General features: G+C 39.6%; 3 protein-coding genes across 6 annotated transcripts; 2 read left to right on the forward strand and 1 right to left on the reverse strand.

The window, feature by feature from the left end:
• Positions 1–2,309: 2,309 nt before the first annotated feature.
• On the forward strand, positions 2,310–14,695 carry sud1 (Prolyl 3-hydroxylase sud1). Of its 2 annotated transcripts, none has more exons than XM_076196355.1 (11): positions 2,310–2,576; positions 6,693–6,935; positions 7,272–7,405; positions 7,506–7,662; positions 7,952–8,068; positions 8,456–8,547; positions 8,828–8,956; positions 10,066–10,269; positions 10,732–10,900; positions 12,852–13,036; positions 14,493–14,695. In XM_076196355.1, exons 2-11 carry the CDS (start codon positions 6,713–6,715, stop codon positions 14,646–14,648), a joined length of 1,566 nt encoding a protein of 521 aa, XP_076052470.1. In that variant the 5' UTR covers positions 2,310–2,576; positions 6,693–6,712; the 3' UTR covers positions 14,649–14,695. The 2 variants fall into 2 exon arrangements, with proteins under 2 accessions (XP_076052470.1, XP_076052478.1); XM_076196363.1 differs by having other exon boundaries at positions 2,310–2,573; positions 6,691–6,935.
• Positions 14,696–16,887: 2,192 nt separating this feature from the next.
• LOC143031981 (uncharacterized) lies at positions 16,888–28,114 on the reverse strand. The gene is made up of 3 exons (XM_076196407.1): positions 27,890–28,114; positions 22,852–22,982; positions 16,888–22,699 (listed from the first exon to the last, which is right to left on the reverse strand). Exons 1-3 carry the CDS (start codon positions 27,922–27,924, stop codon positions 22,293–22,295), a joined length of 573 nt encoding a protein of 190 aa, XP_076052522.1. The 5' UTR covers positions 27,925–28,114; the 3' UTR covers positions 16,888–22,292.
• Positions 28,115–28,206: 92 nt separating this feature from the next.
• Art4 (arginine methyltransferase 4) lies at positions 28,207–116,441 on the forward strand. 3 transcript variants are annotated; one of them, XM_076196384.1, is made up of 14 exons: positions 28,236–28,372; positions 35,631–35,748; positions 51,961–52,083; positions 53,399–53,502; positions 53,614–53,652; positions 56,112–56,288; positions 60,357–60,625; positions 60,814–60,986; positions 61,671–61,810; positions 61,981–62,063; positions 64,507–64,694; positions 70,654–70,734; positions 102,296–102,462; positions 104,895–116,441. In XM_076196384.1, exons 4-14 carry the CDS (start codon positions 53,431–53,433, stop codon positions 105,069–105,071), a joined length of 1,566 nt encoding a protein of 521 aa, XP_076052499.1. In that variant the 5' UTR covers positions 28,236–28,372; positions 35,631–35,748; positions 51,961–52,083; positions 53,399–53,430; the 3' UTR covers positions 105,072–116,441. The 3 variants fall into 3 exon arrangements, with proteins under 3 accessions (XP_076052489.1, XP_076052509.1, XP_076052499.1); XM_076196374.1 differs by lacking the exon at positions 35,631–35,748 and having other exon boundaries at positions 28,207–28,372; XM_076196394.1 differs by lacking the exons at positions 35,631–35,748; positions 102,296–102,462; positions 104,895–116,441 and adding an exon at positions 71,207–71,508 and having other exon boundaries at positions 28,207–28,372.
• Positions 116,442–127,216: the final 10,775 nt, after the last annotated feature.

Genomic DNA, 127,216 nt, shown 5'->3' on the forward strand with positions numbered 1-127,216 from the left:
GATGAGAGAGAACATAAAAGTATGTTAGAAGACACAAGGATAACATTAAATAAGATAATGGAGGAAGAATAGTTATAATGGGCGACTTTAATTGTAAAGAAGTCTGCTGGGAAGAGATGACAGTAAAGGGCGGAGAAGACTCATGGGGAAATGTACTACTTGATATGATTATTGACCACACAATGACACAATGGATTCAAGAGAACACTAGGTATAGAAATGAAGAAGAACCATTGAGACTAGACCTATTAATCACATCAGGACCTGAAATAGTGGAAAAAATGAATATAAGACACCAATAAGTAAAAGTGGCCACATATTGGTTGAAATGGAACTAAATGAGGAAAAATACATAAAAAGAAATGAACAATATAGAAAAGGAAGATTGACGTATGAAAAAACAAATTTTTATGAAATAAGAGAATTCTTTCAAAAAGAAGACTGGGAAAGAATATACAAAGAGAAAACAACAGTGGAAGAGAAATGGAATATATTTACAAGAATTTGTAAAGAAGGAGTGGAAAAGTATGTCCCAAGACAAAAGCAAGAAAAAGAATTTGTAAAGTGCTGGTACAACAAAAGTTGTAGGGAGTTGAAAGATAAAAAAGACAAAAAGCTTGGTCAAAATGGAAAAAAGACAAAAGACCTGAAAAATGGAAACTATATACTGGTTATGGAAATGAAAATGTACAAGTGTGCAGTCAAGATAAAAAGAAAATACGAAAAAGATGTCATAGAAAAATGTAAAGACCAATCAAAACTATTTTACAGATTTGTAAATAACAAAGTGAAAAACAAACAAGATTTAGAGAAACTACGACAAGGAGTTGAATACACAGAGGAAATAGAAATGGCAGAAATTATGAACAAACATTTTAAATCGGTGTTTACAAGGGAGAACATACAACCTGGAGAGATCGAATGGGAAGAGAAAGTCCCCCACTTGTCACGTGCTAACCCAGGTTCGAGTCCTTGGCCGTACCACGTTTCAATTTCTGCATGCTGGCCTCCCCGAGTAACCCTTGATGTTCATGGCTTAGAAATAAAGTTGATAAAAATGTATATCTGTTCACTGGGACCCATTCATTGTTGTATATATATATATATATATATATATATATATATATATATATATATATATATATATATATATATATGTATATATATATGTATATATATATCGAAGGGGATCGTTGTGTAATAAAATCAAAGTCACTTTGTCTATCAACTAAGTTGTTTCAGAGTAGAATGTATATGAATTTCCATGTGACAATGGAGGCGTGGGAGAGCACGTAACGCCTAACAAGGCAGCTCCACTACTGACGGCCGTAGTGGAAAGCACTATCGTTACAAATTCGATTTTAACTGTTTTTTAAGTACGTTTACATTGATTACTTGCATATCCACCAAGTTTACAGGTAATTTTCATAATCATATCTAATGAAGTTAGTGACATTCTAATTCATAGCAGAGAGCATATGCTAGGGCTGGCGAAATTGTTCAAAATTTGAACGATATCATACCAAATGTCTCCTCAGCATCAGTTCCACGACTTAATGATAACCTATACTTCTTGCACCTTTGTTAAGTTTCCAGGTATACTTATTGACCAGTTTCTACTTGAATTGCTAAATAGAATCTGGTGCTAGTCGGATCTAAGTCCCTCTTAGTTCGCCATTCAGCATCTCACTATATGACGCAAGTTATTTGACATGTGGAAATTTTAAAATTAAAAGGTGGCGGCACACAAGGTATTTCTCGTTAGTATGCTACTTACTTTTGCTACTTCGTTTGAACAGAATCTACTTTGGTTACGATCTTTTGTTTTTAAAATTTCCAAATGTCAAATTATTTTTGTGTCGTACAGTGAGTGGCTAATAGACGAAATGAGAGAAGCTAAACCTTTACGAATGTTAGATACATTATTGAGATGTTCTTACGGAAGTCTAAAATATTGTAACCGAAGTCTTTCTACTCGAACGAAGTACCAAAAGCAAGTGGTATGCTTTACCCTAGTGTGCTGCCACCAAGCATTATGCACTTATCCCAATACTGCATATGCGAATGGGTTATGCTAATATTTTTATCAAGATAGGGGATTTCTTTCAATTAAACAATAAAAAAGAATGTTATCAGCCAAAATAAAAATCAAATGTATGAATTTCTATAGTCAATTAACTCATTTATTATTAGCTGAATACTATTAGGTAATGTGAGACAAGCAAAACCTAAACGCCATATTATTTTTCTTTTGTGCGGCGGATTTTCTCCGCAATTTTTTAATCAAATTAGTGTTAAGATACAATCTGTTTGTGATCGAGTATATAACTACTGAAGTGTGGTTTTGTTTTGCTTCTTCATGTAACTGAAACGATCACCGCTTTACTGTGTATCGCATGTATACCTTGACGACGATTTGAGAAAACACGACAAAATATACTTGATCGGATATATCAATGGCATGATACAAGATATCTTGTGATTAATTTTATACATCAGTTGAACGAAACAACTGACGCAGCTTCAGAGAAAAAAATAGTTTGCCAGATACATGCACGAAGATATTTGAAAAAAAGGTAAGGATATGTTCCTCCATGCGTTTGACTGAACCAGATAACTGCATGAAAAGTTGAAATATAATGTTGATGCCATATGAACAGACTTCAATTATGAATGAAAACGAATAACTTGTTCAAGTTTAGTGCATATTAAGTCTGTAAATTAGCCAGCTAGCATTGTTCAACTTTGGACGGGATGAACCAATTAATTAAGTGTAGGGTACGTATTTTGATGGAATTATTAGGTAGATAAGATAACCATAAATGGTGTATGATTGTATCGCATGAATGAAAGCGGCACTTCCTACATAGCAAAGGAATGATGTTTGGGGAACAACTTCGTAGGAAAATAAAATTAATGGGTTTAAGCTGTTTCATATCCTGTGAACATCACCTAACCAGCTTGCTCAGTTAACTGGATAGGTACTGTTATTGACAAGTTTATAGGGAGAAGTCTACTTTATTGCATTATGTGCAGGCTGTAAATGTATTACCTTGTCAATAGACTGACAACATGGAAAAAAAGGAAATATTTGCCGTTAAGTAATTTATTGGAATCTTTTAAGTTTTTGGGGATATATTCAGAGTACTCGCAGATGATTTCCCAGAAGAGGTTCATTTAAAGGGCTTATGGCTCCGGTATGGAAGCCAGGACACTTTGTGGCTGGCAGTAGCATGCTGTATTGATTTTTACTCAATAATTTAATTTTTGGGAACTTTCCTGTTATTGCCCCACCACTAATTTTGTTTTATTTTTCTGTTGTCTTTGATTTTGTTTATCTCAGGACAGGTTAGGTTAGGTTATTGCCCCACCTAACCTAACTTAACCTAGCCTAACCTATCCTAACCTATCTTAACCTATCCTAACCTAACCTATTCTAACCTAAGTCTGGCTAAGATAAACAAAATCAAAGACAACAGAAAAAAAAAATTAGTGGTGGGGCAATAACATGAAAGTTCTAATCTTTGTTCCTGACCCTGCCAATGCTTGTCTAGTCTGGCTTCAAACTGAGCTACTGTCATGCGACATGTGTCAGATCTACATATTAAAAAGAAAAAAATTCAAGAAGACTTAAACTCAAACTGATCAATACCCCGTATCAGATTTGTTATACTCGTCAAATATTTTAGATGTAACAGTACATGATGATCATTGATTAATACACCTGAAAGAAGATGAGGTTGTAGAGTACTCAAAAATTAATCATTGTGTAAGGACAATCATTCAGTAGAAACAACTGTGCTCAGTTATGAGTGATTTAGTAAGGACAGTAGACTTTGACAAATGTGGAATAATGGTTATGCTTGATCTTGCAGGCATGTAAAATTTCCATATTGTGTGAAATTCTGCGTACTTAAGAGCGCTTTCTCATGGTTTGGGATTATTTCCATGTGTATGGGAGGGGGACACCTCCCCCCCCATACACATACACTTAACCCCTGCTCAGTCGCTTTGCTCCCGTACAACTTTCCTTTTCTCTCTCTCTCTCTCTCTCTCTCTCTCTCTCTCTCTCTCTCTCTCTCTCTCTCTCTCTCTCTCTCCAGACCACACTCACATGCCTGATCTTGGTGTGGCATTTGACATGGCAGATCTTATTAAAGGATCTAAAATTTATAGGTATATGTAGTAATACAGTATATTAAGATGGAAAGAACATAATTTCATGAACATTCTCTATCAACATGTAAAAAATAAATTATATACCAAGGGCTTTTTTTCCCTTAAAAGGGAGGTAACCCAAGTCAAAAAGCATGTACCCATTCTACTCCCATCCGCCACCCTCTCCACCCTCTTGTCCCAGTATCCCACCCACTGCCCTGGGTCAGAAGCAATGCAGCAAGACACAGGACATCCATAGCAAAACCACTTCACTTAATTGGCAACCCATCCCCTCATGCAGAAAAAGAGAAGATGGGTAGAAATCCCATTGGGCTGTGTCAAAATATCATACACACATAACAACTCCCTATCCCCCCTCCCATTTGCTGCCCCATCCCTTCTGTGCATCACAGTTTCATCTATACACAGCCACTCCACTCACCCCCATCTCCTGCCTTCTCCCTTCTTTGCTCAACAAACATTCATCTTACTCCTTTCACCCCACCCTTCCATCTCATCCCCATTTGTCCCCTCAAATTCATTCCATCCACCTTTTGTCTTACACACCTCTTTCAGTAATCTTTCTTCACTCGTTCTCCAAACCATCCCAATATTTTTTCATTAACCCTATCTGCCATCTCCTTTTCCATCCCCACTCACCTCCTCACCTTGTTTCTCACTCTATCCAACATTGTAACCCCAACCATACTTCTCAGCTATTTCATCTCAAACACATTTAGCCTTCCTCTCTGCCTCTCTTGAATTCCCACACTGTTCTTCACCAATTACTCCGGGCTCTGTTCTTCTCTTAAGCCTTGCAATTAAAACCCTCCCATATGACATCCCAACTACACTCACCAAACTGATCCCTCTGAAAATACTACTCGCATTTTCCCTTAGGCACTCTACCCTTTTAGACAAATTAAACAACCTCACTAACCAGTACCTACTTCGGACATTCCACTTGACACCCATCTGACCCAGGTGCCTTACCTGCTCTCATCATTTTGAAAGCTATTTGCACCTCATTTTATCTTATTTCTTTTCCATTTCCCTCTCCCATTACAATAATTTTCTTAGCACCTCTCACTCCTATCACCAATCCCTCCCTATTCTCCTTCTCATCCAATAGAATTGCTAAAGACTTATCCCAAATTGAAAATGCATCCTTCTCCGGCAATACAAACCCAGGAACATCTGCTTACAAGAAACACAACTAGGCACATTCACATCCCCCTCCCACACACACACACCTAAATGCTATGCTAGATACCTTGCCCCCTCCTACCCAAACCAAACAAGCAGGCACAATAACCCTTGTTAGCAAAGGTATTTCATTACTCTCACATACCACACCTTTCTTAAAGCCACTATATCCAAACTTTTTCAACACCATCCAGTAACCATGTGCCTCTATATATACAGCCTTCAGAAGACATTACCTCAGAAACACTATCAGATCTTACCCAACTGTCCTTCCCTTGTCTTTCGTTAGAGTACAGTAATACATGACACCCCTTCTAGGGAAACACCACCACTACCCCACAAGGTTAACTGTTTCCATACTAGCAATGCACTGCCTACCACTATACAACACAAATCAGCCTACAGCTTTACACCTTCAAACAGTGACCAACACATCCATAGACCTATCAGTATGCATACCAGATTTTGTGGAATATGAATGGTTGGTAATGGGAGACCTCCACCATAGTTGACTACTTCCCATTTCTTTTACATTACTTACATGCTCCTCCCACCCCAAGCAACCTAAGAAAATGCATCATACATAAGTAAAACACCAGAAAGCTACCTAGTAAATCACCTGAAAACCCTGTATCCTGCAAATTTCAACACTTGTCATCATCTGGAGGAGGTTGACACCTGGTAACCAGACTGGATCAAAGATATCTTTTAATAGTTTCTCTTCTTCAGTTTAATTTTTTTCCACCACTTCATATAAGACAGAGCTGGTAACACGTAATTGCTACTGTCATCTTTATTGGCTGGTGATAGAGGAACAGCCTTACATTTACATAATGTAAACAGTAGTTCATCATTTCTTCCCAGATAAATCTTGTGTTATTTTACACAGCCACTCCACAAAATCTCTTCACTGAGTAACCTGTAAGCAAACCCAGTGGCTGTGTCCAGATTCCTCAGGGATGCAGGTCTTGAGGAAGAGAAACCTGGGGCATTGGCTTGACTCTGGGAGAGCCCAAGGAATACTGTAGGCCAGTGGTTCCCAAACTTTTTTTGTTGTGGAACCCTTTGACATTATTTAAAAAAAAAAATGGAACCCAAAATAAAACATACTATATTGAAAAATGAATTTATTTTAAACAGACATACTTTATACTCAAAATAGTAAGTTGTACTGTAATAGTAAGCATGTCTGGTGAACTTTAGCTTACGACCTACGGAACCCCTAGCCTAGCTTCACGGAACCCACTTTGGGAACCCCTGCTGTAGGCTTTTTTAAGGCTGTGAGTTGCAAGGCAGTCAAATCCATTATTGATTTGTTTTCTTTCCAGATTGATAATTCTGTGCAGTAATGTCAGCATCGGACAGGAAACAAGAAAGTTGGGATGGTAGTATGGAGAAGAGGAAAAGAAAATCTGATAATTTTGACAAGAAGAAAGGGAAGATAAAGAAAAGTAGCAATGGTCACAGTGAACAGCAACAAGATGTAAGGCTTAACAGTAAATACACTGATTCTACATTTAAGGAACAATTTATTGAAAGTTGGAGGATTAAAGATAAACACATTCATCCAGGTTTGTGTATATGATTTTTGATTAATTAATTTATTATTTTTTCTTCATAAAATTATATGATGGGGTGGCTAATGTGGAAAATTGAGCTAACTAAAAATACTCTTTCAAGAGTGGAAAATGTACACGATCAGGACCCAGTTCATCACTGGCAGTTTCTATGACTTTCGATCATAGAGATGATAAATGTTACTATTGGGGTTTTCTCATTGGAACTTTATTATCAGGAGTTGCACAAAAATATACTTATACTCCTTAAGTTTTAAGAAAATATCAGTTAATTATGTGTTGTATATAGTATTTCTTCCAGAACTTATTATTAAACTTTCGAATTTATAGGTACTGAAATAATAAACTCTCCTTTCACCTGTGGCTTTTTTGAGGATTTTCTTCAAGACGGAAATGTGCTTGAAGGTGCACTCCGGGAACTTCAAGAATTAAATTATGTGGAGAAGAACAATGATCTTTATAAGGTTTGGTATTAGTATGTGTTGTTACATAAACATGATAGAATACTGATCTTGAATAATTATAATTTTCAAATTTTATCCGGCTAATATTATTGTTCACTAGTTCAGACAGACTGTAGATCTGAAGAAAGTGAATTCATCATGCCTGTCAAGCTTGAGAACTTTTATTTATGGAGATTTCCGTCAGTGGTTGACAGAAATGACAGGAATTCCCTTGAATGACAAAATAGATTTGGGATCTTCACAGTATGGGTATACAGGTGAGATATTTGAGTTACATAGACTGATTTACTTGTTTTACTTTATTCTTTTTTATCTCTCCAGCCATCTTGAGTGTTGCATATATATACATACTGTACATGCATACAATTAGAGTATATATTTTTCACCGGTTACTTATATGCTTAGCTAAAGAATCACTGATCAAGAATTAATATATTGCCATAGATATTTCTTATGGACTGCCTTTCACAATGCACAAAACAATTATTGGTTAGAATGTATGATAATTAACCTCTCAAGACTATTGAAATCATTGCAAAACTACAGATTATCTTCTTTGTCATGATGATGAACTGGAGGGAAGAAGGATTGCTTATATTCTTTATCTTACCAAGGACTGGACACATGAGGATGGTGGATGTCTTGAACTGTTCAACACTGATGGTGAGAATTTTGAAATGTTTACATTATTTACTTAACATTTAGGGAGTGGAATGGTTGGGCATGGGTATATGCCTTTTGACTTGGCTACTAGCTCTTGATATGTAGATAGATAGAAGATATTTACTGAAATACTCACATTAGCATTTATCGTTATGGCTACTAGCTCTTGATATGTAGATAGATAGATAGAAGATATTTACTGAAATACTCACATTAGCATTTATCGTTATGGTGTTATGAAATTGTAATATTTTGCATATGGTGTAGTAATATTCAGAGTTCTGTTGTAAAGCTAATATCAAAAAGATGTATGATTATAGAATACTTCTTTTTATGGATTAATGATAAACTATGTTTATGATGTAAAAAGTTTAATTGGGTCTTCAGATAATGCACAGCCCAAGAAAGTTGTGAAGTCTCTTCACCCCAAATGGAACTCTTTTGCTTTCTTTGAGGTCTCCCCTACGTCCTTTCATCAGGTATGGACTCTTATTGTACCATTAAGCTTCACTTCTGTGTTACAGATTCATTGGTATTTGTAAAGAAAATATCCAATTTTATTGCATTCCATGGGTGGCAAGATAAGAGGGTGGAGGGGGGTGGAGTGTGATGGGGATGGAATGGGTGGGAGTGGTTTTTATGCCTTTGTTTTTATTGGCTACCTCCCATGTAAGGGGAGAAAAAACCTTTGGTATATGTATGTATGTATTATTATTTGTATTTATTTATTTTTTATTTTTTATTTCTCTTAACTTGCAGGTAGCAGAAGTTTTATCCAAGGATAAGTTACGTTTGAGTCTGAATGGTTGGTTCCATGGACCAGATATTGTGAGACCTCCAAAGTATCAAGAACCAAGAAGTTTACTTAAGCCTCCAGGTCATATTGAGGTGAGCTATTGGGCAATCAGAGGACTTACTAATATTTGTATAGATCAATCAATCAATCCATTGCCCCCAGGTCTCCCTTGCAGGGGACCTGTGGTCTTGAGGAACCTAGTAACAGCCCCCGGGTGGGACCAGGCGCTGGACCTTCATGGCCACACCTCTTGTGAGAGGCAGGGATATAATGTGCCTATGTGCAGGATTCTTGGACAGTTTTTGTGATCATAACCCTTCCTTTGGAGGGGCATCTTCTCTGGCTGTTCGGGATCTTGGCAGTGTAGTCTCATGCAGGCCAGACATAGCAGCACCTTCAGTTGTGGAAACTCCCAAGTTGACTACCCAGGGCAATGGGTGAGATGCAAGGATGACCCTGTCATCCAGGAGTATGTGTGGATGAAATGGGTGAGAGTGGATTAATGCCTTTCACTTATGCTACCTCCTTGTAAAGGGGAAAAAGCCATTGATATACGTATGTATTTACATACATACATATACCAAGGCTTTTTCCCACTTTCAAGGGAGGTAGCCAAAAAGAAAAAGGGATAAAATTATTCCCACCCATTCCATCCCTGAATACACTCCCCTCCCCTCCACCCTCCCTCTTATCTTAGCACCTCCTAGATGTATTGGCTGCATGTTATTGTGGCAAAGTAGCATGCAGTTGATACTTTAGGGTCTATATGGGGTGCCCCTACGGACCAGAGCCACACATCATTTTGTCTGTGATAGAGGAAAACTCTGTTCATAGAGAAATGATGACACTTTTATACTATGACTGTCCCTCCGTTATGCTGTCCCCCAACCCCTTGTTACTGTCCTGTACAATTTCTCTGAATATTCATTTCCTTTTTCGCCTACATACCCGGAAGTGGGGGCAAAAGAATACTGCCACCAAATATTTCCATTTGGATTGTAAGAGGCGAGAAAAAAGGGATTGGGACCAGGTATCCTTCTCCCTGTAGCCCCACAGGGAACATTCCTAAAAAAAAGTAAATGTATTTACTCTTATTGTTATATTATTCTTATTCTTGTTGTTGCTATTATTATAATAACTTCTGGCTCTTGGATAGTAATGGGTTACTACTCACTGTAGAAATATAATTTGGCATTTGTAGCAAGAAGAACTCTACTCTTGGATCAACCCAATATATTTGGACATGGCAAGTCAAAAAGAAATTAGACGGAGGTTTAAGGAGGACTCGGAGATTGAATTAGAGAGCTTTTTGGCCAAGGACAAGTACGAGGAAGTTAAAGCGGCATTGTGTGATCCATCCCTGAAGTGGAAATGGAAGGGACCTGCTAACAAACGGCATTATCAGGTAAGAGTAAAACTTTTTTTCATTTACAGACATTTGTGTTCAACAGCAATTTGTTGGACTTCAATCTAGTTTAAAGCAAGATGCTTCAGTATAGGAATGCTTTTGGGCCAAATGGGATGATTTGTATTCCATCTCCCCAAATGATTAGATTTATTTGTTATTAGAGGAGACTGAAAATGGCCAGTAGGCACAATAAAGTTCAGACTTATTGCATTTATTCTTTGCTTCACTCAGTGTGCTAACATAGATAATTTTGCAAGGCATGTCTTCTTGAAAAGGGTACAATGATAAGAATTATAAGGCTTTGATGTATGTTACAATCTATTCTCCTTCAGTAGATACATAACATTTCGTGAATTAATTGAATTTGGTATAATTCAAAGACAAAGGACATTTTTCATTATTATTGCAATAACTGTTATCATCATCGTTATAGAAATTTAGTTAAATCTTTCATAACAGAGTGTGAAACAGACCAAGGTTGCAGATATCGTACAAAGGTGTTTAGCATTCCTGCATTCAGAAGCCATGTTCCTGATTCTGTCACAGCTAACAGGACTTCACCTGCACAAACTTGCACCGCAAGATTCAGATTCTGAAGAAGAAGAGGAAGATGCACAGGCTGAGAAAAGTATTTATATTAATGTTATCAAAATATATTTTATATATCCACAAACAGGGTTGGATTCAAGTACGTGTACTTGTCCTAGGACTTAAATACATATTTTCAGGAACTTGAAGTTTAAGAATTGAGCAGTACTTGTACTTAGACACAAATTACTTGAAGAATATGAAATATATTCAAGTACAAACAAGTCCATTGTATTTAATCAAAAGTTATATATTGTATATAGATTCTCGCAAACTTTGAGATGATACTATTGGGTACATTGAGTGTTATGATGCTTAATCAGTGACATGATTCTTTTTTATTACACCCAGTACTTGTACATATATACTTAAGTACAATGACATGTACTTTAACTTGAACTGAAGTACATAGCAAAATAACCATGCTTGTACTTGAAAAATATTCAGGTACTTGTGATATGATATGGTTTAACATCACAAACGCCTCCAATCAGAAGGCTAGACAGTGCCCCTTACAGAGGACTTTGTACCGTGGAATTTAAAGAACCATGCCCTTGATTCTACTAACCCAGTGGCAGGAGTTGAACCAAGGGCATGGTTCATTAAATTCCATGGTATAAAGTCTGAGAAGTATGGTGGGGGTTACTAGGCTGGATAGAGTGAGAAATGAGGAGGTGAGGAGGAGAACAGGGGTGAAAAAGGATTTGGGAGATAGGGTTGATGAAAGAATATTAGGATGGTTTGGACACATGGAAAGAATGAGTGAAGAAAGACTAGTAAAAGAGGTATGGAAGGCAGATGTGGAGGGAGTGAACATGAGGGGACGTCCTAGGATGAGGTGGATGGATGGGGTGAAGGGGGCTTTGGGGAAGAGGGGAATGTCTGTTGAGGAAGGAAGGGAGAGGACGGAAGACAGAGGTGAGTGGAGAATGGTTGTATATGGATGATGTTGTGATTGCATGAGGAGGAATGGGCAGGAGGTTGGGGGTGGAGTAGTATGTGTGAGTAAATTTTGACGCAGCCCGAAGGGATTTCTCCCCGTCCTCTCCTTATATGCAAGTGGGGACGGAGAGGGGGGGTCGCCGATTAAATGAAGCGGCCTTGCTGTGGATGTGCTGTGTCTTGCGACACTGCTTCTGACCCAGGGCAGTGGGCAGGGTGCAGGGATGACCCGTCATCCAGGAGGTGCTCAGATGAGAGGGAGGGTGGGAGGGGGGTGGAGTGTATTTAGGGATGAAATGGGTGGGAGTGTTTTTATGCCTTTCCCTTTTTGGCTACCTCCCTTGTAAGGGGGAAAAAGCCTTGGTATATGTATGTATGTATAAAGTCCTCTGTGTGGGGCACCATCCTAGCCTTCCAATAGGGGAGAGTTTGTGACGTTAAACCACAGCATATCACAAGTAACCTGAATGTTTTTCAAGTACAAATACAATTATTTGTACATGAACTTAGGTAAAATCACCTATACCTGGACCGAACCCTGTAAGCAAGATGTTGTATCATTCGGAGTCATAATTAAGATTAGTTAACAAATTGGAGGGACTGTGAATGGGTTTTTGGGTGGATATGGGATGGGTGTAAGGTGGGTGTATGCTTTGAACCAGCCACCCTCTTATAGAGGGTAAAGGGCTTTTGTATGTATTTATCAGAGCTGGGCACGTTAACACTAGACAGGTAGTGCCTTACTAATGCAGTAATACAAGTGCCCAGCTCTGGTTATTTTATGTTTTAGAATAGGGAATATTGATGTTGTCGTTTAGGTATTATTTTATTGAGTTTTTTTTTTTTTTTTTTTTTTTTTTTTTTTTTAAGCTACATAATTCTGAAGGAAATTAAATTTTTTAACACATTGACAGTAACACATTTATGGTAATACACTTATCTAAATAATTCTGAAGAAAATTAGAATCTGTAACACATTGACAATAACACATTTATGGTAATGCACTACCTGTCTGGTGGTATTTATTAACATAAGCTGTATTTCCCAGGTAAACCTTCCTTAGCTTGTGAAGTACGTAGATGGAGTCCTGGCTGTTATACTTTGATCCATGATCATGACCCAGCTGGCACCGAGTATGCCCTGGATACGCTTATTTTCTTTGGACAGCTGGATAACTGGAAAGAGGAATTTGGTGGGTTCACATCATATGTAGCAAAGGATGAGGATGAGGAGGTTAGTAATGGATTTGAATTGAGAACTGTTTTCAAAGAGTGCTAAAATGTCTTGGGAATGTGGAATGAAAGAATGAGGAAAGATTAGCAAATAAATGTGGAAAACGAAAGTTGAACAGAGCAAACATGAGAGGACCAAGAATGAGGTGGATGGAGAAGGTAAAGTGGGGATTTGATGCCAGAGAGGAATCTATCGGCCAAGGGAAAGTGCAAAAGATAGGAATGGAAGTAAAATAGTTATATGTACATACACAGTATACATAAAGAGGGAAGGTAGAGGGTGGAGTGTATTTAGGAATGGAATGGGTGGGAATGGTTTTTATGCCTTCTTTTTGGCTACCTCCTTTGTACATACATATACCAAAGGCTTATTCGCCCTTACATGGGGGGTAGCCAACAAGAAAAAGGCATAGAAACCACTCCCACTTATTTAATTTCCCATATATTCCACTCCCCTCCACCCTCCTCCCTCCCTCCTATCTTGGCACCTCCTTGTAAGGGGGAAAAAGCCTTTGGTATATGTATGTATGTACTGTATCATACATACATGCATATATAAGGGAGGTAGCCAATAAACAAAGGCATAAAATCCACTCCCACCGATTCCATCCCCACATACTCCACTCCTTTCCACCCCCCTCCCTCCCTCTTACCTTGGCTCCTCCTGGATGACAGGTCATTTAAGAATAGTTGTACATACATATTTAAACCAAAGGCTTTTTCCCCCCCTATAAGGGAGGTAGCCAAAAAACAAAGGCATAAAAACTGTAAATGGGGAAAAAAAGGATCTTCTTTTCTGTGCTGTGCCTTGCGACACTGCCTCTGACCCAGGGCAGTGGGCAAGATGCAGGGAAGGAAGAGGGTGGAGGGGAGTGGAGTATGATAGGGATGGAATAGATACCAAACTTACACTACACTGAGTAGAGTTAGTGTGTCATCAAAGTCTAAGATCATAAGTGTGCCACTAAGCACACTTATACATATACATATTGATTTGATCTGGGCAGTGGGCAAAAGACAGGGATGACCCTTTATCCATGAGAACGTAAGATATGAGGTAAACAAAGGTGGTGGATGGAAGGGGAATTAGTTGTTGTTGTTATTGTTTCCTAGACTGTCTGTCCGAGCAGTCCCATCTCCCCCAGGATGTAACACTTCACCCCATACCATACAACACATAATGGAAGACTGCATTATACACAATCATGCACGCAAACAACACAACATACACTCTATAAAGAATTTGTGGGAAAACCCAGTTTCGGCTGTGGCATTCCTTGGGGAGACAGCACTGCTCGGACAGACAGTCTAGGTGCTTGGCTTGACTTGGCTACCTTCCATATAAAGGGGAGGAAAGTTTAGGTGTGTGTGTGTGTGATATGTATGCATGTAGAAATACAAGTTAAATCTATTTTTAGATGTGTCCTTGATTCAGAGATTATCTCTTTCCTTTGCAGTTATTAACAGTGGTTCCCCAGAGCAATTCCATGGCTTTGGTGTATCGGGATAAGGAGACATTGAAATTCAGAAAATATATCAATAAAGCTGCTCAAACTCCAGGCAATGCAGATAGCACTTCCTTCTTTGATATATCGTGTACCTATTATGAATGAGCAAATGTGTGGGAGTGTTGTATGTTTTCAAATACAGAGAGTATGTTTTATGACTTGTTTAAATTATCCTGTCACTGATCTACCCAAAATGGAATGTATGGCTGGCACTGCATGTGTGTTCCTCAAAGAACTGTTGTCCTTCCTGACACAGCTGGCTTAGGTGCAGGTTGGTCATTGTGGGAGTCGACAAGGTCCCTTCTTAGGCTAGTGACCTAGCAAGGATGGAATGTAGATGGGGCCGGGTGCTGCATGTGTGTTTCCTCAAAGAACTGCTTGTTTGACTCATACAGCCAAGCGGTGTAAGCAGTTCCCTTGGAGCCTCGTGGGGCAAAAGATGCGAGACAGGGGCAGGACTACTCCTTTCTGGGTAAGTCTATTCCAGGTGGGAGACTTACAGTGGTCTGGTAGAGATTTATTGTACTCATCCACTTCTTCCCACTTCGATATCCTGTAGCTGGCTGAGAATGTATTTCCCAGTCTGCTGGTATTCTTGAAACTCTTGTGAGACTTCAGATGTTTCGGCATCTCTTGATGGTTGTGTAGAGGGTGTCTGGGATCAGACAGCTGTTTGTTGTGCTTGGATTTGGTGTTAGCTTCATGATGGATATCGAGTAGTGTTATACCAGCCAGCCTGAACAGTGCTAGGAGTAGGGGCACCTTTAGGTTGCCTGTGATGGTACAGCAAACTTTACTTAGTTTTGGGTATACCTTGTCAGTATGTGCTGACCTGGCCCAGACCACTGAACAATACTCTGTTGTAGAGTAACATAATGCTAGAGCGGACTGTTTAACCACTTCAGTACGAGTCAAATTCTCGCGGGCAGGATCAGCTGCCATATAAACAATGCATCACACTACTTGCACTATAAAATACAGTCACTGCTGTATTACTCATTCTCTTTTACTCTGAGTAATAATAAACACAGAAAATGGGATCAGACCAATTCACAAAATCCGAGGTTAACATACAAAAAAAAAAATATATATATATATAAAATCAAGATGCCAACACTGGCATCCTCATGTGCCCACCAGCGTCTCATGATGCCTACATTGGTGTCATCGTACCGAAGTGGTTAAGCATATCAGGATCTGCACCCCAGTTCAAGTTGGCAAGTTGACTAAAGAGAGTATTCCTTTGGGAGAGCATTTTTTGGCACTTGGTGACCTGCTCCTCACTTTGGTACAATTATGCCTTTTGGAAGTTGAACCAAGCCTGCAGTTTGGTCCTATGAGGTCGCACTACTGGGACCACGATAATGACTATGAGTCGATGTTGGGATTTTGGTATTGGATCAGCTATTGTCTTTTGAAAGTTGGTACTGTGGTGAGATGAAGCAGAAGCTTGGTCACAGTTATACCATCTTCTCTAATGTACACTTTGGAACAATGCTAGTTCCTTGGGATTGATAAGGTCATTGGATAATGCCCACTCCTCAACTGACTCCATCTGTTATTCGAGTCATAACCCCAAATTGTGCTGTGGCTATCAAAGCTGCCTATGATGAGATGTACTTTATCTACAAGAGGGAGGTTTTGTGGTCATTTAAAAGGAACTGGAGGTAGTTTGTACACTGATGGTAAGAATATCAGTTTGTATTTCAACTCCTTCGTATGTATAATCTCCATGGTTCTCGATGTTATTTTTGTCTAGCATAAATTGTACTTCCATGTGCTGGACTACCATGGTATGTTAATAGGTGCATTCCAAGGTTTCTTGGGGGCTGCTGATGTTTTGTGCGTCTCTTGAGTGCATAGTATATCTGCACCCAGTTTACCGAGAATTTCTGTTTTTGCAGGTGACATGCCTTCAGCATTGAAGCTGATGACCTTAGGCTTCACCATGTATCAGGGCCGAGTATTTATCCTTTTATCACCACTGAAAGTTGCAAGGATGTTACAGTTCGTGGTAATTGGTCTCCATAACAGATGCTTTAGGGCCGAGGTTCTATCCTTTTACCACTGCCGAAGGTTGCAGTGATGTCGCATTTCATACCAATCGGTCTACGTAGTGGATATCAAGGGCACCATGTGCAGGTTTGCCGCTTGGAGCTGAGGATGTTGGATGTTGAGATGATTGCCCTGGATGCCTGTCTTGCAGAACTGCAGGACCAACATTTGCAAATACCCACTGCTGGTCCCAGATATTTTATTCATATAAATTTCATTTCTGGCATATTTGAGCCTGACAGATCAGTAAAAATATCACGTGAGGAGTAAGAAAGGATTAATAAGAGAATTTTATTTTTTGGCAATATATTACTACAGCATTTCTGATAGAGTATCTCAAATATTACAAACAGGAAATTACCTTATTCTGCCCAGAAATCCTTGAAATCACAAACAGGAAATTACCTTATTCTGCCCAGAAATCTTTAAGTACCAAGTTTCAACTTTCAAAAGACCTAAAGTAGTCTTCTTTTCAGTTTTGCTCCAAATATCACCAATGTCACAATAGTAAACAAGTTGTTTCTCATGCTTATACTTTTCAAATAACCATTTACAAACATAAAAAATTAAAAAGTTATTGAAGACTAGCATCTGCTCTCAGTTTCACATAAACTTAATCTATTGCCTAGTTTCAATGACTTAACCTTTCAACCCACAATGGCTGATAACATTCCTCGGGTCCTCTCGTTGGTCTCTCTGGCATGAAAGACCAATGCCTGTGTTGCATTTACATAATTGTAATGTAGAGGAAAGGAGCTATACTCATGAGACTGTTTCTATAGCAGCAGGATAGGAGCAGTTGCCAGTTGTCAATTAATTTATGTGAAAGGATGGAGGAAATACAGTTGTTAATAGGGAGATATTGGACCCAATCCAGTGACTATGCACCAGACCCTTAGGGCCTTCTAGATGGAGAGGATGCTGACAGGTTTAGAAGAAGAGCAACTTTGAATTTATCATATGATGGTTGTCATGTGGAGCATCTGACCAAAGAAGTAGTTTTAGTGGACTGGCTAGTAAGATTGTTTAATGTGAGCCTAAGAGAGGGAAGTGTTCCAGTGGACTGGGGGCATGCATGTGTAGTTCCACTATAGAAAGAAAAAGGGGAGAAGTATAAATGTAGAAGTGTTAGAGCAATCTGTTAAGTGTAATTAGTGGGGGATAAAGGAGGGTATTAATTTAGGGCAGGAACTGAGAGAGTAATTGGGGAAGAGAAGTTTGGTTTAGGAAAGGAACAGAATGCACAAATTTGGATAAGGCATATAATAGGGTTGACAGAGAGGCATTATGGGACAAGTTTTAGATGTATGGAATAGGGGAAATTCTGTTGAGGGCTGTCAAATAATTTTGTGAGTAGTAGAGCTTATGTGAGGATAGGGAATGGAGGAAATGAGTGGTTTGAGGTGAGGGTGAGGTTGTGTCAAGGTTAGGTTGTCATTATGGTTGTTCAATGTGTACATGGGTGAGGTGATGAAGGAGTTATATTCTAAGGTGTTAGTTAGGATTATGGAACTAGCCAGAGTGGAGGGAATGCAGGAGGTGAGCCATTTGTTAAGGCTGACACTGCCTGTAGTCGAGATGGAAGACAGGTTGAAGCAGTTAGTGGCAGAGTTAAGGAAGGTACAAGGAGAACACTAAAAATAAATGTGGGTAAAAATAAGGTGACAAGATGTACAAGGGGTGAGAATGACATTGGAAAGGAGTTGAGGTTGAAGGGCTGCAGAAAGCAGAGAGCTTTAAGTATCTGAGGTTACAAGTAGCAGGGAATGGAGTGGAAGGAGAGACTAATTACAGAGCAAGGGAAGAAAATTATGGTCTGTCATAAGAAATAGGTATCTGGGGTGAATGCAATGAGAAGACGACATGGAGGTAATAATGCCCATAGCACTGTGTGAAGCAGAGACTTCAACTTTGAAGGCAGATATGAAGTGTTTAAGAAGTATTGTGGGAGTTACAAGGATGGACAGAATATGAAATGTGGAAGTAAGGTGGAGAGTAGGAATGGAAAGAGAAGTGACACACAGAGTGGATCAGAGATTGCTGGGATGGTTTGTTCATCTGGGAAAATAATAGTAATAATCCATCCATATACCAAAAGTTTTTTCCCCCTTACCAGGATGGTAGCCAAAGTCAAAAGGCACATGTGCAAGACGACCCATTTCATCCCCATCCATTCCACTCCCATCCACCACCCTTTCCTCCCTCTCATCTTAGCTCCTCATGGATGATGGGTCATCCCTGTATCCTGCCCACTGCCTTGGGGCAGAAGCACTGCAGCAAGACACAGCAAAACTGCTTCACTTAATTGGTGACCCTCCCTCTCCATCTCATCATGCAGTAAAATAGATGGGGAGAAACCCCTTCAAGCTACATCAAAATAGAACTCACACATAACCACTCTCTAATCCCCCTATATGCAATCATTCTCCACTCACCCTAATCTCTTGCCTTCTCCCTTCCTTGCTCAATAGATATTCCCCTCTTGCTCAACATACCTTTCACCCCATCCATCCATCTCATCCTCAGTCATCCCCTCATATTCACTCCATCCACCTCTGCTTTCCACACCTTTTACTAATCTTTCTTCACTCATTCTTTCCATGTATCCAAACCATCCCAATACTCATCAACCCTAACTCCCATCTCCTTTTCCACACTCTCTCCTCCTCACCTCAGTTCTCCAACCTAGTAACCCCAATCATACTTCTCAGACATTTCAAACACATTTAAAATTTTCCTCTCTGGATCTCTTAAATTCCAGGTCATTGCCTCATACAGTACTGTCAGCACAATCACCCCTTCATATAATCTCCTCTTTGCATCTATTCACACATGCCTATTTCTCATCACACTTTTTAATCCCCCAAAGCACTTACTTGCTTCTCTCAATCTACAATTTACTTCTACCTCAACTCCTCCCTTTCCTGCTACATGTGACCCCAAGTACCTAAAGTTATCCATTTGCTTTAGCCTTTCTCCTTTAAAACTTACTTCCAAATTGCTGCCTTTCTTTCCCATTGTACATCTCATCACCTTATTTTTACCCACATTTACCTTCAGCTTTCTCTTAGTAATAATAATAATACAAACCTACATATACCAAGAGGTTTTTCCCTTTTACAAGGGAGGTAGGCAAAGTCAAAAGGCATAATTCCACCCCCACTCACCACCCCTCCCTCCCTCCCCCTCATCTTGGCTCCTCCTGGAGGACTATTGATGACGAAAAATGATTAAAGAAAAATATATATGTAATAATAATAATGATGATAATAACAATAATAATAACAACACTAATAATAATAATGATGGTATGGAAAGCAGAAATGAATAAACAGAACTTGAGGTGACAAAGAATGAGGTGCATGGACTGGATGACTGATGCACTGAATGAAAGATTATCTGTCAAGAATGGTAGAGAGGGAAAAGATAAGTTGTGAATGAAAAGTGGTTGTAAATAGTTGAAGAAATTATGCACTGCATAGGGATTTATTTTCTTGTCTGCTCAGTATATTTCTTGAGTGGCTGAGGAGTAAGTGGGTCACCATGCAATAAAGCAGCAGAGGTAATCTAGCTTTGGCTGTCAGGTCCTACTGTGGAGGTGCTATATCTTGCTGTATTACCTCTGACCCAAGCAACATGGCATGGAACAGAGATGAACCTTCATTCATGAGGAATTAAGATGGAACACAGAATAGGTGTTTGGATGAGTGTTGGATTGGTGTAGGGTGGGTGTATGTTTTGACTTAGTCACTCCCCTTATTTGGGGGGAATATGTTGGTATATGTATGTGGGTATGAATATATACATTCTTTGGTTTCCACAAAGGCACCATCAAGTTCTAAATTAGCTTATTTTCTCCTATGGAAAATATATATATATATATATATATATATATATATTGTAACAGATTGAGAATGGTGGAAAGGAAAAGCCACAGGTCTGGATCTGATTCTTGAGTTTTATTCCTGACCAGTTTTGCTCTTAGCATCTTCAGAAGCTGAGAGCAAAACCTGTCAATAATAAAGCTCAGAAATCAGATCCAGACCCATGGCTTTCCTTTCCACATTTCTCAATATATATATATATATATGTATATTACTGCTTATTAAAATGATCAACATGTTAGAATTTAAAGTGCATAGTTGTTATAAGTGCATGGTGCATCAAGCCTCTACATATTCTCTTCAAACTCAATTCAACCACCTCAAACTTCTTTTTCATTGACAGTTTTCATATAACATTACTATGAAATTTGAAGTTTGTGACACTAGTTATAATAATGCCTTTCATCAGTAATAGAGAATAACCATAATAAAATTCACTGATGAATCTGGCAGGAATATAAACTACAAATTGAATACTTTAATAACCATTTCTGACAGCACATTTATGATACTGTTTCTGTGGAAGACCTGTCCTGTTCAACCCATTAACAGTAATATGTCTCAACAATGGACACTGCTCCAACTAGGACAAACCTCAACAAAGAACAATTCAAAAGTATCATTGGAGAGGTACCAAGATCACGTACATCCAAAATATTTTCTCAGTTTGCAAGCAAAAAATATGACTATTATACATTTCTGAACTACTGTATTTCTTATTCCTAAACTTGGAAGTGGTATACAACTAAAATTTCTACAGGCTGAAAGTTGTACTCAAATATAAAAAGATGTTTTGTTTCATTTTCTGAAGTCAAATTTAATCTATAAACTTTGAACACCACTTTGCCAAGCTTTTTTTTTTTCTAAATTCTTATGCTTGTTAGTAGCACACCAATTCCTATAACTTAAAAAGTTCAATTTGGATGGGCCAGGGCAAGATTTCAAATTTTGTAATTAAAATTGACAAATGTTTTCACTTAACCACTGTAAAATGTGTTATTATTTTTTTTTCATAGTAGTAGTGTCAGATTAGCTGTTGCTAATGCATCAGTCAATCAATCTGTGTCCCTAGATCATTACTGCAAGACACTCACAGCCCCAAAGAAACTGGCCACAGCTACCACGTTGGCCCATAGATCACTCAAGAAGAAAATTTGTGGTGATGCTGAAACTAGTGCAAGATGACAATTCTTTTGTCTCCTGTGTGATGAAAGCATATAGAGGATACAATCTATTTCTATGTCAATTCTATGCTGGTATCATTATAGTGCTAGATGATGACCTGAGTATAAGCAAGCTTTGTTCTTTTCAATCTTCGGAGTTTTTTCCCTTCTAGGTTTGTCAGGGCATACCTGATTTAGGACTGAATCTATTGGTCTTGTGCATAGTAATTCTTTCATGATTTGTGTATGTATATGTTTATGTATGGTGTTGCAAAATGTATGGAGTAGATTATGAAGATGTGTGTAATACACTAGTGTGAGAATCTTATTGCCTCCTATGGTTGTGGCTACCCCCCGTGTAAGGGGGAAAAAGCCTTTGGTATGTGTATGTATGTATGGTCTGAGGCTGTGTAATACAATGTAATGTCAATAAGTTAACGTATATAATGGAATACAATTTTTTTTACGAATACATAACTAAACAAATTAATAAAATACACAAGAATAAAACTTTGAAAATGTTTCATACACCAAACATTTTCAATTCTTCGAACACTGTTTCTTAAATGAAATATTCATTTTGTGCCTGACTAGAAGTTAAGTAGTATTAAAATCTCGTTGGTACCTTTATACTGATTTTCACTAACTTATCTTTTTGATCTTTTAACCTTAGATATATTAGTTCTAACCTCACTATCTTCATCTTCGCACAATGTCTCACCCTGAACGAAGTTGATTCTCTTAAGGTCCATCTTTTTTCCATTCACTTCTTTCTTTTTCTCTTTCTCTCTCTTTACATTTGAGAACTCAAGCCCAGAATCACACCATACAATGCTACATTTCTCACTAGGTTTATTTTTACTTAATTTGCTTGAGTCATGACTCTCTGAAATGCGACCATCATCACTGTTGTCTTTCTTGACTTTGGTACTTGCATGAATGTAAAGACGTTTGTATTTGTTAGCTTCTTGTGCTGATAACTCCCTTCTCTTTCTTCCAGTCTCTCTTCTCTGTCTGCCTTTGTCCTCCTGAATTTTGTTGGCTTTCATTGCTCCTGAGAAAAAGTATTCAGAAATTCAAGATTGAGTATCTATTGGTGCACTCCTAGCACTCTTCATGATAATTTAGGAAATGTGACAACCTTGTACAAAATTAAGAGAAAATATAAATGTAAATAAAAGACAAAATACTACATGTTATACAAACCTAAAATAGTGTTTTGTAAAAATACTTTGTTGGTTGGAGGAAGCTTTGGTTTAAGCCAACCTGAGGGCCCATAGACTTCCGCCCTTGTAGAGGCCCGTTTTGCCTCACTCAACAAAGCAGCCTCAGCTAACCTGAAATAACAAACAAAACCATATCACCATTTATTCTTAATATCATATTTACACATATTATTGAAAATGACAAATATAAAGCATAAAAACAACAAATGATAGGGACTTCTCTCTATTGAACAGAACTGCCTGGCAGATGGAATGACACTTGAATCAACAATCACTATACTTAATATTACCATTTACTCTTAATCCCTTCCATATGATGATGCCTATGTAGGCATAAGTGGGCATATGAGGATGCCTGTGTCGGTATCTTGATTATATTTCTTTTGTAGTTGTAGCTGAGTGACCCCCATATTCTGTGAAATGGCTTGATCATAAAACCTTGAACATTACCATTAAATAAATCAAACATATGTACAGTAGATATGTGCAATTCTATGAATTGTAACCAGGGTTAAGATGTTTTTTTTTTAAACATAATGGATGATTATCACAGGATTAACATCTTCAATGTGAGACAAATTCTCATGTGCAGCATGCCTGATGTACAATCGTGCGATGATGCATCACAATACTCATGTTATAGAATATAAAGTCACTGCTGTATTACTCATTCTCTTCTACTCTGAGTAATAATAAACACAGAAAATGTGACTGAGTCAGTTCACAGAATTCGGGGGTCACTCAGCTACAGCTACGAAATAAATATAATCTGAATGCCAACACTGGCATCCTCATATATCCACCTGCACCTCATGCTACAGAAAAGATCTGAAGAAAAACAGTTTTCCACATAGAGTGGTGGACACTTGGAATAAACTGGACAATGAAATAGTGTGCGCAAAAACCATTCATAAGTTTAAGAGCAAACTAGACACTGCGAGATACAAAGGCAGGACACCACGAGTGTAGCTCCCCTTCCCGCAAAATACAACTGGGTAAATACGTAGGCGCATCGTTGTATGGAAGAGGTTATCTTCCCCCTCCCCTCCCCATGACCTGACCATATTTGACCTAAGTCTATTTTGACCCATGATTGGGGTACGTTTCTTAAAGTAGTTCACACCTATTCATGGTTGCCTGGAGGGGGGAGGGGTCCCCCCCCCTCCAAAAATCCAGGATTTGTGTGAAATTTTACCAGTCATCAAGTATAATTTTATTAAATTTTAAGGTTATAGTATACAAGTGTATGATTGATGAAAATCAATATATAACTCATGTAGATAATTTAAATACATTACTACCTCTCATTAATGGACTAAAAGGGGGGTAATGGTGTCCATTGATGTGAATAATCCATTGATTTGGAGTGGTTTTTGGGTGGCATAGTGATTGCACAGCACTAAATAACAGCACCAAAAACAAAGCGAAAACACTGCAAACACTGCTAATTAACGTCCGTTAATGAGAGGTAGTACTGTACATGACTTTGTGGCCAATTTGAAGTGTGTATCTTGACATCAGCATGTTGTAGCGTATGCTAGTAAGGAGCAGCTGTGTCACTTTGGGCAGTCAGACACTTGGTTCATGGATGGTAATTTTTCCATAAGTCCCAGCATCTTGGTTAATCTGTCACTAGTAGATGAGATCTTGATAAAAGTACTATGCCTTCTGCCAGGCAGTTTTGTTTAACAGAAGCCCATATCATTTGTTGTTTTTATGCTCTATATTTGTCATTTTCAACAATTAGTGTAAATATGACATTAAGTATAATAATTGTTGATACAAGTATCATGCCTTCTGCTAGGCAGTTCTATTCAACAAAGAGAAGCCCATATCATTTGAGATTTTTACATTCTATATTTGTCATTTTCAATAATTAGTTTAAATATGATATTAACCTCTTCAGTACAAGTCAAATTCTCATGGGTAGCATCAGTTGCCTGATGTATGATGACTCGATGATGCATCACAATACTTGCATTATAAAATAGAAAGTTACAGCTGTATTATTTGATCTCTTTCACTGAGTATCAATAACCACAGAAAATATGTTCAAGCCGATTCACAGAATATGGGCTTACTACTTTAATTTTATTTTTGTTTCCAACTTAAATAAGCTCGTTGGCTGAGCGGGTTAGGGCGTCGTTACTTGCGGCGAAGGTCGAGGAGATGGCGGTTCGAGTCCTACCACCAGCGAAGTTGAACCAAGGGCATGGTTCATTAAATTCCACGCTACAAAGCCCTCTGTGAGGGACACCGTCCTAGCCTTCTGATAGGGGGGAGTTTGTGACGTTAAACCATATCATCATCATATCATCAACTTAAATAATATTTCCATAAATAATAATAAAAAGAATAAATAAAAAACACTTGGTCCTATTTATACAACAGATTTTGTAAAGCTGACACTGGACCTAATATAAATAGAGTATATCTAATTACTTTTATTTGCATGAAAAACACTACTGTGGTTGCATTTCTTCTTTCAAAATTGGTATACATCCTGTACAAAACTTCTAGCGATTATTTAGGTTTGGGATAATTACTGTATTTACTAAGTTTTTATATAGAGGCGTCCAAATGGGAAATGTCCATTTGGTAAATGTCTATTTGAGAAGCATCAAAGTGGAAGCAAACCAAGTTCACAGCCTTCATGAAAAAAACCAGGAGTTCACTTTTTATATATTTCAAAGCATATAAGATTACAAACATATATTTTCTAATCAGAGATTTTTCACCTATTGCACCTCATCTTATGCATCTAAACAGTTAATCCTCCAGAGTTGTTCAGACCTTCCTAAATTTATGCAGTTCCTATGTTATCAATTGATGAATAAACTGAGTTGTTTTCACCTCACCTACCTGACCTATCTCACCTCACCTTCTCACTGATGTACTTTGAGCAAGTCTTACCAGTGATAAGCTACAATTTTGTTTGCATACAAGGATGCCACATCTGAGAATCACTTAATCATTCAGTATGAAGATCACCAGAACCTACAAAGGAGGTGCCAAACTGCTTGGATGGATACCTGTATCTGAAGAAAATCAGCTATAACAACTGGATCTGTTGGAAGTACAATTGGCAAAGATCAGCTGGTTGTAAGACTGCACTCACAATGGATAATATCTATGAGAACCCATAGTCCTCTGTTAACCGTAACCATGTAATAGGGGGGTCGCCGAATTAATGAAGCGGCCTTGCTGTGGATGTGCTGTGTCTTGCGACACTGCTTCTGACCCAGGGCAGTGGATAAGATGCAGGGATGACCTGTCATTTAGGAGGTGCCAAGATAAGAGGGAGGGAAGATAGTGGAGGGGCGTGGAATATGTAGGGGATGGAATAGGTGGGAGTGGTTTCTATGCTTTTTTCTTTTGGCTACCTCCCGTGTAAGGGGGAAAAAGCCTTTGGTATGTAACAGACAGGAGAGGAGTTGGTCATTAAGCTACACATGAATGTGAAGGTAGTGGCATAGCAGTTAAAAAGTTAACCTAACCATATCCTTACACAGGCTCTCCTTATAGCTAGTGAGGAAGTCCTTGCCAACTTCGGGAAGATTCAAACTTATAAAACAGGATCTTCAACATCAGTGCTGTGTATACCTACCTAAGGATCCAGCTACTCTCTGAGACCTGGTCGTCCCATCAGTGATGGGTGGACAACCACTTACAGAGCAGACCCAAGGCCATTAATGATTCTGACCCTGGGCAGTATCAGCATGTTGTAGTGTATACTAGTGAGGAGCAGCTCTATCACTTAGGGCACTTGCCAGCCAGCTTGGCCTATCGCCAACTCGACCTATCGACGGCTTGAGACATTATCTTTATTTTGATAGATGCGGAGATTGATGAAATTATAATACAATAAATTCATTTACTCTAACCTAACCATGCATTAAAAAAAAAAAAAAAAAAAAAAGTGGAATTAGTCATGGTAGGCTGACTTGGTCAAGTAGATGGGCCACACTGGCAATAGGCTGAGTTGACCCTACATCCTTAGAGCAGTCTGACACTTGGTTCATTGACGGTCTGTACCCCTCTTGAAAAGTCTGCAGTTTGTATATACCTTCCTTTCTGGGATGAGTACATAGATCAGAAGAGTACAGTAGACAGACTCAAGGCTGGATTGGATAAGTTCCTATCATTGGTACCTGATGAACCACCTGTACCAGGCTACACTGCCAAATCCCAGTCAACAAACACCATACCAGACCAGGTAGCCTTAAAAGAATTGGACACCAGGAATGGTAACAGTGGCAGATCACTGTGGCTGTGAAGAAGTCTTCTAGACATCTCCAAGTAAATCCAAGTACAAGTAAGTAGATCTATCATCATGATAGTTCTACTTACTTACTAATGATAATCATGAGCTGCTTCCAGCAGTCCTTGACATGATCATGATGGAAGCTATACAGATTTACCCAGATTCTTGTGTTGCCGACTTTGAGTTAGCTTCTATCCAGTCTGTGGCCTTGGTGCTTGGACCCCATTTAACAACTAGGGTTCTACCAGTTAACCAAGTAAATATTATACAAAATGTATATTTCCAGTCTCTAATTGTGATAAAACATTAACATATGTACTATAATTCAATCAAGAAAATATAAAAAAGAACTTTATTTGTTTTGGTTTCATTAAAGGTGTGTAATTATGTCGTCTGAACCAATCTAGTGAGGGCTTGTGGGCCAATGGTAGTAGTAGGCAGTAACGCTAATAGTAGTAGCCAACATCCGTGCATCCATGATCCAGTACACCTGGTGAACCAGTCTTTCATAATAAAGTGACTGATGGCCACCAAAGGTGTCGTCAATGTTCCGCTCCACACAACCAACCCCATATACTTTCTACTACCAAATTTTACCTAAACATGTGTGGTATGAACTTATTTTAGCATGAAACAAAATGATCATATGATGTCTTTAATGACCATGCCTTCCTACCAGGTGAACGCGACCCGGCAGACTACATAATGGGCTTTCGTATTAACCTATTTAATTACCCCTTTATGTTTTCCTTACCGTGATAATTCCTCGTCAGATGGCATGATAGACATTTTTCATTACTTGGTCAAATTAATTTATTTGTATGAACCGTAGGCTCACTGTGGGGTTTTTCTCTTTGTTCATTGTTTGTTTTGAAGCAATCCATGAAACGAGTTTTTCCAGCACATACATCTTTAGCAACTTGACCGAATATGCTCATTGAATGATATATAATGTTGAATAAGACAACTGTGTCTGGGGTATTGAGCTTGTTCAATCAAGTTTTATATCTAAGGAAGTGAAGAAAGTAACAATTAGCAAGGAAATTTTACGATACACAAAAATTTGAAAGGTTGTCCTGTAGCTTTAGTTCGAGAAAAATGGCGGCTCCTCGAGAGTACGAGTCGGTTACTGTTACAGTTTTGAGAGAAGATGGCACAACTAGAAAAAAATATGATCATACTGTTAGCGTCAGACTTGATTATGATCCACATGGGTTATCTTGTACACTTAAAAACGGTAAGTTTTCGTTATTTATGTAGTAGTGGGAGAAAGGTGTTTCCATGCCTGAGTAGAATGTCAGCGGAGGGACATGCCTTTTGAATAAATGGGGTTAATGTACCAGTCGATGCGTGCCTTTTATTGGATGAAATTCATAACAGGTTATATTACTTGTTATTTAGGACACTTGTAGCTTCTAGCATCTAACTGAATGCGCGAAAAAGTTCGGAGTAATGATCATAATATATTCAGGCGTAAACTAATGGAGTATCATCAAGACAGTATTGGCTTGACAAGCTTATCTGTTGTAAATACGAGTCTTGACATATGACTAGCTGATATGTATGAATGATGTTGTTGCTCGAAGATTAATGGTTTCATCTTATCATCGAAGATCCCATGGTCAGAGAAGAATTTGTCTTGTATGCTTAATAGGTGGTTTATGGACTTACAAATGCCCAAAATCCAAATCCAAAGTCAGAGATCTGAGTTGACCCAACAAAAGAAACTGATAAATTAAGATAGTATCATCACTGTCATGTAAACAAAGCACTAAGTTCAGATGCCTTAGCAGGTCAAAGGATTGGAAATTGCCTCGAGATGACACCGCATTAGCTGCTATCTTCCTCCCCTTTGTCATGCTTTCTGACCTTTTAGAAACCGATGAATGACTTGAAAAACTAAGATTCCTAACTGTACATGAGATATTAACTTGAGCATTTGGGATTTGACTTAACGGTCATGAAATTCTTGAAAGTTTTATTAATTAAACAAGGTTAAGGTGGAGCTCGGTTGTTGTACGGCCTATTCACCATTAGAAGCATTGGCTGGCATGATTGCATGGATCTAGAAACTGCCAAACTGAACTTAACCACTTCATTGCAAGTCAAATTCTCGCGTGCAGCATCAGTTGTCATGTGTACGATTCATCACACTACTCGCATTATAGAATATAAAGTCACTCACCTGGTGGGGCCACATCCCCGCTCATTAGACCAAATAACTGCCATTGGGGGGGGGGGAATGGCCCAAGTCTCTACAGGGTACTCCAATCACATGGACAGGTATACAGGCAATTATTTTATGTAATGTAGGATTGGTTTTGTGTTCCCTGTTATATGTCAGGTTGTATGTTGGTTTGTACTCTTGTTTGGATTTACTGTGAGTTTCTCTAGATTGGCAAAGTTTTTGGGTAGGGTGTGGTGGGGAGGGGAGGGTGTGAGGGTTTGTTGAAACAATCAGGGGTGTCTGTAACTGTACAGCTCATCACCTAGGAATTGTGTATTACTCATTCTCTTTTACCCTTAGTTATGATAAACACAAAATGTGATCAAATCAGTGCACAGAATCTTGGGGTAACTCATGTTCAACTACTAAAAATAAATATATAATCAAGATACTGACTGGCATCCTTCACTTCCATACGAGTGGGTACGCGATGATGCCGTGTCGGCGTCTTGATTATATTTATTGTAGTCGTACCTACGTAACCTCCATTCTCTCTAAACTGGCTTCATATTTTCTGTGGTTATCAAAATTCATGGGTGAAAGAGAACTAACGATTGAGCACTGACTTTATTTTTTATAATGCGATTATTATGACGCAACATCGCACGTCAGGCAGCTAATGCTGCCTGACGTGCGATTTGCCCCGGAGTGAAGAGGTTAAGCCTCATGACGTCTACGTAGGGGTCATTGCACTGGACTGGTTAATGTCATGCTTTTTGGTCAGTTATGGTTGCATTTAATTTTGAAGAAAGTTGGTTTGATGGTGTATGATGATTGCTGATAAGCTTTTCGTTTAGATTTTGTGGATTAAAGGTCAAATAAAATTAGGAAATAACGGGTAATTTTATACTTTATTATGAAATTTTCCTCTTCATAATACAATATACATTTTTAGATACATTTCTGCGGTTACATTGCTATTATGGATTTATTGTTATATGCATGATTTTATTTTGGTAGTAATCATTCTGTTGCCCTCGGTATTTTATGGAAGAGACCCACAGGTTGCTGATACAAAGCAGGTCTCTTGCGTGGGTTACAAGTCACCCAGGGAAGAGATATTGTGTTGTCCCGGCAAGGTTTAGAGTAGGAGGTAATTTTTGGTAAATTTTTGGAAGTGCACACCTATCCGATATAGCATTAAAAAATTAGATATATTTTGTAAATTGCAATACATCTATGTATGTTTTTCTTGGCAGAAATCAGTAACAGAAAATGTTGCTAAAAGTGATATACCTAGAGATATACAACATAAAACAGATTGCTCAGTGGACTCTTTCAAACATAAACTGGATATGTTCCTGATTAAATTAGATGTCCCAGGTTGCCCAAATGGACAAAATTCCCTTGTGAAGGCTGCAGAAGCTTGGAGGCGGACACTACGTGTTGGCCTGGTGGAGTAAGGCTATCTACCAAACACCATCAAATCAAATAGAAAATTATGATCGGAGCCACTGGGGATGCTTGAGACGACATCTTTGATTTGATAGATGTGGCAGTTGAAGAAATTAAAGTATGATAAATTTGTCTATTCTAACCTAACTTAACCTCTATTTAGTAATATAATACCTGTAATTTTATAGGTCATTAGGGATGTTGATGGCCAGTTTTAGTATCAGACTGATGTGTGCACAGGAGTTGAATAGCTTTAAGAAATGCATGAATCTCAGTTCTGTAGCACTATTTTGGAAATATATACTGTGTGGGATACTGATGGAAGAACTGAGGGCATATTCCTGATCCCATGGTCGTAGCTTCATTTCGTAATATATTTGCTCTTAGCAGGACTGGACAGAACATAGCGTCTCGGTCCTATGATCTCAGTTTCATTTGGTAGTGTATTTACTATTAGCAACTTTTTTTCTGACAAGATAAACATATGTAATGTTGATGTATTATAATTTGCAAAATAAATATTTAATTTTCTAATACTATATTGTGTAGGTGTGCACTTCTGAAAAAATACAAAAAATTTTGAAAGTGCACACCTATGCGAAATAGTATTAGAAAACTAAATATTAATTTTGTAAATTACACTTTTCTTGGTGGAAATCAATAACGGAAAAAGTTGCTAGAAGTGATATACTTACGAATGGAGCCGCAACAGCTGCTTGAGACCATCTTTGTTTTAATAGATACACAGGTTGAAATTGAAATACGATAAATTTGTTTGTTCCAACCTATCCTAACCTACATTTAGTTATGCAGTACCAGTAATTCTAGAGGTAATCAGAGTTGTCATTGTCTTCAACCTCTGAATTTAGCAAAACAAAAATGACATCTTAAGGCGTCTCTGTGGTTCAGTTTATTTGTGTAACACTCGTGGCAACTTTTTCTGTTTCTGATTTCTGCCAAAAAAACGTATATCACGATGATTTATTTTAATTCACAATATTATCATTCAATTTTCAAATGCTATATTGATTAGGTGTGCGCTTCTAAAAATACTGATTAAGGCAATGTAAAGTTAAAAGAAGAAAAAATAGATGATAATCAGTCTTGTCATTTCTAAGTTTTGCTCTTAAAAGGAGGAATATATTAGTTTTCAGTAAGAAATTTTTGGGAATGAATAATAATAGCCTATAAAGTTTAAGCCAATTAGATTCATAGAACCAAGAATGCAAACTTTTTGTCCTCTGGAGTTCCACTTGTACAACCTAGCTAAACCAAACCCGATTTAGGTGAAATAGTTGTTGACATGCTTTACTGGTCTAGCGGATTAGACTAGATGGGTGATGACACTATTGTCATATTGGTGTGAATTTTATAGTTACAAAAATTAAACAAAGTTTTATTATTTGATTTGCACAATTGTTTAATTATGGTAATCAATCCTATGCCCCAGGTCTCCTGCAGGAGATCCATGGCTCCCAGGTGATTGACTGTAGTCTCCAGGTGGGCGCACAAGTCACTCAAGGAAGATATATTGTGCTGTTATGAAAGGATAGGGTATTGTAGGATGAGGGGCTAGTGCCCTTTGTGATAATTGCATCCATGGTATTTCAATTCTGTGGCCAGGCCTTTTATGTGGTGATACTGTTTTAATACCATACAGTTCATAAGCATGCCAGTGTGGTTCTTACTTCAATTTAGAGATTTTTCTTTGGAGTTGATGGCCAGGGATTCTTTGAGTATTGAGTTTGGTGGTCTTTCTTGAAGAGTGGTGATCTGAGTGTGAATGTATTTAGTGGAACTGGTGGTTTGCTGTTGTATTACATAGTTTACTTAGTGGTATCTACTATCTAGAGGGTCTTCCTCAAAGCTGCGGTGATCAGGCATCAGCTTTTTTAGCCTCTTCCATAGGATGACGCCTACATAAGGGTCATAAGGTCTGAGTGAGTATATGAGGATGCCAATATAGGATTCTTATGTTTATTTTGTAGCTGTAGCCCTTATTTAGGATCTGTATGTATATTGTGAAAAGAGTAAGGAAACGAATTGGTATGTAATTGTGAACCCTGCTAAAAAGTTCTCTCAATTTGGTGGCACGCAAGGGTCTGAGTGGTGTTCAATTGTATCTTTTAGCTACCCTGGTACCCAAGAGGTATCAATGAACACCACTCGGGTACCCTTCAGTTGAATGGTGCCCAATGGAAGACAAGCACCCAAGAACACCCCATAACACCATAGAACACCCTTCAACACCACTGAGAGATATTTTAGGGAAACCAGTAAGGAAACTCCTGTGGTCTTGGTTGCTAATGAATCTTGTATAGCATAAGCATTAAATAAATATAATATGCATAAAAGATACGTGGTTATTATTAATTCAGTGCAATGACAGACATAGGTATGGTCATGTGATATGTATTTAAAATAAATGAAAATCCACGTGAACAAGTTGTATAGACACGGTAAAGGAAACATGGACTGGAGGTGAAGCTTTTATTCTCAGAGTCGATAGACGAAACGTCAGGAATAAAAGCTTCACCTCCAGTCCATGTTTCCTTTACCGTGTCTATACAACTTGTATCTAAAATGATAAACTGGTAGGGGTTTTCCCATATGATTTTGCTTAGTGAGCTTACCAAATCTATGGACAGGATGCAGAAGCACCAGTTCGATGTATAATAGGGCCTGGTTCAGTCCAGTTGGGTGTGATTCAGTTTTTAGTCTTACCCACTATTAACCCCCTGTCATGCATGACTTGGTTTGACCTAAGAATATGTGTTGAATGACTAGTTTGTATGAATTTTTACTTCATACTGGTACTACTTAATTCCAAGTATTTATATATATATATATATATATATATATATATATACTCATCCATACATACATATACCAAAGGCTTTTTCCCCCTTACACAGAGGGGTAGCCAAAAAGAAAAAGGCATAGAAACCACTCCCACCCATTCCATTTCCTATATATTCCACTCCCCTCCACCCTCCTCCCTCCCACTTATCTTGGCACCTCCTGGATGATGGGTCATCCCTGCATCCTGTCCACTGCCCTGGGTCAGAAGCAGTGTCGCAAGACACAGCACATCCACAGCAAGGCCGCTTCATAAAGTCGGTGACTACCCCTCTCCATCCCCTCGTGCAGAAAAAGAGAAGGGGAAAAATCCCTTTGGGCTGCATCAATTATTTTTTTTCATAACATACTTCCTCACCCCCCATCCCCCACCCACTCCCCCACGTGCATCACAGCATCATCCGTACACAACCCTTCTCCATTCACCCCTATCTTCTGTCCTCTCCTGTCCTTTCTCCACAGACATTCCTCTCTTTTGTAATGCCCCTTTCACCCCATCCATCCATCTCATCCTAGGACACCCCCTCATATTCACTCCTTCCACCTCTGCCTTCCACACTTCTTTTACTAATCTTTCTTCACTCATTCTTCCCAATACTCTTTCATCAACCCTATCTCCCAGCTCCCTTTCCACCCCTGTTCTCCTTCTCACCTCCTCAATTTTCACTCTGGGGTATTGGCTGCATGTTATTGTGGCAAAGTAGCATGCAGTTGATACTTTAGGGTCTATACAGGGTGCCCCTATAGACCAGAGCCACACATCATTTTGTCTGTGATAGAGGAAAACTCTGTTCATAGAGAAATGATGACACTTTTATACTACAACTGTCCCTGCATTATGCTGCCCCCCAACCCCTTGTTACTGTCCTGTACCATTTCTCTGAATATTCATTTCCTTTTTTTGCCTACCCTGTGGTGGGTGAAGAGAGTGCTACCACCAAGTCTTTCCGCTTGAGTCATAAAAGGCGACAAAAAACGGGACGGGGGATGGGATTAGGAGTCCTGCTACCTGTAGCTCCAATAGGGGACATTCCTAAAAAAGTATATATATATATATATATATATATATATATATATATATATTTATATATATATATATATATATATATATATATATATATATATATATATATATATATATATATATATATTTGATAGCTGGAATACAGTACCAACACTGAATCAAACTGCCCTAGGTCATAGAGGATACTAAACACTTCCCACACAGCCCTACACTATCTCCAGAAAACAATACAAAATTTCTTTCTTGAGTGATCTGAGTGCCTGTTCAGTTGTCATTGCCAGTTAGTTGGGAGCCATAAGTCTCTTGCAAGAGAAACCTGGGCTAACTGATTGCTTGAAGTAAGACATAAACCAGTTGTTATTTGCACATGACACTTCACTTGTAAATGAGTTGGATGAGTGCCTGAAAGATTTAGGGGAGTTTGGGAGGGTATGTGAGAGAGGGAATCTTAAGTAAATGTGGGGAAAAGTAAAATGATGAGACACCTGAGGGAAGAGGGTAGCAGTAAGTTAGAGGCGTGTTTAAGCACTTCAGTATGAGCCAAATTCTCGCTTGCAGCATCAGCTACCATATGAACAATGCATCACACTACCCACATTTTAGAATATAAAGTCACTGCTGTATTACTCGTTCTTGTGATCAAACCCGTTCACATAATCCGGGGGTAACTTGTCTACAATTACAAAAATATATATAGTTCAGTTCGAAGCTTTAAGAATCATTTAGGTAAACACCTAAGCAATATGCTGTAATGACTATCATTTATCTTATATTATTTGTTTATTTGTTTTGTTATCATTTGTCTGTTTATTATTATTTGCTTGATTCTCATTTATTATTAGTTATATGTCAATTTATTATTATTTACTATTTACCTGTTTGATTATTATTTAACTATACCTATGCATATATTTATGTATTTTATATATTATTTACCTTTTTATTTATTTATTTATTTATCATTATTATTATTTTTCTCATCCGACCTAGATATGGACCAAAAGGTCTCCTGTCGGCATGCTCCGCCTTTGTAAGATGCCAATGCTGACATCCTCGTTTACCCACTCGTGCCTCGTAACACCTACATGGGCGTCATTCTACTAAAGAGGTTAAAAGGAGATAGGCTGGAGGAAGTTGGAAACTTCTAACTGTATATAAAGTCACATGTTGTTGTGGACTGTATTTTACTGTTTTTCTATCCATAAAGACATCCGGATGCTGCTGTCATGTGTTATATATTATGTGTTGATATTGGTTAAGAGAAGATGAGAGGGTGGAGGGGAGTGGAGTATAATAGGGATGGAATGGGTGGAAGTGGTTTTTATGCCTTTGTTTTTTGGCTTCCTCTATCATAAGGGGGGAAAAGCCTTTGGTATATGTATGTATATTGGTGAAATTAGTAAAGTTATAGTTTAGTTTATAGTCCTGATTTTCATAGGAGGTTGTGAAGAGATAGGCATTGGTGTTTTATTGGTCAGAGTTTGGTGGTAAATGGGTAGCTAGATATTGTGAAATGTTATAAATTTTGCAGTCTGCTATTCTTGTAATTGTGAGGGATTTTCTTCTTCTTCTTCTTCTTCTTCAGATTTTTCCTCTTCAGATTCTTCTTCTAATAATGATAATAATAATTCTAATTCTTTTTCTTCCAAATGGAAGTTCCATTGTATATATATTAAAGTTTAATGGGTTTGTTGGTGAGAGCTGCAGTCGGTGACAGGGGTTTGTGCTGGTTCATATGCTTGTGTCTTAGGGTGGGTGTTCATGTGGATGGGGCAAAGGTGTTGAATGGGTTTGTGGTTGAGGTTTTTTGTAGACCATAGGGAGTTGGGGTTGTATTTGAAGCTCTTGTGCTTGAGATGGCTTGTGGGTGTGGTTGGGCTGCAGGTTTTAGTGACATTAGTGAAGGGGATGTATGGTTTGCGCAGGGGAGCTCGTAAACTATGTGGGAGGTTTCTGTAGGTATAGTTGTTTGAATAGAATCATTAGGAAACTTATCTGAGAAAATATTGTTTCATCATATGACTCCTAGCCTGATCATCCTGGAATGTACTTGTTTTTGGGCCCCTATGAAATCCGATGATGATGCAAAGTGATCTTACTTGCAGCTTGTATGTTTGACTGGGTTTAAGCATAGGGCACTATGTGTAGGGGATGAGCAATGTACACACTCCTGGGTGGCAACATCATTGTCTAGTGTGTTCATAGTGCTGGCAGTTTAAACAACATGTCTGCGGGTGGTATTTCTCTGCTTTATATCTCAGAAAACCCATAGTCAAATAGATTGTAAGTTGTGGTTGATTGAAGGTGACTATTAGTGTTGGGGGTATTGATCCTTGTATTATTTATTGTTATTTGAACTCCACAATTTTATTACTTTTGATGATTCACCATTCGCTCTATTATTCCATATGTTATGTAATTTTGTAGATGTAGGATTTGGACTACCTCCGCACCAGTGTTAATTGTTCTGCGATGATGTTTGAATTTGGGTGTCTGTCAGAGTTGTTAGGGCACTGGCTGTCATTCTGAGCTCTTGGTTATACTTATACTGTTAGGATATCTCCGTGGAACCATATCACAGGGACCTGTACATTGGTCTTCACATTCATTATATACTTTCATAGGACATTTCTTGATTCATTGCTGCTAAGTTTGAGGACCAAGAATCTTGGGTATTCCAGTTCAGGGTCCATTTCATCTTGTTATGGGTCAGACTAGAATGATAGTTAGCAGGGCTTAATAAGTTCAGCAATGCTATTTATTAGCAGGTTAAGGTTGTAGTTGTTGATTGTGATGCTAGGGCCTGTTGGAAACCCCAATAATGGCATTTATTATCCTCTATAAAGAGGATAGGTAATTACTCTGATGTTACCATTGTAGATTGATTTTTAGTTTGGGGTTCGTTCTTGTTACTTCTCTCAAGGAAATGTTGAGGGGTAGGGCAGGAGCTCAGCAGGACTTTAGTTTTGGGAAGGTAGTTGGTTCCATGTTATTGTTCTGTTTTCATTATTATTATTATTATTGTTATTATTCATACCATGTTATGGGTGACTGTGTTTGGGGCAGCTTCCCAGCTTGGCAGGGTTTAGGGAGACCATATTTAGGTCATCTTTTCTTGTACCTTGCCCTTATGGGGTGAGCAGAGTGGACCCTAAATAGGGGTGCTCAGATGTGCAGGCTGCTGCTGGGATGTGTTATGTTCCCACTTCACACAGGGCAACAACTGGGGCTACACCACTTACTATGTAGGTTGGGGCAAAAGAATTCCAGATATCACCATTCCTGGAGGGCTTGTAGTTGCTAGATGGAAAATGAAGATAGTAGGAGAGATGGTGACTGAATATATCATCAGTCTTGGCAACTCCCAGATGGGAGTAGGTCCCAAGGAGTACAACATAGAGTTAGTGGTTAGCAGTTTATCCTCTTTCCAGACCCTGAACCGGCCCATGAGATCTTGCTAGTGGGGAGATGATATTCAAGATAGGTACTGGATACTTAGGGGGGGGAATTACCTTTAGAAGTTGCGGATCTCCTGCAAGAGACCTGGAGCAATAGTGATTGAGATGATTGCAGTACAGTATTTAATAATTTTGAAAATATTACCTGATGGAGCTGTCAAATTAATGCAAACTATAGACTCACAAATTATAAGCTCGGTTTTTAGTACATGAAAATGATAGGCACAATTGTACTCGGCTCTCTAACTTTCATCCCTCACATCATATCGTGTAAACACAGCTTATTGTATGCTATATAGAAACAACGTCAATAGTATTCTACTCAGACTTCTATAATAATGTAACTAGTATTCAATATATCCAAATTCTATACTGTACCAAATGCCCCCAGAAATGAGCACACCAGGGAAATCACTCAAGACTAGAAAGAATTGTACTGTTAGGTCCAGATTCGGGTTACCATCTAGCAGTAGAAATTTAACACAGAATTGGCCTGACAATAGTCATCAGATATTCCAGACACAACCACCACAAAGAAAACACTTGTGTACTTCTGTGCAGAGTGAATATAAAATTCTCTTCAGTGAGAGATTTTTATTGAGTAATTTTTATTTTCCCTAGTTTCTTGGGGGTTGCATTCCTGTAAGAGACAGAGCAGATTGATAATGTACAGGGAAGTAGTTGCATTTTGGTGTCATACCTTCATCTCCATGGGTTAAATTTAGCCTTAATTTCACTTATGTTTTTCATTTGGACATTTCCTCATAGTTACACAGGTTAATGTATTTCTTCATGACCTTCAAGCATATACATATACCAAGGACTTTTTCCCCCTTACAAGAGAGGTAGCCAAAATCAAAAGGCATAAATCCACTCCCACCCATTTTATCCCCACATACTCCACTCCCATTCACCACCCCTCCCCTCTTTCCTTGGCTCCTGGATGATGGGTCATCCCTGCATCTCGCCCACTGGCCTGGGTCAGAAGCAATGCAGCAAGGCCACTTCATTTAATCAGCAACTCCCCCTCTCCATCCCCTCATGCAGAAAAAGAGAAGGTAGGGAGAATTCCCAGCGGGCTGTGTCAAAATATTCATACTCCCTAATCCCTCTTCCATCTCCCACCCACTCCCTTTCATGAATCACATTATCCATACACAACTATTCTTCACTCACCCTTATCTTCTGTCTTCTCCCTTCCTCCAAAGACATCCCCCTCTTTCCCAAGGCCTCCTTCACCCCATCCATCCATCTCATCCTTGGTCGCCCCCTCATGTTCACGCCATCCACCTCTGCCTTCCACACTTCTTTTACTAATCTTTCTTCACTCATTCTTTCATGTCCAAGACATCCCAATACTCTTTCATCAACCCTACCTCCCAAGTTCTTTTCCACCCCTGCTCTCCTCACCTCCTTGTTTCTCACTCTATCCAGCCTAGTAACCCCTACCATACTTCTCAGACATTTCATCTCAAACACGTTTAAACTCTTTATCTCTTCCTCCCTTATGTCCCATGTTTCTGCCCCCATACAGTGCTAATGGTACAGTTACCCTTTCATATGATCTCCTCTTAGCATCCATTCCCAAATGTCTATTTCACATTACACTTTAATCCCCCAAGGCATTTACTTGTTTCTCTCAATCTACATTCTAACTCTACCTCCACTCCTCCCTTCCCAGCCACATTAATCCCCAAGTATCAAAAACTATTCACTTCCTCGAGCCTCTCCCTTAGTACTCGCTTCTAGTTGGCTGCCATCCTCTCACCTTGTTCATCTTTTACCCACATTTATCTTTCAAGCATATCTTGTAAACTATCCTTCAAATATGTAGTTGCAAACTTTTTTAATGTGACTTTGTGATACTATCCCAAATCAAGAAATTGTAAATTTAATCCATTCCTCTCATGTTATCTTGCTTTTCTGTAGCTACCAACAGTGGCAGTTACAGTATTATATTTCTTTGTATGAGCAGTGGGCTGTGCCTAACCCCACTGAATAGGGGCTCCAAGTTTTGGGCGAGCTAGCTCTGCTCACAGCCAATCAGTCATCTCCATTGCTGTGACATCACTGCTCTCAGCCAATCAGTTGTCTCTGCTGTCATTGTCACCACTCTCAGCCAATCAGTCATCTCTGTTGCTGTGACATCACTGCTCTCTCAGCCAATCAGGGCAATAGGGGACATGTCCCCTTTAGGGATTTCTGGCAGAAATGGGCAGATACGACATTTTTAGTAGATGGTTTGTCAGCTATGTTGGGGACCAGTTTGGTCAGTGCTCTATAATCTCATGTCTCGTTATCTTTTGTGCAGGAACCAAACCAGTGCTGCTTATTTTGTATGTGTGTGTATCTACTTTATATAGTATACAGGAAAGAATCACCACTCTTGGGGTCATGTGTGTGTGTGGTTTGTTTTATTGTTTCTGTTTACCTAAACTCAGAGAAAAAAAAATCAGCATCCGACTCCTCAAAGTGGGAAGTGAGGAACCGAACTGGTAGGGCAAGCCCTGTCAGTTGTGACAAGCCAGTGGGTGTTTAGGCCAATGTTTGGGTCACCTTCCCACCTGGCAAGAGCAGGATGGGAACAGACTCCAAATGTCAGCTCCCCATATGTGAAAAGAAGAAGGAGACTCTGTTGAAGTTGCTCGAGAGGTATCTTGGACCCAGTCCAGAGACTGGGTGCATCACCAGATAGAAGTGGGGATGTCGATGGGTTTCAAAAAATGGGCAGCAGGGTGATAATTCTGTCTTGCAGGGTTATCACTAACATGCAAAGTACATGTTGATCCTTGTGTTTATGTATGCAGGGTTATGTTGTGTTTGCATGTGCATGTATGTGCACTTGTTTATCATTATTGTGATGAAGGGGGAAAGGATGTAATTTCAAAGATTGCACACACACACTTGACCTCAATTTAACAGATCTTGTTTGAAAGAATTTTAGAGGTAATGGGCAAGATCCAATGACTGTAAAATTCCTTTCCTGTCTTTACAATCATTGGTAAGTCTGAGTCTGATATTAGATTACAGGAAATATGTTGAATTCATTATATCAGACCAATGTTACCTCCCTTTTGTCTGTGAAATTGAGGGATGGATGGATATTATCCTCTTCAGTGATAAGTGACATAAATATGAGTATTACAATGTTGTACCACTATGTACTTCACAGTTATATGAAGAGATCCCATATTGTTTATCACTTGATAAGACTGTAGTTCAAACCAGGTTTAAGCCTGCTTTCTCCCCTCCTCACTCTCAACCCATTTTTCCTCCAATTTCCTTTACATATTTGTGAGCCTTCAACATAAATTATCATCCTACTTTTTATTCCTCTTTCCCACTCCTTCCTCCTCCTCTCTTGTATTGCCCCCCACTCTTCATATTCCAACCTTCCCATTTTTATCCTTTCTTCCCCTCTCTCCTTTCATAATATCCCAACTTTTCTTACTCCCTTCATACTCTTCCATCTGATTCCTTCCCCTTTTATTCTCTCTCTCTCTCTCTCCCCCCTCCACACACAGTTTCTCTCTCCCCTTCCCTTCTCACCCTCATGCCTTTCCCAGCACCCCTACCATCTTCCTTTCACCCATCTTTACCTCTCATTCCCCCTCTCTCTTTCTCTCTCCCTCCCTGCCCTCTTCTTTATTTCTTCCATATACTATTTTCTTTCCCACCTTTCTTCCCTCCTCACACTTTTTCTATCCATTCCCCATCCCTCCCACACTTTTATTCCCAATTCTGTCCTCTTTCTTGTTCTCCTTTACTTCTTTGTCATGTTATTCCAATCCTTACCCTTCTCCCACTCATCCTTCCCTCTCTGTCCACCCTTCCTTTCACTTTACTCCCTCCCTCTGTTCTGTCTCAACCCTACCCTACTCCCCCCCCCTCTCTCTCTCTCTCTCTCTCTCTCTCTCTATCTCTCTCTCTCTCTCTCTCTCTCTCTCTCTCTCTCTCTCTCTCTCTCTCTCTCTCTCTCTCTCTCTCTCTCTCTCTCTCTCTCTCTCTCTCTCTCTCTCTCTCTCTTTTTTTACTCCACTCCCTAGCATCATCCTCTGTTCTCCTGTGCTCCCTCAGATAGACTTTAGGATCCAAAACAATTACATTTGGAATTAGGGATAAAGTAGTTATAATAATGAAAAAAAAAATCCTGTAAATAGTTGTACAAGTGTGGTTGAAAATATCTAGATGAGCATGCATGTAAATGCACACACATACACAAAACTAGAAATACCAACTCTGGAACAAAGAAGAGAAAGAGGTGAATTGTTGACCATCTACAGAATTATGAGAGGTGTGGAGGTCCTTGATAGAGATGACTTACTGAATTGGGATAAGAAAAACACAAGAGGACATGGAGGTAAACTCGAAAAGGACAGTTACAGAACAGACCTGGTGGTGGATGTATGGAACATATTAGACGAAACAATAGTGTGTGCAAAAACAGTACAAGAATTTAAGAGCAAATTAGATATAGCAAGATACAGAGACAGGACACCATGAGCATAGCTCCCCTTCCCATAAGATACAAGGTAAATACACACACACAATTTATAATTGAGCTTGGCAATATAGATCAACCTAAGATTAGGATGGCAACCATGAGAATGAAATTATTAAGAAAAGATGTGTTAAAGACAAAAAAAATTTAAGTATTTAAATTTTTTGAGAGGTTAACATGAGTGGAAAGAGGAAACACAGGACTCCTAGTCCAAGTTTATCCCTGACTAGTTTCACAGATAAGCTTTGACAGAAGTGTTTGACTATGTAGAATAAATTATTTGAAAAGTAAAATGAGTGAGATGGCATTATCAAAGGAATCATACAATATAGGGTTAAGTTAAAGGGTGACCATGGTTAAAAGTAAAGAAAAAAAAGTTTTAAGGACAGTGTAAAGCAAAACAATAAGGAGGGTAGAGAAAATTTAATATCAGAGAAAACAATCAAGGATGGTGGTTAAAGTTACAAAAGGAAAAAGTAGTTATGAATAAAAAATATTTAAAGACAAAAAAAGAATAAAAAAGGACCCCCATGAGTACTGTTTCAACCCTGTATACCATACCTAAACTCCATTCCCATAAGAAATTACACTATTTCAGCCGTATAGCTCGGCACAGTTGGTAGACCTGCAGACTCCTGCTCCACACAGGCATCAGCGACCTGCAAATTCCTCACCTCCTTCAGAAAATATATTTCTCCACTGTTCATAAGACCGGAAGTCTTGGTTTCAGTCCTTAGAAAGAGCAGTCATTCTATAACTATAATTGAAATGTCAAAACTCGATAAGAAATTAATTATGTGGAGTTCAAATCAAGGAAAATAAATTGTCGGTTTATACAACTTTACTCGTTACTCATGTTTACAGCAGTTATGATAAGTGTAGAATAAAACGTGTTATCCTACTTAACCCCTGAACACGATGGTGTATTCAGATTTCACATAGAAAGCCACGGAAAATTAAAATTGAGGATTTTTGTAAATAGTCATCAAAAAATGAAAATATTTTGTAAATATTTTGCGACTTGACGCTCGTGGCGGGAGAGGGAGCGATAGTAGTTGCCGACTCTCACTCCTCTTCCTTCAATTTATTCATCATTTAATTTATTATGAGAAAGTATTCGTTTCCCGTCATTCTTATCCGAGACTATTTTTATGTAATGTGAATTAATCAATAATTCGTGGAGAAGGTAGGTAGATTATTTTAGTACTTAAAAAAGTAAGAAAAATATATTGTAGATTATATAATTTACACTATCAAACATAGAGCAAAAATGCTTATTAAATCTGAGTAACTACTTCCACGCGCCACGATCGTCATGATTCAAAATGTTGATAAATTTTTTTATCTATTTGCTCTTTATGTGAAATCTGAACGCATCATGATGTTCAGTTGAATATATAGAACACATTTTATTCTACACTTATCATAATTATAATTGCTGTCAACATCGATTATAATTTCTTTTCCTTGATTTCAAATCCACAAATTACTTAGTTTCTTACATTACAAGTTTTGAAAACTTTGTTGTAGTTGTAGAGTGACTAGTTTCTAATGATTGAAACAAATATTTCCTATCTTATGAACAAGTGGAGAAATATGATATTTCCGGAAGGTGGTGAGGAATTTGCATGTCGCTGATGCCTGTGTGGACCAGGAATCTACGGGACTACCATATGCACTGAGCTGCACGTCAGAAACCGAGTGTATGAGCAGAAATATGATTTTGAATCGTTAATTGTTTATATGCGCCTCGACCACAGTGACCACTAGACCATGATACAAGAGGTTAGTTATTACGAGCTGGACCCACAGGCACATTAGCCTCTTCCAGCCTTCTGTGTGTAATTTCTTGTTGGAATTGAGTATAGGTAAACATGCGCGCGCGAACATACACACAATACACACAGGTGGTATACGCGAATAATATTCACGAATTCATCAAATTGGAGAGCCTAACATTGGGAGAAATTAACGTTACGAGAGTGTGAACAATATTGCGAGACGAAACAATCCTGTACTTCGTAAAGGCTCGACCATTTAGCTATCTGAAATCGAGCCTTGCCCAGAGCTGAAATTTTCAGCATCACTGCACTACTAGCCGACACTTCAATCCTGGTGGGCAAAGAGTAGTGTGTGATTCACCACGGTCTTGAATCACGCGTTGGACTTGTGATCGACAGCTATTACCCTCCCAAATAGAGTTCAGAACGCGTATATGGTCCGATCAATGAGTAATGCTGACCTTACGCATACACGCAAGGCAGAATTCGTAAAGCATAATACATGATGCAATTTACCACTGTGTACAAGACTCGCCACTTGCAGTCACACATGCACTGTCCGCATGATATGCAACCATCCAATATTCATGCACACGTCGACCACGTACATGATTACTACCGTGCATTATTTATTAGCAAGCCACACGTTCGCGTAATATGACGCCCAACGCTTTGTGCAAGTGACGCCGCCTTGGCTGGAGCACATGCGCTCAGACGAACGCCGTCAATGCTGATCTAGTGGATAACATAACGTGCTAATGATGCCTAGCGTGCAGTACATATGGGAAATACCCAACGATAGGTCTCACTTCTAGGCTGCCATTAAATCCATTGTCGCGAGTGGTACTTCAAGACTTGGGATTGACTTGTTTCCTGTACATGAATCTGTAAACAGATAGCGCATGACGTCACGTTGGCTCATGCACGTCGCGGGAGGTAAAGTCTGGTAAATAAAGTAGCCTCGCGGTAGACAAGAACTTTTAGAACAAATCCCACCATAATTTAACTAAATACTAATCAAAGAGTAAACCATGCTTATTCTGTGCATCACAAAAAACCCTTGTTTGAAGTTGGATGTGGGTAAGGGGTTCTGGAGAAACGTCCGTTGGTAGTATGTATTTATCCTCTAAAGTCTAACACTATGCGCAGGTGCGCACCATGTGCACTTGTGTACGTTAGTCATGACCGGCTAGTAACACGAAAGGGCAAAGGAGGGAAGCTTATCAGTCAGCAAATGGAGACCGTGAGAGCGCATAACCGTCACCACCATCTAACGGTCGATGATCATGTATGGCAAAATGCCCAAACAGGTTCCTGAATAATGCCTTCATTTGGGAAAGGTTTAAGACTACACGCACAAGTACTAGTGTATGTGCCCTCCCCCCCTCTCTTTCTCTGTATATTTCATTCTAACTAATGTTAACATTACTGAAGCGCGTTGACTTGTACTGAGAAGTGAAACTGTTGCAAATGTAAAATAAGATTTGGGATAATTGATGATTGATACGTCATCCGACAAACGTAACAAAATTGTATATGAAACGTGTACATAAACTGGACGAACAAGTCTGACTTTTCACCACATGGGCGGGGGAAAAAGCTTACTGCCTGATCCTTTTCATATTAGAATATGCAGTGGTGGTGGTGTGTTCCCCGCATCCAATGGAGGACATGAAAATCGAGAAAATATAAATAGCAACCAAGTTTATTTCCAGCGATGCAGGTGAACCGCACAAGATATTAGACGCATTGTCATGGTCCAAAGAGAAATAGGTGACATGGTCGCTGTGGTCGAGTCTGTAGGACGAGTGGATAAAACCGACTGGAGGTATGTTGCGTCTTGGGAACAAATAACGCGCGTACACACACACACACATACATACACGTGTGTATGTGTTTGTGTTTATTACTGACGATGATCACATAAAGTGATTGAAATGCACGTATCTTCATACAACATTTTCTCGGAAAGTGGGATCTATAGTTCGCGCGCGTGTGTGTGTGTGCGCGCGCATCACGAAGAGAACCACAGAATGATGGCAATATGCGTATCATCATTCTTTTTTTCGAAAGTGGGACCTACAGTGTGTGTGTGTGTGTGTGTGTATATATATATATATATATATATATATATATATATATATATATATATACACACGTGTGTGGGGGGATATCAAGCTATCCCTAATTTGATCAATGGAGACAAAAAAAAAGTTAACTAAACGAGTGGTTTCTTCTTTGCTCTAGATTGCAATTCGGTAAATATATCGATCATGGCTTCGTACCATGTGGGTTTTGTTCTGGCGAATGGTCGGCTGGTGTACGCAGCGGAGGCGACAACGTACGCATCAATCGAGAGAACCTTCCTGCCTGCCGTCTCACCACAAATGCGTAAAATCGTATACCCATCGCCGGGACAAACGTACTTTTGAACGAAATTTCAAAGCTTAAAAAAGTACACTATACACATTTGATCAGCCTTACACACAGAAGATATATGGAATATGTGTTATTTTAGCTTGGCCTCGGATCCCGAAATTTCGTTCAAGAATAGAATCATGAGTAATAAACAAAATGCGTCATCGTATTGAAGACCCCGCCATCCTCCGGCCTCGCATCACGGAGTTGGGTGAGTGAACGCCGGGCGGGACAAAGCAAAGCACGCGGCCGACTTCCCTTGTAAGCAGTCACGTGAACTTCGAGCCAAGACCGCTAACTTGGTGGAACACAATGCTCAGACATATACACTGAACTCACTGATTCGCCGCTAAAGATACATACATTGGCCTATTTGCTTAACGACAAGCTCTACAGAAAATGTGAAAACTCGAATAGGCCTACATTCCAACACCGAACGCTGCCATCACATCATATATTAGACATGTCGATGTATGAATGGTGTTCACACCATGGGAGAATTCCAAAACTAACACCAGAATTCATAGGCACATCGTATTGTGATTGCATGAGTGTATTTAGAAATGTTTGTTAGTCTGTATACAAGGACATAAATACAGTATTATCATCGGAACCGTTGCGGTTTCACTGACACGCACAACACACGACTCGTGGCGCAGTGGTAGATTTCCTGGCTGCCAGTATGGCGGTGCGGGTTCGAATCCCTCCCAGGGCTGAAATAATTTCTGTATCGCTGCGCTGCGGGTCGTTACTCCAACTCGTGGACGGAGAGTTGGGCGTGTGCGTGTGAGGTCAACATTACCCATAGATCGGTCATATATGAGCTCTGCGTTCTCTTCTGGGAATGTAGTAGCTGTCGATCTTGAGTCCAACACGTGATCCAAGACCATGATGAATTACACATACACACGCGTGTGTGGTCACCTGCACAAAGGTCGCAGCATTACCCATGATCGGTCATATATGAGCTCTGAGCTCTCTTCCGGGAGGAAAATAGCTGTCGATCACGAGTCCAATACGTGATCCAAGACCATGGTGAATCACACACGGCTCGGCGGCGCATTGGTATCGTCGCAGCCGTTACTCCAGCTGTCCGAGTTCGATTCTCGTCCAGGGCTGAAATAATTTCAGGATCGCTGCGCTGCGAGCCGGCACTTCAACTTTCGTGGGCGGAGTTGTATGTGTGTAAAGTCACAGCATTACTCATAGTGTGGGCATATATGAACTATCTCATCCAGGAGGGTAATAACTGTTTATCACTAGTCCAACACATGGTCTAAGAGTATGGGTGAATCACATTCACACACAATTAGGTAAATACATGCGTAGAAACCATATTCCAAGAATGGAATATCCATCAGTGGTATGATCCCAACACAGAATGGAAGATGTAAACAAAATTGAGAAAATATAAAGGGCAGCAACCAATTCCTATCCAAAAGGGAACTATGTCAACACTTGCTATTGTTAACGCAAGACTGTCTTTTGTTTTCCCTGGCTTGACAACAGTACTTGCAGCTGTCTGGTAACACCACTTGTCAAGACCACTAATGGAATTGGCTGACCGTAACAATACAAGCCGTAGCTCCTTATCTAGTAATAGGAATGTTTCCTGTTCCAAAGGACTTTATGCTCACAAACTCTTTCTATGAGAGCCTCATGGTACCAATGAAGTTGATGTGACATGTTTTTGGCCTTGTGAAGACAAATTTGTTTTGCTTACATGCCAGAGGTCGTATGAGAATGGATTTTATGTTTTAAAGTCAAATATTCCATTTATTTGTGTGTATGTTGAGTAAATTATAGTTTCTTAGTACCTCCCATTTGTCTGCCACCATTGCTAGCACTACATGCAAGGGAAAACCATATGTATAAGTATCTCAAGACACAAAAATAAGTAGCTAGTTTAGCACTTATGGCTAGCCAATCAAACTGTATCACTGGATCCAGCATTTTCAGAAGCTAGTGTGACAGGCTGAAGTCTATAAGGTCAGACTTAAAGGATTGGATCTGCCAACATTAAAAGATAAAAAAAAAAAGAGGTAACTTAATTACAATATTCAGGCTGCTTAAAGTGGATAGACCACACAGAAAGAAGAGATCTCTTGATAAGGGATGGAAAGGCCTTAAGATGTAATGAGAACAAATTAAGAAATGTCAAAAGGATGTGAAGAACCATCTTTCCATGCTGATGCAAGTACAAGGAATAGCTTTAAAGGCAATATACCCCAAGTGGAATAATATAATAATTCAAAACTAAATTGATTGGAAAATAAGTTTGAACCATACATGGATATAATAGAATATGAGGCAGGACCCCCATGAGTCTTGATCCTTTCCTTTATACTAAAATTAGGTAAACACACAGGAACATGCTAAGTATAGGCCAAGGCCATATAATAGATGTAAGCCCTATTTGAAACTGAGCAATTGATACTTTTTATAGTCAATGTGGTTCTTTTGAACTGTTTAGAGATGGTTAATAGTTTCTTTTTCATCTTCAAAGTCTGTGCTAGTGATGGATTTTATTTCTTCTCATTTTTGCTGTCAGGGCTTTGATTTGAAGCCATCAAATCTTAAGCTCAGAATTTTTGGGTTCCTTTCTAGCGGAAGGTTTAGGCCATTTGATTTTACTATATATATTTTATTCATGGTTGTCAAGAGTGAGCAGTGTGACTTGATTTTTGGGGTGAGGTTTCCATTCTGGTATCTTAAGTTATTGTTCTAGTTTGTCAAAGTAGGTATGAATGTTTTTTTGGTGCTAGTTTCTATTCACTGTAATGGATTATTGTCAAGTCATGAGCATGTGATAGAATACTGGAGCATAAAGTTTGAATTTAAAAAACAGAAAGAGCCTAAACATGTTCAAGATAATGTGTATAAGAAGTACTCGTATGGTGGGGTTCATGAGGATGTGAGAAATGGTGTGCAAATCTAGTATAGCAATATATATATATACACAAGTGAAAGAGAAGAGGGATGGAAAGGTTGGTATCTACAAGATTCTGTGTCGGGTATGTACCAAGAATTGTTGGCAAAACATGTGCCTTAAAAATACATTTGTGAACACAAGTTCAAAACAATACCATCACTAACTGTGATCACACCAGGGTAACACCATCTACCTAGTGGATTGGAATAACATTTAGATAGTTGCATCTGTAACTGAGAGGATATTGAGGAAGTGTCTAGTAGTTGTGGTTATTTGAGGGTCAAATTCTTTAGAATAGAATAAGGAAGTATTTAGCATTGCACCTGTAGTGAATTATGCAATTCCCATGGTGAAAATACATATTGGAAGACCATCTTTGAAGTGCCCTAGCTGTGCAACCTTTCAGAACCTTCACCAAGTCTTTTTTATATTCTATCTCAATCAATATACTAAGAGTTTTTTTTTTTTTTCCCTTATAAGGGAGGTAGCCAAATCAAAGGCACATACTACTTGTGCCACCACCTTTCCTCCTGCTCATCTTAGCTCTTCAAGGATGATAGGTCATCCCTGTATCCTGCCCACTGCCCTGGGTCAGAAGCAATGCAGCAAGACACAGCAAAGCTGCTTCACTTAATCAGTAACCCCCCTCTCTGTCCCCTCATGCAGAAAAAGAGAAGATGGAGAGAAATTCATTTGGGCTGCATCAAAATAGCCTTCACAATTAAGTGCCCCCCATGCTCCTCACCTCCCTTCCTTGCATAACAGTATCATCTATACACAGCCACTCTCCACTCATCCCTATCTCCAGCCTTCTCCCCTCCTTGCTGAACAGACATTCTCAGACATTCAAACTTTTCCTCACTGCCTCATAAATTCCAAGTTCCTGCCCCGTACAAAGCCGTTGGTACAATCACCCCATTATATAATCTCCTCATTGCATTCATTCCCAGATGCCTATTTCTCATGACACTTTTTAATCCCACAACCCATTTACTTGCTTCTCTCAATCTACAATTTATCTCTACCTCATCTCTTTCCTTTCCTGCCTCATGCAATCCCAAATACCTAAAGTTCTCCACTTCCTCCAGCTTCTCTCCTTTAACCCCTTCGATACGATGATGCTTAAGTAGGTGTCATGAGGAGCAAGTGGGTACGCGAGGATGCTGATGTCGGCGTCTTAATTATATATATTGTAGTTGTACCTGCGTGACCCCATACTCTGTAAACTGGCTTCATCATATTTTCTATGGTTATCAAAATTCACAGGTGAAAGAGAACGAGCAATACAGCAGTAACTTTATTTTTTATAATGCGAGTATTATGACGCAGCATCACACGTCCGGCAGCTAATGCTGCCCACGAGATTTTGGCCCGTATTGAAGGGGTTAAGACTTACTTCCATTCACTGCCATCCTCTCCCATTGTACATATCATTAACTTGCGTTTACCTACATTTACCTTCAAATTTTTCCTATCACATACCTTCCCAAACTCCATCACTAACTCTCTTAATTGCCCCCTTAGGCCCTGCCACATATGCAGTCATCTGCAAACAACAACTGGCTCACCTCCCACTTTTCTCCATTCTCTTTAACCATCTCCAGTTCCCTGCCCATCAACCTTACCTTTACCATCCACACCACACCATCAATGTACACATTTTATACATATACCAAAGGCTTTTTCCCCCTTACACGGGGGGTAGCCATTTTATATATTCAAAAGTTGTATTCTTTATCTCTATACTTGAAAAAGCTCTAAGTGATGCATTGTACAATCAGTAAAGGCCTTTACTGATATTTACTCTGCCTAAAATGATATGTGACCTCTTCAAACATAAAGTGGTAGTGGTTAACCAGCTCCAGCTTTTGAGACCCAACTGTGAAAATGCTGTGTTATGCTGCATTGCCTCTAACCCAAACAGTGTGGTAGGGAAGCGGAAGGATGACCTTTCATCTACAAAGTGTTATGATAGGAGGGACAGCAAATGTTTTTGGATGGGTGTAGGATGGATGAATTTTTTTAATTGGCCACTCCTGTATAGGGGCAAAAGACCTTTTGGTATGTGTCTGTATTGTTGTTATGTTTTGATTTTTATAGATATTTGCAGTGTAGATTGAAGAATTGCTGTGTCCAGTATACAGTACCTGATTGTGGAAGGACAAATTGGACTTACTGTTTTCTTGATTATCTAACAAAACCCTTATTTAATTATTTATTTATTTTTCAGGTTCACGTATCCTTGTCGACATTCCTGTTGACACTAAAACTGAATGCTGTAGAGTGGGTGTTAAATCATACCTGTTTGCCTCACCAGAAGAGGATTTGCTTCTCACTTTTCAGGGAGATTCAGGTAATAATATAGTTTATTTTCAAATATAGAGAGACTGGTCTGTTAAAACATGCATAAACACACACACACAATGGAAAAACAAGAGGTCATGAAAAGAAACTCAAAAAAGGTAATTACAGAAGAGATTGAAAAAAAAATAGCTTCCCACACAGTGATAGATACCTGGAACAAATTAGACAAAGAAACAGTGTATGCAAACACTATTCAAGATTTTAAGAAAAAACTTGATGCTGAAAGATACAAAGATGGGTCACCACGAGCATAGCTCCCTTCCCGTATAATACAACTAGGTAAATACACACACACAAATGTATACATACACAAGCTTGATCAAAAGAAAACACACTAAACCCTTATACTATAGAAAGCAAAGTTAATTATGGATGCTAAGCCTACTCTACCTCATTAGCAGTCTTCTAAATATTTGATTCCATATAGTCTCCTTTAACCTATGCTTCCACACACTTACTTTCTGTTGTACTCCAGAGAAAATTTTATGTACAAAAAGCAGATACTTCCCCTGTAGACAACAGTTGCATTTTGATTTCACTAAGGTTATTTTAAGTTCCCTGTAAGATGTATGGGAGGATGTTGATTGAGAGGATTAGGAAGGAAACTAAAGTGATTGGGGAAAAGTAGTATAGGTTTAGGAAAGGAAAAGGGGACAAGATTTTTATATGAAGACATGCAAGAAGTTTCTTGCAAAGGGTAAGGAGATCTTTTGGGCTTGGATGGATTTGAAGAGGGGATATTTGAGTTGACAGAGAGGTGTGGAGGTATGAGATAAATCAGAGCTTATTGAGGACAGTCAAAAAAATTGTGAGTAGAAGAGTTTGTGGGGGTAGGAAATGAAGCGCGGGAGTGAGTGGTTTAAGTTTTGTTATCATTTGTCTGTGATTCTCATTTATTATTATTTTCTATTTACCTGTTTGTTTATTATTCAACTATACCTATGCATTTATTTATGTATTTTGTCATTTACATTATTATAGTTTTTATTCATCTATTTATTACTATGTTTTTTTTTTTTTTTTTTTTTTTTTTTTTTTTCCTTCTTCTTCTTCTTCTTCTTCATCCGACTTAGATATGGACCAAAAGGTCTCCTGTCACCATGCTCCACCTTTGTTATCCTTTGTAAAGTTATGGCTGTGTCAGGGTTGTGTAATATTACCAAGGTTGCTCATGTACATGGATGGAGGGGTGTGGGAAATAAACACAATACAAAGGTATAGCTTCTTTCCTATATATAATTAAGTGAGCACTTTTAAACCACACAACAATATGTGTGACAATGTGTTTTATGTCAAAATTTCAGATGCAAGAAAATTCCACAATCACATATTCAAGATGAGACAAGGAAAGGAAGTATCTGTATTTAATGAAAGAACAGATGAATCTAGTGCCACACAATATTTCCAAGTAAGGAAAGATTGTTATTCTGTTTTAATATTTGTGTTTTCCTGTTGTCCTTATGTATACACATCGTGCTCTTGAAGATTATACTGACTCGACTCTTTTCCATATTTACAGTTTTATAGTTACCTATCACAGCAACAAAACATGATGCAGGTGAGTGTATTTTACTTTTAGATTTTGATCCTTATGCATGTTTAGAAATGCACCCAAAAATCTGTGTGTCTGAACTCAAGTATGCTAATACAACCTTCAGATGTTATTGTATTAATGAAATTTCACTTGTAAAAATACCTTTTATTATAAGATAATGTGTAGAAGTACACTGGTGAACCCTGCTATTTATGGGGTAAGGGGACTCAAAATGCTGCAAGTAGGACAAAACTGTGAACATAACACCTGCCCACTCCAGTATGGCTCGAGGTCTTTGAATTCGTGTGTTAAATGTGAGCACATCACTTCACTCTTATGCAGTCACCAGGTCTTTGAATTCGTGTGCTAAATGCGAGCACATCGCTTCACTCTTATGCAGTCACCTGTCCCCATGGTCTCTCCATGCAAACTCCCATGCATCCACCCATTCCACAATAAACAATTCATGACAGGTTTGATCAACCTGCCAAACATGGATTCTGTTAGTGTCCCTTTGTCTCCTCCATCAAGGGTTATCTCTTGTGGAGACAGTCCAATGAATGGGATCAACATTAATGGAAATGTGCCATGTGCCTGTAGTCGGAGTTGACATTTACAAATTATCCTTGTAACAGGCCAAGTCAGTCTCACAATACAGACTGATCTGATACAAAGTCCTTCCAGTGATACCTCGTGATTCTGTGAAGGCTCTTGGTACTAAAGACACTGGCCTCTTGAAGTCTCACAACCAAGAGGACAAGGGAACACAATTGTCTTAAAGATAATCTTGGTCCTCTTGTATATATATCACTAATGCCATACACAGGAATACCTCACTATACAACAGAGTTGTGTTCCCAGCTGACTGGTTGCAATGTAATTTGTATATCAAGGTTGGTTTTACATGTAAATAGGGGGGTTGTGTTCATGGACCCTGTCAACCCCCTCCTCAATTTTTGCCTCCAGGGGCTTTCACATACACCAAACATTTTTTTTACCTACTTAATAGCACTCAGTCATATAGTGAGGTATTCCTGTACTCTGGTTGTGTCCATAACAACATTGTAAATATAGCACAGTGTTAGTCAATGAACTTGATTAACCATGCTGATATGTGATGGGAGTGGCAAAATGTGGGGATCTGTAAAAACCTTCGCTGCAAGAAATGACACCCTAACCTGACACAGAAGCTATATCCTCTTTCACCAGTAAAAATATAGAAGGGACCAATCTCACTATTGTCCACAATGTTGAAACTAATGGAAAGTGATAACTAGAATCATATCAGGAATGACCTCTCCCAACTAACATGGATTTAAGGAAGGCTACTCCACCAGTATACATATACCAAAAGCTTTTTTCCTCCTTATAAGGGAGGTAGCCTCCTCCAATATACTGTAAAAAAAAAAAAAAGGGGGGGGGGATGAGGAACCTTCTTCAGAAGGTGCATAGCTATGGCTGAAGGCATCACCATTTCCCTATATTGGGCTATTTGGGCAAGTGACAATCACTGATGGAAATCGGAGAGATGTGCAGGATTTGGACCCACAACTAAGTGAATATGAGAACAGTGTGCTTCCAATTACACTCATCAGTGCACAATGTCCTACACTTACAATCCCTAGAAAACCACACATTATATCTTCCCTGGGTGACTTGTGGACATGCCTAGGTGTTACCAGTTACCTGAAAGCTGCCTGTCTTCTGCAAGAGAAACCAGGGGGCATTGAATTGATTGAATATATGATGTGCTGCTACAAGGTGGAGTTAACTACATAAGTAGACTCCTTGTCCCCACTGCCAGCTGGTGAAAATGATGGTACTTCACAAGGGTGGACTTCTATGGTATCGTCCACCTTGCCTACGGATTCCATCAGCTCCATCAGTTTCAGACACTGAGGGGCATATCATGCTGTTCCAGCAACTCCCTTACCTTGGCCTCCTCTGTGTCATCAAAACGTTCATTGCCAACAAGTTTTCCAACTCCACTTTTGATTTCACTGACTCTGTCCCCACATCCTGGGAGAGAATCCCTAAAGATCCTGGACACATGTAGGCCATAGAGACCTCCAGTGGACATCCATTCACACTCTATTGGTGAATAAGGGCAGCAAGAACGCTGGGGTAGAGCAAATCAAATTGATGCTATGCCTAGGCATTGGCAGGAATGAATCGTTATTATGTGGCTTGCCTGGGGACACTGGGAAGTACGAATGTGTGAAGCTGTTCCGAGTTTGTGGCTGGAAGGAGCTGCTACCATGTGGCTTCTGTGAATGTTTGAATTTGTAAATAACAGATCATTGAATAGTGGGGTTCAATTATATGGTACAATATCAAAAGAGCAAGAAATTTTTTAATGTAGATTGCACACGTGTGTTGAACAATGATACTTAAGTCTCATCATGCTTATACAGTAGACTATTTTAGAAGATATGTTTTATTTCATTCACTAACCTTTTTTCTTTATTCCACAACCATTTTAGGATTATATACGAACAGGCACATACCAGAGAGCCATATTGTCAAATTTGGCAGACTTTAAGGACAAAGTTGTGCTAGATGTTGGGGCAGGCTCTGGCATCCTATCTTTCTTTGCTGCACAAGCAGGAGCACGCCGTGTTTACGCAGTAGAAGCATCATCAATGGCTCAGCATGCAGAAGTAAGACTGTTGAATAGAAACAATGATTTGGGTACTCTTAATAATAGTAAACTTCCATTGGATATGTAAGAGGATATCTATAGGGTGGGTGTTTTGACTTAGGCCACCCTCCATATAAGGGTAAAAAACCTTTTGGTGTTTGTGTGTAGTTTAGAGATGCATGTATGTATATCAAAAGGTCCTTTCCCAAGTATACAGTAAGGAGGGTGGCCAAGTCAAAATATATATCCTATCATCTCACACCCATCTAAGAACCCATCATAGCTCCAGGTAGATGAAGGGTCAACCCACCACCACTGCTCTAGTCAGATACAATGCAGCAAGACACAGCACCTCTACAGTAGTGCCTGACAAGTGAAAATGGTTTACCTCCCTCAGCCTCATTACATGGTGACACTCCCCACAAACACACACTATATGTTTATACCAATAGGCTTCTTCCCCATATAAGTGGGGTAGCCAGGCAAGGCATGCCTCCACCCTACCCCCACCCCATCCATCACCTATTTCCTTTTTATCTTAGCCTCACTTAGATACACTTATCATCCACACAAAAATTTACAGAGTAAAAAAGAAGAAATTTCTTTAGTCAATGCCCACCCCTCATTTCTTCACACATTTCACACAAATATATTTTGCTGTCTCCCTTCTCTCCTTAACAGATATTCCACATGCATCTTAGCCCGTCACCCTGTACATCTGTTTCCTTATTGGCCTGCTCCACAAGTTTACTCCATTCATTTCAACTTTTCACATTTTTTGCTAATTTTTCTTCACTTGTTCTTTCCATGAGCCTAATCTTGGTATTCTTTGATCACCCCTGTCTCCCTGCTGTCTTTCTACCAATTAAGTGAAGTGGCTTTGCTATGGATGTAGTGTCTTGCTGTATTGCATTTGACCCAGGGCAGTTGGCAGATGCAGGGATGACTCCTTGTTCATGAGGAGCTGAGATGGGAGGGGAGTGAAGTGGGTGGGAATTGGCACATGCTTCTGACTATAATACCTCCCGTATAAAGGGGGAAAGACTCTTGGTTATGTAGATTGATAGATAATACAGTGTCATGGACTATCATGTCACTATCTTAGGGCATAATCACTTCAGTAATATTTGTCCTAATTAAATAGAGTTAGTGAAATTTATTGTTTTTAGCTAGGTTTTTGTCAATCAGAGGGAAGGAGAAAATATACTGAACATTTACCATTTACAAAAATTTAATACAAAGAACCTTAATTATGAATATAAAAATTATGATTATAATATATCAAGTACATACATAAATACATATACCAAAGGCTTTTTCCCCCTTACATGGGGGGTAGCCAAAAATATATCAAGTAATATATGAAAATAGGAATAAAATAGGAATATATCAAGTAATATATGAAAATAGGAACACAAATCAACCAGGGAGGAAGTGAGAAACGGAGAATATTACTTCACTAGATTTGAATATTCACTACACGGATTGCTGAAGATTGACAAAGGGGCACGCTCACTTATTTTAGTCATTCAATTCTCTTCTGTCAATTAGGAGAAGGACTTCCATGTTGTTATGAAGTCTTGAAGATAAGGAGTATGTTTTATGTCATCTATGGGGTCGAAGGAAGGACTTCCAAGTTGTGATGTCTTGAAGATGAGACATACGTCTTTGTCAGTTGCGGGGCCGAAAAGAGGACTTCCATGATGTTGTGAAGTTTTGAAGATAAGACATACGTCTTTAGTCAGCTATGGGGCCAAAGGAAAGACTTCCATGATGTGAAGTCTTAAAGATGAGATGTACATCTTCAGTCAGGTACGGGGCCAAAGGTTGTGAAGTCTTGAAGATGAGATGTACATCTTTTAGTCAGCTTTGGGGCCGGAGGAAGGATTTCCGCATTGTTGTGAAGTCTAGAGGATGAAATGTACATATTTGTCAGTTATGGGGCCAAAGGAAGGACTTCCACGATGTCGTGAAGTCTTGAAGATGAGACGTATGCCATGATTCAGTCTTTGGACTAACATAGGACCCTTAAGATCTTTTCTTCTCAACCATTTTTACTACTCCTTTCTTAACTCTCTCTTGCATACTCTTCTGAAGTGTTCATACACTTGCATGGTCATCATGTCACTTTAGGCATTCGTTAGGGATGTTCAAGTCCTCCCCCCCCCCCCCCAAAAAAAAATTGTTTAGACCATTGGTCCCACATCTGCTCTCACATCTCCACTTGATCAATCACGTGGGTGTTTAGGGTATACGTGTAAAACAAACTTATCAGTGACATCTGTGGTCTGTCAAGATGTTCAAAATGTACTTTCCTACATTCGGTGTATTTGTATCTATTCTACTTGTAATAAAATATAATGTGAATTATGATATTTACATAATCATGCACTTATCCATGTAGTCTTACACTCATCCCTAAATAGCTCTTTCTCATGACACTTCTCGTTCCATAGATATTTTCTTGTTTCCCATAAGAGACCAGTGGTATATAGATAGACCTCCACACCCCTCCGCCAACTTTGTGTGCTTAAGCATATCCTCCTTGAAACCAACCCATTATTCCTTTATTCCTGTTCCTCTTTCATCCTTCACTATGTCCCATACTTATTTCAGCTTTGCTGTGTATTCTTTCTCTTTTCCCTTTTCATTTAATTTACTAATTTTCAATGCTTCTCTTCCTCATTTTTCCGTTCTTCCACTGACCTCTTCAGTATCCTTTTCACCAGATAATGATCTAACAATCCCCTACTCTCCTTTGAACACATATATATTTACAACTTTTCCAATTCTCTTTGAGTGCTGCATAGTTCATTAATGTTCTTGACCACCCTCCCATCTACCATCCTGTTCCATGTATACATATACTCATCTCTCTTCTCTGTGTGCTATCATCATTTCCCTTTCTAAACAAATCTCTAACATTTTGTCTGGTACAGTTCTTACCTGACATTTGATACCTACTTTCTACATCTGTCAGCTCATTTCCTTCTGTAGCATTTAGATCCCCAACACCACTACCTTCACATTCCTCCCAAAAATGTCAACATCTTTGTTTATATAAATTAAAAAAAAGAAAACTCTCTCTCCTCCTCACTTCTATTACTAGGGCTGTATACACTCACAGAAGTCCATTTTTCCCATCCTGCATTCACTTTCAACCATATTATCCTTGAAGACTCTTCATTGTGCACTTGCCAATCTCATCACCTACCACCAGTGTCCTTCCTTCCTGTGCCCCCTTTTCACTCTTGACACCCTACCCACCGTCCTTCTAAACTCCAACTCTCACTTCCCTTTCAGTTTAGTTTCACCCAATGGTAACACATCTTTCTTCTTGCAAACATGTTGCCAATCTCCCGTTAACTCTCATCCACACCACATCCTGACACCCTACCCACTGTGCTTCCAAACTCCAACTCTCCCTTCCCTTTCAGTTTAGTTTCACCCAGTGGTAACACATCCTTCTTTCTCCATGCAAAGATGCTGCTAATCTCCCCTGTTAACTCTCATCCTTTCTGTCTTCTTGAAATTGCAAGTTTGCTCCATACAATTCTGAGGGAAGTCACTCCTTGTACATCTGCATTTATCTCGAGACACTTTTCATCCCCCCCCCCCTCCCAGATGATTACTTGCTTCCCAAACTATAATTCACTGCCACCTCCACTTCATTCCTTGTTACATGTGGCCCCAATTATTCAAAGCTCTCCACCTCCTCCAACCCACCATCACCTCATGTACATATGATCACTTTTTGCCCATATTTATATCAACATCCTCCTCTTGTATACCCTCCCAAATTCTGCCACTAACTTTTAATTCTATTTACCATCTCGGCTATGGATGTAACATAAGTACGTAAAACATATAATGTTGTAACTGAATTCACATGTAATTGATCCAGCCACCACTTGGAAGATACATAATGTATTATCCTCTAATGTCTTGCACTTCATACTACACAAAATTTCATCACTAAGTGATTTCTGGGCTGAACTGGTGACAAGTTGGTTTCCCAGAGCCCATGGGTCTCTTACAAGAGAGAACCAGAGCAACATATTGATTGATTGACGTATTTTAATTTCAGTCTTTAGTCCGCAACAACAATCTTCAAAACACCATCAAGGTTATAGCAGGGAAGATAGAAGAAATAGATATTAATGAGAATGTTGACATGATCATATCTGAGCCTATGGGTTACATGTTGTACAATGAGCGGATGTTGGAAACCTACATACATGCCAAGAAGTGGCTAAACCCCACTGGTAAGATGTTCCCATCTAGAGGGGATCTTCATGTAGCTCCGTTCAGTGATGAGACCTTGTATGCTGAGCAGCTTACCAAAGCAAACTTCTGGTGAGTTGAAATGTTGATAGAATGTCTATTTTGTTGTTCAGTTGTTGTGTCTGTACAATACTGTTCAATGTTGAATGCTGTGTTGAAAATATTTGATGATAGTTATTGTGAGTTATTATTTATATATTTATTTTATATAATTTTATTTTTCATTTATTCATTTGTTATAATTATTATTATTTTAACAGGTACCAAGCATATTTCCATGGGGTTGACCTGAGTAGTTTAAGAGAACAGGCCTTAAAGGAGTACTTCCGTCAGCCAATCGTTGATACCTTTGACATTAATATTTGTCTTGCAAAATCTATCCGTCACACTTTAGACTTTCTGCAGGCGAAGGAAAAGGACTTGCATAATATTCGTAAGTATAGTAACGTAATCTAGAGTTAACAGGGAAATATGATATGGGATCAGGACAGTTTGAAACTGTCTCGGAAAGACTTGTTTAGTATTATTACAGGAATACCTCACTGTACGACTGAGTGCTATAAAGTAGGTAAAACAAATATTGGGTGTATGTGAAAGCCCCAGGCAAAAATTGAGGAGGGGGTTGACAGGGTCCATGAACACAACCCCCCTATGTACCTGTAAAACCCACCTTGATATATGAATACTTGTATTGCGACCAGTCAACTGGGAACACAACTCAGTTGTATAGTGAGGTATTCCTGTATTTCTATTATTCTATTTATTATTACCCTGTCTGGGGTTCTGGCTGCACGTTCATGTACAGTATAGTTTGTGCATTAGCATGCAGCCAGTACTTTAGGAACTATATAGGGCACCCCTATGGACCAGAGCCACATCATTTTGTCTATGTTAGAGGAAATCTATATTCATAGAAAAATGGTGCTATTTGTTGTACCGAGACTTCCTCCATTAAGCTGTCCCCCTCCCTCTTGATAATGTCCAGTACCACATCTTAAGAGTATATATTACCATTTTCACCTGACCCCCTAGTTGTGGGGGTTACTAGGATAGCCTGTTAATGGGAAAAAGAAAAAAAAAATCTATCAGTTTCTTTGTATCATTGTTTATCTTGCAGATATTCCATTAGAATTTCATATCTTGAAGTCGGCCACTGTCCATGGTCTAGCATTTTGGTTTGATGTGGCATTTTTGGGTTCTAAACAAGCTATTTGGCTCTCTACTGCCCCAACTGAGCCTCTTACTCATTGGTATCAGGTAAGCATAGTAATTTCACTATGCATGTAAGAATTTTTTTAGAGAGAGAGAAAGAGAGAAATTGACCTATGAAATGCATAGAATTAATGATATAAAGTTTCTTCCAAGCTTGTTTATCTTCAAGACCTATTAGAATCTTGTGCTAACTGCTTGGTTTCTCCACTTGTTAGGTGCGCTGCCTATTAGAAAGACCCATTTTTGTCAAAGAGGGTCAGCTTCTCAGAGGTACGGTAGATCTCATTGCCAACAGAAGGTAAGTCATCATTGATTTTGTATACCCAACCAAATCCTCCTCCTCCTCCTCCTTCTCCTTCTCCTTCTCCTTCTCCTCCTCCTTCTCCTCCACCTCCTTGTTCTCTTTCTCTGCCTCATATTTGTCCTTTTCCTCCTCTTCCTTCCCTTCCTCAGAATCAGTGAAAAGTACCTGCTTGTGGTGGTTCTGCAAGACCGCATAAGAAAAAATGTCTACCTTTTCACCTTGGACAGAAGTGTTGAGCAGGGAAGAGAGAGGGCAAAAGACAAGTGTGATCGGGTTGTAATGGATGGTAGATTTAAGCAACCAAAACGAATTTCTAGTCTCCTGTAATTTTGTGAGTAGGTTAGGAGGAAGAGTCACCAATGAAGCATACATACATACATATACTAAAAGCTTTTTCCCCCCTTACAAGCGAGGTAGCCAAAACGAAAAAGGCATAGAAACCACTCCCACCCATTCCATCCCCTACATACTCCTCTCCCCTCCACCCTCTACCCTCCCTCTTATCTTGGCACCTCCTGGATGATGGGTCATCCCTGCATCTTGTCCACTGCATACATACCAATGGTTATTTTCCCCTTACAAGGGAGGTAGCCAAAAAGAAAAAGACACAGAAACCACTCCCACCCATTCCATCCCCTACATACTCCCGTCATCCAGGAGGTGCTCAGATGAGAGGGAGGGTGGGAGGGGTGTGGAGTGTATTTAGGGATGAAATGGGTGGGAGTGTTTTTTATGCCTTTCCCTTTTTGGCTACCTACCTTGGAAGGGGGAAAAAGCCTTGGTATATTTATGTATGTATGTACATACTCCTCTCCCCTCCACCCTCTACCCTCCCTCTTATCTTGGCACCTCCTGAATGATGGGTCATCCCTGCATCTTGTCCACTGCATACATACCATTGGCTATATCCCCCTTACAAGGGAGTTAGCCAAAAAACACGAAGGCATAAAATCCACTCACACCCATTCCATCCCCACATACTCCACTCCCATTCACCCCTCTCCTTCCCTCTTATCTTGCCTCCTGGACGAAGTAGGAAGAGTAAACCAGCTTTGGCTGTTGGGTCTTGTGGAAGCGTGTCTTACTTCAAAACCTCAAATCCAGGCAGTGGGCACAAGACAAGGATGGCACTTCATTCACAAGAAGCTAAGATGAAGTAAAAACAAATAGGTGTGGGATGGGTGAAGGGTGGATGATGTCATGGCTGGCTACCCCCCTTATAAAGGGGAAAGTGTATTTTGGTATTTGCATTAAGTGGTGCTTTAAGTTTCATACATAAGGTTTTTCCCACCTTACACAGGAGATAGTCAAAAAGAAAATGGCATAGAAACCACTCCCACCCATTCTGGGGTATTGGCTGCATGTCATTGTGGCAAAGTAGCATGCAGTTGATACTTTAGGGTCTATATGGGGTGGCCCTATGGACCAGAGCCACACATCATTTTGTCTGTGGTAGAGGAACCCTGTTCATAGAGAAATGATGAGACTTTTATACTACGACTGTCCCTCCGTTATGCTGTCCCCCAACCCCTTGTTACTGTCCTGTACCATTTCCCTGAATATTCATTTCCATTTTTTGCATACCCTGTGGTGGGGGATAGAATGCTGCCATCAGTTCTTCCCACTTGAGTCGTAAAAGGCAACAATAAACGGGATGGGGGTTAGGACTAGGAATCCTGCTACCTGTAGCTCCACAGGGGACATTCCTAAAAAAAAGTAAAGACTTTAAGTTTCATTTAGTGGAAAACCAACAGTGCCACAGTGACTGGCTATGATCCTTGGGTCCTCTCACAATTCTCATTGGTAAGAAACTTCAGATTGTTGTCTGTGTTATATCAGTGTAGGACCATTTCTGTTTTGAGCTGAAAGGGAGGAGACTCCAATTGTCAGCTCATTATGTGTGAAAAAGTGCAAGAAATATAGTTGACATTAGTTGAGAACTCTTTGATGCTTGCTGGTTGAGTGAGTTAGGGGGTCATTACTTGCGACAGAGGTCGAGATGATGGTGATTCGAATCCTGCTCAGGGCGAGTTGAAATAAGGGCAAGGCTCATTAAATTCCATACTACAAAGACCACTGTAAGGGTCACTTTCCTAGCCTCCCGATAGGAGTGAGTTTATGACATTAAACAAAATAATTTTTGACCTAGTCCAGAGGTCGAGTATCAGCCCGAGGGCTGCAGCTCTGAGAGAGTGAGAAGGTCAATAGATTTTGAAAATGGGCAACTTTGCTGAACATCTTGGAGGGCCACCACATCTGTCACTGGTCCCTGCTATATGTATGAAAATGTAACAATTATAAATATTCCTCCTCCTCCCCCCTCCTTTCTACTTGTTTTCCTTCTTCCTTCTTTCATAAATTTCTTTCATGTAATCTATGTCGACTTTCATACAGAAGGTGATTGTAGTATTTATCCCTGGACTTCATTGCATTACAGGCAGTCCTATGATGTTAAAATGGAATTGAGAGTAGAAGGAACTGATACTATGTCCACAAATACTCTAGACCTGAAGAACCCCTACTTCCGATACACTGGTATCGCTCCCCAACCTCCTCCTGGACAGAACACCACATCTCCATCTGAAGACTACTGGGCTCAGCTTGATGTTCAAGGGGCAAAGGAAGGCAAGTTTTTCGACTTCTTTTGTAAATGCAGCTGTAATAAGATAGGAATGATATAAAAGTGTCAGCATGTTTAGGTTTTAATATTAACCACTCTCCCTCTCATCTGAGCACCTCCTGGATGACGGGTCATCCCTGCACCCTGCCCACCGCCCTGGGTCAGAAGCAGTGTCGCAAGACACTGTCATCAAGACACTGTCATCAAGACACAAGTCATCCAGGAGGTGCTCAGATGAGAGGGAGGGTGGGAGGGGTGTGGAGTGTATTTAGGGATGAAATGGGTGGGAGTGTTTTTATGCCTTTCCCTTTTTGGCTACCTCCCTTGGAAGGGGGAAAAAGCCTTGGTATATGTATGTATGTATGTATGTTTAGGTTTTCTATTGAGAAAGTAAGGAAGACTGCCCATGTTCACACAATTAGCTTCAATGAAAGGGATTCCATTCATACTTGGTAGGGGCATCAAGGTAGTCTTTAAAGTACTTATATTTGATGATTATTGGTGGTTTTGTGTTGGGGTTTGGAATCCAGTGCCTCCAGTAGTTTTTTCACTACATGTGTCTCCTCTTATATCATACAACTCCATAGTTCTGTAATATCCTTCATTTTCTAGTAGTTCTTTTTCCTCATGCTGGGATATTGATGACACGGTAACATAGAGCCAATAATTTACAGACTTTTGGGGTGCCCTAGTGAACCAGAGCCACACATTATTTATCTTGAGTTAAATATCTGTACTTGTGCTAAGGGGAGAGGGTGGGGGAATATCAGATCATTTTTTGGTGGAAGGTAAGTTGAGAGTGGTGGATAGATGGAGAAAGAGGAAAGGAACAAAAGGTAGGGAGGTGCTTAGAGTGAATTCTTTAAATGAAAAGGAAAAGGAGAAGGAGTACAAGAAGCAGCTGAGGGAGGAGTGGGAGGGAGTGAAGGATAGAGTAGAGCCAGGTGTGGAGGAGGAATGGGGATGGTTCAAGGAGGGAGTTACAAAGTATGCAAGGATGGTGTGTGGAACAAGAAGGACAGGAGGAAATAGAAGGAAGGGTAGTGAATGGTGGGATGAGGAAATAAAGATGGTTGTAGAAGAGAAGAAGCAAGCTTTCACAGATTGGTTACAAAATAGGACGAGGGAGTCATATGAAAGGTACAAGGAAAAGAAAAGAGAAGTAAAGCAAAAGGTAAAGGAGGCAAAGAGGAGAGCAGATGTGAAGTGGGGTAAGAGTATAACAGAAAATTTTGAAAGTAATAAAAATATATTTTGGAAAGAAATTAAGAGAGGAAGAGGAGGCGAATCAAGTAGAGAAGAAAAGGTAAATGGTGCAGATGGAGAGATTATAATGGAAGAGAAGGCAGTAAGGGGAAGATAGGCAGAATATTTTAGGGAGTTGCTAAATGTGAAGGAGGATAGGGAGAGAAAGATAGTTGCAGTGGGAAATGCTAAGAAAATGAGAGTGATGAGTGAGGAAAATGGAGGAGAAATAAGGAAGGATGAAGTGAAGGCAGTTGTTAACCTTTTCACTACGGGGCACATCGCACATCTGGCAGCATTAGCTGCCCTATGTGTGATGTTGTGTCATAATAATCGCATTATAAAAAATAAAGTCAGTGCTCAATCGTTCGTTCTCTTTCACCCGTGTATTTTGATAACCATAGAAAATTGATGAAGCCAGTTTAGAGAGAATGGAAATTACGTAGGTACGACTACAATAAATATAATCAAGATGCCGACGTCAGCATCATTGAGTACCCACTTGCTCCTCATGCCGCCTACGTAGGCATCACCATATGGAAGTGGTTAAGATGATGAAAGCAGGTAAGGTACCTGGTCTGGATGGATGCCATGCAGAATGTCTAAAACAAGGAGGTACAGTGATGGTGGACTGGCTGGTGAGGTTATTTAATGTTTGCTGGAGAGAGGGTAGAGTGCTGGAGGACTGGAGGAGTGCCTGTATAGTTCCACTTTACAAGGGAAAAGGGAACAAGTGTGAATGTAGCAGTTTCAGAGGGATTAGCTTGTTAAGTGTAGTTGGGAAGGCTTATGGGAGGATCTTGATTGAGAGGATTAGGAGAGGAACAGAGGGAGTAATTGGTGAGGAACAATGTGAATTTAGGACGGGTAGAGGTTGTGTAGATCAGATCTTTGTGGTAAGACAAATATGTGAGAAAACTATAGGAAAGGGGAAGGATGTTTTTTGGGCTTTTATGGATCTGGAAAAGGCTTAGGATAGGGTAGACAGAAAGGCACTGTGGGAGGTTATGCAGGTATATGGGATAGGAGGAAGCTTCTAGGAGCTGTCAAGAGTTTTTATGAGAGTAGTAGAGCTTGTGTCAGGATTAGAAATGGAGAGAGTGAGTGGTTTGAGGTAAAGGTGGGACTTCGTCAAGGATACGTTATGTCATCCTGGCTGTTCAACTTATACATGGATGGGGTAGTGCGAGAGGTAAATGCAAAGGTAGTGGGTCAAGGATTGGAGATGGTTAAAGAAAATGGAGAAAAGTGGGAGGTGAGCCAGCTGTTGTTTGCTGACGACACTGCACTTGTGGCAGGATCGGAGGAGGGACTGAGGAAGTTGGTGACAGAGTTTGGGAGAGTATGTGATAGAAGAAAGCTAAAGATAAATGTGGGTAAAAGTAAGGTGATGAGATGTACAAGGGGTGAAAGTGGCAGTAGACTGGAAGTGAGCATTAAGGGAGAGCAACTGGAGGAAGTGGATAGTTTTAGATACTTGGGTGCAAATGTGGCAGGAAAAGGTGGAGGTAGAATGTAGATTGAGAGAAGCAAGTAAATACCTTGGTGGATTAAAAAGTGTAATGAGGAATAGACATTTGGGAATGGATGCTAAGAGGAGACTGTATGAAGGAGTGATTGTGCCAACAGCACTGTATGGGGCAGAAACATGGAACATGAGAGAGGAAGAGAGGAGGAGTTTGAATGTGTTTGAGATGAGGTGTCTGAGAAGTATGATGGGGGTTACTAGGCTAGATAGAGTGAGAAATGAGGAGGTGAGGAGAAGAATGGGGGTGGATAGGGAGTTGGGAGATAGGGTTGATGAAAGAGTATTAGGATGGTTTGGACACATGGAAAGAATGAGTGAAGAAAGACTAGTAAAAGAGGTATGGAAGGAAGGTGTGGAGGGAGTGAACATGAAGGGATGTCCTAGGATGAGGTGGATGGATGGGGTGAAGGGGGCTTTGGGGAAGAGGGGAATGTCTGTTGAGGAAGGACGGGAGAGGACAGAAGACAGGGGTGAATGGAGAATGGTTGTATATGGATGATGTGTGATGCATGAGATGGAATGGGTGGGGGATGGGGGGTGAGGTAGTATGTGTGAGCAAAATTTGACGCAGCCCGAAGGGATTTCTCCCCGTCTTCTCCTTTTATACATGGGGGGACGGAGAGGGGGGGTCGCCGATTTAATGAAGCAGCCTTGCTGTGGATGTGCTGTGTCTTGCGACACTGCTTCTGACCCAGGGCAGTGGACAAGGTGCAGGGATGACCTGTCATCCAGGAGGTGCTAAGATAAGAGGGAGGGTGAAGGGGTGTGGAGTGTATTCAGGGATGGAATGGGTGGGAGTGATTTAATGCCTTTTCCTTTTTGGCTACCTCCCATGTAAGGGGGAAAAAACCTTGGTATATGTATGTATGTACTCATACTCCTCATAGAGGAATGATGATATTTTTGTGCTGCAGTTGCCCATTCATTATGCTGTTCCCATAAACCTTTCCAATATCACTGCTATGATTCTACCTTTTTTGGATTTCCCCGTAGTGTGTGTGTGTGGATCATTGGAGGGATTAAGTTAGTGATGGATTTCAGGAAGGTGTGTGAAAGAAGGAAGTTGAAGATAAATGTGGGTAAAGGAGAAGCGAGGAGATGTACAAGGGGAGAGGATGCAGCACATCGGAAACAAGTATTAAGGGAGAGAGACTGGAGGAAGTGGATAGCTTCATATACTTGGGGGGGTGAATGTGGCAGGAAAGGGATGAGTGGAGGTAGAGGTAGAATGTAGATTGAGAAAAGCAAGCAAATGCCTTGGGGAATTAAAAAGTGTAATGAGAAATAGACATTTGGGAATGGATGCTAAGAGGAGAGTGTATGAAGGGGTGGTTGTGCCAACAGTACTGAATGGGGCAGAAACATAGAGAACATGAGAGGAAGATTTTAAGTGTGTTTGAGATGAAATGCCTGAGAAGTATGGTAGGGGTTACAAGGCTGCATAGAGTTAGAAATGAGGAGGAGAGTGGGGATGAAAAGGGAGCTGGGAGATAGGGTTGATGAAAGAGTATTAGGATGGTTTGGACACATGGAAAGAACGAGTAAAGAAAGATTGGTAAAAGAGGTGTGGAAGGTAGAGGTAGATGGAGTGAACATGAGGGGGCGACCAAGGATGAGATGGAGGGAGTAAAAGGGGCATTGGAAAAAGAGTGAATTGTCTGTTGAGGAAGGAAGGAAGGGGGGGAGAAGGCAGAGGAAAGGGGTGAGGGGCGAATGGTTGTGTGTGGATGATGCTGTGATGCATAGAAGGGGTTGGGGTGAATCTTTGAGGGAGTATGTGCAAATGATATTTTGACGCAGCCTGAAGGGATTTCTCCCCACCTCTTTTTCTATGTGAGGGGATGGAGAGGGGGGTTGCTGAATTAATGAAGCGGCCTTGCTGTGGATGTGCTGATACCTGCGACGCTGCTTCTGACCCAGGGCAGCGGACAGGATGCAGGGATGACCCGTCATCCAGGAGCCAAGATGAGAGGGAGGAGGAGGATGGAGGGGAGTGGAGTAAGTAGGGGATGGAATGGGTGGGAGTGGTTTCTATGCCTTTTTCGTTTTGGCTACTCCCCATGTAAGGGGGAAAAAAGCCTTTGCTATATGTATGTGATGAGATGTACAAGGGGTGAAAGTGGCAGTAGACTGGAAGTGAGCATTAAGGGAGAGCGACTGGAGGAAGTGGATAGTTTTAGATACTTGGGTGCAAATGTGGCAGGAAAAGGTGGAGTGAAGGTGGAGGTAGAATGTAGATTGAGAGAAGCAAGTAAATACCTTGGTGGATTAAAAAGTGTAATGAGGAATAGACATTTGGGAATGGATGCTAAGAGGAGACTGTATGAAGGAGTGATTGTGCCAACAGCACTGTATGGGGCAGAAACATGGAACATAATAGAGGAAGAAAGGAGGAGTTTGAATGCATGAGATGAGGTGCCTGAGATGTATGATAGGGGTTACTAGGCTGGACAGAGTGAGAAATGAGGAGGTGAGGAGGAGAACGGGGGTGGAAGGGGAGTTGGGAGGTAGGGTTGATGAAAGAGTATTGGGATAGTTTGGACACATGGAAAGAATGAGTGAAGAAAGACTAGTAAAAGAGGTATGGAAGGCAGATGTGGAGGGAGTGAACATGAAGGGACGTCCTAAGATGAGGTGGATGGATGGGGTGAAGGGGGCTTTGGGGAAGAGGGGAATGTCTGTTGAGGAAGGACGGGAGAGGACAGAAGACAGGGGTGAATGGAGAATGGTTGTGTATGGATGATGTGTGATGCATGAGATAGAATGGGCGGGGGGGGATGGGTGGTGAGGTATTATGTGTGAGCAAAATTTGACGCAGCCCGAAGGGATTTCTCCCCGTCTTCTCCTTTTATGCATGGGGGGACTGAGAGGTGGGGTCACCGATTTAATGAAGCGGCCTTGCTGTGGATGTGCTGTGTCTTGCGACACTGCTTCTGACCCAGGGCAGTGGACAAGGTGCAGGGATGACCTGTCATCCAGGAAGTGCTAAGATAAGAGGGAGGGTGGAGGGGTGTGGAGTGTATTCAGGGATGGAATGGGTGGGAGTGATTTAATGCCTTTTCCTTTTTGGCTACATCCCTTGTAAGGGGAAAAAAGCCTTGGTATATGTATGTATGTTCTTTGTAATCCATGTGTTGTTTGAAATGTCTTGACCTGTGGATGAATTTGTATTTTCTCTCTTGTTATTACAGCTGTGAACATGGTCAATGGAATTACGGTTAACGGTCTCGGAGAGGTTGCTATCGAACCTGAAAACTCCCTCATACACCTGGGTGAGTTTGAATCGTTTTTCCCGCACTTTTTATCTTAGTTTTCTAGATTTATTCCTTCAGTGCCATGGCCCTCTGTTTAGATTTTGTTGTGGCAAACAACAGACAGTGTTAGTTATGGATTCGTGATTTGAATACCTGCACACTGTATGCAGGTTGTACCCATCATCTGTAGAAAAATATCGGATGTCTGCTACAACTACAACAAAATCTCTATAGTTCTCCACTGTGCTGGAAGGGGTTGTACATTCTGTATTACTTTTGAAGTATGGCTATACTTGTAGACTGTATACTAAGCCTAAAACAGAACAAAAAAATACGGCTTTGAAGTTGAAGTTTTGCAAAATATGGTACAAATTGTTAAGTTTGTAGGCTGCTCTGGAACAGCTCTTGTTGGGTGGAATGGAGTAAGGGAGAGTATGCTGCCTCGTGGACCAACAGCTTCTTGCAGTTATGGCTTTTCTTTCCATTTCAGATGCTTACGGTTCTTGGCGTTAAAATCTTCCCTCCTATGATAGACTGGTTAGGGTTTTGAACATTTTCCTTTGTTCGTGTTAGGGTCACTTGTGGTGCAATAGTAGCTATGTAAATAACTTTGGTAACCTAGACAGGCTTGCAGTCCGACCGATAACGGCGTCATTGATTTACGAAGTGGTCGTGGACCTATAAAAAAAGGGTAGCAACATGTGCTTTTTCATAATTTTAGTGAAGTACTTACCATATATACTCGTGAGTTAGTGTTTAAGACCAAATATTTAGGCAAAAAATTGGGGTTGACCTGTTATTGGTTACGTAAGGCTGAAATTCATAAATGGTGGAAAGAGCTATTGAGTAACTCTGATTCAAACATGAAAATAGTTGTCTTTTGTCATCAAGAAACAAAACAAAAACATGTACCAGTACAATAGTGCATACTGATAAATGTAGAAAATATAGAGAGAATAAATGAGATACCATTGGGATTTTGATTTTGGTTTTATTTTGAGATGTTTATTTATTTTATTTTTTATTTTTATCTTCTTCAAATTCTTCTTCAAATTATTCTTCTTCCTTTCGTTTCTTTATATTCACTTCTCTTCTTCCTCCTCCTCCTTCACCTCTGTCTATATATCTGTATATCAAGGGCATTTTCCCCCTTATAAGGGAGGTAGCCAGCCAAGACATACACACCCATATTTTAGGGTTTTGGTTGGAGTTCTCATAGTTATCATTATTATTATTTGTTTATGTATTTATTTATCTGTTTACCATGTCTTGCTGCATTGCATCTGACCCAGGGCAGTGGGTAGGATACAGGAATGACCTGTTATCCATGAGGAGCCAATATGAGAGGGTGGGGGTATGTGCCTTAGATTTGGCTACCTCCCTTATAAGCTCTTGGTATATAGACAAATATCTGTTTAATATATTTTTATCGGGGGTGGCTGTATTGGTATTTGGTGTAGTCAATATAAAAAGAAAGTACATCTAACTCAAAGTATCACAACGTTGTATTATATACGAACTCTATTATTGGAAAAATAAGAAGACAGGTGTATTAAGACTTTTGGTGTGTGGTAATTAAAGACAATTAAGGAAGGGCCAATATGAAATCAAGTCCTTTGCAAACAGGGCTCTGTCCTAGATGGTGCAAATTTTTTTGATATTTTTAAGTCGGATATAGTTTATCATGGCAGTGCCTGAATGAGTATATTTTCTTAGATTAATAGTATTGTTTGTAGATCATGATCAGTTTCCGAAGCCCTTGCCTGCATTTGATTTTAGTATGTTTATTTTCTTGGTCATTAAGAGGGAGGGAAGAGATAGAGGGGAGTGGAGTAGGTAGGGAATGGAATGGGTGGGAGTGGTTTCTATGCCTTTGTTTTTTTGGCTACCTCCCATGTAAGGGGGAAAAAGCCTTTGGTATATGTATGTATTTTTACAGATAAGTGGAACGGAGGGGGTGAATGGGAGTCATGTATGTGGGGATGGAATGGATGGGAGTAGACTTTATGCCTTTTTTTCTTTTGGCTACCTCCTTTGTAAGGGTGGAAAGCCTTTGGTATATGTATGTAATAGGTTTGTTGAAATCTGGAATGTGTCTTTATAAAACAATATAGGATCCAGGATGACAAGGAAAGACAACCAACTATAATCTTGTGTTGAAGATATGTTACTTTTTATATTTTTCAATTAGAATACTGGGGTATTACAAAGATATTCTATTCATAATGTGCTTGATAGAATACTTTTACGTAAATTATACATCTGCATTAAATGGGATAAAATCATGACAAAATTGGTTGACTTTTACTTTCTTTTATCATAGAAAAGATGGTAATGTAATTAATTTTTTATGGTTTTGAAGTAAAGAAAATATAGAAAAAATGCATCACCATAATTGTTCCATTCTAATTGGCTTGAATAGATACTTAAAATGGAAATATGGAATGGTTTTGCAGTCTAAGAAAAGTGATGATTTTCTGAAATGGATTTTTATATGCCTTGGAAAAAAGGTGCTTTGTTGTTATAATTTACATATATGCTAAAAGGCCTCTTCCTTTTTATAAAAGGGTGGCAAAGTTAAAAAAAAGTACACCCATCACCCATCCAAAACTCATTTGTTGTTCCTCCCATCTTAGCACTTCACATAAGAAGTCCTTTTCTCCTACCACACCACTTAAGTTACATGCAATTTATCAATGTGCAGCCCTTCCAGGGCACCCAACAGCCAGAGCTAGTTGACATATATACATACCTGGTATACCAAAGGCTTTTTCCCCTTTACAAGGGAGGTAGCCAAAAAACGAAGGCATAAAAACCACTCCCACGCATTCCACCCCCTTCTGTCCCTCTCATGGAATGGAGTCTAATAGACCAGAAATTTTTTGGAAAATTAGCATGGAAGAAAGCGCAGTATGACAACTAGCAGTTGAGTTTATGACCAATATGGGAATGGGTATCCATCAGTACTTCAGCATATTAAATTTTTCATGGAAAAGAAAAAAATTGAAAATACTCTCTGATAACTCCAATTGTCAGTTAATAGTCTTTCAATAACTGGGGGATGTATAGGAAAGGCATAAAATTATTCACTAACGCTGGCAATTCAGATACAGCAAAATGCATACTGTAGCTTGAGAAATTGATGAGGTTAATCTAAGAGTTTTATCAGTCAGGGGATTCTTTACAGTTCAATAAAATCATTTACATAAACCAGAGCAAATCGGTTAAGTTTGAAGAAATAGAGCTGGTTGCACCAATAGTTGTCCATTGCTAAGTTATTCTCCACAGGACTCGCAGTAATGGGTATAAACTGGACAAATTTAGATTTAAGAAGGAAATAGGCAAGAATTGGTTTACTAATAGGGTGGTCGATGAATGGAATAAACTTGGTAACCATGTAGTAAGCGCTGAAACTATCAGTTGTTTTAAAAAACGATTAGACAACTTTATGGATGGCGATGACAGGTGGTGATGGATACGGAGCTGCCTATTGTAGGCCTTATGGTCTCTTGCAGTCTCCTTTATTCTTATGTTCTTATCTTTGTTTTTCCATGCACTTGTTTTTATTTATGGCATCACCATTTGGGTTTCACCAAATAATGAAGCAGCGAGGGTAAACAGGTTCTTGGTATCAGGCTCTGCTGTATAGGTGCTCTGTCTCACTGTATTGCCTTTGAACTGGGTAGTCAGGTGGGGAGAGGGATGACTATTCATGAGGTGGTATGATGTGAAGGGTGGGTTTGGATTTATGTGTGTTCTGTGACTCAGCCTCTCCTGTTATAAAGGGGGAATGACCCTTTGGTATTTATGTGTGTATGTGTGTATATATATATATATATATATATATATATATATATATATAAATATATATATATTTTTTTGTGGTTGGCAAAAAAAAATATCTGTACTGGGGACCATTCAGTTTGTGTGTGTGTGTGTGTGTATATATATATATATATATATATATATATATATATATATATATATATATATATATATATATATATATATATATATACACACACACACGCACACAGTTTTCCATATAGATGTATAAATATGTGGAATAGCTTAGAAGGTGATATAGCCCAAGCTCAAACAATACATGAGTTCAAATCTAAATATGATAATTGGAAATCAAAAATATAGATTAAGTTGGAACCATACATGAATTTGAGTCTAGGTATATTAGAAAATTAGAGAATAGGAGACAGGACCAAACGAGCATTGCTCCTTTCCTGTATACTACAATTAGGTGAATACACACACTTTGTATTCAAAGACTCGGACAACCCCTTCCATAAATGTGTTTTAAGGCCAGCAAAGTACACTGATAAATTTAATTAATATATGAAGTTTATTTTGCATCTTTGTAATCAATATTATTTTTACATAACCCTTCTCTCTGCCCTTTTGTATTGTTTTATCCTGTTTTCTACCCTTTCATCTTTGCCTCTACCAATGATTTTACTATTTATTTTCTTGCAATGCCCCAATACCAGACTATGCTCTATTATTTTAGTATTTTGTCTCCTCACTAATACAGTGCTTCCTCGCATCCCTACTGTGCCTCTCATTTAGTTTGTTGGTGAAGGAAGAAAGAGTTAGCCACTTGTTTTTAGTGGATGACATTGCATTTGTGGTTCATTCAGAGCAGAGACTGAGAATTGGTGACTAGTTTAAAAAGGTGTATAAGGGGATCTGGGAGTAAATATGAGTAAAAGTGAAGTGATTTGATGCTGAATGATAATACATACATATACCATAGGCTTTTTTCCCCTTACAAGGGAGGTAGCCAAAAAGAAAAGGGCATAATAACCATTCCCACCCATTCCATCCCGAATACACACCACTCCCCTCCACCCTCCCTCTTATCTTGGCACCTCCTGGATGAAGGGTCATCCCTGCATCTTGTCCACTACCCTGGGTCAGAGGCAGTGTCGCAAGAAGAACTGAATAATAATAAATAATGAAATAAATAATAAGATTCTTTATTGGTCATGTAAATTACATGAAATTTGTCTTGTGTGTTTTCATAAGAAATTGAGGGCAATCATACATAGATGAGCTACTACAATCTTACAGTGGTTATCAAAATCTTATTTACACAAAAGCTAAAGAAATACAAGAAATTACCATCTGAGTTTCAGATGAGTGATGAGAGCAGTAGTTTAGATGTGAGCATGATTGTTAAGAAGTTGGAGTAAGTGGAGAGTGGTGAGTATTTAGAGTAGCACATAGCAGTTAATAAAGGAGCGGGTGAGATGCATTACAGGTAAGATGGGTGGAATGGAAATTGTTGTAAGAAATAGGTATTTGAGGATGAATACAAAAATAGTTGTGCAAAGGACTGATTGTACCCACAGCCCTGAATGGAGCAGAGAATTGGAATTTAAGATATTTAATGAAGCGGCCTTGCTGTGGATGTGCTGTGACTTGCGACACTGCCTCTTATCTTAGCACCTCCTGTCATCCAGGAGATGCTAAGGTAAGAGGGAGGGTGGAGGGAAGTGGAATGTATTTAGGGATGGAATGGGTGGGAATGATTTTATGCCTTTTTCTTTTTGGCTCCCTCCCTTGAAAGGGGGAAAAAGCCTTGGTATGTATGTATGTAGAAAGGAAGAGTGAACAATTTAATGAGATGTGAGGAATAGGGTGAGAAATGCAGAGGTAAGGTGGAGAGCTGTCAACTAGGAATGATCAAAGGATGTTGAGGTAGTTTGGGCATATGGAAAGAATGGGTGAGGGAAGGGTAATAGAAAATGGATGTGAATGGAATGAACTTAAGAAGAAGACCAGGGATGAGATGGATGGATTGGGTGAAAGGTGCCTGAGATGCAGATGACTCAACATAGCAACCTGGGCCTCCAAGAGAAATTTTGCAAGGATCCCTTTGGGGGAACAAGGTATGCAAAGATTTTTCTCAAAATTGGGGGTTTAATGTCCAGTCTATACAACTAGGCCTACGATGATTAATAATACATATAACAATGGTCCCCCCCCCCCATACAAGGGAGGTAGCTAAGACATAAAATCCACTCCCACTCATTCTTTCCCCACATACTCCACTCCCATTCACTCCCCTTCCTCCCTCTTCATTAATTGATAATGAATATTTATATAAAGAAGTAAGTGTGGTGTGATAAATATAGTGATGTAAATGTATGTTGGGCTGGGGGTAGGAGAAGGTGCTTGTTCTTGAGGGGGGATGGATGTTCCATGGTTGCTGTAGGCTCCTTAGCTCTTTGGCCCAGAAACAAAGTACCAGCTGTACTCCTTCTCTCTTGTCTCTGTTAGCAATAGCAAAATAGCAACAAAGACATAAGCTTACTAAGACAAACTAGAATAGCTTAGAAATGATAGCATGGGAGTCTCACCCTAAACATCATCAGTAACATTGCTCATCCTTGATAACCATGAATCAGAAAAACATCCAACAATGAAATTAACCTCTTCACTACGGGGCACATCACACGTCTGGCAGCATTAGCTGCCCGACGTGCGATGTTGCGTCATAATAATCGCATTATAAAAAATAAGGTCAGTGCTCAATCGTTTGTTCTCTTTCACCTGTGTATTTTGATAACCATAGAAAACTGATGAAGCCAGTTTAGAGAGAATGAAAATTACATAGGTACAACTACAATAAATATAATCAAGATGGCAACGTCGGCAACAAGGAGTACCCACTTGCTCCTCATGCCGCCCACGTAGGCATCACCATATGGAAGTGGTTAAATGGGCAAATCCTTCCATTGGGAAAGAACCCTAAAATAATAGGTTTTACTTTTGACTTGTTACTTTTAGTTTGTCAAATATCCAACTGTAAAAATACATGCATACATACCAAAGACTTTTTCCCCGTATAAGTATACAACAATGTATACCAAATGTTTTTCCCCCTTATACGGGGGGTAGCCAAAAAGAAAAAGGCATAGAAACCACTCCCACCCATTCCATCCCCCATATTCCACTCCCCTCCACCCTCCTCCCTCCCTCTCATCTTGGCACCTCCTGGATGACAGGTCATCCCTGCATCCTGTCCACTGCCCTGGGTCAGAAGCAGTGTCACAAGACACAGCACCACAGCAAGGTTGCTTCATTAATTCAGCGACCCCCCTCTCCATCCCCTCATGCAGAAAAGGAGAAGACGGGGAGAAATCCCCTCGGGTTGCGTCAAATTTCTCATACATACTTCCTCAACCCCCATTTCCCACCCACTCCTCCTCATGCATCACAGCATCATCTATACACAACCCTTCTCCATTCACCCTGACCTTCTGTCCTCTCCCGTCCTTCCTCAACAGACATTTTCTCTCTTTTGTGTGTGAAGTAGCAAAAAAAGGGGGGGGGGGCATCAAATCCACTGCCACCCATTCCATCTCCACATACTCCACTCCCATTCAACCCCTCCCTATCTCCCTCTTATCCGTAAAAATGACAAAGAAAATAAACATTAGTACTAAAATCAATTGCAAGCAAGGGCTTTGGAAACTGATCATGGTCTGCAAACAATACTTTAGAACCACACCTCAGATTGGTTCCAGACAACCAGAAAAACATTGAAACCCTACAAACTCCGAATGAAGCATTGAGGAAAATAAAAGGATACACCAAAACTACTTAAATAGGACACCTGTACTCAGAAATCAAAATTATCATCATAGGGTATTACTTGAAAATGAGAGGTACACAGTTCTTTGTTAGAGCCACAAACCAGTGCACACGTCTCATTACTTCACACACGCACAAGCAGCAGAATGTAACAAAATAACCACACCAGCAACATGCTTTTCAAATATGTACAACCTACTACCAGTACCACACAATATACATACATACATATACCAAGGCTTTTTCCCCCTTCCGAGGGGGGTAGCCAAAAAGAAAAAGGCATAAAATCATTCCCACCCATTCCATCCCTGAATACACTCCACACCCCTCCACCCTCCCTCTTATCTCAGCACCACAATACATCGCACAAAAACACATTCCTGCCCAGATCACAAAACAAGCTCTTCAGGACAGTCGTGTATTAATTTTGATTTGGCTAGTGGATTGGTTTTGTTTGGCTAGTGATTGGTTGATTTGGCTAGTGGAAAATCATGATGTATGCCGCACCCTGAATGGACTCCTAGGAGTTAGTTTTGCAAGATAGACGGCACAATCATAACGCTGCCAATATTTAACTTTTTCAATATGAATCAAATTCTAGTGGGTAGCATGAGCTGCCTGATGTACGATGATTCAATGATGTATCACAATACTCGCATTATATAATACAAAGTTACAGCTGTATTACTCGTTCTCTTTCACTCTGAATATTAATAACCACAGAAAATTTTATCAAGCTAGTTCACAGAATATGGGGGTCACTCAGCTACAACTACAAAATAAATATAATCAAGACACCAATGCTGGGATCTTCGTATACTTGTGCCTCATGATGCCTACATGGGCGTCATCATATACATGTATATATACCAAGGCTTTTTTCCCCTTACAAGGGAGGTAGCCAAAAAGAAAAGGCATAAAATCATTCCCACCCATTCCATCCCTAAATACACTCCACTTCCCTCCACCCTCCCTCTTATCTTAGCACCTCCTGGATGACGGGTCATCCCTGCACCTTGTCCACTGCCCTGGGTCAGAGGCAGTGTCGCAAGTCACAGCACATCCACAGCAAGGCCGCTTCATTAAATCGGCAAACCCCCCTCTCTGTTCCCCCCTGCATAAAAGGAGAAGACGGGGAGAAATCCCTTTGGGCTGCGTCAAATTTTGCTCACACATACTACCTCACCCCCCATCCCCCCATATGGAAAGGGTTAAAACTCCAACACCCGCATCTCCTTAAACTGACCCCATGGTCACCATCAATTGTGGACATGTTTCTTTCCCTGTTTCACAAGAGAACTGACCCAGGGCAGTGGGCAAGATGCAGGGATGACCCGTCACCCAGGAGGAGCCAAGAAAAGAGGAAGGAAGGGGTGGTGAATGGGAGTGGAGTATGTGGGGTTGAAATGGGTGGGAGTGGATTTATGACTTTGACTTTGGCTATTTCCCTTGTAAGGTGGAAAAAGCTGTCGGTATATGTATGTAAAAGAGAACTGACATCTGGCCCACTCCCACACTAATACAACACAACAGTTCAAAGTTCCTTCACAAAGAGATCTGTAGGAGAGCCCAAGGAACATTGCTAGCTATTAAGATTGGGTTTCCTGTTTTAAAACTTTAGAATGACAGTTGTTAATATTATCGTTATAATGTACTGGTGCTCAAATGATATCTGCCAGCAGTTGAGTATGAATGTATATGTGAACCTTTGAAGGCAATTAATCAATCTTCATCTCCCAGGTAACTGACAAAAGTCGCCAGTTCACCCCATGAGTCATTTAAGGAAGAAATATTGTCTGGTTGTGGTTACAGTGGAGCAATGTGAAATGAGATTTTCATTCTTTTCTGAGTAGTGGTTGTATCTGAGTCAGTTTATGTGTATAGTTAGGCTTATTTATTGTTGGAATTGTCTTTTACAGGCACCAATTCAGATATATTCTTTATAGTGGCCTGGTTAAGAGAATTTCTGGTCAGATTTTCTTGTTTGGCAAGTTTGTATATTTATATAGGATATGTTGTAAAGACAATCTGTGTTTTGGAGTTCCTTCTGAATTTTTCAATGGTATGTGTATATATATATATATATATATATATATATATATATATATATATATCTCTTTTAATGCATGAGGGGATAGAGCGGGGAGGGGGTCGCCAATTAAATGAAGTGGCCTTGCTGTGGATATACTGTGTTATGTTGCGTTGCATCAGACCCAGGGCAGTGGGCAAGATGCAGGGGTGGCCCATCATACAGAAGGACCCGAGGAAGAGGGAGGGAGGTGTGGTGAGTGGGAGTGGAGTATGTGTGTGTGAAGTGGGTGGGAGTGGATTTATGCCTTTGTCTTTGGCTACCTCTCCTGTAAGGGGGAAACAGCCATTGAGATATGTATCTATGTGTTAAAACCTTTCATGCTACATCTCTTTTGGGACTAACAAAGAGTATCTTTAAGTGGCAGTCCTGAAAAAATCATGTCACAGAGAATCACATCCCATTTGTCCATCTTCAGAACCTCTGAACACCTTCACCTCTATCTAGATATGTAGTCACAAGGAGAGTGATTGATCCCCTTTCGCGTACTACTGTAAATCATTGACACACAAACCGTTCCACACTAATACAACTCAAACAACAGGCCTACATGTCTTATGAGAGATACAAAACGGTCCAGGGGCACTGTTGCCTGCCACTGTGGGGTTGTGGGATTCCAGTCAGTAAAACTCAAGGTGATAATTATTATTATGCCTCATCTATTCAGCAAGAAAACCTATATATTCCAAGGGTCTCTTTCCTCTTATGAAAGAGGTAACCAGTCAAAGGATGCACCCATTCCATTCCTATCCATCACCCATTTATTTCCCTCTCCTCTTAGGTCCTCTTGAATAAAGGGTCATCCCTCCCCTGCCCACTGGTTGGGTCAGAGGTAATGCAGCAAGACACAGCACATCCACAGCAGGCCCAGGCCCTTGGTTATGTATGTATGTACATACGTATACCAAAGGCTTTTTCACCCTTACAAGGGAGGTAGCCAAAGTCAGAGGCATAAATCCACTCCCACCCATTTCATCCCCACATACTCCACTCCTATTCACCACCTCTCCCTCCATTTCTTGCCTCCTTCTGGATGACAGGTCATCCCTGCCCTGGGTCAGAAGCAATGTAGCAAGACACAGCATATCCACAGCAAGGCTTCTTCATTTAATTGGCAACCCTCCTCTCCGTCCCCTCATGGAGAAAAAGAGAGGACTGGGAGAAATCCCTTTGGACTGTTTCAAAATATCATTCACACATACTCCCTCATCCCCCACCCACTCTTTTCCGTGCATCACAGCATCATCCATACACAACCATTCTCCACTCACCCCTATCTTCTGTCTTCTCCCTTCTACTCTTTCCCAATGCCCCATTTACCCTATTCATCCATCTCATCCTTGGTCGCCCCCTCATGTTCACTCCCTCCACCTCTGCCTTCCACACCTCTTTCATTAATCTTTCTTCACTCATTCTTTCCATGTGTCCAAATCATCTCGATACTCTTTCATCAACCCTATCTCCCAACTCCCTTTCCACCCCTGCTCTCCTCCTCACCTCATCGTTTCTCACTCTATTCAGCCTAGTAACCCCTACCATACTTCTGGTATTTCATCTCAAACACATTTAAATTCTTCCTCTCAATATACTGCCATCAAAAGTCAACCTTTTGCGTAGGAACCATAAAGAAAGGCAAAATTTTCCCACAAAGTAACACAAATGAGAGTGAATTATAAGTAGTAATACAAAATGACACTTCCTTCCTCAGTCTATACTCATGACATGATCCTCTGCTACTAGTTCTTCTTCATATTATTAAGCACTGCTGATGTTGTAACCACAAAACTACAATCAAGAACATTGTAAACTTAGGAATCCTTGTTTACAACAATCCACCACCAGTGTCACACAATACCACACAAAAACACATTCATACTCAGATCACTAAACAAGCTCTCCAAGACATACCATTAAATTCAATAATCCATCAACAACAACGAACCCCCCCCCTTTGATATAACCCCCACAGAATAATTTGTCAGCATTAGTGTCATCACAGAATTGAATAGCCCAAGATGCATCCACCACACAGAAGACCCAACACATTCTACAGTGTCCCACACTAAAAATCCCTAGACAACAATGCAGTATTTCTTCCTTGAGATAAAGGCCCTGCCTGGTGGCTATATCTGCTGGAAGCTGTGGGTCTTGGTCATGGGAAATTTGAAGCAAAGGAGTGTATGTGTATTTACCTAATTGAAGTACACAGGAAAGGGATAATGCTCATTGGGTCACGTCACCTATTCTGTAGTTTTCTAACATACCTAGACTCAAATTCATGCACATTTTCAACTTAATCTATATCTGATTTTCAATTATCTTATTTGTGTGTGTGTGTTTTGCTAATTGTAGTATACACGAAAGGATCAACACTTTCGGGGTCTTGTCTCTCCAATTTAGCATACATAGCTTCAAGTTCATGCTTGTAATTTATTGGTGCTTTCTTTCTTTCACATTTGTGAATTGATACCATGTTAGCCCCTTTCCTATCATGTGGCACTATTCTTTTTAATGAACATAAAGGAGACTGAATCTTGTCAGCCAGTTGTTACCCAAATTCTTTAATCCAGTTTGAGGTCCTGTCAGGTTTTGAAACTTTTTGCACTTCCATCCCAAAAAATTGAGTATTTCTCTCACTTCTGCATTTATATTTTCTAAACCTAAATTTTGGTTACCTCACTTTCACTCTAAAAATTTGCTCTTATTTGTAAAGACAAATTGGAAAAATCCATTCATTATTTGTGCCTGAGGTGAAACCTCTGCAAAAACCTCACTACCTACTATTTATTAGCTTGATTTCTTTACTGTGTCTTAGTTTTCCACTGATGAGCCCGTAAAACTGATTTGGTTTATTTCTTTATTTGTCTATAATGCCCTTATCAAAATTTCTTTCTTCCTGGAGTCATGTACAGTCATTTCTAGTTTGTTTATAAGCGTCCATCATTCTCTTGCTTCTTCTCTTTCTCTATTTTCCCAAGCTGTGTCTGAGTGTTTTAGCTATCTTGCACCTTAACCCCTTCCATACGGTGCCGCACACGTAGGCGTCATGGACTTAGATCTCGGTGGCAGCACCAATGCCAGCCGTACGACGTGTCGTAATAATACTCGCATCATAAAATATAGTCACCGCTTATATCGATCGTTCTCTCTTCACCCGTGAATTTTGATAACCATAGAAAATGCGACTACAAAAGAATTAGAAAGAATGTCATTATGGAGGGGCGACTACAATAAATATAATCAAGACGCCGATATGGCAGCCTCGCGAATACACTCGCTCCCCATGACGCCTACGTGTGCGGCACCGTATGGAAGGGGTTAATATGTCTTGTTTCTGTATCTTCCTTCGACAAACCTTTTGTACATGTTCTTTCACTCCCAAGTTGTTAATGTAAAGAAAGATTTCCCATTTACTTGTTATTCCCGTGGTATTCTTGAATCTCTCGTAGTCAGTTTCTTCAGAGAATTTCTTCAAACCTTCTCAATATGATTTAGTCCTTGGCCACTATTTCCTCTTCTGTCAGATGCAATGTGTGTGCGACTCAGTCACCCTCTCTTTCTTTTTGGGGTGTATCGCAAAAGTGCAACATATCAGATGCTACTGGCACTTGCTAACAAAACAAAACAAATAACCCAGAAACTGTAAATATTGTATATATTTTGTATTTGTTTAATTTTCTGTAACTGTACCTTCGTCTTGGTTTCTAGAGGATTTCCTCAGTATCATGAGCATAGGGAAAGAATTTAAGACACATCCCATAGGCTTGGATAGAGTAAGACAATTGTTATAAACAAGGGACATTCTTTTGGGCAGGCTGGCAATTTACTGAGGGGTAATTTATGAAATGGGTCAATCAAAATCATGCAGTTTTTATGTCATTCAGTAAAGAAATTTTGTGGAGTTTGAAAATGTTGATGGTACTGTTTAGTCTTTGGTTACCTGTATGCTTAGATTATGCATGAATTTGGTGTTGGAACTTCTCTCCTACACCCCCCTCTCTCCTCCTCTCCCTGATATGCATGTGATTGGAGAGTAATCTCTACTCAAAAAAGAAATGCTGATCACTTCTAGCTTCTATTTCACCTTTCAATTGGTCTAAAATCTCCCTTACAACCAGTATGACCCCACTAACACAGTAAATTATCATCAGATACTAAAGTATTACTCTATCTCATCCAACTCCTCTTCCTCTTTCTCCTGGTCCTCCCTCTCCTCTTCATTCTCCTCCTCCTCCTCCCCCCTCCCTCTTCTCTTTTCTTACTCTTCTCCTCTTCCTTCCTCTATTCTTCCTCCTCTTTCCCATCTTCATCTTCTTCCTCTTCTTCTTACTCATCGTGTAAACACAAGGGCATGAAATTCCCTCATCCCTGTCCACACACAATAGTACATTGTGTAGATATTATGTACATTTTGTTTTTATGAAATAGAGGATTTAGATAAAATGGAAGATATATTGACTTCATTCTAAGAATTGAAGTTGAAGTATAAAACATTCAGATTTATATTAGTTTTAGGCAATGCTAATTTGGGTGACAATTGGGATGTACAGGAAAATTGTTGCTCAATTGGTTTTGTTTGTGTATTTCTGAAATTTAGTTACTTGTAAATGTCTTCCATAATCTTGGTACGTGTTCAATATATATTTTTTATATGTTTTTAAGAAGTGTAGCACTGCTTTTGGTATGAAATTTGTATTTTGTTTTGTGTCATATAAGCTAATGCTGTGGGTTAATGTAAAGCAGAATAAACCAGTTATTAGTCATTGATGTGTACATCCACAGCATAAATGAGAATGGGTTCAAAAGAAAGATAAACGGTATTGTAATTTTTCCAAACTCATGTTCATTGAAGTCACTTAAGTGACTTGTTCACCCATTGTATGAACACTTAAAAAAATTGAATGAATTAAAAGGAAATTCATTTTTTACCACTGTTCCTATTAGCACATTGGTATTTGTAAGACCCTGTGCACTTTTTTATTGCAATGTTGCACAAAGACCAGCAGTGAGTGATTCCTGGGAAGGCCTAGACTTTTTTCAGTGTACTTATGTAAGTGGTAATAAAGACTGATGCAGCTTTGAACTTGTTCTTATCCAAATGTTTTAAAATGGCTTCTCAGTTCAGTTATTATTTTTTTTTTTTACTTTCCTGGCTCGTCACACACAATGTACAGTGGTGGCTATAATTAAACAAGACACTCTTTTCATACCTGGCCAGCAGACAATACAAATAAGCTGAAGTTTAAAATGAACAAGTGAAGAAAAAAAATGAGATGAAAAATCATTGTGTGCATGAAATATATATATCCCCAATCCCATATATTTGCAAAACCTCCCACAGTGCCTTCCAGTCTACACTGTCTTAAACCTTTTCCAAATCCATAAAAGCTCACAAACATCCTTACCTTTTCATAAAGCATTCTCACATATCTGCCTAACCACAAAAATCTGATCCACCCAACCCCCACCTTTCCTAAACCCACACTATTCCTCACCAGTTACCCTTTTCGTTCCTTTCCCAATCCTCACAAAACCCTCCCATAAGCCTTCCCAACTACACCCAACAAACTGATCCCTCTGAAAGTATTACACTGACATTTGTCCCCTTCTCCCTTGTAAAGCAGAATTATATAGGCACTCTACCCTCCCTTAGACACATATTAAACAACCTAACTAGTCAGTCCACTTTTACTGTACCTTTCTTCTTCAGACACAGCATGACACCCTTCTAGCCTAAGTGCCTTACCTGTTCTCATAATTTTTAGAGCTACTTATACCTCATCTTTTCATATTTCTCCTCCATTTTCCTCTCCTATCACCATCATTTTCTTAGCACCTCCCACTGTTACCACCACTCCCTATCCTCCTCCATATTCAATAACTCTCTTAAATACTTCCATCTTCCCCTTACCACTTCCTCTTCTGTTAAGATCTATCTGCACCTTTTACCTTTTCTTCTCTACTTGACTTGCCTCCCCTTTCCCTTATTTTCCTTCCAAAACATCTTTTTATGGCCTTGAGGGAAAGCTGTTGAGTGCAGTGTTAGAATAGGAAATGGAAAGAGTGTGTAGTTTGAGATAAAGGTGGGACTGCATCAAGGACATGTCATGTTGTCATGGATGTTCAATGTATACATGGATGGGGTGGTACGAGAGGTAAAGGCAAGGGTAATGGACAGGGCACTGCAGATGGTATAGTTTGCTGATGACATTGTTCTTGTGGCAGGGGCAGAGGAGGGATTAAAGGAGTTAGCGACAGAGTTTGGGAAGGTATGATATAGGAGTAAATAGAAGGTAGATTTGGGTATAAGCAAGGTGATGAGGTGTACAGGGGTAGAGGATGACAGTGAGTTGGAAGTAAGTTTTAAAGAGAGAGGCTGGAGGAAGTAGATAGCTTTAGATACTTGGGGTTGCATGTGGAAGGGAAGGGAGGAGTGGAGGTGGAGGTAGAATGAACATTGAGAGAAGCAAGTAAATGCCTTTGAGGATTAAAAAGTGTTATGAGAAGTAAGCATTTGGGAATAGTTGCAAAGAGGAGATTGTATGAAGGGATGATTGTGCTGGTGGCATTGTATGGGACAGAGTCTTGGAATTTAAGAGAGACAGAGAGGAAAATTTAATTGTGTTTGAGATTACATGTCAGAAGTATGGTAGGGGCTACCAGGTTGGATAGAGTGAGAAACAAGGAGGTAAGGAGGAGAGTGGGAGTGGAAAAGGAGATGGCAGATATGGCTGATGAAAGGTTATTAGGATAGTTTTGGACACATGGAAAGAATTAGTGCAGTAAAAGAGGTGTGGAAGGCAGAGGTGGAGGGAGTGAATTTGAGGGGACGACTGTGGATGAGGTGGATGGATGGGGGGAATGGGGTGTTGAGCAAGAGGGAAATGCCTGTTAAGCAAGGAAGGGAGAAGGCAGGAAATAGGGATGAGTGGAGAGTGACTATGTATAGATATTTTGATGCAGACTGCATCAGGGGATGGAGAAAGAGGGCTACCAATTAAGTGAAGTGGCCTTGATGTGGATGTGCTGTCTTGCTGCATAGCTTCTGACCCAAGGCAGGATACAGGGATGACCCGTCATCCAGGAGGAGCTGAGATGAGAGGGGGGAAAGGGTGGTGAAGTAGTGGAATTTGTGGGATTAGGTACGTCTTTGACTCGGCTACCTTCCTTATAAGGTGGAAAAGGATCTTTGTGTGTGTATGTGTATATATATACATACATACACCAAAGGCTTTTTCCCCCCTTACACAAGGGGTAACCATAAAGAAAAAGGCATAGAAACCACTCCCACCCATTCCATCCCCTACATATTCCACTCCCCTCCACCCTCCTCCCTCCCTCTCATCTTGGCACCTCCTGAATGACGGGTCATCCCTGCATCCTGTCCACTGCCCTGGATCAGATGCAGTGTCGCAAGACACAGCACATCCACAGCAAGGATGTAATAGGTAAATGATAATTTACCAATTTGTGAGGCAGGGTCAGGTGAGGCAGTTGTGCTACTGACACTAACCCAGTACTACCTCCCACATGATTGAGTTGTCAGTGACTAAAGTGGCTCACCATTAGTTACTGGTTACCCACCAATGAGGAAGTTGTGTTGGAAACCCATATGGATGAAATGGAAAACCACGGAAAAGGTAGACGAATTGTTCATAAGTCATTGGCCCTCCAAGCTTGTTATGGGTCATTTGTATGTTTGACATGCATGGCATCCCTGCAGGGCCTGGAGACAGGAGTCGCGAAGGCTTGAGTGCCAGTACTGTTCTACTGAGGTGCCCTTTTGGAATTAGCAACGTGCCTCTTTGGTTCTCTACTTAGGCAAGGATGGGTGGCCCTTCTTACCCAGGTAGACAAATCAGCAGGGCTGTTGACTTGAACCTGTGAATATGGATATATCTCTCCCCAAGCAAACACCACGTGGCCTGCAGCTATGGACACCCCTCCCCTGCTAAGGTGGTGCTCTTCCACAATCCCTGGGATTGCTGGGCTAAAGATACCATAGGATGTGTATGGGAAAGCAAATCATAACTACATGCATCCAAACATGGCACTTCATCGGGGGGTAGACTTGCAACCTGCCTCTTGCAAAACCAAGCCCACTGTGCAAGTTGCCAGGATGTTGCAAATGAGACACATGTTAAGTCAAGCCTAGGGTGAATCACTGGCGGGCTCACTGTGTGGACACCTAGAACCTTCTTTTCCTCTCCCAGGATGATCGAGTACCCTTTTTATCAGTGGAGCTCAGGAGGCTTACCATGAACGTAATGGCTCTCGGAGGTGAGGAGACCAGATGTTGGCGAGATCAGCAGTAAGTGCTACTTGTTGGACTGCACCATCATGCCCCACTGGTGTCATGGGAATAAATGAAGGCATGCTATTAAAGGGTTACTACAGTTGAAGGGATTTCTCCCTGTCTTCTCTTTTCTGTATGAGGGGATGGAGAGGGAGGGGGGGGCACTGATTAAATGAAGCAACCTTGCTGTGGATATGCTGTGTCTTGCTACATTGCTTCTGATCCAGAGCAGTGGGCGAGATGCAGGGATGACCCATCATCCAGGTGGAGCCAAGATAAATGGGAGTGGAGTATGTGGGGATGGAATGGGTAGGAGTGGATTTTATGCCTTTGTTTTTTAGCTACCTTGTAAGAGAGAAAAAGCTGTTGGTATGTGGTATATACACTTGATGAGTGTATGATAGGTTCAAATGTACTATGGGGTTCATCTCCTTCATTGCAGTATATACTCATACTGAGACATGAATATGAAATGTTTTATGCCAAACATGAAACTAAAGTTGACCAGTACCCACTACAGGACATACTTGTATTTTTTGGTGACTCGGTTATAGTTACTGGGAATGCCAAAGGTGGCTGTGAAGGTAGTCAATCAATCTATTGCTCCTGGTCTATTGCAATTGATCCACAGCTTCCTGATAATTGGTAATGGCCAATCAGTCCCATAGGTCACTCAGGGAAGAAATATTATGTTGTGTATGGATTGTTTGTGTGGGGCAATGTAGGATATATATATACTTGGGGTGCAGGTTCTCTTTGATGCAAACTGAGTTAAGCACCAAAGCATTATCACAATTATTAATTTTCTTTGTAATGTTTTCAATTTTCTTCACTAGAGGTCTGACTTTGGAAGGATGAGCATAAACAAGCTGTCCAGTCATCCATTTTTAATTATACACAAGTTGATATTTCAACTGCGAGGAGTCATTCTCAAAATGATAAATCACAAATCAACACAAACAGGCACAGAACAACTACATTTTCACAGAATAGACAAGTCAATGCTTTTCCATATACCTTATAAACAAGTTCAAAGGTGACATGGAAAGGCTTATATTAGTGTGTGGGCCGCTGACCTCACCCGAGCTGATCTTCTTAGAGAAGATCAGCAGATGTGGTGGGAAAGGGATGTGTGGAGGTAGAATGTAGGTTGAAAGAAGCAAGTTTTGGAGAAATGTTTATTTATAATTTTGCATTGCTATTTTGGTGATATTTTCCTATGGGTTCCTTCAACTGGTTCATGATATATATATGTGTGTGAGAGTAATATATATTATTATTATTTTTTTTTTTTCTTTCTTTTCTTTTCTTTTCTTTTCTTTAGGCACACACTGTAGTAAGATCATAAGCACCCATTAAAGAAATATATAAAATAAAAACAAGATAATGATAAAATTAAAAAAAAAAAAAAAAAAAATCCAAACCCAACCATACAAATTTCATCAAGTTTACACCATTTTAAAGGGAATTTATATCTCTAATGCTTATCCCAAAATTACTTAATCATTTTGATTTTATGCCTTTGGTGGTAGCACTGCCTATGATGGTGCATAAAACTGAAAACTCGCTAGCCCATAAGAAAATATACAGAAGGGTTTATACAATCTATTTTTGGATAGAAGATGATGTGAGGAAAAATGATTTACTGATAACTCAGATCTTAGCACAGTGTCATTCATGACTCGTACTATTGTGCATGCCTCATTTGTTTGTTTTCCATTTTCTTTCTTATTGTTTATTAGTTTTGTGATGCCTGTTTATCCATTTTGTTATTTCATTTTCTTGTTTTTATTTGCTTATTTGTTGTATATATATATATATATTCATATCACTGGTGAGAAGTGTAGTAACACATTTGTAAATCACAACTAACACCAGTCGGACGAAAGAAAGAGTAGTAAGTGAAACTATTTTGATTGCTAACTGCGATCCTCTTCAGTAGTACAACTGAAGAGGATTGCAGTTAGCAATCAAAATATTTAGTTTCACTTACTCAACTCTTTCTTTCATACAACTGTGGTGTTAGTTGTGATTTCTTCATATACCGTAGGGTGGGGTAATCGGGCCATCACTGGGTAAATGGGCCATATAAAAGTTATGTATTAAAAATTATGTTACAACTGGTAAATAAAATTCTGGTAAAATGGAGGTGGAGAGTTGATGGTGGAAATAAGTCTAGAAAGAGAGTTGATGATAGCAAATACAGTGTTTCGGAAGAAAGTCAAGCATAAGTACACATGGGAGAGGGTGGTGGAGGGAAGGGTGGTAGATAGAGCGCTAATGGATTATGTAGTGGTAAATAGGATTATGATAGGAAGAGTTAAGGATGTACATGTTCTAAGGGGAGAGGGTGGGGGAATATCAGATCATTTTTTGGTGGAAGGTAAGTTGAAAGTGGAGGAAGAGGAAAGGGACAAAAGGTAGGGAGGTTCTTAGAGTGAACTCTTTGAATGAGAAGGAAAAGGAGAAGGAGTACGGAAAGAAGCTGAAGGAGGAGTGGGAGGGAGTAAAGGGTAGAGTAGAGCTGGGTGTGGAGGAGGAATGGGGATGGTTCAAGGAGGGAGTCATAAAGTGTGCAAGGATGGTGTGTGGAACAAGAAGGACAGGGGGAAATAGAAGAAAGGGTAGTGATTGGTGGGATGAAGAAACAAAAAATGTTGTAGAAGAGAAGAAGCAAGCATTCACAGATTGGTTACAAAATAGGACGAGGGAGTCATATGAGAGGTACAAAGAAAAGAAAAGAGAAGTAAAGCAAAAGGTAAAGGTTGCAAAGAAGAGAGCAGATGTGAAATGGGGTAAGAGTTCGACAGAAAATTTTGAAAGTAATATAAAGATGTTTTATTCAGGGTAAAAGTGAAATATTTTAAAATCAATTTTAATTAAAAAAGTGAGTAACTTTAATATGGCCCATTTACCCCCAGTGATGGCCCTACTACCCCATCCTACAGTATCTAGTTTGCTTGGTAATTTATTCATCTTGTTTAGGGTTTGTCTTTCTCCCCCTCTTCTCTCTTTCTTCTCCCCGTCCTCTACCTCCTCTTCAAATGTGTCTTACTTGTGTTTTGAATGTTCAATGTTTATCTGTTGCTTCATCTGTGGATGGGAAATGGTGTATGGCAAAGGTCTTAAGGTTTTTCTCAATATGTTCTTTGGTACTCTTTATTAGGAAGTGGTGTAAGGGGAGTTTGTGTATGGTTTCCCATGTTGTTTGGTTTGGTAAGGATGGGGAGTGGATGGTCATGTTGGGGGAGGGGGGTATTGCCTATTGGTTATGTTGGAGAGGTAGTTTTACATGATTATTGTGGGGAATTTTCATATATTTAGTCTTGTGTCCTGTTTGGCTTGCTGATTGTATGCCAAGCCAAATTAGGCAATGTGCATTCAAATCACCTGCCAGTAAAAATGGGACTAGTGTAGTGGGTGGTATATGGATTTATATATATATATATATATATATATGACATAAGCGGAGTAGGAAACACAGGAGTCTTGGTCTTGAGTTTATTCCTGACTAGTTTCGCAGGTATGCTTTTTCAAAGGAATGGTGTACAAACAGGCTGTGGGCATTTTATACATGGGGTGGACCTCACTACCTCCCTGTGTTACCATAGTTGGTGACAAGTGTGAACATTACATATTCATTGTGGCAAATGTAATAATAATGATAAAGTTTAACAAGTGGTAAATATGATGACAACACTAATAATAACAATGAAAATATTAATAGTAATTGTAACAGTGATACCAGTAAAAAAAGATATAATAATAATAATGATGATAATAATAGTAATAATAGTAATAGTAACAATAATGATGATAATAATAATGATTTTTTTAAACAATTTTATAATAATAATAATAACAATAATAATGACCATAATAATAATAATAATAATAATAATAATAATAATAACAATGTTGAAAATTAATAGTGATTAATATTGAGAATATAAAATAATAATAAGTGGTGAAGGAACAAAGTAGAAATAATGGAGGATGCGTGAATTGGTAGCATGTGAAATAAAGTATGGTAGCATGGTATAAGAAGGAATGTCAAAGTAAAAGGAAGAAAGCTGGAAAGGGTAGGCAGAAGTGGGAAAAAAGGTATCTACTTAGAGTAAGGGGTCTGGGAAGCCATTCTTGGAGGGCAAGTGTCGCGGTAGATTTTGTCCATTTTAAGTCACCAATTCTCTTGTTTGTGTTTTTGTGGTTGGCAATGTAAAGTGATTCAATTATTTTCCATTGTTTCTTGTGTAGTCCTTTGGCTAGAATGGTGGATCCCTCCCAGTTTGGTAGGTGTCCCTCTGTGTCTATGTGGTTAACTAGAGCATTTGTTTCTCAGTGGTGTCTAATGTTCGCTTTGTGTTCCCTGAGTCTGTTGTTAAGTCCTCTGTATATCTCTCCATAGTATGCAGAGTCGCATCCTTTGCAGGGAATTTTGTATACAATGCTATTGTCACAGTTCGTCTTGGTACTGTTTGTGATCAAGTGTCTTATTTTCTTCCCTGTGTCATTTACTATGATAAGTCCTGTCTGTCTCAACGTTTTGGAAAGCATGTGAGAGAGGCCAGAGTTAGGAACCTCAAGATATTGTAAATCTGTCCTCTCTTCACTTTCTTTCCTCTCTCTGATTTTAATGGCTTTCTGTAGTGACATCCCAACATGCCCTCTGGGTACCTTAGGTTCCTGAATGCAGCGGTTATGTATTCAATTTCCTCTTGTAAATACTCTTCACTGCATGTTATAAGAGCCCTAAGGTAAAACCCAATGATAACTCCTGATTTGGTCTTTTCGTCATGTGCACTAAGATAATGGATGAAGTCGTCTTTGTTTGTCGGTTTACATTATACCTTGAACCTAGCACTGTCGTCCGATCTGATGACGACAGTGCCTAGGAAAGGTAGGGAATCTTTAGTTTCTTCCTTTGTTTTGTTGAGAAAAGGTATGTTGTAGTGTAGTGACTCTACCTTTGTTTTATATGTTGTCTTTTCTTGCTGTTGTGTAATCAATGTCAGCCAATATAGAGCTTGATGTTAGTTTTGTTCCTTGGATCAGAGCTATGAGTATTTGTAGCAGTGTTTGTTTGTAGTATGTTATGGCAAAGTTTTTCTTTTGGTCTGTTTTGGATGTGTGGCTGTTTGAACTCCAGTTCGTAGGGTACTGGTTTATGAAGTGACCTGTCAGTCACAACAACTAACTGAAATAAATGTAGGTTACTAAAGATTCAAAATAGATGAGATACTATCAACACTAAGGCTAGTGCTCTGGATACTCTAGACAACATTGTTGCTCCCTAGGTACATTACTCAGTTATATTAACTGCAACTGAGGTGATCATCCTTAAACTGCAAATTATACCAATTTGAAAAAGAAGTTCTTTGTATTTGATTTGGAATGCATGAAGCACAAAGAGGAATATGGTGTAGGATAATCATACCAGGAGTCACATATACAGAAACACTACAGTTAATAACAAATGATCACTCCAAGAGAGACTACTTACAATATACAAAAACTACCTACTCAAACTCCTACCTCCCACCTGTGCTGCTAGAACTCTTAATCCCTTCCATACTATGATGCCTATGTAGGTGTTGTGAGGCGTGAATGGGTATATGAGCATGCAGCATTGGCATCTTGATTATATTTATTTTGTAGTTATAGCTGAGTGACTCCAATATTCTGTGAAATGGTTTGATGATATTTTCTGTGGTTATTAATATTCAGAGTGAAAGAGAACGAGTAATAGAGCCGTATCTTTATATTGTGATGCATCATCATACATCAGGCAGCTGATGCTGCCTGTGAGAATTTAATGCATATTGAAGAGGTTAATTTGCCCACTGACCCTCTTCCTATCAAAAGTACAAAAACCACCTTCAGTCTACCATAACCCCCAACCACAAACCCATCCACCCCTTCCCACATTCACCCTAACGCCTACAACCTTTTCAACCCCAAGAAAAGACCCAGTTCTTCAAGAGAAACCATAGATAGAATGAGGTATACCAGTGAAACCTTACCCCAGAAATACCAACAAACCATTCTATCTCCAAACATCTGAAGTAAATCCCCCTTCACAATACCTAACAGAGCACTCACAGCCTTGAAATTGGCGATATATGCCAGAACCCATCACTATATGACAGGAAAATAACCAAAGGTGTATGAAGAATCAAACTTAGTCACAAAGGCCACACAAACCCATCTCAAACAAAGATGTTGAAGAGGCAAAGGAGAATATTAAAAACTCACAGAAAGGCCTTGACTTGTACATTCAATCAATTCCTGGTTGTTCAACAAAATTCTAAATGTCAGGAAAATAGCACATGTGATACCAATATTAATAGCAAATAAAGTACCATGAAATCCAGTATCCTATAGACCCATCAGTCCACCATATCCATGATAATGAAAATATTGATCCCAGAAACAGCTAGTCTACCCACCTTTCCAGACCAACATGGATTTAAGGAGGGCTACTCCACACAAGAAGAGGTTAAAGAAGATCATACCATCAGAAAGAAGCTTAACTAATCTACATACCTCTCTAAACCAACACAAATTCAAGGAGGACCACTCTACCAGCACATTTCCCACAAACACACAAGTGCTGGAGGGATTTAACAATAAAATACCCCTAGAAAGAATGGGCATAGTAGCAATAGATATTGACAAGATATTTGATAAAGTTCCTAGACAGGTACTTTCAAAATAATATATGACTAAAATCCACAAGTGGCAAAGAAAAAAAAAAGGGGGGGGGGGCAGGTAGACAGTGCAAAGTAACCCAAAATAAAATTTCTGGGACCAAAACTGTCCAGTGGAGTCCTTCAAGGACTAATACTCTCGCCAGTACTATTCAACCAACCTCATCTCAAGCAATCCAAATCTAGAACACATTACCAAACTGCTCACCTACACAGATGACCTGATGATGATAACCCAGGATAGCAGCTACAAAATAACAGCTAAGAGTACACATGCCCTGTAAAGTATACCAGAACAATGGGTTAGAAATGATAGAATGAAAGCCTCCCTTCAAAAATCATTAGTAACATTGTTCACTCCAGATAACCATGAATTAAATAAACATCCAGTAGTGAAACTGATTGGCCACGCTTGTCCATTGGAAAAGAACCTTAAAATCCTGCGCCTTATTTTTGATATATGATCTTCAGCCCACACATGAAATGAAAATAATAGATTGAAGGACTGCCCTTGAAAGCTATCAGTAACATTACTCCAGACAACCACGAATCTAAAAAAAAAAAAACATCCAAAAGTAAAAATTATGAAAAAATAAAAGCAATCACACTAGAATAGAACTAAAGAATTTGGACTGCTTAAGAAAAATTTGATTACAATATCTGAACAGTTCATTAGAACCACACACAAGAAATTTAAAAAGGAACAGCTTCCCACACAGAGTGATAGATACATGGAATAAATTAGACAACGAAACTGTGAGCAAACACTATACAAGATTTTAAGAAAAAAAAAAACTTGATACTGAGAGATACAAAGACGGGTCACCACGAGCATAGCTCCCTTCCTGTATAATACAACTAGGTAAATACACTCATCTATGCTTCCACAGCATTGTTCCCAACAATTATTAACTACAGTTGGGTCTTCCACTTATATATTAATTGGGACAGAGATCTGCCCATTAAGTGAAATATTATATTGGAAAAATTGGATTAGTGACCAAGGCTTCCAAGGTATCTGAACAAAACTGACATCCTAATCATTTAAAGATGATATACAGCTTAAGACGATGTGAATATGCACTTGAAATCTACAAATTGCATTAGTATAAACAGAAAACTATGAATATTATAGGCAGTAGGCATGTGGTAAGTAAAATATTGTAGGCATGTCTGTACACACAAAGATTAAAATCAATATTAGAAAGTGGAAGAAAATAATAAGCAACTGCATGTTGTATCATTTTGACTTTTTGTCATAGGACATCTTCACAGCCACACTCAATTCAGAGCATGAAGTATAGTATTATTTTGTATTCCTCAATTTTTGCCTCCTGGGGCTTTCACATACACCCAACATTTGTTTTACCTACTTTATAGCACTCGGTCGTATAGTGAGGTATTCTTGTATTGCATGCATACATACATATACCAAAGGCTTCTTCCCCCTTACACGGTGGGTAGCCAAAAAGAAAAAGGCATAGAAATCACTCCCACTCATTCTATTTCCCACATATTCCACTCCCCTCCACCCTCCTCCCTCCCTCCTATCTTGGCACCTCCTGGATGACGGGTCATCCCTGCATTCTGTCCACTGCCCTGGGTCAGAAGCAGTGTCGCAAGACACAGCACATCCACAGCAAGGCCGCTTCATAAATTCGGCGACCCCCCCCTCTCCGTCCCCTCATGCAGGAAAGGAGAAGACAGGGAGAAATCCCTTCGGGCTGCATCTTGTATTGCAGCATTATATTAATGTCATTGACACTGTACAGGATATTCAGCCCTCCTATCTGCAATCTAGAGATGTCTTTTGTCAATATAGTCTCTCCCTTGTAGCAACCTGAATACTGTAATCATATCACCCCTTTCTCTTCAATCTTTCAAAGTTGGCAGACCCAGTGCTTCTAGTCTCTTCTCATATGGTTTATCTGCAAGGCTGGGAATCAGTTTGGATTATCCACATTATATTTTCTTAATCTTGCTTATAACCTTCACTCTGGGGACTACTGCTGACACATATTCTAATCTTGGATGGATCAGGGTTTTAATATGAGTGTGTGTCTCATTTAAGTAAAAGTATGAAATGCACTTAGAGGAAATACTGAAGTTGTGGCCTAAGCCAGGTCAGGTATGTTGGATGTCGGGTAATATGAGGCCAGGTAAGGAAACTAAACAAAAGACTCGTACTGATATACCATCATTCAGGCCAAAGTGCAGACTCCAAGGACCTGTTTTGAAATCAGTACGGAAATTTTATTCAGATTTATACTGTTCCTAACGATGAGAAAATATTGAACCATAATTTTGGACCATAATTTTCCTACTTTCCCAACTATATTGTACCGCACCATACTGTACTACATACTCTGGGATTCATGATTCTCTACCACCACTTAGCAAGCTTGAGAGAGGGTGTGGTGATAGTAAGCTGGTGAGAGATTCAAAGGCCCAACTTGACCGGTTTCTGGTAATGGAGATGTGAAGAGGATATCGAGCCCTGGGAAATCTGCTGCTTGATGTTGTGAAGGAGAGTTAAACAAAGCTTTGTGAACTGCTTTACCTGTGTTTTGTTGCAGATCTGACATTGTTATGCTTGAGGGGGAGGTAATTTCATGGAATATATATATATATTGTCTCCCCCCACCCCCCGATGGTTGCTACCTGATACATTTAAACATAACACTGTTCTCTTTCATTTAGTCTGAAGATGTAATATATGAAAGTACTTACTGTGTACAAGTTTCCCTTCTCATGTGGTTATTTTGTGTGCGTATATATATATATATATATATATATATATATATATATATTCTCTCTCTCACCCCCCCCCCCCTCCATGCCAGTGCACCAACACCTGCCCTCCCACTTCTATTAACCAGCAACATAGAAACCAGTCCAGGCATTTACACTGGCCCCACATCCTCTAAACCCATAAACTATACACACACATCCATCAAATGGAACTTATGCCACTATTAGTTCCATTTAACATGTACAGCACAAACCAATACACTGAAACTGTAACCAATACATGACAACACATGCACAAATATACCAACACAAAAACACACCTTCAACATCTATCCATATCTGTCTGTATATCAAGGGCTCCCCCCCCCCCCATTACCAGGGAGGTAGCCAAAGTCAAAAAGCTTATACCCACTCTCACCTTTTTTTCACTCCCATCCACCACCCCTTCCTCACTCTCATCTTAGCTCCTCATGGATGACGGGTCATCCCTGTATCCCACGTACTGCCCTGGGGCAGAAGTAATCCAGCAAGACACAGCACATCCACAGCAAGGCCACTTCACTTAATTGGTGACCCCCCTGTCTATACCCTTGTGCAGAAAAATATCAGACAGAGAGAAATCCCTTTTGGCTGCATCCAAAATATCAGTCACACATAACCACTCCGTAATCCCCCACTAGCCACTCCCTTCTTTGCATCACAGTATCATCTCTACATAGCCATTCTCCATTCTCTCCTTTCTCCTTGCCACCCTAAACATACTACAGATAAACATAAATGTACTTGCTGACAAAACTCAGAGATGATTGATTTCTGCAAGAAGCAAAATTAACACCATAAACAACAATACTCTCATTGATCGATTGCACAACAATAAGAGAAGACACAAGCTGCCAAGGTGGACTCTTAACAGTAATACACAGCAGCATACTCTTCTCCAACAAAACAGGAGATACCAGACCATCACTCACAGACATCATAACATAAACAACCTTAGAAAGAAGACTAAGTACTACATCATAAACATATCCTATCAGCTTTATCAGCCCTATAAGGAGGCTTTCATCCCACAACTTGAAACACTGAGCTCATTGATAAACCACAAACTGGCTGATGTTCTAAATACGCATTAATCAGGCTTAACAAACAACAGATCAAAGAGGACAGAAAATACTTGAATAACTTACTATCATAAATATAATTAACTCTAGCAACAACTCCACTAGACAGCCTCTTCAATATGATCAACAACCAACATACCCTTGCATCACTGTACTCACTGTCCTTACATGGGAAATCATCCAAAATCTTTCATCTGATCACTTTCCAGTAAAGGTTATCATAGAACTGGAAGAGAAAATACAAACCAGATTCAAAAGAAAGTTTATACATACATATACCAATGGCTATTTCCCCTTTACAAGGGAGGTAGCCAAATCTACTCCTACCCATTCCATCCCCACATACTCCACTCCCACCCTCTTATTTTGGCTCCTCCTGGATGACGGGTCATTTTGCCCACTGCCCTGGGTCAGAAGCAGTGTAGCAAGACACAACACATCCACAGCAAAGCAACTTCATATAATTGATGACCCACCTCTCTGTCCCCTCATGCAGAAAAAGAGAAGGCGAGGAGAAATCCCTTTGGGTTGCATCAAAATATCATTCACACATATTCCCTTCCCCCCCCCAACTCCTTTCCATGCACAACCATTCTCCACTCAGCCTTATTTTCTGTCTTCTCCCATCCTACCAAAAAGCTAATTAGTATGAGTACTCAGAAAATATATAGAAAGAATCAGAACATTTTGGAATAGACCAGTACCTGTACCTGGATAAAACTGTAAAGAAAGTATTAACTGCCATCCAGATGGCAAGTGTAAAACACAATCCCTAAAGCAACAGAAAGATTCCAACCACAACTACTCAGGGATATAGTCTCCTTAAAGAAATAAAAATGATAACAACTAGTAAAAGAACATACAAAGCAATTCAGTGGAAACGTCACAAATCTAATAAACAACAGAAAAAAGCTGGAAAAACTTACCAGCAAAATAGAAAATCTGATAATGGCAAATTATAGAGTTGTTGAAAAAAAATCACATACATACACAGCAGTTGGTGCAATTCAGGATGAAATATTGGCTGAAGAACAATGTGATATAATCAACAGGCATTTCTCCAAAACATGCTTCAAGCCCACAACTCAGAAAATAGGAAAATAGTTAAAAGAAACATGGAAAATCAAACCAGACACTGAAGCCACTCCCCAATAAAAATTTAGGAAGGTGAGGAGTGTATGTAAGGAGGTGCATATCTGGCTGAGGTTGCTGAAGGCCCAGACAATATCTCAAACACCGTAGCCAAACAGCCATAAGAGCCTTAACTGACATTTTCAACAATTGGTTACACAACAAAATCCCAAACATTAGGAAAAGAAATTACATAAACCAAATATTAACACCAAACAAATGCAACATGCAGACCAATCTCGCTACAATCCACAATATCCAAACCGGTTGAAAGCTAATAACAGCAAGAATTAAATTCGAAATGCCTACGTCCCCCAACCAATATGGAATCAAGGAAGGGCACTCTAGTTGCACACTGCTTACAAATATCACACAACAAATGCTGGAAAGATTTATTGAAAGAACCCCCACCAGAAAGAACAGTTATGGTAGCCACAGATATAAACAAGTGTTGACAAACCCCTCAGAAACGTACTAAGATCACTGGGACAGATGTTCATAACAATAACAAGAAGTGGTTTAACTTCGTAGCAAGAATACAGTGCAGAATAACCCAAAACAAACTAATCCCAGAAACAAAAAAGCATTACAAAGAAAGAACTCACTCAGGGTGCAATACATTCATCATTATTGTTCACTCTTTTCGTGAACACACAAGCCTACTTGAACAAACTGGAATAGTGGCTCAAAAATCATAGAATGGAAGCTTCACCCCCATGAAATCAACAGTGGTGGTGCTCACACCAGACAACCATGAATAAAAAAAAAAGGGGGGGGGGGCACCTTATAGTAAAATAAAATGGCCAGATTCTTCCATTGGAAAAGAACCTTAAAATTCTAGGCCTCACACTTTATACTTGTAGGACTTTCAGCCCACATATCAATGACCTGACAGCAAAAATCAACAAGAAAACAATCCCACTTAAATCTATTGCAAACACTGGCTTGGAATCCCAGAAGGAAACTTCAATAGACATCTACAAGCAACATATAAGAACCCCCTTTTGATTACACCTGTACAACATGGTTCCCAACAATCAGCAAAATGAATACAATATGCAAACTTGACAGAATGGTCCACTTACCAGCAAAGCTATCCCTTCTCTTCCTTCCCCACTCTTTCTCCCATCCTCACTTATCACTCCCCACTACACTTCCAAACTCAAGCTCATTCCTCCCTTTCAACTTAGTTCTACTTAACAGTAACATATTCATCATCCTTCATACAAATGAACCAACTTTTACTCTGGTTTGTACCACAGTCAGATTTGATGACCCAGTTACAAGGGTTTTGGTAGGAATCCTCCCAGACCCTTTTTATACGTTTCTTTGGAGGAACCTACAGAGGAGTATCTGTAGTCCTACCACTCCATCTCATTTAGTTACTTTTACAACATGTATGGGAAACGTGATGGTAGAATCCCTCATCACCACCACCACAAGTGGATCCAGAAGTGGCAAGGGACAGATTTAAAGGAATAGCACAAAGGAGGGACAGCTGTAGTACAAAAAGGTTATCATTTCCTTACAAGTAGATTTTTCAAACTAACATGAATGAATGATGTGTGGCCTGGGTTTGTAGAGGTACCCCAGAACAGTCCTTTTAGTATTGGCTCCATGTTTCAATGTAGTCAATGCCCCAGTACCCACAGAAAACGGTTCTACACGAATACAATACAAATAAAATTCCAGTGCATCTTTCCAGAGATCTATATTGGCAGCCACTGTGAGGCTGTAGGCTTCCAATTTGTGAAAATTTAATCAGCAATTGACATTATCAGTGGAACTTGGAAACCATGTAACCAATAATTTGGCAAGTAGAAAGGCTAGTAGTGACAATATTTCATGTTGATGTTCTTTCTAACAGGAAGTGGATTGCAGTTAGCCAGTGCAGCAGCGGTTGCTGCTGCAGTTCATCCAGGCAACCTGGCAAGCACTGGCACATCGGGTCTTGCTCTTCAGAATTTCAATCTTCCTGCACAGCCTGCTGCTTCTACAACACACCACAGCTTCCAAACTCAGTCATCCAACTTGGTGAGTCCCAGAGTGCATGCCCATAAAGTGGAAATTCTTGTTCAGAGCTGATACATTTTTAATGGAAGGTACCTGGTACTGGGAATGAGGGTCTTTGCATGGTTTAAAGTGAAAGGAATGAAAAAAAGATACATTTGATGGGAGTGAAAAGTGTGATGTTTTCTTCTTATGAGGGAGGCCAGGACTTCCTCCAGATTTTACTTCAGAAGGGAAGACCAACTTTGTCACCACTAAGGTGCTCCTTAGGATCAACTTCCATTAAGGGAGTCGATGCTTAGTGTGAGGTAGCAACTGAGACTGATTGCCTACTTAGTCACTGTCAAAACTTTAACTTTGCTCTAACTGATTTTATATATACTGTAATTTGCGGCGTATAAGTCGAGTTTTTAAGACTAAAAAAATCTTTCCAAATCTAGGGGTCGACTTATAGGGCGGTGCTAAAATGTAAACCTTTACCAACGAGTTGTAAACAAGAGGTACACGCATATTGCCCCCCTTCTTAAATGACTTTTCTCCCTCCATCATCCATTTATTCCACTCTGAACGAATATTGTCTTTAAAGGGTTTATTTAGTCACGCACCAGCTTTTCATTCATTCCGTACTTCCTTGCTGCTGCACTGTTGTTCGAAGAGATCGCACATTCAACAACTCTTAGCTTGAAGCTAGCATCATATTTCATTCTTTTGCCGGTGGAGCCATGGGGTTAAAATAATTTCAGCTAAAGTACGAGCTGAACAATGGAGAAGCTCCACCCTGGGTACGTGTTGTCAGTCTGATGTCTGGGTAATATCTGGAGACTGTGTAGATGTCTACAAAAATATGAAGACCCATTGCAAAAGCAAAACCTCAACCATCATCGGACAGGTTGGTAGCGTGACGTCACAGATTGTTTACACTACTAATGCAAACGGCGGGTGTGCGGTACAGTCATACTGTGTTTTACAATAAAATAAGAGTGCAATACGCAGCAGTACTATCTAAAAACTACTTGGAATGATCTTCTATCTATGGTATTACGGTAATATTTTATAGGAGGTAATATTGACTTGATGAATTTTATGTTCATAAGCTATACCGATACAATATGCGGTAACTGCTGGTGTTTGCTATACAACACAATACAAAAATATATCATATTATTATAGCTTTAGTTCATTTAGCGGTAGACCTAGGTAAGTTTATTATAGCTTTATTTCATTTACCAGTAGACCTAGGTAAGTTTTGGGCCACTGGTAGCCCACCATATGTTTGGGGTCGACCTATATGGTAGGTATAGGCCTAAGTCAGAATTTTGAGCTAAAAAAAAAATTGAGGTCGACTTATATGCCAGGTCGACTTGTATGCCACAATTTACGGTATATATATTTATATATTACTGTCTTCTGGTGATGGTGCATGACATTGGGGGGTATGAGATGATAATCTCAGGAAGTCCATTATCACAATCTACACAGAAGACGATACAAGTCAAGTGATCACTCTGTACTGAAACAGAAAGGCAGTACAGCTTGGCAGGTGCTTACAGAACTGAGCAGCCTTCTTCAGGATCTTTAGGACCCAGTCACACCAAACTGATGACCTGTTTCCGACCACCAGTGACCAGGCTGATTTGTGCTGTTCCTCTGTCTATAAAAAGAATTCAAAATGGTGCAATTGGAATGAATATCCCCCATCATGAAGAAGAAAGTGAAATAGCCACCTGGCGCTAACCATGAGAGAAACAAAAATGCCACTGTCGAAGGTGGTCAGAAATAGGTTGTAAGCTTGTGTGACTAGGGCTTTACTTACCCCACATAGGTAGAAGGCTAGAAGTCACCCTGAACCACAGCACAAACTGCAAGAAAGACAACAGAAGGAAACAGCATTATCACCTCTGAGCCTCTGCTATATTCCCATTCCACTCTTTTACACCTTGATTGGAGTAGTGAGGCTTCCTCCTCCAGACTCAGGAACAATATTCTACGACAAGGCATTGGTGTTCCTTTCCCTTACTCACCCACCCTTCCTTGACAAAACTGGATGACATGAGAGTCAGAGCTCTTGCTATCAAAACCCATCCTTCCATGACAGACAGTCAAGTTGTCTTCAGACCTGGAAGCTCATGTGTGCCGAACATTTTAAGCTTTTACTTGAGAGTGATTGATACACTGCAAAAGAAAGGGGCAAGTGGACTGTGGGTACCTCGACCTAGAGAAAGCCATTAAGTACCTCACATTCAAGTTATGTGGAAATTGGAGGACTGAGGCATTGGGTTAAGTCACTGTTACGTGCTAGCGAATGTTCGTGTCCTTAGCTTGACCACGTATCAATTTCTGCATGTATGCCGCCTTGAGTTACTCAATGTTGATGGCTTAGAATTAAAGTGAAATGTGGTTGATAAATATAAATATATATATATATATATACAATTTTTTCTTCTTTCTCCACTCAGGGTCCAGGGAGAGGAAGTGGAAATGTGTCTAACAACTTCCCGGTGAACAATGCCCTAATGATTGGTGACTACGTTACACCAGGTTCCATTATCCTTCCCACCCAAGGCATTCAGCTTCCTTCCAACTTCACCAGTCACCAGCAGCAGCAGCAACAACAGCAGCAGCAGAGCCAGTGACAGATAATGAAAAGTTAAATCCTCCTGATCAGAACTGAATGAATGTTATTTTTGTATCTTCATGATCTCAATTCCTCTGCAACCCAGGGATACTTGGTTTTCTTTCTTTCATTTTCTTCTTTACTTTGTATGTATATATGTATGTGTGTGTATGTATATATATGTGAGAAATTCGCTAGTGAACAGCGACATCAATCGGATAATTTTTATGACAGTCGCGCAAGGATTCGAACCTGCTGCTCAAGGCGCAGTGTTAGGCGGCAGTCATGGGGCCTCTTGGTGCCTTGAGCAGCAGGTTCGAATCCTTGCGCGACTGTCATAAAAATTATCGTATATATATATGAATGTATTTGGTGTGGGAAAATTCAGAACGATGGCAGAGGTACTTTATTCTCGCCGAAATGTAAGAGAATGAAGTACCTTTGCCATCGTACTGAATTTTCCCTCACCAAATGCACTCAAATTGTCAACTCTACTTAAACATACATATATATATATATATATATTTGTTTTTTCACATTTTTCAGTACTTTTTTAACAAATTGTCAATGGATTACCAAGATGTATCATTCAAATGTCATGGAGGAAAGATGCACAAATTCTTTTTTCATCATTACTAATTTATTGTGGAAAAGGATAGTTTTAAAGAAGCTTTGACAGTTTCTACACTTAACTCCAGATCAATGTTGTGACTTTTCGGTAATAAGAAAAAAATGGTCTCTGATAAGTTACCATTCCATGACATTGCCATAGAAATAAGCTGATAGAAACTTTTACTGAGTGTTGAGGCTTTCTGTGTTAACTCAAATTCACAGAGACTTAAGTAGCAGTTGGTTGTATCTCTCAGGTGATTAGCAGTCTTAGATTGGTTTTTTTGAATAGTGAAACAGATTTTTGTGATTCATCAGATTCAATCTAGCCACTGCTTCAAGGAATCAAGATGGAAGAATGGTTCCAGTATTGCCCCCTTCCCCCTTGCTAAAAAAAGAAAAAGAAAATAAAGAGAGAGAGAGAGAAAAAAGATTCATCAGACCAAGCTCTCTTTTGTCTTTTCACAAACTGATCAGAATGTGTTCTTTTGTGAGAAGTACCTTTTGATGTGTGTTTTACCAGCAGCATTCACTAACTTGTGTAAACTTCTTTCCGGACAATCTATTTTCGTAAAGAAAGAAAGAAAGAAAGAAAGATAATGTGTTCTACATAACATAAGCAGAGGCATTTCCTTAATGAGCCTGCATTCCAGGTTTTGCTGGAATATGTGGTCTCCCCTTGGGTTTTGTTCTTTTGCACCCATATTCCAAGAAAATATGTGCTTACAATACCTACTTATTCTTTTGTCCTCCTTCCCCCTCCCCTTCCTTTCCCTATCCTCCTCCCTCCTTACATAATTGTAGACCAGATTGCAAATCACCATTATACGGTTTTCTAGCCTGTATCCTGTGTTTCTATGTTAAGAAGGAGTTGTGCTGTTGGAGTTGATGTGTCTTATAGGCACCAAGAATCACTTTTTGATTCCTGTGGAATCATGTATGTTCAATGAGTAGTCACAATATCATGGTTGCAGGTTGTTTAGACATTGTTTTTGTATTTTACATGTGCTAGCTGAATGCTGTCAGCTACATACGGTATAAAAGTTGAGGGAAGGGTATTTGTAGTCTTCTATGAAGTGACTAAACTTAGATTTTGCTGCTATTTGTTAGGATTAATTGGTAATGGGACTCGTTTGTGCATGTTCCTCTCATGGGGAAGATGTGGGGATCCATTGTGTGACCTAGTTGGGCTATTTGTGACTGCCAGATTCACCAATGGCAGACGATGTAAGGAGAAAAAGTGATGAGTCCAGAATATAGGGGGTGTCACTTTTTTTTCCTTGTGTACTCTCACCCCCTCATTCTTTATTCTTTCTCTCATTCATTTTTATTTTTTTTTCCCAGTGTTATTATTATTATTGCTTTCTTTTTTTCTTTATTTTATTTTCTTTTCTTTAATAAGCTGTTTGAGGTGATGGAATCTTTTATTCCCAGTGCTTGCAATCATCTCGGCATATCTTTGAAGAACTGCTCATATTTAAAGCAGACACAAACTTGTGAGAACAGAAGTGCCCATGTAAGAGTACTTTTGTCATTTCAAGAACTGATTTGTATGTGCATTGCATTACGGGTCTTGTACTATAAGGACGTGATTAAATTGCCTGGAAAGTGAAAGGATTCCTTGTACTCAACATTGCAAACAGCAAATATTCTGTCTTAAATGAAGAGATATGTATATATAAAGGTACTTTTTTGTATAATAAACACAGAACCACTTACACAAGTGTGTTCTCACACATTTACATGTGTGTGTACATGCATACACATGAATTTATATATTCACAGATTATACAATGCAGCCATTTACTTGGACATTCAGACAGAAACATTTACACATCAGCAGTTTGCTTTAGTTAAAAGAATTTTGGTTTTCAACAAAAGCTGTTAGTTCTTCCTATCAGCTAAGTTGGTGTCTTAAAAGGAGGACCACAATTTGTGTGACCATTGGTAACTTTGGCTTTTTCCAAGATAGTAAGCTGACCAGCTGTCAGAAAAATGCACAGATTACAAATGTACCTGGATTTTGTTATTAGGTCAATACAAACTTAAGATAGTGAGACAACCCACTTTCTCATTAGAGGCAGCTTGCTGTAAAGCTCCTTGAAATCAGCCCTGAAAATATAACTGGGCCTTGTCTTTATTATTTTTATTTTATTTATTATTATTATTTTTTTTTTTTATTGATATTATTATTATTTTTTCACATGTGGTTCATTGAATAAAACAGCTATGAAAAGAGAAATTAGTAGTACCAGTGTTTTAAATTTTATTTTGAGTGAGAAATGGCTGTACAAACCTAGTAGATCTGAAAGTTCTCGAAATTAGAAGGACTTGAGTCACTCGCAGAAGAGGGCAGGTTCTGTCAACCATTTTTTATTTTTTTATGTTCAGCATCGATCACCTCCTTCCCATTCACACAATTAAGCTGTTCACAGTCGGATCTGTCAAAGGTTTTCGGTAATGGTAATAAAAAAAGTAAAGTATGATTGTATGTGTGTTTGCAGGATTTCTCATATTGTGTGAATCATTGGAACAGCATTTTAGGGAACGTGGATGTAGGGTGGAGGAATAGGTTTGTATGCACCTGAAAAGCTTACATTAATAAGACATCTCCCATAGTTTGTTAGCAATCACTTAAGGCTCTTTCTTCCTACATTGACCCCACAAGTATTTCCCAACTTGTATAATTTACGGTCTTAAAAAAAAACCACAACATTGTGCCACGACAATAATTACGTGATTTAGTTTTCATCTTTTGAATCATAACTCAAATATTGCTCCCATTTTATTTCATTCCAGTTTTCAACTTCATAATTCCACCCACCTATTTTGATCCTTTCTCCCATGAAGCCACCAAAGCGCCCTGTATGGGTACATTTTATAGCTGTAAAAGAGCAAAAGGAGTTGTAGATTAGTACAGATTTCTTTACTTCTCAAATAGTGCAAAGTTAGTATGAATACTATTTCCCTCCCATTCATCCTCCTTATGCCCACTTTTACCCCCAAGGAATTCCATGGAATATCCACCATCCACTTTCTTTCATGCTCTTTTTGGTCTCGTCCTTTTCGCCCCTTTCGTTTACCCTTGGAACTCTTTCCTATTCCGTCTGTTGGCATCCTTGCCCCACAATGTATCCTTTCATTTCCTCTGGCTTTGCAGCAGTGTATTTACTTCTTCCCAAATTATTCCTTTCCTGTCCAAAAAACTCCACTACACTTTCCTTTTTCCGTCCAACTTAATTTTTGTATTTGGTTTGTGTGTATACGTACATGTGTGTGCATATATTTTTTTTCTTTTTCATATGCAGTATCTCTAAAACGGGGGTAGCTAATCTTATCGTTAGTGGAGGTATGTCACCCCACAAAACCTGTAGAGAGGTTGCCATCAATCCTCTTGCAGAGGCAGGTTTCATAACTGGTGGAATGTGAGAGGAAGAGGTTTTAAATATAAATGTGAAGGTATTGAGTAGATAAGTTTTATTCAATCAGTACTATAGGGACTTCCATGACATCAATGACTGAGTCGCACAGCATTGTTTTATAAGTAGAGAGAAATTTTCATTTGGAAAAATAGATCATTCGACAGATGAATAAATGATAAATAAATTATTGAATAAGAAATAATTATCTACTTTTGAATTTAGCTATTCCTCTTAGCTAGCAGAGAATGCAGGGTATCTTGGATGAACCATCTTTGAAGAACAAAAAATTATGCAACAGGGTTTCTCAAGGTGCAATACTATCGCCAGCTCTGTTTTAAACTGTTCACACAGCCTCCTCCACCCCAAACCTAGGGCTTAACACCAGAGCTCTCTGATATGTAGGTGATTTGGCAATAAGAGCTGAAGAATACAGCTATAAAACTATATAACAAGGGCCTCGTTCCCCATACAAGGGAGGTAGCCAGCTAAGGTATGCACCCATTTCACTACTATCCACCACCCACTGTTTTCCTATCATCTTAGCTCCTCACAGCTGTAAAACACCTGCCAAAAACATTCGGTGAGCTAGTACTGTGGCTGACGCTAAACAGAATGTATCGCCCTAACAGGGTTATACGTCTAAGTGAAGGTGAGGGTGTTTTGTTCTTTCAGCAGACATCAATGTCAAGAGACCTTCCTCCTTCAATGGTCATTGGCACTTGCGCAATTGGTGTTACTTTGGGAAGGCCTGCCTTATCGCCACATTTGCACATTTTTTTATATAAATGCATCAACTTGGAAAAGTTAAATACAAAGTGAATACAAAACTAGGTATGATAATTGGAAAAAATAAATGGTACTGCAAGTGTAACTTGCCTCGTATACATAACAATTTGGTAAATACACACATTAAAATTGGTTAGAAAGAGTTTGAGACAAAAAATGGGAACAGTTCCTGAAATTTTACAACTTTATTTTAGAAAAATGTGTACCAAGAATGAATGAGAGAGAATCTTGGGGAAATAAAGGACTGGTTTAACAGGTGTGAGAGTGCAGAAAAAGTCTATGCATGAGAAGGTTGGAAAGAAAAAGGTGTAATTGACAAATAAAAGGCTGTTTTATAGACTTGCAAATGGCAAACTGAAACACAGAAGGAATCACCAAGCTAAAAGTACATATGCAAAGGATCCTTTCCCTTATATATATGAATGGCTAAGTCAAAACATACACCCATCCAAAACCATCCCCTTCCTATCTTAGTATCTCATGGAGAGAATAGTCAATCCTGTTCTCCCTGACAGCTTGGATAAAATGCAATTTAATGAGATTGTACCTTCACATCAGAGTTCACAGCAGAAAATGGTTCACCCATACTTCTTTCACATATGGCAACCCCCACATATTGAAAATTTTATAGAACAGACAAGAACATCACTTCAGGTCACATCATCTCATCGTCCATTTATGACTACTCTCCATTCACTTGTATCATTTGCGTTCTCTTTTCCATGCTCCTTGTTAGCTGAAAGTAGATGGGATTATATGATAAACCAAAAGAGAAACATGGACAAAAGTTTAAAATCAATTCACTAGTGAAATGACTACGAAAGAAAATAACATGAATGTGTGTTGAACATTATTAAAGTGGAAGCGTCAGAAATAGATCGCTGGAGAAACTGTGCGTGAGAAAGGACAAGGGGTCACATAGGATTCCAAATAAATACCCAAAGAGTGCAGAGAACAGTTGGTGGACAAGGTCCATGAACTAATCGTGTTTTCTAGGAAGAATGCCTCAGGATTGAAAAAAGGGTAAATGCAGTTCCAGTATACAAGAGAAAGCTTAATTATAGACCAATATCATGATCACATAGGATTCCAAATAAATACCCAAAGAGTGCAGAGAACAATTGGTGGACAAGGTCCATGAACTAATTGTGTTTTCTATGAAGAATGCCCCAGGATTGAAAAAAGGGTAAATGTGGTTCCAATATATGAGAAAGCTTAATTATAGACCAATATCATTCACCAGTGCAATATCCCTGTGCTAAAAACAAGTATATAAAATATATGGGGGGTTCTTGGCAGTTCTATTTCAGAAAAGAAGGGTCCTGTTTAAGAAACCTACTAAGTTTTTATTCAAGAGTGGTTAATTTATTGCAGGAGATGGTTGTATGCACTGACTATATGTGTATATGTTTATATTTGGATCAAGAACAATTTTATGATAAGGTATTACAAAAGATTGATAATGAAGTTGGCTAAATAAAACTCAAAGCAAACATCCTGGAATGGATGAAGGATTTCCTAATAGACTTGCCAAAAAAAAATGGAAATATGAGATGTCAAATTGGAGAAAAGTGACTAGAGGGGTTCCACAGTTTGGTGTGGGTATGTGATCTGTTTGAAAATGGCAACTGCCAACAAATATGGTAGAAGAAACAATGTAAAGATAAAGCTCTTAGTAGTTCATCAGTTTGGTCATTAAAGTTTTCATTAAAACATATGCAGATTACTATGTGTGTGTTTGTACTATAGTAAATGAACCCTTGATCAATGGACACAAGGGATTGTGCCTTAGTTACCCAAGTTTTTGAATCAAGCAAATTCTGAGCTAATCTGCTTAACTGAATATATTTTGAAAATAAAAATTGTGATGTATGCAAATTTATTCTTTTGTTAAGAAATCTCCATTATATGCAGTATTTGCATATTTAGCAGCTTTGATCCTTCTATGGAATTGATTGGGATTTCCAGAGTTAAGACACTATCTTCACCTGAATCTTTGCAATGTAAAAAGTGCTGGTCGTAATACCCAATTCCTCACAAACCATACACATCAGCATGGTGTACAACCTTGTTCTTGTTGCAAGAGTTAATTTAAGTTTTAAACCCTTTCTGTTCAGCCCAGAAGTTTTCTCGAGATGTTATAACAAGTGTTAATAAGTGAGGAACATGAAAAAATTAATACTAAGTGGTTTCATGAAAGAACTCAAGGAACATTGTTGCTATTCAACAGAAAAGGCATGAAAAACTTAGGCAGTTAGTTATTGACAGGAATGAAATTGCACCCCCCCCCTCCATAAACTGATTTTGATGATCACTGGCCTTGACTTCAAATGGTTTGTATTTAGTTAATTGTACAGGAAAGAAGCAAGGCTCATTCTCTCTCCTCTCCAGTCATACCTAGCTTAAAATTCATGTAAAGTTTGGGCTATATAATTTTTTTTCTCCAATTATCATACCTAAATTTGAATTCATTTATGGTTCCAAGGGCTTTATCATCTTGGCAATTCCAAGAGTTTACGCATTTCCTTGAAAAAAATTTTCTTTGCATCATTTAGACATTTACTTTTTATTATTATAATTTTTCTTCTTTTTTTCCATTCATGACATTGTGAAGCCCTCCTATCCTTAATCAAGGGCTGATGGAAAGATTAACAGCAGAAAGAAATGCAACTAAATTACCCAATTCCCAACCAACATGGATTCGGCACTGCTTACAAACATCACTCAACAAGTGCTGGAGGGATTTAACAAGAAACTTCTACCAGAGAGAATGATTATGGTAGCTGTAGACATGACTAAGCATTTTATTAAGTTCCCAGACATGCTGTCAAAAATATCATGGAAACAGGTATACATAACAGTGACAAGAAATGGTTAACTTCTTAGCAAGTAGACAGTGCAGATTAACCCTATATAATGAAATGTCTGTGGCTAAAAGACTTTAAATAGACTCTCCTAAGGAGCACTACTTTCACCTATGTTCTAACTCCTTCATAAGCAATATCACAACACCAGTTCCGGAACTTAACAACAAAGCCCTCACCTACACAGGTGACCTGTCAATAAACGAAGTATAGTAAGCACAAAAAAGCTGCTAAGAACATCCAAGCTTGTTCAGATAAAATAGAACAATGGCTGAGAGATAATAGAATGGAAACCTGTCAATAGTAATGAAGTATAATAAGTACAAAATAGCTGCTAAGAACATCCAAGCTTGTTTAAATAAAATAGAACTGGCTGAGAGATAATGGAATGGAAATCTCACTCTAGAAATCATCAGTAACATTGCTCACCCATGAATAAAAAAATAAAAAAATCCAACAATGAAAGTAAATGGTGAAACCCTTCCAATGGGAAAAGGACCTTAAAATACTAGACCTCACTTTTGATACTCGTATGACCTACAAACTGCATGAAAGTTAAAGAATTGTCAAGAAAATAAACTTACTAAAGATAGTTACTAACATGGGCTTTAGAAGGAAACTAATGACAATCTGCAAACAATTCATTATGACCACATTTAACTACACCTCCACAGCTTGGTTCCCAACAGTCAGCAAGACAACTGCTTGCAAACCATACAACATACAGCAATGAAATTTTTTAACAAACGCCAAAGTCAACCCAACAGGACACCTGCACTCAGAAACCAAAGTTTATAAAATATATGAAAATGCTAGAGCTATAAACCCCATTCACCAATATCGATACATCACATAGCACAACCAGCAGAGTATAAAAGAAAAAAGTATTAATAATTTATGACAAGGTAATGGGTACTGTGTGTGTGTATATACATATAATCTCCACCCAGCACCACTGTTCAGACTAATTCTTCATCTTTCATTTGCTACTTTGGACAGGGGCAAATGTCAGGTACCTGTTTGTGGTGGTCCTGGAAGATTGATATCATGAGAAATCCTCTTTCTGGTGCCCATTTTCAAAAAATCATCATCCCCACACTTCCATCTATGAGTCTCGGGAGTGTCATCTCTTTCAACTTACTGTTTTTCTTCCAACTTTTCATGTAAAGTGAGCTGACAACTGGTATCTGCTCTCCTATTATTTGTGTGATCTTACTTGAGCACAGTGCAGACAACAGTCTAAAGTTTCTTCCAGAGAGATCTATAGGAGGTCCCAAGGACCACTATGGGGCCATGGAAGCCAAATCTAAAACTTAAAACAACTATTATATCATAAATACCTGTCTGCAAATCCCGTCTCATCTTAAATTACCCTGTTCCCTTCCTACCTTATTTTTTCTTTTTAGGTTATTAATCTTTTATTCATTTATACCTTTCTTGGTGTTCTCAATGAACATGTTTAAAATTTTCATATACTGTATGCATACATGTTTCTTTTTTATAGCAGATTTGCCCTTGAAGGAAGTCACCCACCCTGTCATTATTGATAGGTTTAAACATCTAAAACCAAAAGAATGGGAGAGAGTTGTCTGTTTTCTTATACATCTTTTATAACATACAAAACTAAAAGAATAAAATCACCTCTCCCCTTGCCTCCCCGATGAAACTACCATTCTATTCCCTTGCTCCATGTCCTCCACTTCCCCATTTACTCTATCATTCACCATATCTTCCTCCTCTTCCTCCTTCACTTTTCCCCACTCTTCTCACATCTTCCCTGGTCTTCCTCCTCCCCTTCCCCTTCCCCTTCCTTCTCTCATCCCACTTCCTTCCACTTTTTTGTTTTCTCTATTCATCCTGTCTTCCCCTCCCTCATCCCCTTCCTCCATCTTTCCCTCTTCTTTCTCTTTCTCCTCCTCCTCCTCCCCCTTCTTAAAAGGAAAAAAAAAGTGTCAAGTGATATGTAACAGATCATTGTTCAAAATTTGTAAAAAATGCATATTTTTAGAATAACAAGGAGAGTGGGCCCAACAATTTTAATGAATTGAGTGTTGTGAATTTAGAGAGGAACGGAACAAATATATATATTGGTGGTGTGATCAGAAATGTGCTGATCTTGTAATCACCTAGCTGTGGGTTTAAATCCCATACTTTTCCCCAATTCCTTGCAGTGACTACTGCATGCTCCAACAGTCCAAATGCATAGGGCAAAGGTGCGCTTTTGCTGCTGCTACATGCCTCCTAATGGTAGGCTTTTTAATCTTACACCTAAGTATTGGTGAGGAGAGGGAAAAGTGGAAGAAGAAAAGATACTTTGATAAGGAAGGGGTAGACAAAAGAGGGAAATAGAAAAAAAGTCTACTTAGATATGAAGGATTTTATATGTACAGTATAGGATGAAAAACAAAGGGGTAGTTAGTCTAAAACATGTTGACCTTCACTTGTTTGTATGGTTTACCATTTAGTTGAATGGCATGGAAAATTGTCACTCTCCTTTTTTAATATATGTATATGTGAATGCAGATATATGCATACATGTATACCACTGTGGTCATACAGTTTCCTAAATGTGTTCATACCGAGATGGTTATGCACAGGTTGCGTGTGTGTGTGTGTGAGAGAGAGAGAGAATTGTATACATAGGTATATAATAGTTTACCTAAGTGCTCAGATTTTAGTAATCTAGGAGTGAATTTACCTTGTTTGCTTTGCTTTAGATTGTGAAAACTTAACAATTGTGTGGCTGGTTTTAACCCTTCAGCATTGGGTCCTCCTTTCAGCTGAAATAATCTTCTGGCATTAGAAATCCAAAAAGAACATCATCATAGCAAAGGTATTATTTGAAGTTGTCTTGATCCCTTCAGCAGATTCTACTGTCAGTTAAATAAGATTTTCTAGTATTAGCCAGAATGTAACCCCAAAAGTGCATCATGTAAAAGGGTTAATCATAAAATTTCAGATTGTAAGTCCAAACATTATCTGAGTCTCAGTACTAATATATTTTTGCTCATTAAATTAGATATGGGGTTAGAAAAGTTATCTCTGGGAAAGGCAAGCCCATGTTTATCTTCAGAGTTGAAGCCAAAGTTTGGATACCAATGATGAAAGATGGTGTTTGTGTTTATAACCTGTGTGCAGGTGCTTGTTGTCATTGGTGGCTTTACTGAGTAATTGGTATATTTGGCGAGATTTTCCTATGGTCCACTGAGTTCTGAGATGTAGCTTATATAGTAATAGTGCTTGTGTATTCACAGACTAGAGTATGCAAAGGGTGTTAAAAGTTCAGAGTACAATGTATTCATCTCACATTCGTATGTGAATGCATGTGCACTTTTGCCAAGTCAGCCATGTTGCAAGAGCTGGTGGACTACAGGGAAATCTAGTCAACTACATCTGTAGAACAATTTATCATAAACACATATACTTGACACTTCTGACAATATTTGACTTCGAAGTTGTCCAGAGCATAATTTATAAGACAATGATTTAATTGCATAAGAATGGAGAGTTGTACTTAGTGTTAAAGAGAAAAATGAAAAAGTAGTAGCAGTGTACCTACCTCCCTAACCATTGCAATAACTCCCTTTTATGTATTATATTTGAACTTGTTAAAAAAGAGGACAGCAATGAAACAAATTGAATATTCAAACATCCTTGCTTTTAAAGTGTCAGTCTTTGATATCCTGTCTCAATAAAAGTATAACAAGTTTTCTAACATTTTATTGTAAGCAAACTGATTGATTAAATGATCATGCTACTCTAAGTTCATTTATTCATACATTCATTCATTCAGCTGAGAATGATTTCTACTTTTGTAAAGCTGGGTTATATTTGGGATAGTCCATGGTTTTAATTTCTTCTGGACCAAGTTTATGAGTCATCAGATAGGTTTCATTCACATAACCAGCATCAGTTATATGTATCACTGCCCTCTTATCACCCTCATCCCTTTTATTGTACTTGTACCTCTTTCCACATCATTTATTTCTTCCTCTTTACCCTCTGACCTCTTTGATTCCTCCTTAGCCTTGATTCTTACTCTTCTCCCCATACGCTCAGTGATGAATTATGCGAGTCCTGCATGGGCTCTTAATCTCAGTGAGACACACCCCAACACCCTTCAAATCATACAAAACAAAGCTATAAAAACAATTACAGGCTGCACAAATACAACACCTACAGACCATTTACACCATGAAACAAAAGTCCTCAAAGTCAAGGACCACCTCAACATGAGAGGCACACAAACACTTGCCGCAGCCACCACACATCACACCCGCTACACTACATAGCAGAACACCCACACACACCAAGAAACATTAAAACAACACCCAAAGACCTGTATCACACACAGATATTCTCTTCTCTTCCTCCACAACCACCAAATACCAGCCTACGGAAACATATAATCATATCACTCACCGCTCCATTAACACACTGCTGCATGCCAGACCCCCTGATATCCACCCTTCTGAATCCTCTCTCCCACGAAAGGACAGAGTCCACCTGGCCAGACTGCGGTACGGCCACCACCCAGCACTTCTAAGCTACCAGAAGAGGCTGGATGACCGCATTGTGAACAGCTGCCCAGGATGTAACACTTCACCCCATACCATACAACACATAATGGAAGACTGCATTATACACAATCATGCACGCAAACAACACAACATACACTCTATAAAGGATTTGTGGGAAAACCCAGTTTCGGCTGTGGCATTCCTTGGGGAGACGGGACTGCTCGGACAGACAGTCTAGGGAACGACAACAACAACTCTTCTCCCCATCCTATTTCCTATTTTTCTCCACCCATGCCTCCTTTTTCCTTTTCTTATTATTCTCTATTCTCCTCCCTATTTCCATTAATTTACTTGTGAGAATCTTGTTATTATGCTGTTCCCCAGTTTGCCTTTAATCACACTTTTTTCTGTAGTTTTGTATTCATAGCATTTCCATTGCATACTTTTTGTCCGTTTTCCTTAATCATACTCTTCTATAGTTATTATGCTACAATTGCTAATTATATACTTGTACTTCATTGTTTAGCCCTTATGGGTCAGTGTTGGCAGTCCTGCTCCAAACAAGGGAAACCCAGGTTCAGTCTCCAGGAAGTACAAGGCAGTTGCTGAAGTTACACCATCATGGGTTCTTCTCAACTCCTCTCTGTAAAGGGACACTATACCAATGTCACATTTCACTGCTGACACCTATGTATAATCAAACTAATTACATTGGTGTTAGACTAGATTCACAACCACAGCCAGAGCCTTTACATGCCTTAGTGCTGACCTGGGGCAAAGTTATCAGTGATGCCCCACCTCCCCCAACACCACTTCCTATTTCCACCATTCATCACTGCCTATTATAGCTATTGCTTTACAAAGTACCGTAATTAAACAGATCTTAAACATTTTATTTATTGTCCCTATTGCAGAAATGATAAGGGAAAATTATTCCATATTCTGTTGATTCTAATGCCAAATTTGTATATTACAGTAAAACATTCTGGGCTCCTTTGATCTCTTTTTAATTTTGTCAGCCTTATGGGCGGCATGTCCAGACTAGAATTGCTGCCCCCCAAAATGTGTCGCCCCAGGGCACATGCACCCCCTGCACCCCTCCCCCCCCCTCATGTGAGGGCCCTGTTTCCAGCGTGTTCAACATTTCACACCAAATATAATATTACCACACTGTGGTGAGATACAGAGACTACATCATTCCAAAAAAGATAGGCTGGTGGTTTTACGGTTGTCCCTCAAGGCTGAATCACTCACTTTCATTTTCGCTTCATTATTTACACATTTTCATATTCTTGTCTTGAATTTATTTTCAATCCATGTTTTACCTGGTTTAGATGGGTTTCATGTGTAGTGTCTGACAAAGTGAGGAACAGTTATAGTGGATTGACTAATGAGGTTGTTTATTGTGTACCTAAAGTAGGGGCATAAGATTGAGGACCCAGGAGTGCACATACAGTATAATTCCACATTATAAAAGGGAACAAATGTAAAAGTAGTAGTTTTAGAGACATCAGTTTCTTGAGAGTAGTTAGAATGGTATATGGGAGGGTGTTGATTTAGAGGCTTAGGAGAGGAACAGAGGGATTGGTTAGGAAATATAGAGGGTGTGTGGATCAATTTTTTGTGGTAAGGCAGATTTGTGAAAAGATTTTGGCTATAGGTATGGATATTTTTGGGTCTTTATGGCAGGCTATACAGGAAGGCATTGTAGATATATAGGATAGGGGGAATGTTGCTATGAGCAGCCAAGAGCTTTTACATGAGTAGTAGTGCCTGTGCTAGAGTTGGAAATGGTGAGAATGAGTGGTATAAGGTGAAGGTGGGGCTGCACCAGGGGTGTGCTATGTTGACATGGTTGTTCAATGAATACATGAGTAGGCAAAGAATTGGAGATAGTTAGAGAGGGTGGGAGGTGAACCAGTTATTTGCTGATGATACTGCACCTGTGGCTGGATCAGAGGAGGATCTGAGACAGCTAGTGATGAAGTTTGGGAAAGTATGTGATAAGAAGTTGAAAGTAAATGTAGACAACAATAAAGTGATAAAATGTACAAGAGGTGAAGGTAGTAGCAAACTGGAGGTAAGTTTCAGTGCAGAAAGGTTAGAAGTGGATTGTTTTAAGTATTTAGTGTCACATGTAGCAAGGAAAGAAGTAGGGGTGGAGTGAGAAGCAAGTAAATGTCTGGGAAGTGTCATGAGAAGTGGGGATGGATGCAAAGAAAAGACTGTATGAAGGGGTGATTGTACTTACGAAAGTGTACAGGGTAGAGACTTGGAATCTATGGGAGGCAGAGAGTAGAAATTTGAATGTGATTGAGAAGTATGGTGGGTGTTAAAAGGATGGATAGAGTGAGAAATGAGGATGTGAGGAGGAGAGTGGTGGTGGAAAGGAAGGCAGATAGGTTTGATCTAAGAATACTAGGATTGTTAAGGCATTAGAAAGATTGAATGAAGACTAGCAAATAGAGTGTGGAAGGTAGAGGTGGCTGGAATGAACCTGAAGTGCCAATAATGGGATGGATGGATAGGGTGTAAGGGGCTTTGAGTAAAAGGGGAATGTCTGTTGAGCATGGAAGGGAGAGAGCAAGAGATTGGTGTGAATAGAAATGGTTGTTAATGGAAAATGAATTTATGTGGCCCAAAGGATTTCATCTGTCTTCTCTATTTCCACATGAGGGGACAAGGAGGCAGATTTGCCATGTAAATGAAGTGGCTGGCCCTGCCATGGATGTGCTGTGTCTTGCTGCATTGCTTCTGACCCAGGCAGTGATGGGTGGGGGTGGGTGTATGCTTTGTCTGGCTACCTCCTTTATAAGGCAGAAGAAGCCTCTTGGTATATACAGGTTTGGATGTTTGAAGTTGCTCTGTCATTACTGACAGCTGAAATAGATCTCAACTGAGGCCTCTGTAGCTCACTGCAGTGGCTTAATCCTGCTTGGTAAGAAGTGCATGTGAAGTGTTTTTTGGTATGTTGGAATGGTTGTGGTTGTGAATGAAGTCTGAAATCAGTGTAATCAGCTCAATCATACTGATTAGGTGTTAGCAAGTATATATAACATTGATCTACTGCACTTCTGATGTCCACTGTGGAGAGGGGTTGGAAAGCCATGAAAGTACTTTAGCACTTACCAGGGATCAAACCCAGGCCTTCTGTGTCCTGAGGCAGGAACGTTACCCACTGCACCATGCAGGTAGATATAGTTTTACATGTGATTACCTCAGCATTAATAGGGGTACTCTAAAGTTTCTCCTTATTTTCCATATCATTTACACATTTGCAGCACTAATACAAACATTTCATGAAGTCAGTTATGTCTTCCTGAATCTCCATTTGCAATTGACCCATTCACTGGTTTATTTAATAAACATGAGGCAAGTGAATGACAAAGAGAACTGAAAGTATAGACCTTGTACTTACTGTATTACCAGAAGAAGGAAAGAGTTATCAAGAATTAAATAAGACTGAAATACAAGTCCATTTCCAGAGGTGAGAAGTACAGTTGGAGCTAAAGTTCTGAGAACAGCTAGTATTGCTGAAGATTGATGTTGTTCCTCAGCATGGAAAGTTTACAATATATATGTGCAAAAACTCTAATTCATGTGATAGGTGGCAAACAAGAGCCAGCACTCCAACTCTGTTGGTCAAGAAGTTAGGGATGTCTGTGTGTAAGGTTGCAACATTACACAAAGGTTGTGCCATATATGAACTCTCATCTGGGAGGGTAATAGCTCTCAGTCACAAGTCCAATACATGATCCAAGACTGTGGTGGTTGACACACAGTAAGAGACAGGACCCAACGAGTGTTGCTTCTGTGCCTCTTTCCCGTGCAGTATACACGAGTGAATATCGCCCATCATATTCATCAGATAAATGTGGGTAAAAGTAAGGTGATGAGATGTACAAGGGGTGAAAGTGGCAGTAGACTGGAAGTGAGCATTAAGGGACAGCGACTGGAGGAAGTGGATAGTTTTAGATACTTGGGTGCAAATGTGGCAGGGAAAGGTGCAGTGAAAGTGGAGGTAGAATGTAGATTGAGAGAAGCGAGTAAATGCCTTGGTGGATTAAAGAGTGTAATGAGGAATAGACATTTGGGAATGGATGCTAAGAGGAGACTGTATGAAGGAGTGATTATGCCAACAACACTGTATGGGGCAGAAACATGGAACATAAGAGAAGAGGAGAGAAGGAGTTTGAATGTGTTTGAGATGAGGTATCTGAGAAGTATGATGGGGGTTACTAGGCTAGATAGAGTGAGAAATGAGGAGGTGAGGAGGAGAACAGGGGTGGAAAAGGAGCTGGGAGATAGGGTTGATGAAAGAATATTAGGATGGTTTGGACACATGGAAAGAATGAGTGAAGAAAGACTAGTAAAAGAGGTGTGGAGGGAGTGAACATGAGGGGACGTCCTAGGATGAGGTGGATGGATGGGGTGAAGGGGGCTCTGGGGAAGAGGGGAATGTCTGTTGAGGAAGGACGGGAGAGGACAGAAGACAGGGGTGAATGGAGAATGGTTGTATATGGATGATGTTGTGATAGCATGAGGTGGAATGAGCGGGTGGATGGGGGGTGAGGTAGTATGTGTGAGCAAAATTTGACGCAGCCCGAAGGGATTTCTCCCCGTCCTCTCATTTTATGCAATGGGGGGGCGGAGAGGGGGGGTCGCCGATTTAATGAAGCGGCCTTGCTGTGGATGTGCTGTGTCTTGCGACACTGCTTCTGACCCAGGGCAGTGGACAAGGTGCAGGGATGACCCGTCAATCAGGAGGTGCTAAGATAAGAGGGAGGGTGGAGGGGTGTGGAGTGTATTCAGGGGTGGAATGGATGGGATTGATTTTGTGTTTTTGTCGTTTTGGATACCCCCTTGTAAGGGGGAAAAAGCCTTGGTATATGTATGTATGTATATTCACTTTTACAAACGGGAACTGAAATAAATTAACTTCTCATAGGAAATATACACTCACTTCACACGTACAAAAATACGCCCACATACACAAACATATAACATTCTTCGTCTTCTAATAAAATCACTTTATTTCTAACTTTCTTACTACAACTCATTTCAGTTTACCTTGCACTAAAAAAAAAACGTGATTCTGTATTTCATTTCAATTAGGTCTACGACTATTTATCCCGCTTTCGTTGGTTAATATAGATGCAAGCCTCAGAACGCTGGACGTATTTGTCCTGGAGGCCCGGACGTTTCGACCTCACGAAATTGTCGGTCCCGGACGTTTCTGCCTCTTTTTTTTTTTTTTTTTTTCTTTCTTTCTTTTTTTATACACCCTATTAAAACCTGAAAAATAAGTTATTTTGCTTTATAACATAATATCAAATGGTATTTGGTATGTCGTTTTCATTATGTTGTATGCTACTACAACAGTGATGGAAAATTATATTGAGGAATACGTGAAGCCGTTTGAAAGAAGTTTATACCCAAGCGGGTCGTAAGCTGTCTACACTCGAGGTCTACAAATGGAATTGCGTACTAGCTTGAGTGAATGCGTCACTCCTGGAACGCTATGCTCATGGGTTACCATGTGTTTCTATAATCATAACTACTACATATACTCATGTCTAATGTACAGTTATTTACGATACATAAATTAAATGCAATTTAATTATGATATATACGCTAATGTAACTTATGGATCGGAATGGTGTGTGAATGATAGATAGATAGATAGACTTTATTTGGCAATAAATCATTGTACATGAAGTGCAAATAATGACAAGAACACATAGTTCGAAATAATAAATGTAAATTGCCGAGGATAACACAAAAAGCATGAACGCTTATTTCCATTGTTGTCCTCATCAGGTTATTATTCTACAGTAAGTCACACGGGCAAACATACATAGGGGGTTAATGCAATGTTACGTAAAATATAAATGTTACGGTAATATGTTTGTCTGTAGAGGAAAGAGGCTATTTATAACCTGTGGTAATTACCAGATATCGAGTATGTGTAATGCACTGGTTTATGTATGTACGCACGTATGTCTGTGTGTGTACGTATGTTTTTAGGTATGGAATGCATGGACTACAATTATTAACCAAGAGAACTGTGGCAATTGAAAGTCATTTGCTTTATCTTCTCTTTAATTCAGGCTGCACAGCAATTACAACAATGAATGACATCGAGCAAACGTGATGCGGCCTCCGGACAAAACTATTTCTGGCTGCGTTGTGTCCGGCGCCTCAATGTCTGCTACCTGCTGCGACAGCAACACCCCTCGTGGGGTCATTGACAGTCACAATGACGCGACATAAATACAGCGACAACTGCACACCCTGGTGGTGACGGTTGTAATGACATATCACACAACTACTAAGTATTTCAGCGGCTTTGACCCATCGTTTTTCGCTCATATTTCCGAAATAACTATTCACATCAGTATGATATATTAGCACAGCCTAATTCACACCCTGCCATAATTTTTGACGTTATAGTGCATTCACAAGTGTATTTAATTACGGCGTTTACTCTTGATATTAAGTGTGTCGTAGCCGACACCCGTGAAGTAAATCGAACAGGTGAAGTCGTGACGTCATCACAAACTACCTCGTGTATCCCAAATTCACTTGTTCGATTTACTTCACGGGTGTCGGCTACGACACACTTAATATCAAGAGTAAACACCGTAATTAAATACACTTGTGAATGCACTATAACGTCAAAAATTATGGCAGGGTGTGAATTAGGCTGTGCTAATATACCATGCTGATGTGAATGATTATTTCGGAAATATGAGCGAAAAACGATGGGTCAAAGCCGCTGAAATACTTAGTACACCTCCCCTAGATACTCTCATACTAATGTAACTCATTTACAACATAGTATACATACATCACGAACATCTGGTTACAATAAACACACGCGTACAAGAACAAACAACATACACAAGAATAGACAACAAAGGACAATACTCGTAATTTGAATTCGAAGAAATGGTCAACATAAAACCAACAGTCTTAAATACAACATAAGCGAGTAATTTGCTTCATTTCACGCGCAGACAGTTGTCTCTCCTCGTAATCTTGTGGTTCGGTGACATTGTCCTCCGGGTCCGACAACAGGTCGGGACGATCTAATGAGCAGCTCGTCAATCTACTAACAATTCATCGGTTGTCGTCCTTTCGGTGTGACGCTGGGGCGAAGGTCCCGCACGTACCTCTGGACACCACCTCATCAACTTGTCCGGACACTACCCACTTTGAGTTCTTAGGCTTAACCCACACTGCGTCGCCAATTCTACACTGGTTGCGTACAGGTTCGCCATAAATTCTGTTGGCTGGTCCACACCATGTATCGATACACCATGCTGGCAGGTGTTGACTGCACCAGGTCCTCCCTCGGTAGCATGTTGTGTAGGTACAGAGCTTCAGCGGTAGAACACTCTTTTCTGACCACTATCATCTTAACAGTTCGATGGTAGCGTTCCGCAATTCCATTACCAGATGCGACATACGCACACCTGAACCGGTGGATGATCCTCCATTGCTCTGCAAAGCTTCTAAAGTACCTACTACGAAATGCAATGTTATTGTCGAATAGTAGTTCGCATGGGACGCCCCTTTCAAAAAACAGCTATTCTATTTGCTGAACCACGCTGGCCGCGTTTTGTAATCTAAGCTGGTGCCTCACGGTAAACCTCGGAGGTCCATGGTCAATCAGCATCAGGTACGGAAGGGATGCGTAGGTCTCCTTGACATCCAATTCACCTGTTCGACAATTTTTAAGTGCGTGATCGATGGAACGACACAACTGGCAGTTAGGCACTACTTGCTGAACTTGTCTAGTGATAGCTCGGTCAACGCGATTGGAAAAGTACAGTGTGGTTCTCACACCCAAATAACCAGAATCGTGATGCACTTTTGCGATCCACCGGTGCTGATTCACCGCACATGCCACAACACGTGATGTATCACTATTCACCAATACCTCCGAATCGCTCTCTACATCATGATATGTTAGCCAGTTTTTGGGAACTTTGGTTAGCATATCAGCCCTATTTCCGTTGAGGACATTTTGTATACAGTTATATCTAAGTCATATTCATGGGAGATCATCTTGAAGGTATTTAGTCACCTACGAATAAGCATCTCTCCGGTAGCTTTTGTTCGTAATCTGGTCCTTCCGGTCAGGGAATCGGACAACCAACGGTAGACAGTGAAGGAATCTGTTGTGAGGCGCAGACGCGTCAGACGCCAAACGAGAACCATGATCAATCGTTTCAATGCAGCATCTAATTCTATCATGTTTGTATGAAGAAACTCGCCTTATCGCAAATAACAAGCGTTTCCCACAATTTCAACATCCATTTCAATCGCGACACCCAATGCAACAGAACTGGCGTCATACTACCCAAGATCTAAGAATATAAGGTCTAACCACTTCCGACCGAATTTCGAGGGAGTTGGCGCAGCGGGCCCGTGAACGTCACCTGGCTGTTCAAAGTGGGGTTGGCGGGTCCTATAGCTGTCAGTTGAAGCTGGTGCGTCGTTTGGAAAAGACGTTGCTTTCGCTCGCACCGCTCCACGCAATTAGTTATATTCTGACAAATATTATATAAAATATATATAAATATATATAAAATATTATAGTTCCTGTCTATATATATGAATATATAATATATATGATATATAATATATATATATATATATATATATATATATATATATATATATATATATATATATATAATATAAAATATAGTTCCTGTCTTCCTTGGCGTTTCACAGTTTTCTTCAGTGTTTCACAAAGAGAAAATGGACCCAGCCTAATGACGTCAGAAGCTGCGCAGAAGAATTCAAACGGTCTGACCTGTATATTTAGACCTTGATACTACCTCACCCACCGCTGTGTCATCAGTCATTGATCTTCATCATTGAGCCTTCATCCCCAACTTCATTATCCCAGGTCTTAGTGGGGCAGTAGCCTTTCTTTTGAAAAACAATGTTGCAACTCGCAACCAACCGCATACTACTAAGATGGTCAGTAGTTACCCACGCCACGAAAACAAGGACTTCTTTGTCAACGATCCGGGCGCCTCTTGAATCTTGTTATCCCTGCGCCATTTTAAACCCTGTCAGTCTATCTGCACTTGTAGCCTCGATACACGAGTTACATCTCCGACACGTTGAACCACGTCAGCTGTCACGATGTCCTCGCCCACGAAAACATCGTCCACATGCGCTGACGCGGCTCGCGTTATATCATCGTTTTGGTTCAGAACCTTAATGCCGATTGCTTTCATTACCGTGAGGGCAACACTAAGGCTAAACCTCAATCTGGTTAGGCAGAACCATTTATTTTTAAAGATGACAGTCTGGTAGGGCCACAGAGAAGAATATACACCTATTTACAGATAGCCCTTCCGCAGGTCGACTAACGCTCCTTCGCGTTCCATTCGTCCCCATTCTTGTAGTTTATCAGCGCACACGTCTGAATCTGCAGTACGATTCTCCAGATGAGAATTTTATTTTCTGTGATCCAGTACTAGCCTTATTTCCCTCCTTATGCTTACGAACAACTGCCATTAAGGGAATTAGTCCTTTCTGAACGCATTTTCATCATACAAGCAAACCACTTTTTTTTCGATCTCCGAGTCGAATTCGCACCGTATCTCCCGGCCAAGATCTAAGAATATAAGGTCTAACCACTTCCGACCGAATTTCGAGGGAGTTGGCGCAGCGGGCCCGTGAACGTCACCTGGCTGTTCAAAGTGGGGTTAGCGGGTCCTATAGCTGTCAGTTGAAGCTGGTCCGTCGTTCGAAAATGACGTCGCCTTCGCTCGCATCGCTCCACGCAATTAGTTATATTCTGACAAATATTATATAAAATATATATATAAATATATATAAAATATTATAGTTCCTGTCTATATATATGAATATATAATATATATGATATATAATATATATATATATATAAAATATTATAGTTCCTGTCTTCCTTGG

The sequence above is a fragment of the Oratosquilla oratoria genome, chromosome 1 (assembly GCF_046742065.1).
Source record: "Oratosquilla oratoria isolate Oo_2021 chromosome 1, ASM4674206v1, whole genome shotgun sequence".
Lineage (NCBI taxonomy): Eukaryota > Metazoa > Arthropoda > Malacostraca > Stomatopoda > Squillidae > Oratosquilla > Oratosquilla oratoria.

What these genes read in the sequence shown, in the direction of transcription:
- sud1 (XM_076196355.1), top strand. Translation starts at nt 6,713, where the DNA reads ATGTCAGCATCGGACAGGAAACAAGAAAGTTGGGATGGTAGTATGGAG. An exon ending in TTCACAGTATGGGTATACAG is followed by an intron (nt 7,663 to 7,951) that starts GTGAGATATTTG and finishes GCAAAACTACAG; the next exon opens with ATTATCTTCTTTGTCATGAT. An exon ending in CCCCTACGTCCTTTCATCAG is followed by an intron (nt 8,548 to 8,827) that starts GTATGGACTCTT and finishes CTTAACTTGCAG; the next exon opens with GTAGCAGAAGTTTTATCCAA.
- LOC143031981 (XM_076196407.1), bottom strand. Translation starts at nt 27,924, where the DNA reads ATGTCTATCATGCCATCTGACGAGGAATTATCACG. An exon ending in TCTGACGAGGAATTATCACG is followed by an intron (nt 22,983 to 27,889) that starts GTAAGGAAAACA and finishes TTGTTATTTCAG; the next exon opens with GTTAGCTGAGGCTGCTTTGT. An exon ending in TTTACAAAACACTATTTTAG is followed by an intron (nt 22,700 to 22,851) that starts GTTTGTATAACA and finishes ACTTTTTCTCAG; the next exon opens with GAGCAATGAAAGCCAACAAA.
- Art4 (XM_076196374.1), top strand. Translation starts at nt 28,234, where the DNA reads ATGGCGGCTCCTCGAGAGTACGAGTCGGTTACTGTTACAGTTTTGAGA. An exon ending in GTGCCACACAATATTTCCAA is followed by an intron (nt 53,503 to 53,613) that starts GTAAGGAAAGAT and finishes CCATATTTACAG; the next exon opens with TTTTATAGTTACCTATCACA. An exon ending in CAATGGCTCAGCATGCAGAA is followed by an intron (nt 56,289 to 60,356) that starts GTAAGACTGTTG and finishes TTTTAATTTCAG; the next exon opens with TCTTTAGTCCGCAACAACAA.